Raw genomic sequence first — 137279 nt, forward strand, 5'->3', positions numbered from 1 at the left:
TAAATGGTGATTTAACAATTAAGTACCCCACTTGAAAGCTCTCTAAAACCAACTACCGCACTTATAATGCATTATGTGGAAAAATCCCAATGCAATCCAAACACTAGTTCCATTTCTCTGTCGTTTTCTCTTTTGCAACACAAGTTGTAATACTGCTTGATATCTAAGATGAGAGTATTGGAGCCTTTTTGCACATCACAAGATTCACAACCCCACAAAAAGCAATATATAAAAATCCCTTAGACAAGTAGGCCTAAAGATACTTTAAAGCACAAGGGGTTGTGGACAAGCACTTTCCAATTAAGCACAATCAAGATTATAAAATAATGATGCTTCACTAAATGGAAATCGTTTATCCTAGGACTTGAAAATTCATGTGTTAGTATTGTCATTTCTTGTGGGTGTGTGTGAAGCATTAATTTTCAAGGACCCTACCTCATAACACATTTAAATGATGGGATCTCTAACATGTATGGAATGTACTATTTCTTTGCTGTACAAATGGGTTGCTCTAATCATCTACAACTATATATTAAACGAAATTTGGATGGAGAAACATATATATATATATATATATATATAGAGAGAGAGAGAGAGAGAGAGAGAGAAATGACACATATTTCCCTCTAACTATGATGCAATTTATAATGTACCTATATCTTTCTTTCTACTCTCTAAACTATTATAAACTTACAAACCTTATCCGTTTTAAAAATGACAAAAATATTTTTAATAAAAAAAAATTGGTGGGTCTTCTCATACCCTCGGCTACGGTAGGTTTTTTTTTTTTTTTTTTCTTCTTTTATTGTTTTTTTTAATTTATATGAATATTTTTATCTTTTTACAAAGTGTGTTTTGTCCATGGAGGAGAATCAAATGGGGAGGAACAAATTTAACCAATATATATATATATATATATATTATATATATATATTGGTTAAATTTGTTCCTCCCCATTTGATTCTCTCCCATCGAACTCTTGCAAGGTCATCATTAAATTTTAACACTAGACGATAAATTTGCAAGATTTAAAGGGAAAAAGTCTTAAATAATTCCAACTCATGGATTGTACGAATAAATGTAAATGTTCCCAATTTTTTTTTTTTTTTTTCGAAAATTAAAATATATTGACAGCAGAGAAAGAAAAGGACGTGTGGGAAAGAGCAAAGGTGCATGTGCAGAAGGTGGAGAAGATGAGGAAGGCGCCAAAGAAGCAGCACGTGAATAGTGTACGATATCTACCAGCCACAATAATGTGCTTCTACCTATCCATTGCCACGCCAGGTGACATTTTCTATTGACGCACGTGCACAGCTATAACACACTTTCGTATTACTTTTTTGATTTAATAGGATAAAAAGTTAATTTGATCACACACTATTATTTTCTGAAAAAAAAAAAAAAAAGATAACCACATAACGTTATTTTAAAGCATTGTTTTTTATGACATTGACTAGCAATATATAACCTTTTTATTAATTTATAGGAAGTAAACAAAAATGCCTATTAAGCCATTAATTTCATAATTATTGTAATAATATATCCAAAGTGAAATCAAAATAAATTATTCAGTAAAAAAAATTGAGAAAATTTGTAAAGCAAAACTTGGGTAGGTTGAGTCAAATTTAAAATTCAATAATTTTGGGTATTAGACTTATAGTTGGCAATTTAATCCTCAAACCCGACATGACACAACCTAGGTTTAGATCATTCGGGTCATTCAGGTGTCTTGTGTCAGGTTGACCCGTTAATTGAATGGGTCACACGGGTCGTGTCAAGTCACCCATTAAAGTAGCGTGTTATGTTTGGGTTGACATGTTTGACCCATTTATTAAACGGGGTCAAGTTCGTGTCGACTTAAACAGGTTGGTGGGTCGACCTGAACCCGACATGCCAACCCGTTTTGCCACCCCCAATTACTCTCTATCATAGTTATTTATAAATGCTAAGAAAAATAATTACAAGATATTGGATGGTTAAGATGAGTTTTAAACTTGGAGTACTTCTTAACACTTTCATCTTTTTAATTGTTTACTTTTCTTTTCCAGACTTGAACTACACCTTACTTCCTTTTGATAGTAGTTAATATCTCATGTGTACATATTCAATATTTAGTACAAGTGAAAATCGTGGATCAAATCGAAACAATTTTGGTTAATCAGGAAATTTTTTTTTTTTAATCTCCATAAAATGGTTTTTCCTTTTTAAAACCATAAAATATTTTATGAATTTAAGCTTTTCCTTTCGCATGCACTTTCTCTCACAATTCATTATTCGAGTGGTTGGAGGTAATCGAAGTTCGTTGGAAGTCACCAGAGGTAGTTGGAGTTCAATGGAAGTCATTGAAGGTAGCCAAAGCCGCCACAAGAGTTTGTTAGAAATTGTCATTGGCCATAGAAGGTCACTGGAAGTTGCCGGAGCTCACCACAGCCCCCACTGAAGTTTGCTAGAAGTTGTTATTACCATTGCCGTCATTGATTTTTCATACGAACCAAACACCAAAAGTTGTTTTAAGCTAAAATCATTTTCTTAAAGATTGTTTTCAGTTAAAATCTTTTTTTTTTCACTGAAAACATTTTTCTACATAAAACATTTTACATCGAAATAAACGAAACCTTAGTAGGGAACAATTCAAAACCCATGTGAGACTCTCTCTCTCTCTCTCTCTCTCTCTCTCTCTATATATATATATATATATATATATATATTTTAAAACTCTATTTGTTTTTAAAATTTCAGTGGAGACAACTGCCTGCACTAAGTTGTATGTGAGCCCGCCCATACGGCTAACAAAGAAAATTGTATCATTTTTTGTTTTACATTTTGATTTCACATTTTTTTTTATAATATATATCCTCATTTTTTTTAATATAATTAAGTCATAAAAACTATTATATTTGCAAAAAAGGATAAACATATAATTTATTTATATTATTGCCCACAATGATATAATTTGGTTAAATTAACTAATTCTAATAGCATTTGTTCCACATTCATTTTATCCCTACTTTTTTACGTTTGCTGTCCTCGTCTTCAATAATTACATTCTCTCTTCTTCTTCTTCTTTTTCTATCCAAAGAGGGGAACGAGGGAAATTGCATTCTTTCTTGACCCCATGTGTACTCTCTCTAACATAACTCTAATTGCATTCTTTTGCTGAGAAACGAAACAGAAGAAAATAATCAAGAACACAAGAATTTATGTGATTCACCCAAATTCTAAGCGACGCCCACATGGTTTGAAATTGCCCTTTTTCTAAAATTGGCACAAACTTGCTCAAGCAATTGTTGCTCGAGTGTTGTGTGAAGTTTCTATCTGCTGCTTTGCCGCAAGCTCGCTCAAACTACTTGTTGGGGATTATGCCCCAAATACCAATTTTTTTTTTAATCTTTTAATGACATTTGAGTTCCTCATAAATAAAGTTATTATTTACTCATCTGTTTCATATGATTCTTTTATATGATTATTGTATTATTTATATTGTGCAATAAATGGTCATTAGATTACATTGAATATGGTGTATGGTACGTATGAGTAATGAGATTATAGCACGAGGTCTTACACCATAAACCTTGTAGTATTAAAGCTTTTTATGTTCGTAATCAATAATGGAATTAGGCATTCTATTTGTGAAGACTGTCACACAACACCTCTGATGGTTTATCTTGATCAAAAGAGGTAGAGTCTTTGAGTTTATGTATAGTTATAATGCATTGAACAGACTATGTGAGTTGTTTTACCTCAAAAGTATCAATAAGAATAACTGTAACTCTTTATGATATTGATTATAAATCTTGAGAGGGTTGTAAACTCATATGTCAAGTGGATGTTACTTTGATGCATTTAGGAATGAGACTTTTACTGCGGTCAAAATTTTTTGCATGTTGGATGATCACATATTGCATTGTGAAAAAACCTTTCTTAGAGTGAATTATTCTCGGTCCTTGTTAGAGAATTTTGGTAAGAGTCACTAAAATACTTATGTACACAAGTATTTTAGTGACTCTTACCAAAATTCGTAATAGGTAGAGAATTAGAGTGACAGTATTATTGACTTCAATTCTGCTACAGAAAGTTTCATGCAAGAATCAAAACTCAACCTTAAGAATTGTCTAAGGGATTAAATAAATAAATAAATAAAATAAAATACAGTACAATTACATTTTTTAGTGGAATCAATTGTAATTAATTAGAAACTTGTGATAAACATGAGATGACAAGTGTCATAAGCCTATTTAAAGCTAGTTTTATATTTTTTTTCTTTAGGTCCTCACTGAGGTAATGTAAATGACCAAGTCATAATTTTTTATTTATTGGGCTGTTTATTTTTATTTAGAAGAAACTTTACTTAACTCCCTAAACTTTCATTACTTTTGCAATGTCTTCACCAAAGTTCATATATTGAATCTTTATTTTTTTGCAGTATCACTCCTCCCATTAGTGTTTGGGGTTAAATCAAACAGTCAAAGGATAAAATAACCATTATACTCCTATAAACTTTATAAAATTTTTTTTAAAAAAAATTACCCTGAAATTATAATTAAATTTTTGTTTTTAAATAAGTGTATTTTAGAAATTTCAATAACCTCGTTAGGATTTAACAGAAGTTCCTAACGAAGGGGAGATTGAAATTTTTTTTAAGTTTCATATACTAAATTGAGAATTTTTTAACTTTACGAGGAACAATGCAAAAGTGATGAAAGTTAATGGGGTTTAGTGAAGTTTTCCCTTTTATTTATTTGGGATAAATACAAAATTGGTTATTGTGGTTGGCTTAAATTGCAAATCACTTTATGCGGTATAAAAAATAATTTATAGGTCCCTGTACTTAGCCTAAATTACAAATCACTCCTTATGGAATAAAAAATGATTTATAGGTCCTCAATGTATGCCAAAATAACAGTTTACTACCTGAAATCAATTTTTGTTAAGAAACTTAACAAAATCTGTCACTTTGGCAGCTAAGATTATACATCCGCCTTCACTCTACATCATACTACTATAGTAAATTAATTTAATCTCTTATTTCTCCAAAATTTTACCCCGTGCATAACCCTCTCTTATTTCTCCAAAATCATTTAACGGGAATTGATTTTAAGGAGTAAATTGTCATTTTTGGCTTACTTTGAGGATCCATAAATTATTATTTTTTTTATACTACAGGGAGTGATTTGTAATTTATGCTAGCTACAGGGATCTATAAATTATTTGTTATACTACAAAGAGTGATTTATAACTTAAGCCAACCACATGGACCAATTTTACATTTATCCTTATTTATTAAAACATGGGTTAAAAAGAAACAAAGCATGAAATGCATAGATAGGAAACTAAGCTACTGGGTAGGCACCTAGATCCTCAGCCCTAGCCATTTTTTTTTTTTTTTTTCAGCATATGGAGGCTAGGGTTTTCTTATGTAGTAGGACTGCAGTCCCACATTGCTAAAATCAATCTCCTCTCTGATTTTACTTAGCCTATAAATAGAGAAGCTTGTAGCTCTCCCATTACACACTATTACTTGATTTTTTTAGTACTTACTAAGAACTTTATATTCTTGAGCCCTCTTAAGAATAAGTTAAAATTTTGTGAGAGCGAGTTAAAATTGAAGGAAGAGATCATCTATTCTTCCAATGTGGCTTTAGCAAAAGAATATGGAAGAATATATTGCAAACTTGTCTAGTTGATGATATTCTTATATGCTAGGATGATGTGTTGAGATGGGGTTTGAAGGAATGGAAGAGGGATTTGAAGTCTACTTTATGCAGGCTTGGCTGGTGTACGACAGTCTATAATATCTGGCAGCAATGTAACAAGATTAGACATAGCAATCAAATCTTAACAAAAGGAGAAAATAGTTGCTTGGATTAAATGGGAGGTTAGGACAAAGGTTATTGCAACTGAGAATTTTAAAAAGTCTCAAAAAATATAGCTCTTTGTGATAGTTGGGGTATACATGTAAAGATTCTGATTTGATTTTGAGTATATTATTTGTTTGTAGTCCTACATTGGCTTAGGCATGTAGAGCTCTTTGTTGAGTTTTAGGCTTGTAGTTGTTGAGTTGCATGTTCTGTAGAGAGTAGTTTGTAGTAGTTTATATATATATTTGCTTTTGTTCCAGTTTTACTAGAGTGAAAATGTAAATTTAGTTTTTTGTTATTAAAAACTTTTCATTCATTGGTTATTCTTATTCATTCCAGAGAACACTTGAAGTTTTCAACATCCTTGAGGCTACATGTGACTCTCCTTAGAGGAGCAAGAAGATTTTGTCCAATTGCTAAGGGGTGGCTGTAACAATCAAGTAAACTGGGAAAACTCTCCTAAATACCTACCAGAGTGAATCAAATAGCAGAATGCGAAAAAATATGATCTAAGCTTTAATTAATACTTCAAAAACATCTCTCAAATAAAATTACAATCCAAAATCCATGAAATGTACCAATAATTAACTATCATCTAATACATTACTATAGTTCATAAGTACTTAAACGCATTAAAATTGCCTATTGTTCTTGCTCCACATCCCAAGCTTGCTCAAAGACTCTAAGCTCCAAGTCGATCTAGTACCTGTTAAACTGTAGGACAAATTAATGTCTCACAAGTGAAAAATGTAGCAACTGTGTAAGTCCACGATTTAGTAAGTAAACACCACGTAGAAATAAGCCATGAAATAAACCGAATGAAAGACTCAAAATGACTTCTCCTGATATTATGCCTTATAGAAGGTTTTCACAAAATGTTTGAAAAAGGTTTGAGCGTGAATGCCAAGTGGCTTTTTTTTTTTTTTTTTTAAATGGAGCATGACTCATGATAATTTCACTTTGAGTCAACAAAACAAGTAGATATAAAACATAATGTCTTTGCACATTCTATTTTATATTGTCACCATGATTATCATCTCATCACACTATATTCTCATTCTATTGTTACCTTCCATAACAATGATGAATAATATGGAATCGAAAAGAGATAGATCAATAGAGAGTCGAAACACAGATTTACGTGGTTCGGCAGGCAATGTACCTACGTCCACAGGAGAGAGTGCAGCTATATTTTTACTATTCAATGATTTAGGGTTATAACATAACATATTTATAGGAAAACTCTAATTGTAAGTATTTTGGAAAACCTCAAAATACCCCGCACAACTTATTTCTCCCCAGGCCCACATAAACTAATTACACCCAATGGACCAGTAGTAGAATATGAGCTACTTGTTCTAACAATCTCCACCTTGGCGAGTATTCACCTCTTTGAAGATAATCAATTATTGGGCCTCCACTTGGAACTAATAGATTTCGGGATGCGACCTCCTCTCCTCTCCTTTCTAGTATATGGAGACATTTGTCAAGTCCAAGTAATGTTTGAACTTGTTTGCGGTAACATGCTTCGTCAACATGTCCGCTACATTCTTAAAAGTGTGAATCTTTTCAAGTAACAATTCACCTGTAGCAACCAATTCCATGATCTTGTGAAACCTCACATCAATGTGTTTGGTTCTCGCATGATACACCTGGTTCTTTGCTAAGTAAATGGCACTCTGACTGTCACAATACAATGGAACTCCACCTTGCCGAATACCCAGTTTCCTGACTAACCCTGTAAGCCACAAAGCTTCCTTTGCAGCCTTTGCCATCGCCATGTACTCCGCCTCAGTCATGGACATCGCAACCATGGACTAGATCATATACCTCCAACATGTGGGTCCTCCTGCAAGAGTGAACGCATAACCCATGGTCGGTCTCCTATCATCCAAATCCCCTGCATAATCTGCATCTACATACCCGACGACGGACACATCATCTTTTTGTCTAAAAAAAGTGATGTCATACTCTGTAGTACCTTTCAAGTATCTGAAAGTCCATTTGACTGCATCCTAGTGCTGTCTCCTTGGATTTGCCATGTACTTGCTCACCACACTGAATGTATGAGCCAAATTGGCTTGGTATATACCATAACATATATCAGACGCCCCATTGCACCGGCATATAGGACCATAGACATGTCTTCGGTTTCTTCAACTGTCTTTGGATATTGTGAGGTACACAAATGAAAATGATTCGCCAAAGGTGTACTCACTAGTTTCGCATTCTTTATGCTAAACCTCTCCAACACCTTCTTCACATAGCCGGCCTAAGATAGCTACAATCTCTTGGCATCCCTGTCCCTACGAATCTCCATCCCAAGAATCTTCTTGGTTATGCCCAAATCCTTCATGTCAAATTCTCTACTCAACAAAACTTTCAATTTGTTGACCTCCACTATACCTTTAGCTGCAATAAGCATATCATCCACGTACAGTAACAGAAAAATAAATGAGTCATCATCAAGGCTCCTCACATACACACAACAGTCATATTCACATCTCCTGTAACCAATTCTGATCATATAGAAGTCAAACTGCTTATACCACTGCCTTGGAGACTACTTCAGCCCATAAAGTGACTTCTTCAATTTACAGACCAAGTGCTCCTGTCTAGGTTGACAAAACCCTTCTGGCCGCTCTATGTAAATCTGCTCCTCCTAATCACCATAGAGAAAAGCTGTCTTCATATCCATTTGCTCCAATGCCATGTCATAATGAGCTACCAATGCCAATACCGCTCTGATAGAAGTATGTCTGACCAATGGAAAAATATTTCCTCATAATCTTCCCCTTTCTGCTATGACTAACCCTTTGCTACTAGGCGAGCCTTGAACTTTTCCCCAATTTTTTTTTTTTTTTCTGATACTGCTTAATTTTTCTTAAACACCCATTTGCACCCTAATGCCCTCTTCCTCTCTAGAAGCTCCATCAAATCCCACATCTGGTTTTTATGCATAGAATCCATCTCTTCCGCCATAGCACCCACCCATATGCTCTTCTCTTGGCTATTGACAGCCTCTTGAAAAGTAGAAGGATATTCACTGCTGATGACAAGAGCATAAGAAACCATATCTTCGAAATCGTACCTGGTTGGTGGCCTGATAGTGCATCTAGGTATGTCTGTGGCTATAGTGTGATGCTCCTCAACTCTAGAAGTAGAGGTCTATGTACCCTGAGAAGTGTTATCCTGCACAAAAGTCTCTAACTCCACCTGCACCACCTACTTATCACTACTATTGCTTTCTGGCACCTGCTGCTATTCACCCTGAGTACTCTTCAACATGGAATTTTCATCAAATACCATATCTTTACTGATCACCTCATTGTTTGCCTCCGAATCCCAAAACTTGTAACCCTTAACCCCTTTCCAATATCCGAGAAAGACACACTGTCTAGACTTTGTATTAAGCTTCGATCATTTTTCACTAGGTATGTCCACATAGGCTGGACAACCAAATACTCTCAAATCAGAGTAATCTACCTCATTACCTATCTACACCTCCTCTACAACTTTCCTATCTAGTGCTACCCTCGGTGACCTGTTAATCAAGTAGCATGTTATACTCATTAAATCTGCCTAGAAAATCTTTACAAGTCCAACATTCAACCTAAGACACCTTGCTCTCTCTGCAATAGACATGTTCATCCTTTCAGCCACACCATTTTTTTGTGGTGTCTTGCGTACTGTGAAATGTCTCTTCATACCATGCTGCTCAGAGAAATCCCTGAACTTGTCGTTTGTGTAATCAGTTCAATTATTTGTCCTGAGACACTTAACCTTCTTCCCAGTCTGGTTCTCCACTTCAACTTTTCACAAATTGAACTTGGCAAACGTCTCTGATTTGTGCCGCATAAAATACACCCAAACCTTTCTAGAGAAGTCATCAATAAAGATCACGAAATACATATGTTCTCCTCTTGACATTGTCCTCACTGGTCCCCAAACATTAATGAACATAGTCCATAATGCTCTTTGTCTTGTGTGTGGTTGTCTTGAATTGTACCCGATTCTGCTTCCCTAGAACACAGAATTTACAGAAATCAAGTTTGCACGTTTTGACACATTTCAACAAATTTCTCTTATGAAGTTTCAACATCCCCGCTCACTCATATGACCCAACTGCATATGCCACAAAACAGTACAATTGGACTCCGACTCCACAGAGGCGATGTCACCTACATTTGTACTTCCCAAAAGTTTATAGATAGTCTTTGTACTTTTCTGCCCTCTTATCACTACCATCGCACCCTTAGTCACCTTCAGACTTATAACCATAATCGTTTGAGTCTAAGGTACCCAAAGAAATTATATTCTTTTCTACATCTAGTACATGTCTAACATCACATAATGTTCTAATCACACCATCAAACATCTTAATCCTGATATTACCTATGCCAGTAATTTTATAATGTACACCATTACCCATAGAAAGTACACCAGAATTAACTAACATGTAGGTGTCAAACCAATCTCTGTTGGACGTCACGTGAAATGAAAATGCTGAGTCCAGAATCTAAGAATCTACAGAATGCTCTAAATTTGATGCAACAGAAAGCATATCATCATCAGCATTGTCTGCATTTGCCTCTACTACGTTCACAAACCTTGAGTAACCTTCATTCTCGCCGTCCTTATTCTTCTTCTGGTCTAGGCAGTTCCGCTTTTTGTGCCCTTTCTTCCGGCACTTATAGCAATTGATGGCCCTCCTCTTCTTGGAATTTGATCGAGAATTCTTGCCACTCGAATCACCCTTGTTACTACTTCTTCCACGCTCTTGGTTACCCTTTACAACTAGCCATTATCCTTGAAAACTTTCATCACTGATTTTTGTCCTTGAATGAAAAGCCAACAGGGCTCTTGAAACGTACTCTAACTCTAAAGACTTCATTCCCATGTTAGAGTTGTAACTAAATTCTCATACGTAGGAGAAGTTGGGAGTGAATTCAATAGCATCAATGCTTTGTCTTCGTCTTTGAACTTCACATCAATCATTTCCAATCATCGATTACCTAATTGAACATATTGATGTGTTGGCTCAGATCTGAGCCCTCCACCATCTTCAAGTCGTACAACTGCTGCTTTAGAAAGAGCTTGTTCGTCAACGACTTTGACATATACTGACTTTTCAATTTCAACCAAACTACCGCTGAAGATTCTTCGTCCATGACATGATACATCACGGCATCCCCTAGACAAAGCCAAAATAGTAGCCATTACTTTAGCCTCAAGTTCCTTCCAATCTATGTTGAGTATACCTTCTGGTTTTGTCCCGTGTAACACCTTCACTATCCCTTGTTGCACCAACAAATCCTTGACACATATCTGCCATAACCCAAAATTAACAAATCCATCGAACTTCATCACGTCGAATTTTGCAGAAGATGTGCCAATCCCAGCCATCGCAGAATTAGGCTCTGATACCAATTGTTGTTACCATGCACAACAATGATGAATAATATGAAATCAAAAAGAGATAGATCAAGAGAGAGTCGAGACACAGATTTACGTGGTTCGACAATGTGCCTATGTCCACAAGAGAAAGTGTGGCTATATTTTTACTATTCAATGATTTAGGGTTACAACATAACATATTTATAGAAAAAACTGAATTGTAAGTATTTTGAAAAACCCCCCAAAATACCTTCCCGCAACTTATTTGTCCCCAAGCCCACATAAACTAATTACACACAATGGGCTAGTAGTAGAATATGAGCCACTTGTTCCAACACATTCTATAACACTATCATACCCATAGATTAGCCCTCATACGGTGGAGGTCTTACCGGACTAGAACCTCATTTTACAAGTAATCCGTAACATACCAATACATGATGTACCATATCAAACATACCTGCACACAAATTACCGTAAATACCAACACACAAAGTATCATAACATACCAATCATGCCATCATATTTGTACATTAACCCTCATACATTGGTGGTTAGCTTAACATATCGGATTCCTACATAGACAATCTGTACCATACTAGTACTCCTACCACGAGACAGTGTAACATATCAGCTATATCCTCATACTAGAACCCCACTACAAGGTAATTGTTGCCCATGTCGGAGACCTGTGAAATCAAGCCACCAGAACACCTACCATTGCCCCATTATAAGGTAGTTGGATTCATATCGAAAAATCCACCATTAAGTAATCTGTAACGCATACTGATTCCCCATGTGGGATAATTATAACTCATACTGGCACTCTCGCAGAGTAAGAGTCAAGACGTTATTGGAATACATACATGTTATTACTAATGAGATACCTAATACCATCATATTGCGTAGTAGCAGGAGGATTGTCAAGATACCTGACAAATTCATGTTCGTAGGGGAACCTTATGAAGCTATACCTAAGCAACTTGAATCAGACCCAAGAATATTCGACGAAGTAGAAAATGATGTGGATGCAAACCATTTGATCAAAGCTAAGGAAACCGAGTGGAATTTATGTATTCCAATTACGTCTTGACTCTTGTAGAGGCGCCTAACTACATTAAACTTATTGGTTGTAAATGAGAATACAAGAAAAAGAGAGTGGTAGATAAGAAGGTAAAGACCTTCAAGGAAAGGTTGGTAGCAAAAGGTTTTACTCGGAAAGAAGTGATAAACTATGAGGAAATATTCACATTGGTAGCTATGCTTAAGTCAATCAGGATATTCTTAGCCATTGCCACGTGTCTCGATTATAAGATTTGGCAAATGGGGTTCAAGACAGCCTTTCTAAATGGGCAACTTTATGGGGACATTATATGATGCAACCTAATGGCTTAGTAGCTAAGAGCCAAAAAGGTATGATACGCAAGTTGCAAAAGTCCATTTATGCACTTCAAGCATCCAGATCATGGAATATCAAGTTTAATGAGACAATCAAATAGTTCAATTTTGAACAAAATCACACTGAACCATGTGTGTAAAAGAAGTGTCAAGATAAAGTAGTACTATTTTGGTATTGATGATAACCTACACATTAGAAATTATATAAAGACATTATCAACAATAAGGATTTGTTTGTCTAATCAATTTAATATGAAAAAATTGGGAGAAACAAGTTATATACTAGGGATCAAGCTCTTGCGAGATTGCAAGAATAGGATGATAGGTGTTAAAATTAGTGGCTCATATTAATATCAGTGGAAGGCCAAGTAGACAGGAGCGGAGTAAAGTTCGCAATAGCGACGTTCACGGAGTGGGACGGTACGGGGTATTTTGGAGATTTCCTTAATACGTCCGTATAAGTAGGGTTTAAGATTTTTCCTCTATATATGTTATGCTGTAACCCTAGATCATTAAGAGAAAAATATAGCCGCCGCTTTGTGGATGTAGGCTATCTCGACTCTCTCTCTCTCTTAATCTCTCTCTTTTCGATTCTATATTATTAATCAATTATTGTGCACGGTAACAACAATTGGTATCAAAGCCTAATCCTACGATGGCTGGGGTTAGTACATCTTCTGTGAAGTTCGATGGATCCGATAATTTTGGATTATTATAGAAAAGTATCAAGGATTTGTTGGTGCAATAAGGGATGATGAAGGCGTTGTATGGGATGAAACTAGAAGGTATGGTGGACATAGATTGGAAGGAACTTGAAGCTAAAGCAGTGGCTACTATTCGGCTTTGTATGGGAGATGATGTGATGTATCACGTCATGGACGAAAAATCTCCGGCGACAGTTTGGGCGAAACTGGAAAGCCGATATATGTCAAAGTCATTGTCAAACAAGTTCTATCTAAAGCAGTAGTTGTATGGCTTGAAGATGGCAGAGGGCTCGAATCTGAGCCAACACATCAACATGTTCAATCAAATAATCAGAGATCTGAAGAAGTTTGATGTGAAGTTTGAAGACGAAGACAAGGCGTTGATCAGGGGTAGAACTAGGATTTTTGGATTGGGGGGACGGACTTATAGAATACATAAATATATAGATATATATAGTCTTTCTATATAGGTGTGTATTTATGCTAAATAAAAATTGAGAACTCTTAAATTTAATTTCATATTAAATTGTACGACATTACAAAAGTTGCATGTCTATAAAATCATCGGAGAAAGATCAAGAAAACTTTCTTTTGCTATAGACATGTACAAAAAAAAATAAAAATAAAAAGAACATAGTTTCTCCTTCAAATTATGCTTGACGACGATCGCTAATGGAATAAAATTCATCCATTATCATCTTTGAAGTGAAATTCTTAGGAATTTCTTTGTCAATATAAACTATCAAATGGTCTGCAAGAAACTCATCTTTCATTCTAGTACGCAATCTAATCTTTATATGTTTCATGGTAGAAAAAGCTTGTTCTGTAGTCGCAGTAGAAATAGGGAAAGTCAACACTAGGCGAATCAATCTGTCAATCAAAGGATAGATCTTTGATTTTTCTGAAACTGCCAATCCTCTACATAACTCAGATAATGTAGACATATTTTGAAAATCTTGATGCTTTGGCACATCAAGCTTATAATGCTGCAACTGAAATTTCAAACAAATTTTTCCTTGCTCGGTGAAATCTCGAGGATAAAACTTCTCAACTAACTTACATATATCATCAACCTTAAATGATTTGTATGCATCTTTAGGGCTTAAAGTGACACTATGAATGAGGAGTTCCACAGCTTGCCCATTAAATCTATTTTTCAATTCTTGTAACTAGAAGTCTATTGTAGTAGTAAATATATCAACTCTAAAATGATGCTCCATTGTTCTCGAAGACCCTTCATCTTGACAACGAGATCTACCTCGAGCTCTAGTATAATGAGCATTCATATCAGGAATATCAATATCATTTTTTTCACAAAATGATTTAACAGTAGCAAGCAAAGGCTCCCACCCATCAGCTCTCATCTTTTGAATGAGTGATTGTGTAGTTAAAACTTGACTCATGGCATTTAAAATGTCTAGTGACTTTTGTTGCAAAGTTTGGCAAAACATATTCGTGAGTCCCATAATTTCTTTCATCAAATGCAATATCAAAATAAATTCAAATGATGTTAATATCATGTAAGCCGCTTCAGCATCACCACGTTGAGAATAATTAGCTCCCTCATTTGAGATCTTGTTGATAACTGAACAAGTTGCACCAAACATTCTTATCATGCTACAAACAGATTGATAATGAGATGACCATCGAGTATCTCCAGGTCGTTGCGAAGTGCCAATTTGGTTTACCCCCCTTCCAGTCTCAATTGCTTAGAAGCAACCAAATTTTCAATTTCAATAGCATGAATAAATTGCAAGTCATCACGACATTTAAAAGAACCCCCAACAATATTAATAATTGAAGCCAACTGGATAAAGAATTGATGAATGTGCTTGCCTTCTCTAGATGCTGCAACTAAAGCTAATTATAGTTTATAAGTCATGCAATGCACATGCTAACAAATAAAGCTTGTAACCCATTCCATTCACCAGGCATATTACTAGCTCCATCATATCCTTGGCCTCGAATATTTTCGATTTGGAGGTTGTAACGAGAAAGAATAACACATATCACTTTTTTCAAAGTTGATGCAGAAGTATCTTTAACATGCACAATATGAAAGAATCGCTCCCTAATAAAACCATCTTTATCAACAAACCTCAAAATAATAGTCATTTGCTCCCTTTTTGATTCATCCCGAGCTTCATCAACGAGAATGCAAAATTTGACATCCCCAATTTCTTTTCTAATCGCATCCCGCACTTTCTTTGCAATGATATGTAGGATTTCCTTTTGAATTTTGGGTGATGTATATTTGGCATTTTTTGGAGCATTTTTAGTCCAACAACATCGTCATTATAGCTTGCTAGGAGCTTTACCAATTCAATGAAGTTACATTGATTTTTCGAGCCAAAGCTTTCATCGTGACCTCTAAAGGGACATGCTTGGAATGCAAGCCATTGAACACTATCTATAGAGGTTTTGAGCTGCAACCGATTATTCTTTGTTTCTTGTAATGTTTGCTTTTCAACTATCTTGTCAATATGCCCTGCTTGATTCATTAGATCCACACAACATTTCACGGCAATATTATGTGGTGAATTTGGATCTTTCCCCTCATGTCTCATTAAAGAACTATTCATCCTATCGCTTGCCTTTTTCCAATTGTTAAAACCTTTCCTTGTAAATGCATCTGATCCTGGATGACCTGTTGGTTTCTTAGCAAAAACATAGCATTGAAGACAAAATATAGCATCCTTTGATTCTGAATACTCCAACCAAGTTGAGTATGTCTCAAACCAAGAGGCTTGAAATCGGCGACGATTATTACTTGTTCCTGAATATGGATATTCCGAAAGCTTGGGTTGACATGGTTTGGCTTTAATATAAGCACGTCAAATGTCATCTTGTAAGTTAACAGGAAATTCTCATATTTGCGAACGTAATCCTGGATCACGTTGCAAAAAGGTAGCATTCATTTCTTCAGGTTGAATTCTTGGACATTTGGAGGGACGCTCATCAGTCACTAAAGCCTCGAGATCTATTGCTAAAGGTCTTTCTAAATGTGTACAAGTACTAACTTCTAATTGACTCGCATCTTTTTTCTTAAAGAATGAATCAAGTGTTTTTGGCTTTCCCATATTTCTCTTAACTTTAAGAAAAATTATGGATCAAGAATTAACCTGAAAATATCTAGAAGTATAAGATTTTTGTTTAGAATTTCATTATATTTCTTATTATCACTAACAAGTGAAGGAATGCCAAATAAATTAATAAATTCAAGCCTATCAAATTAACCCACAAAATCTAACAATGAAAACTAAAATAAAAAAATTGTATAATTTTTCTATATCAAAATACTCATTCGATTCGAAATCTCATGGCATCATAAATATTCAATAGTACAAACTACTAGCAAAATAAACTAATCATGATCTCTAGGGTCCAAAAAAAAAAAAAAAAAACCTTTCAGCGTGATACCTTGTTCTTGTCTGTGAAATCTTGAAACTGGTTGTACCTTACCACAATGCAACCTAAATTTGTTAAAACCTATCTAAAAAAAAAAAAAAAAAAATTGTCAAGAGCCTGATCACATATCACATACTTTTGGCATCTCATTCTCATCCATGGACCATAGTCATGTGACTCAAATCCACTCTTAGCTACCAATTGAATATTATAAGATCATTACAATTTACACTTTATTATAAAACATGTAAGCTGAAAATTCCAATTGAAGGCTAAGCTCAGACAATGAAAATTTTTTAAGCTCACATCCTCACACAACAAGTCCATTTTTTTTTTTTTTTTTTCAAGATCATATTCTTTACTGGATGTAGTAATGATCTGCATTCAGCATTCTCCAAGTTGACTATCTTTTGAGTTGCTACCAAAATTCACAAAAATCTAAGGGAAATAAAGGCAGTGACTCACCTACAGCAAAATTTAAAAAATAAATAATAAAATAATAAAAACAACACGTACTCACCAAACAAAAAAAAGAAAAAAAAAGAGACAAAGACGAAGACAAAATAAAGAAACTTCACGTGATCACTCAGACACTCACCATTACCAAACAACAAAGTGGGCCAAGTGGCATGTCACTCACCATTCACCAACAAGGCAACAATTAGCAAAGAGTCAAAGATAAACTTGAAACTTCCTATTAAAATTAAAAAAATTGCACTAACCTGGTGCTGGCGACAGTGGCGAGGCAGACTTTTGAGTCTTTTACAGTTTTGTTTATACCTTTAAGCCTTCTCAAATGTTTGAGAGAGAAAATGAGAGTTTTGCATAGGCCAGGCTCAGTGGCTCACAGTCACGCCACTCACTAGTCACCACACACCGACACACGGCTTCGGCCTTTAGGCGTCACGCCTTCACTGCTTCAGTTTACCAAAAAATTAGATTCAGATTTCAAAGTAGAGATAAAGAGTTGCTGAGTTGCAGTCTTGTAGATATACACTAGCAGAAAAAAAATAAACAAGCTTACAACTTACAAGCATCTTCAATCTTCCAACTTCCAAGCTTTAATTTTTCGTCAAATACATGATGGATCTAAGATTGTAAGAGAGATCCGTGGCTCAGTCACAGACTCACAATGCACATTTCCATTCTAGAGACAGTAGAGTAGTTTTGAAAGGTGAAGAGAGATGAGAGAAGCTGGAAAGGTTGATTGTGTTTTCAAGAGACAAGATGTGCCTTTTGTTCTAATGCCAGGCTGCCAGCAGAGGTAAGTTTGATGTGATGCTACACAAAAGCTCAAAACTCCAAATCACTTTTAGTTTTGCTAGTTAGAAACGAACTAGAGAAAGACTGTCTAGTCGTTTAGGGGCAAATAGAATGATCTAATTTTAGCTGGGGTGAAATAAAAAAAAAAATTAAAGAGGATAAAAATATTATTTTGGGGGGGCGAATTTATAAATTTGGGGGGACAAATTTTTTTATCTAAGAGGCAGATTTATAAAATATATATATTTAAAGAAGAATTTCAAAAAATTTGGGGGGACGACTGCAACACGTTCATCCACCCCTGGCGTTGATGCTATTAAATTCACTCACAATTTCTCCTACGTATGTGAATCTGGTTACAACTCTAACATGAGGGAAGGAGTCCTTGGAGTTAGATGACGTTACAGGAGCCCTGTTGGCTTTTCATCAAAGTAAGAAAAACATTGATAATAATTCTCAAGGGAAAAGGGCTAGTTGTAAAGGGTAACTATGAGCGTGGAAGAAGTAGTAACAAGGGTGATTTGAAAGGCAATAATTCTTGGTCAAAGTCCAGGAGGAGGAAGGACACTAACTGTTATAAGTACGGAAAGAAATGGCACATAAAACGTGACTATCTAGACTGAAAGAAGAAGGACGACGAGAATGAAGGTTCCTCAAAATCTGCGAATGTAATGGAAGACAATTCAGACGATGCTGATGGTGACATGCTTTCTGTTGCATCTAATTTAGAGCATCCTGTGGATTCTTGGATTCTGGACTCAGCATGTTCGTTCAAAGATTGGTTTGACACCTACAGGTCAATTAATTCTGGTATAGTTACTATGGGTAATAGTGCACATTGCAAAATTACTAGCATAGGTAATATTAGAATTAAAATGTTTGATGGTGTGGTTAGAACGTTATGTGATGTTAGACATGTACCAAATGTGGAAAAGAATCTAATTTCATTAGGCACCTTAGACTCAAACGGTTATGGTTATAAGTCTGAAGGTGGAGTAATGAAGGTGACTAAGGGTGCGATGGTAGTGATGAAGGGCATAAAAGTTCAAAAAATATTTATAAACAGTTGGAAAATATAGTTGTAGGTGGAATCGCCTTTGTGGAGTCTGAGTCTGATTGTACTGTTTTGTGGCATATGCGTTTGGGTCATATGAGTGAGCGGAGCATGTTGGAGCTTTATAAGAGAAACCTGTTGAAGGGTGTCAAAACATACAAACTTCATTTCTGTAAGTTCTGTGTTCTGGAGAAATAGAATCGGGTACAATTCAAGATAGCCACACACAAGACAGAGGGCATTCTGGACTATGTTCATTCTGATGTTTGGGGACCTGTGAGGACATCGTCACAAGGAGGACATATGTACTTCGTAATCGTTATTGATGATTTCTCCAGAAAGGTTTAGGTGTACTTCATGCAGCACAAATCAAAGACGTTTGCCAAGTTCAAGTTGTGGAAAGTTAAAGTGGAGAACCAGACTGGAAATAAGGTTAAGTGCCTCAGGATAGATAATGGCATTGAGTACACAAACGACACGTTTAGAGATTTCTATGAGCAGCATGGTATAAAGAGATATTTCACAGTACGCAAGACACCACAGCAAAATGGTGTGGCGAAAAGGATAAATAGGTCTATTGCAGAGAGAGCACGATGCCTCAAGTTGAATGCTGTACTTGCAAAGGTTTTCTGGGAAGATTCAGTAAGTATGGCATGCTACTTGATCAATAAATCACCAAGGGTAGCACTAGATGGGAAAGTTGCAGAGGAGGTGTGGACAAGTAATGAGGTTGATTACTCTGGATTGAGAGTATTTGGTTGTCCAGCATATGTGCATATACCTTGTGAAGAAAGATCGAAGCTTAATCCAAAGTCTAAACAATGTTTCTTTCTCGGATACGGGAAAGGGGTCAAGGGTTACAAGTTTTGGGATTCAAAGGTAAACAAGGTGGTGATCAGTAGAGACATGATATTTGAAGAAAATTCCATGTTGAAGAGTACTCAGGATGAAATGTAGCAGGGGCCAAAAAATAGTAGCAGCGATAAGCAGGTGGTGTAGGTGGAGTTAGAGACTCCCATGCAGGAGAACACTTCTCAGGGTACAGAGACCTCTATTCCAAGAATTAAGAAGCATTACAGTATAGCTACAAACATACCTAAACGCACTAGTAGGCCACCAGTCAGGTACGGTTATGAAGATATGGTTTCTTATGCTCTAGTCATCATCATCGGAGATCCTAATACTTTTCAAGAGGCTGTCAATAGCCAAGAGAAGAGCGGATGGGTGAATGCTATGGCGGAGGAGATGGAATCCCTCCATAAGAACCAAACGTGGGATTTGGTGGATCTTCCAGAGATGAAGAGGGCAATAGGGTGTAATAGGTGTACAAGAAAAAGAAAGCAGTATCAGAAAAAGGGGTAGAAAAGTTCAAGGCTCGCCTTGTAGCAAAGGGTTATCCACAACATAAAGGGGTTGATTATGAGAAAATATTTTCCCCAGTGGTCAGACATATTTCTATCAGAGCGGTATTGGCCTTGGTAGCTTATTATGACATGGCATTAGAGCAGATGGATGTGAATATAGCTTTTCTCCATGGTGATTTGGAGGGGCAGATTTACATGGAGCGGCCAGAAGGGTTTTGTCAACCTAGACATGAGCACTTGGTCTGTAAATTGAAGAAGTCACTTTATGGGCTGAAGCAATCTCCAAGGCAGTGGTATAAGCGGTTTGACTCTTACATGATCAGAATTGACTACAGGAGATGTGAGTATGATTGTTGTGTTTATGTGAGGAGCCTTGATGATGACTCATTTATTTTTCTATTATTGTATGTGGATGATATGTTTATTGCAGCAAAGAGTATAGTGGAGGTCAACAAACTGAAGGTTTTGTTGAGTAGAGATTTTGAAATGAAGGATTTGGGCGTAGCTAAGAAGATTCTTGGGATGGAGATTCGTAGGGACAGGGATACCAAGAGATTGTGGCTGGCTCAGGCCGGCTATATGAATAAGGTGTTGGAGAGGTTTAACATGGAGAATGCGAAACCGGTGAGTACACCTTTGGCAAATCATTTCCGTTTGTCTAACCCACAGTGTCCAAAAACTATTTAAGAAACTAAAGACATGTCTAAGGTCCCACATGCTAGTGCAGTGTGGTGTGTGATGTATGTTATGGTATGTACCAGGCCAGATTTTGCTCATGTAGTGAGTGTGGTGAGCAAGTACATGGCAAATCCGGAGAGACAGCAATGGGATGCAGTTAAATGGATTTTCAGATACTTGAAAGGTACTACAGACTACAGCATCACTTTTGTAAGACAGAAGAGTGATTTTTTAGTTATAGGATATATAGATGCAGATTATGCAAAGGACTTGGATGATAGGAGATCGACCACGGGTTATGTGTTCACTCCTGCAAGAGGACCCATATGTTGGAAGTCTATGATTCAGTCCATGGTTGCAATGTCCATGACTGATGTAGAGTACATGGCGGCGGCTGAAGCTGCAAAGGAATCTTTGTGGCTCACAGGGTCAGTCAAGGAGCTGGGTATTCATCAAGGTGGAGTTCTGTTGCATTGTGACAGTTATAGTGCATTTATTTGGTAAAGAACCAGGTGTATCATGTGAGAACTAAGCACATTGATGTGAGGTTTCACAAGATCAGAGAATTAGTTGCTACAGGTGAATTGTTACTTGAGAAAATTCACACGTTTGAGAATGCAACAGACATGTTGACGAAGCATGTTACTGCAGATAAGTTCAAGCATTGCTTGGACTTGAAAAATGTCTCCAGGTGCTCGAGAGGAGAAGAGAAAGACCACAGTATCCCCAAACCTATCAGTTCGAGGTGGATCCAAATCATTATCTTTGAAGATGTTAATACTCGCCAAGGTGGAGATTATTAGAACTAGTGGCTCATATCAATACTAGTGGAAGGCCCCAAGTAGACGGGAGCGGAGTGAATGTAGCGATGGCGATGTTCACGGAGTAGGATGGTACGGGGTAATTTGAGGATTTCCTTAATATGTCCGTATAAGTAGGGTTTAGGGTTTTTCTTATATATATATATGTTATGTTGTAACCATGGATCATTAAGAGGAAAATATAGTTGTCTCTCTGTGGACGTAGGCAAATTGTCGAACCACATTAAATATGTGTCTCGACTCTCTCTCTCTCTTTTTGGACTATATATTGTTCATCAATTATTGTGCACGGTAATAACAATAGGCTTATCCCGGACTGCATGCATAGGTAAGGTCTTAACTAGGTTTAGCATGCTTGACTCCAAGAAGGGATTACTTTCTTTTAGGCATGGAGCACCTCTTACCATAGAGTAGTGTCCTAAGACACCTCAAGAGGAAGAACAAATGAAGACTGTTCCTTATGCTTTAGTTATATGAAGCCTCAAATATGCTATGCTATATAGTAGACTAGACATGTTTTGCAGTTGTCATGTTTAGCAGATATCAATCAAATCCTAGACCACCATATTGAGTAACAGTAAAACATATACTTAAGTATCTTAGGAGAGTGAGGGACCCAAATAATTAACTAAGCTTAAGTATCTTAGTTAGAGGGTTAAATTGGGTTTTGGGTCACTAGGTACAGTTATAAGGACATTTTGGGAATTTTAGACTTTTTGACCGGACGTACACAGGGGGACCACCGCACGTACTTTACAAATAGTACGCGGACATACACATGGGGACCACCGGACGTACTCTACAAATAATACGAGGACGTACGCATGGGGACCATCAGACGTACACTGACTTTTGGTTAACCACTGGTTAATACCCATACATATGATGCAGCCTTTGGTATGCTGGGTGAATAGTACGTGGATGTACACCCCTATAGTACCGAATGGACTCTACTTTTCAGGATAGTTCCAACAGCGCCTACAGGCTTTTCAGCCCTATAAATACCCTCCCACTCAACCCTTAAGCCTCATTCTACCCCTGTTGCCCTTTAGAACCCCTGCTTGAGTGATTTTGTGAGTTGTGAGAGTTCTTGGAGGAGAAAGAGAGATTTCTTGGAGGTTTTGCTTCAAGGAGATAATCTTATAAGCTTAGCTTGTTCTTTGTTTAGTTCTTATGTTGTTTAGTGTTTTTCGTAGTTAGCTTAGTGTGTAGAGCTTATAGTTATGTTGTTTCTCTTTAATTTTAGTTTAAGTTGGTTTAGCATTTCATTTTTGTTGAACATGTTTTCTTATGCATGGAGGCTTTGTTTTGAGATTAGAAGTCCTAGAAATCCTTTAGCTAGGTAGCTTTAGAACCAGTTTGGGAGGATAGGAGGACGTTTGGAACAAATCAAGTTCTACCTAAACCTTATGGGCGGACGTACAGTCACGAGCCCGGATGTATGGCCAGAAGTGTTCCAGTGAATGCTACTTTGACCAGTCTTCTGATAGCCTTTGTTTTCATATTCTATGTTTGTTTTAGTTGGACTTATAACTAATAATAGGTCTTTTCGCAATATTCAAGGTTATAGAGCCTCAAGGGGATTTTATGAAGGAGCCTTACAACCTGGGTGAGTACAAAATCACATGGATACTTGTTGTAACTTTTCCCGCATTTGTATGATTATTTCGCATTTGTATGATTATTTTATATATATATATATATATATATCAAACATACATATTTTGCAACTCTCATAAAATACATTTTTGAACTACTGTGAACTCTCTTTTATGAAAATGTATGTTGATTAATAAGATAATAATGAGGCTTGTAAAACTATGCATGTGAAAAACGGATAAGATTAATTGTATCGTATGATATAGTATACTGGTATGTGCGGAATAATGACCATGAACTTACTATACAAGTTAACTTTATGGTCAAGTGTGTGTGTGTGTGTGTGTGGGCCTTGGATCCAATAGTTTTCGTGACCGGCGCAACCATTTTCAAATGGTTGGTCATTACATGACGTCCATCACTAGTAGTGTGGACCACCCGAGGTCGGACTTGGTTGGGCTGTTAGTGGTGGATGGTATCATACAATGGTCGGGGCACCAGCATTGTATTATTGGTCCCTCAGGACAGCTCCAACCCTGCTAAGAAAATGGTAATATCTCGTGTATACCATATTGTTGAACTATGATATGATTCTCATATTACAGCATATATTATATCTATATTGCATTCTTGATAAATTATCATCTCATATTGTTGCATGTACTTTATAAACAACTGAATTCACCATTTAATGACGGGTACATCATGTGCATTTATACTCACTAAGTCGTTGGACTTACCCTTATATTCTTTCCCCTTTTTCTCCATATGTACAATTATATTGTTATAGATAGTTTAGCAGAAGATGAATACCATGAAGCATCCGGTTATTTTGGAGGACTTGATCTGGGTGACGCTTGAGACTTATTGCAAGATTAGGTGGATGCTTATGGTAATTAGTACTTTTGGGTTATGTTGTAAACTTAAGAGTTTTTATGCATGCTTGCATATTAAGGTATAGCATAGATCCCTTGTAAAAATAACTTGTATAGTATGATTTCAGCTACTTTGATGTTCCTTAGTAGATGCTCTGGTTGTAACAATTAATATTTATAGAATTTTGATGTTTCCACTGCTTAGTATCCTCTATTTTCAAGGAGTAGAGATTTATGAGTCTTGTTCCTCGCGGAATAAGGTTAGAAGACAAACCGTGGAGTTAATTACCAGTTAATTAATCTCTAGGGTCTTACAATATGTTTGTCTACCAGTGTGAGGATACCTTTGGGTATGTTTTTGCCCTAGGTGGAGGAGCCATTAGTTAGAGAAGTGTTAAGTAGTCTTGCATTGCTGACTTCACTATGGAGTATGAATAAGTTGCGACTTGTGAAGCGGCAAAAGAAGCAGTAAGGTTCAAGAAGTTTCTAATGGATCTTGGTGATATAAGGATACAATAGTCTCCCATTATGTTTTTTTTGCGACAACAGTGGAACATTTGCACAATTCAAGGAATGATAAAAGAGGGAAAACACATCGAATGTAAGTATCATCTTATTAGAAAGATAGCATCTCAGAGAAATACAATTGTAATAAAGATTTCATTGGCTGAGAATTTGGCAAACCCCTTCTTTAAGACTTTGCCACAAAATATTTTTGAATGTTACTTTGGGAATCAAGTATATGCCTAATTTGAATTGAGAGCAAGTGAGAGACTATTGGGGATAGTGCCCTAAAATCCATATTTATAACACAACAATCTAAATATAAAAATTTATCTATATAATTTTATTACTCAACAGTAAATTGAAAAATAAATTAATGTAAATATGTGATTACATACTTGAAAAAAACTATCTGCAGTAAAGTGGCCCTTGTAATTTTCGTTGTCATCTTGCAAATGGCTAAGGCACAATCTCACGAAATAAAGATGCAATTATTTTATTTATGAAAATGGCATGGTATTAATATTTTTAAATATATTGTCTTTATAAATTTTATTACTATATTATCATATTTTATGTTCTTTTCATGAAATATTCCATAGTTGAATTAAAGTCGATTAAGATTGTCATTTTAATTCATTACCTCTTATCCTTGTGCTCCTAATTTACTGATATGATTATTCTTTGTACTTTGTAAATTCTCATTTTACTATACATATAAAATTTTCAATAACTCTTACTAAAAACACTCAGTCCCAAGATTCAAGATAAACATTCTTATTAAATTTACATCAAGGGTCCTTATCACTTTGATTGACACAAAGGATATGATTCCTTCTTGAAGATTATGTTCCCACAATGCTACATATAATCACCCAATGCATTGAGATTTTGACCACAGTAAAGGTCTTACTCCTAAATGCATCAAAGCGACCTACATTTGATATTTGAGTTCACGAGGTTTTTAGGATTTAGAATAACTGCTATAAGTAGTCGTGAGTGCACATCATTCTATGATAATGTTAATAAAGAATGATGACTAACATGGTCTGTTTAGTACATTGCATCCCTCTACTTCTATATTAACACATAAACCCAAAGTTTCTACTTCACATGATCAAGATAGATCATTATAGTTGATGTATTATAGTATTAGCCAATGGAAAAGCCAATTGCATTTTTTACCAGGAAAAATAATTTATGAGCTACAAGAACTTATGACTTAGATTTTCTGTGTGATAATCTCATTACCCACACCTAAGTAATATTCAATGTAACTAGAGGTATACATGTGTAACACCTTAATTAGAGTTAAGAGTACCTTAATTAAAACTTAAAGATATTATGGTTGGACCTAAGTTGAGATTTTGGGATTTTTGTAATTTTGAAATTTTGTAATTTTCAATTGGGGATAGTATCATATATATATAGGTGAATCACTCTCAGAAGTGCCTTAATATTGCTACATGTGGCGTAAACCCTTTATTTTAAGAATAAACTGGTTTTTTAAAGCATAATTTTTGAACCAGTTTTTTTAAGTGTGAACCGATTTTTCAGTAGTGAACCGGTCATTAAATTAGCTTAATTAAAGATATTTAATTATATTTCAATAATTTTCCTTCTATGTGATTTCATTAAGTTCAAAAATTTAATGCACAATATTAAGTATTATTAATGTCCAAATCAAATAAGGAAACAAATAATACAAATCAAATTATTATGTATTAATACTTTTAGTCACTTTAATATTTTCAATTCAAATTTAGAAAAGGTTAGAGAACATATACTTTGCGCATGTAATAATAGATAATTTATAAAATAAGATTTTTTTTTTTCTAAATAATAAGCCATTGAAAAACAATTTGATCAATAATAAATTATCTACAAAATAATAAGGCCTACAAAATAAAGATCTCCTAATTATTTCGGATTTCTTGTTTCTTCTCTTCTCTTTCCACGACTCTCTCTCCACTCTTCAAATAGGGATAAATGCAAAATCGATCCATGTGGTTGGCCTAATTTACAAATCACTCCTTATGGTTTAAAAAATAATTTATAGGTCCCTAGGGTAGGCCAAAATAACATTTTTCTCCATGAACTCATTTTCCGTTAAATGACTTAACACAAACCGTATCATTGCCACGTCACACCCAATAAAAAGAAGACACGTATTTTTTTTTTTTTATGCTTTAAAAAAATAACAAATAAGCTTTTTCACGTCATTTTAAGGTTCCAGCACACACTCCATGTCAAATTAAATAAACATAATCCCTCTATATCCCCCTTTGTGCCGCCTTCGTCTTCATCTACCTCACCCATTTACTACCCATGCTATTGTCTTCATGTCAGATTCTCAGAGTTGAAAATCCGCCAAAAAACCAAAACAAAAAATTGACTACCAGCCATCACCCAATTTTTTCTTCTTTATTATTATTATTTTTTTTTCCTTTCCTAAGACACTCTTTTGTGGTATCCATCATTCGTACTTTGTGCCTGATGTTACTCCAAAATCAAGATATTACTCCAAAATGATATCTAATGTTCATCATTGTGCCTACCAGTAAACAGCACAATTGTGCTTGCAATAGAACGAAAAAGAGAGAGAGAGAGAGACAGAGGGATAGATTGTTTCCGATACCTAGAAACAATTTTCGAAAATGCTTCAATGCCCAAAAACAAATCCGAATTTCCATAGAAAGACTGCCCAAAAACGTAGATGTCCAAAATCTTAAAAGCGGAAGTAAAAAAGCTCCAAAGCAAGTTGGCTTAATTACCGTCGTGACCTTTCCGGTGATTTTTTGGCGGTGATTTCAGTTGTGCTACAAAACCCACTAGCTCACCTGGAGATGGACGCAAGAATCGGTGGGAAAAATGAAGATGACAACATGGATAGTGAATCGGTGGGGAAGATGAAGACAACTGCGGTACCGGGGGATATAGCGGGATTATGTTTATTTAATTTGACGTGCAGTGTGTGCTAGAGCCTCAAAATGACGTGAAAAAGCTTATTTGTTATTTTTTTAAAGCATAAATAAAAAAAAATACGTGTCTTATTTTTATTGGGTGTGAGGTGGCAATGAAACAGTTTGTATTAAGTCATTTAACGGAAAATGACTTTAGAGAGTAAAATGTTATTTTGGTCCACCCTAGGGACCTATAAATTATTTTTTAAATTACAGGGAGTGATTTGTAAATTAGGCCAACCACATTGACCAATTTTGCATTTATCCCCTTCAAATATAACAACCTAAAAAATCAACGTGAAGTAATTATTCTTCTTAATCTTCCATGTGAATGTTTTTTATTTGAGAAAAACTACAATTTCAAGAATTAACTTTTTTTTTTCTCCACTCTTCAACAATAATAACCTAAAAATTCAATCCCAAAGTAATTCTCATTCTTAAACTTTCAAAAACGCAATTTTTTTTTTTTTAAAAAAAAAAAAATTAAAATCGCACTTATTAAAACTGCAATTTCAAACAAACCCTCAATGAGAATAACACAACCCTCTCCAAACAATTGTAATTGAGTATTAACAGTATTTGTAGGGTTTTTTTTTTTTTAGTTTGTTCTTTGATAAAAATTACAACTTTTGAATTAAGATAATAAATTGTTTGGATTTTTAGTGGGCTAATGGAAGATTATAGTGCGCTTATTTGATTTTTTTTGTAAAAAAAAAAAATTAATAGAAACTCTTTCGAAACACTAAAGAGATAATTAAACATTGAGCCTGAGAGGATTTATCTGATCGCGTTAAATTATGAGTGCAATATTTTGTTTTATTAGGTACTTCTAAAACAAAAAGATTTTGTTTATTTTGCACTATATTTGATTCTGTCTAGGGTTTCTATTTAATTGAAAATTTTGTTGCTTTGATTTATCTTTGTGTATCTATGTATAAATTTTTCACTATTGTAAATTGAATATTTTTATGTTTGTTTCTCTAGAAAATTTTTTTGTATTGAAATATAATAAGTATCACACCAATAAGATTTATGTTTTAATTCATTTGAATATTTTATTGGATTTTTTTTTCGTTTTTGTGATTTACTCGAATTTTCTAGCATTTTTTGAAAGTGTTGAAAGCGATTTATTTGATTGCATCAAATATTGAGTGAAATATGTGCTTTATTTTGTATTAAAAAGACGAGAGAAAATTTTGTTTATTTTACTCTGTATTTTTTTAAAATGGTTAAAACTTTATGGGTTTTATTTGTATTAAAATATAATAAGTATCACATCAACAATATCAGAATTTCTTACTATTTTTCTATTAACATTTTGATAATAAGAATTCAAGTTTTTTTTCTTTTATTCTTTTCATTAAGTACATGTTTGATACACTTCAAAAAAAAGAGAGTACATATTCAGTAATGCATGTGTATAACATTTACTATGTATTTTCATTAAAAGAGGCGTTATAGATTTTTGCACACACCTATTTTAACTTATAATAAAAAGTAAGAGGGAATGCATTTAAGTTTTCGAAATTAAATTATAATGAAGAATTTCGCGCATAGCTCGGGTTATATTCTAGTTTTTAAATAAAGATCCAATTATTTTGTTTATGAAAACGGCATGGTGTTACTATTTTATCTACTTTGTTATTTGCGTTTTCGCACATTGAACAATGTATGGCCAATTTAATTTTCTTGCATGCTCAAAGTATATGTTCGCGCATTTTAGAACATTAATTAATAGACTATAATATGAGAATTCTCTGATATAATTTTCTATTCTCGAGAAAAAAAAAATGGAAATAAAATACAAATAAGAAAGCTATATGTTTGTTTTTTTTTTTTAAAAAAAAAAGAATTTGTTTTGGTAATTAAACTATTATAGTCCTTAGATGTCTGTCAAGTGGTTTTCCTGCCTAAATTAATTGACGCCCACCTCACGGTTCAAACTTCTTCCGTTGAAGTTCTTGTTTATTGTTATTTTTCTTTATTAAGCTCAACCAACACAATGATATCAGTATATATAGCACAATAATATCATTTCCTCCCTCTCAACCCCTTTTCAGTACCTCTAGAACCATTTTTCTTTGATATTTGGCATAATTTTATTATCTTTCTTTTCCTCAAAAACTAAAATATTGTAATTCTTTTTTAAGCACTGAAGCCAAATCCTTCTCTTTTTTGGGCCAGAAAAAAATGATTTCCACATCTGATCGTTTCTTTTACCTCTATTCAATTAGAGTGAGAAAAAAGAAAGAAAAGGAAATCTTGGAGAAAAATGAATGAAAGAAAGGTGGGTGATGGGAAATGAAGGACGTTTCTTTTCTTTTTTTCTTTTTAAGCTTTTCTTTCATTGCCCTTTTCAATTCTCTCTCTCTTTTTATTATTATTATTTATTTATTTATTTATTTTTAATATGAAGAACATATGAAGAAATACTATGAATTAATTTTTATGAAATATTTGTTACTTTTATTTTGGGAATACCACACAAAATAGAATTATTTATCTCCCTTATGCTAGTGGAATTATAGCAAAATCCCAATCAATCCATTAATCACAAATTCAAGTCTGATAATTTGATACATAACGTTTAAAAAAAATACACAAAATGCCACCCAAGATAAGTAATATACCTAATTTAGCCTTCCCAATAGTTACATTATTCAACCGTTGATTTTTTTTTAATGATATTAGCCCAAATATGACAGACAACCCAAGATTTGTTCAGCCTCATAGTCACGTAGAAGCAGTCATCTACCATTAAATTTGTGATGAATAATTATTAAATTTTAATTTAATAATTTTATTAAAAATGACGTCAAACTTTAGATATAAAAAAAGAGATAAAAGAAAAAAAGTATTTACTCAAATTTTTATATTACATTTAAATCTTCATCTTGAGCTATATATGTGCCTCAAATTTTGTACCACCGCGGCCATGTCTGATCCTGGCAGAGACAGCATGAAATACGCATCCGAATTGAATTCTTTCTATTTCAAATGAAATGTGCCTCAAATTTCGTACCACTACGGCTATGTCTAATCCTAGCAGAGACAGCATGAAATACGCACTCATCTGTCGGTGGATTGAATTCTTTCTATTTCAAATGAAATGTTAAAAAATTAGTTACTTGTTTTTAAGAGGGCAATTTTGTTATTTTACCTTTTAGGTGTACGCAGCATTTTCTACCAATCAGGTATTGTGTGAATTAAGTTGTCATTATTAAATATTTAAATAGACCGGCGAGTGGTACCAATTAATCGGCGGAGGTAACTGCTACTCCAATCCAATCATAGCCTACATTAAATTCACGAGCAATACTCTTCACGTGTTACGTACACGTGTCAGGATGTCAGTATTTTGCAGTACAAAGCTGCTGTACCACCGACAGGTGGGAACCAATATGGTAATGTGTGAATTAAAAAATATAAACCCACGCACGTGGTACGATACCGGACCAGCCGGTCACGAGACCGGATATATCGGTAACTCAACCACCTGCAAATGGAGTATGTTGTTTAGAAAAACAAATGAACGGTTTGGATCTTACACAAACAGTACTCCTACATGAATAGATAATTTCTCTCTCTGTCTCTGCCTTTTCTGTAGTTGAAAACCTTTTACTTTGCCTCTCTCTCTCAGTTCATGTGAGGAAGGAGCGTTTGGTGGGTGAAGAAAGTTGGATATAGGCTGTGGATTTGAGGTGGGTTTGCTTTTAAATTTTGTTTTTGTGGGTGATTGAAGGTCTAAAATGGAGAGAGATTTCTTGGGTTTGGGCTCGAAAGAACCATTGGCTGTGGTGAAGGAGGAGGTTAACAATGATGGGTGCACAGAGCCAGGTTTGTTCTTGTCATATAGTTCTTCCTTTTGGGTTAGCTCTCTACCTTTAGCTACTCGTTTATTTGTTCTTTGTTGCAAATCCTGGCTTTTTTTTTTTTTAGTTTCGAGTCTTCAATTTTTGTCATGAACTATGGCTATGGGTGTATATCTTATTTCATTGTAGTTGGTCATTTATGAGCGCATGGCTGGTAAAATTGAATTTTGGACAAAAATTAAATGATTTTCTAGGCTGATGCAATTTTCTAGAAAGAAGTACCTGTTTGTTTTTGATTTAGAAGTCTTCTTTTCTTTAAAAAAAAAATCCTGTTTTAATTGGAGGGCATAAAGTTCAATCTCTTAAGTTTAGAATTATTTGGATGACAACATGCCGGAAGTAAATTGTATATTTAACATATAGCTGGCTGTAAAGTTTCTCAAATATCCAGTTCTGTACTAGTAATTATATGAATCCTTATTAGTTTTGTTGATTTTTCTTGTCGTGCTGTTTATAGCAAGCAATTCGTGGATACCCAGAAGGAATACCATCATACGCTTTTGTTTGACTTTTATGTGCCAATCTTTTTTCTTTGTTCTTTTTTCATGGCTTTGTTCCCATGTCTGTTTTATTATGGAGGAAAGGCATATAGTGTATCTAGCTGAACATCGCTGGTCATTTTCTGAGGATCTATAGGATATGCTTATTGTGCAGGTGTACAATGGCAATTCTCAAACAAGGTCTCTGCCCTTTCTCATTTGATGTCTTTCAAGCTTGTTCAACAAGAGAAGACTCAAAAGATTGCCTCCGATCCCCTCATATCATCTGGATTTATGAATATCTCGACTGCAGATGCTTTTGATACTAGTCAAAACCGGTCTAAGGGTGAAATCCAGGTTTGATAATATTCCATTTCTTATTCAATATATTTATTTGCATTTTAGGGATTTTCCAGCGTTTTGCACAGATGAGATTTTAGACAAGTTTAATTTGTTTTACCTACTGCCAAAAAGAAAAAAGAAAAAAGAAAAAAGAAAAAAAAAACAAGATTTAAGATGTTTTAACCAGTATTTGAATCGAGTCATTCTTAGGGCATTAGAAAGATCATTTTTAGAAACATATATTTTTTTAACCTTGGAGTTTGATGTTTGTGATATAAGTGCTTAAGCATGTCCCAGAATTTGCTTTCAGTTCTAGACAAAAACATCTGAATAATTTTCATAACCTGGTGAAGCACCCCCTTGGTTTTCAGCATGATATTGTTTTCTATAAGTCTTAACTGATATGTTGTTGCCCTTTCCTACATTGGGTTTTTGTTTTTACTATATAGAAGCCCTTCAACCAAGATAGGCAAGGTGGCACTCATTTTTCCCTGACATCTTATCCTGTGCAACATGATGTGCACCGGCCTCATAATGTGAAGATGTTTTCTGTTTCAAACCAAGCAATTTCAGTTTCCGTTGGAAACCCTTTTTTCAAGAATCATTTTGCTACTGGTCAGAATTTGGCTGGTGCCACTGTGAAACAACCATTACTTGGAGGAATTCCTGTTGCGGCTCCACACTCGATTATTCCCACTGTTGCTTCCATTGCTGGGATAACTGAACCATGGTATTCTTTTTTATCCTTAAGAACTTATTTAATGACTACTTTCACTTACAACTTTACAGTTATTTGGAACAAAATGTCTTATATGGAATATCTTCTGTAGGAACGGCGCCAAGGCTTCTGGGTCTCCTGCTCAATTGACCATCTTTTATGCAGGTGCCGTGCATGTCTATGATGACATAACCCCTGAGAAGGTATCTCTCTCTCTCTCTCTCTCTCTCTCGCTCTCGCTCACGCATGTGCACCCTCAGAGCACGAATACTACAAAAACTCTGCATTTTATCAACTTCCTCTTGGTGAGCTTAGTTTTGGGGCTTGTTTTCCAGGCTCAGGCTATTATGTTTTTGGCTGGGAGCTCTGCTATAGCTTCTAACACAGCACATCCAAAAGCTCAAGTTCAGGCACCTAGCTCAAAATTGGCAGCTGGTGATAGTGTTCCTGCAAATCAGCCCATTAACACACAACCTTGTTCTGGTCTTTCTAGCCCTTTATCTGTTTCTTCACATACTGGTGCCCAGTCAGGAAGTGGGTCCACGAGCAATGATGAATTGATGGCAGCTAAAACTGCCGGAGTTCCAAGTACTCCTGTTAGCAAAGTGGAGCCTCAGAAAATAGCTAATGTGGTGGGATCTGTCCCCGTTACCCCTATATTTCCATCTGGTAAGAGTTAGTCACTGAAGGGTGGTGTAAATAATACTCTGAAATGAAGAAACGCACAATTATGCAACGTTTTGTTTAAGCATATTTGAAGTATATTGCAGTTAATCATGAACATTGTGCTGTGAACATTCCTTAACTTATTCCAAAAAATTATTTTATAATCAAAGGACGCTTCATTTTTCAGCATGCATGATTTAGCTCAATCCTGAAGCTTTTCAATTTGTGTATATGTGATCATTAAGAATATTAATAATAATTAGATTTGTAATTGCAACACCACTTCATAAGAATAACATTCGATTTTCCATGCAGCTGTTCCACAGGCACGGAAAGCATCCTTGGCTCGATTTTTGGAGAAGCGCAAGGAGAGGTTAGTTATTATACAAGCTCTCTCTCTCTCTCTGCAAAAGAAGTGTTTTAGCATTTTCTGTTCTACTTTAACCCTTGATAACATTTAGATCGTAATATAATTGAAATGGGAGGTGAACGATGGAGAAAAAGTTCGAACTTAGGATTTTTGTTTTGATACCGTGTTAAATCACAACTTATTCTAAAAGTTTGAACTAATAGGAAAATGTGAATTTAATCATTTAGTTAATATTTTAACATTGATACCTCGCTATATAACTGATGTATACAAGCAAATAACTCGTAGTTTAGCGTATAAAATAATATAACGGGCTTGAGAAAGGTGTTACTGATTAGAGGCCTTTGTTGATACATGCAGGGCAATGAGTGCAGCGCCATACAACCTCAGCAAGAAATCTCCTGAGTGCATTGCCCAAGAATGCAATGGTGCCAATTTCTCTGCAAGTCCTAGTGCGGCCACTGGCTGCTAAAGATGTATGAGACCAAATTAGAAAGGGATTGTTGCAGATTTATGTAGTAAGCTAAAGATGTAAGCAGAATCAATATTATTGTCCTTCCCAAGAACTGTAATCCTGACAGTTAAATTTCGGAAACTTACATAATTCCCTTATATAGTAGTTGTTGCAGATTGTTGCTTCGGACATGAAGACATTTGGCACAATGTGTAACTATTTGAAGTGTACTATTACATTGTGGAACTAATTCTCATCCAAGTTTATATCTACTGTTTGTTCCACTTCATTTTCCTGTCCACTTCTCTGCAATTTGATCAACTTTTTAAGCACTGTCAACGTTTCTAGAACTTATATTCATTTCTTCCTTCTTTTTTGAGAGCATTCTCAACAGTTTTTTCGTTATCTTTTTTACATTTAAGAATTTAAATTATTTTTTGTTTTTCTATGTAAAAATACACTTTAATAGCTTTATTTAATTATTTTTTATATCATTAAAATATTTGTTTATATATATATATATATATATATATATATGAGAGGAGAGATGAGAGAGAATTGTGAGAGAGGAGAGGAGAGAAAATAGAGAATTATTTTTTATTTTATTTTAATAATTATAGGAATTGCAATAGTGAAATTTAAAACATTGGGTTTTACTGTAATAATGTTAATGTTTAGAATTTATTTAAGGAGTTTGTTGTGGAACTTTTTAGCGATTTTTTAGACATATTTTCTAAACTTACGTAATAGACTTTATACAGAGTTTGCTGATGATGTGAAAGAAAATGAAAAAAAAAAAAAAAAAAATTCTTGTAGTATATATAATAAGTGGAAAAAAGAAGGCTCAATTTAAAATTGTGTTGAATTTTCTTTAATAGATAAGTGGAAGTGGTATACTATATAATGGGATCTCCCCTTCAATATTGATGGGATTACCTATAGAGTGAAACCAGTTAAATAAATGTACAAATTAATTATCATAATAGATATATATATATATTTTTTTTCTTTTGAATTTAGATAGTGAACACTGAAGAACAGCAAGTGGATAAATTAAATTTTCTATAGAAAAAAAAAATCGTATAGATATTTTCTTTGTTAATATACCTCAGTCAGATAAGAACTTCTAATCTAAAAAATATATATAAAATTATATAAAGTGTCATGGGATTAATCTAATGAGCGACGATCAGGAAGGTAATTATGGTAGACAACATCTGGAACTCGTATAGTCTAAATTATGATTAAAAATTCAAAATGTAATAATTGGGTGTAAAATAAAACCAAAAGACAAATGAGAGGGAAAATGGGTAATATGGTAATATGGCAGACATGGAGGAAGATGATAGATATATATAGTGGATAGGGCAGACGCAACATTCACGTGCGCATTGTACGATTTATATGATATGAATTATGATATGACAACAACTAGACGAGCCTCTAATAAATAAATCCTCCTACACCATTTCCTTTTCCTCTGTTTTATTATTATTATATTATATTTCTGTCTCTCAACTATCAAGCACCAGAAAATCTTTAAAAAAATGAAAAAAATGAAAAAATCTAACTCCAACTCCAAGTCTCTCACGTTTTTTTAATTGAATGCTTTTTGGGGGAGGGAGTGCGGTGTGGGTCCACTTGTGTTAATGTAGCGTGTGGTTTCGTCAACCTTGCAACCAATCAGCGAGGACGTTCTTTTCTCGTGTCACCACCATATGACGTGCCTACATGTGAAGTGAAACTACGGGTATTGTTCGAGTCGGGCTGAGTCGAATTTTTAACTCGGATATTTGTTCCAACTCGGCTAGGGTTTTAACTTTGAGTTGAAATTTTCAGCTGCCTCAAGCGTCAACTTTTTTTTATTTTTTTATTTTTAATTGGAGAAAAAAAATATTAAAGAAAAATTCAAATTTAAGATATTAGCATTAAATTTGAAGTATTAACACTAAATTTAACATGATAAAATTTATTTTAAGTGATACCGTCCCTAAAGGGTTAACCTTTTACCCATAGGTTTTAGTTTTAAATCAAAAAATAAATTTTAAGGCACTAGAAATTAGATATTAATTTATAATTTTTTTTTTTTTTTAAAAAAAAAATTTAGCAGGACTAGGAAGAGAGAGATTTTTCTACAATTTTTTTTTAATAAAGTTACATCAGATTTTGACAGACACTTGTCTGACTCTTGGCAGCCTGATAGTAGGACTCTTTGACTTTTGAGCCGTGTTTTCAATTGATCAAGTACTTGCAGCTCGAGCTTGATTAGTTTTTTTTTTTTTTAATCAAAATAAAAGTTAAATAAACTGAATTTTTTATTTATTAATTTACTATTAATAAATCATACAACTTTACATGAACAATTTCTTTTTTGAATCCATGACGCTTCTTCACCAGAAACCACCCATGCAATGAATTTTGACTCTGGCGAGAAATGAATGTGAAATGCATCTTAGCTTCTTGGACTTAAAAGCCAGCGATGACCACAAACATCTAGATAGACGAAAGAAGGGGTGGAAAGAGGGAAATTTTAAGGAGGTAACTCCGGTGAGCATGAGGGCGAGATTGTATTGATTATATGTCAAAAACTCAGTAGAAAAATTCTATGGATACTATCAAGAAAACATGGCAAAAGATCATTATACTCATGTAACAAATCGGCTACCATAAGAACAAAGGGGCTGATTTGATTCTCTTACTCCATTCAAAAAATGTGTAGGGTATGGTTTTGAGACCTCTAATACCTACATAAGCTAATTTCAAATACACACATATTTCCTAATTGAAGTAGTATTAGGTTTTCAAGTCAAAGTAGGACTCCGAAAATCGTAACCACCACTCCCAAATACACAATCACAAGGGGAAGAATGCTTGTGCAATTAGGTCAAGCCGAATAAGGGTAATAATCAACTCGAGGAGGAACCGAAAGGAAAAATTAAAACTAGTTCCAATAGGCCTAAGACACTTGTCCTAGGTTACTATTAATTAAAATTAGTTCCACTACATAATTATAAATGCATTCTCGTATTTATTTTAATTTTTTTTGAAGGATTTATTTTAATTATTAAATACTCTCAATGACTACTTATAATTTGCATTTGACTTCTAAATGAAATGATCTATAGTTCCAATTAAAGTCTTAGATAAAGTGTCATGTGGTCCGTTTAGTGTAATTGCTTTCGCGTTAGCACCTTCGTCTTTTGCTTGTTCTCTCAATGACACGAGGCTATGGCTACCAAAATCAAAGCATTTGAAGCCAACCACACTTGGTGATTCACTCCTCTTCCTCTTGAAAAACATGCGATATGTTACAAGCAAGAAACGGATGCGCTAACTCGCTTAATCCATTGCTTCTGTTTTGAGTTGGAGGAAAGGGCTCTTTTGGCACCTCGATATTGACTCAGCACACCCTAGGATTGAACTTTCATTCTTACAATTACGTTCGCCTCTCTCGTTACCCTCCTGTTTGTGCCTGCAAGTCCTATTACATAGTTTTTATGGTATTCCCATCTAAGTGGCTTCAAAGTTGGATGGAGGTCTCTAGAGGGTAGGGAGGTGTTGAGATCTGCTCTCCTTCCCACTCATTGCCTCCCGTGCCTTCCCCATTGTTTCTTGCGTCTTTATTCTTGAATCTTCTATCTTGTTTCTATTGCTAAAAAAAGAGGTTGTCCCTCCTTCGACTACTTGACCAAGGCAACCACATTTCCTATATTCTTCTCTTTCATCGTTGTTCAGTAAGTAGCTCCCAACATATCAATCAAAAAGTCTCACTTTACATGATCAAAGATAGATCATCATAATTGATATGTTATAATCTTATAAAATGGAATGCCCAAATCCATTACTAAAAACAAACAACAATTTATAAGTTACATGGTTTATGACTTAGATCTTCAGTGTCATAATCTATCATTAACACACCTAAGCTATATTCAATATAACTTTTAAGACTTATACAGTTATATGCATATAAAAAATAATATGCACATGTAAACCATAATATATCCAATGTTCTTGAAATAATTTAGCAAATAAACAACTTTATTAAATAAACTAAAACGTGATACCTAATGAATTGGCTTTTAGGACAAGCTCTACAAGCTTTAGCCTCGAAGTACCATAAAAATGGCACATTTCCTCCCCTCTCTCCCTCTTTCTCTCACTTTCTCTCTCTTTGTTGCTGGCTGAACGAAGGAAATGAAGTTGATAGGTTTCTAGAGCTTTTATTACGAAGTCCACGTGTTTCTAGGACTCGACATAATCTCTCATATGATTTGTAGGCAACACCCTCTATTCTCAACAGTTGAGGGATTCAGGGTACTTGACTTCATCTCTCCTATGAATATGGTAGGCAACACCCTCTGTGCAAAAGATCTCTCAATAGCAACGAAGTTCCTTAATTTGATGCATAACCTCTTTTTCCTATAGGAGACCTTGGGTGTTGGAATTAGTCCAAGTGAATCAGGCAAGCACTATATGCAACTAATTGTTGTTTCACCATAAATATGTGTAATTGACTTTTTATTTTTATTTTATTTTATTTTTTCCAACCGGGAAAAAGGGAAAAGGAAGCCCGTTTAATCAATTACAATGAAAAGTACATTTCTAATGATGGTAATGCAACCACTGCAACATATACATCCATAGTTAGGGTGTCCACACGCCCCCCTAATATTTTTCTTTTAATTTTTTTAAATAATAAGTTAACTCTTACATCTATAAAAGTTAAGCACCTATTTTGTGAAATATTCTTATGACAAGGGAAAAATACAAATCTATCCCCCATGCAGCCACTTTGTCTAGATATGCAAATAGATGACATTTTTTATGGTTTCAAAAGTGTATTAGAACATCATTCCACATTCCTGCCCTTTCTGTACATGAGTGAAGCTCTGCCTTCAAATTATCATTTTATCAGCATACAAGAAATACCAATTAAACCCAACCGTTAAGATGGATTCTGGACCACCTTTGGATGAGTAGCAGCATAAATTGAAGAATTTACGTCAGGTTTTAGGTGGGACAGAAGATGCTGTACATCTGGACGTAAACTTTCTGATGCTCTACCACAGAGGGCCAATACCTCAGGACGAGGCTTGCTATTAGCCTGCACAGGCCCTCCCTGCCCTTCATAATGGATAACATGATGACTGCGAAATACATTGGTTATGCAACATGTAAGTATTCTTGAGGCAATAGAAGCAATGTAATATCAACATTGTTCTGCAGGTAATGTTTGATGCATAAAAACCCCCCAATACTTACAGGAAGTCAATGAGATCTGCTATTTCCGATGCGTCAACAGGATTTGATGGCTGTGAATTCCTTCCGAAGACATCGACTATTATACTTAAGAGTAGTGAGAGGGTCTGAAAAAGATGTGTCATAAGATTAAATATTGCAAATCAAAACACACTCCTCAAACTCAAATACACATCCATTGATTGCAATAAGATCTTCTAACACGCCCATCCAAAGAAAAACAACACAGTAACTCCAGGAATGATAGAAAATATTTAGTGGAAGAAAGGTGGATCTACTGCTTGGACATCCTCGTAAGAAATAAAAAAAACCGGATTCATATGACTTTTATGGGCTGTAATCAGTGGAGGACAATAACTACTAGGCTAAATAAATATGGAAACTAGATGTCCTGAAATCTTCATTTGAATCCTTGCAACCCCTGCTGTGACAGTTTTTGTTCAGTATTTTGGTTCTTTCAGTTCTCTGTTTCAGGGTCCACGTCTTAACATGGGGAAGTGTTACTGGGCGTGTTGACTTGTACACTGGAGGCTTGTTCCTATCAGTTACGCCTATTGGATAATTGGTTATCCAACATGGCATGATGAAGGGCAATCTTGTACTTTTAAACTGATGATGCATTAGGAGGAGTCAGCCTCTTTGAGTGGCAGATTCTCTACAACTCTACGTTGTTTTTCATGTTACAAACAAATAACAATCACATTGACAGGCATGCCCAACTGACAGAATACTTCATGAAAAGAAATATAAGAAACAGTTCACTTCAGCACTTGTGTATGGAAGTCAATATAAACTAAGACCACCTCTTTTGCTGTCTTGATTTTGTTCTTATTTAGGTAACAATCTATTGATCTGTTGGCTTAATTATGTTGTACGGGTAATACCAAAGGTTGATTCATTGTAACAAGAGAAGTCCATAGGCATCTGCTACTAGTGCTCTAAGAGCATCATTTCCCCCAAAAACTGCACCTCAAGTTGAGATTGTCTTAGGTCGAAGCAGATATTGTCTTAGCACTTAAGTTGTATGGTCGAGGGAATATTCAACTCCTTTTTTTTTTTTTTAATCAGTAAGTTGTGCGTGCTGTGAGCTTAAAACCCACATTTAGGGAAAATTTCAAAAAAATCACAAAAACCTACTCACATCAGATTCCCTACATTTAACTAATCCTGAAGGGTTGCTATAGTGTTCTCTAATGTGTAGGGAACCAAAATAACCCTGAAGGGTTGCTATAGTGTTCTCTAATGTGTAGGGAACCAAAATAACCTCAAGGGTTGCTACAGTGTTTTCCAATGTGTAGGGAACCAAAAGTGGTTCCCTTTACATTAATTTAATATAAATATTTCACTTTTCTCTCTCCTCTTTCATCTTTTTGTCTTTAATTGGGAATTGTGTTGGAATTTTGTGAAAAAGGAGAAGGTAGGTAGAGAACTTGTATTTTGTAAAAAAATAATATTTTAATGGTATAGAGAAATATAAAGGAAGCTATTGTAAAATATATTTTCATAGGAAAGCAAAAAGTAGTTTTGTACCCTAAACTTAGGAAAAATCAAAGGGAAACTGCTGTTAGTGCTCTTAGATAGCTCATTGTATTTACTCGGCGTGTTTCTTGTTTTGGTGAACGGCACTTCCACAAGTTTTTTTGGTAGCTCCCGTTACTTGAGACAATGAGACCCTCTATCTCTTTTGTTGTTTGTCCTTGTGATGGAGGTGTTGGGTAAGATGATTTCTGTTGCAGTGACTAGGGGCTTGTTGTTTGGCTTCTCTGTGGGGACAAGGAATGTTGGTGGATTGATATCTCTCACCTTCTATGGGGCTGGCCCAAATCATCTACCTTATATGCGGTGCGTATTGTTATGTTTTGAAGTTGTTTTGGGTTTGAAGATAAACTTGACTATGTCGGAATTCGTTCCTATCGGAAATATTGATAATGTGGATGAGTTGATTGGTATTCTAGGTTGTGAGGTTTCTTCCCTTCGTTTGAAGTATCTTGGTCTACTGTTGGGGCCTCCTATATTAGGACAATGTTATTGAGAATATAGAGCATCGATTGGCTAGTTGGAAAATGATGTATTTGTTTAAGGGTGGTAGGTTTACCCTTATCAAGAGCATACTTTTCCAATTCACCTACGTACTTCATGTCCCTCTTTCTTCTCCTTACGACTGTTGCAAACCATATTAAAAAGCTTCAATGTGATTTCTTATGGGGTGGGGGCTTGGTGAATAGTTCAAATATCACCTGGTAAGCTAGTCCAAAGTTTGTTTGATGATCTCTAAGGTAGGGTTAGGGGTCGGGAACTTGTTGATGTTCAATCGTACTCTATTAGAAAAATGGCTTTAGCACTATAGGCTTGAGAGAGAGGCTTGGTGGAGAGTTGTGATGAACTATAAAATTTGGCAATTCATGGGGTGGGGTAATGGAAGGATATTAGGAGGGGTTGGGGGAAGTTTTCAAGTCATACCAAATTTAAGCTGGGAGATGACTCTAATGTTGGATTCTGGTATGATCTGTAGTGTGGAGATATGACCCTTAAAGCAGCCTTTCAAAATTTATATGGTATTGTTTGTGCAAAGTTGCTTTTGTAGCAGCTCACTTGGACCTTTCTGGTGGTTCCCATTAAGTGGAACGTGAGCTTTACTAAAGCGGCTCATAATTGGGAGGTGGATGTCTTTGCCTCGTTCTTCAGGGTATTGTATGGTTAACATAGTAATTCTTTTGATAAGTAAAGATTGTATATATCAAATAAAGCGCAAAGCGCCTCTAAGTACATAAGAAAATATACATAGGTAACCCACCACAAAGCCCAACAAAACAACCCAAGAAGACCCAAACCCAAAAGACCCTACAAGGAACCACAGCCAGAACTAAAACCACAAACGCCCAGCACCATCCCTAAACCCAAAACCCCTAGTTAACATATTAATATAGTAGTGTATTACTAATATATGTAATTACATCAACTAATTATAACATATGTACATAACTAGTTAGCATACTAAATGTCAATTTGTTAATGTACATGTTAGTATATATTAACTATATTAATTGTAAATTAATATGTTAATATATATATATTTTTTTATAAATAAAGTTGAATATATCAAAAAGCGCAGAAGGGCGCAACCCTAGTACACGGGAAGTATACAAGAGAACGCCCAAGGAGGAGAGAAAAATAGAATAAGAAAGTCAGAATAACTAATCACTAAAGGAGCTAGACAAAGGACTTGAGCTCCTCCAAAGTCCGTTCTTGATCTTCGAAATTTCTCTCATCTATTTCCCTCCACAATCACCAAATAATGCAAAGGGGAACCATCTTCCACACGATAGCGCTTCGAGAATCACCACCCGTCCGCCAACAAGCAAACAAATCCGCCACGCTATATTAGGCATAACCCAAGAATGCCCAAAACGGCCATAAAGCACTTGCAACCTTGTAGTGGAGAAGAAGATGATCGACAGTCTCCCCATCCAATTTGCATAAGCAGCATCTATTGCCCACAGTGAGATGCCTCTTTCTAAGATTGTCCATAGTGAGAATTTTTCCTAGAATCGCCGACCATGCAAAGGCGGCCATTCTCAGGGGAACCTTAGTCCGCCAAATACTCTTCCAAGGGAAAGAGATAGCCTCTTTACAAGCAAGGATCTTATAGAAAGATCTAACATCAAACTTCCTTAGGCGAGACGGAACCCACCAAAGCTTGTCCTCTCCTTCCCTTCTCATTCTGCGGAAATACAAGGTATAGAAGGAAGACAAAACACCCACTTCCCAATCATGAGCCAAACGAATAAAGCTAACATTCCACTGAAGGGAATCACTCAAATAATCCATGTTAGCCGCAATAGATGCATACTTCGAACTGACCATATTGTATAAACCTGGAAAAGCTTCATTGAGACTCGAGTCTCCACACCACAAATCATCCCAAAATCTAATCTTGGACACATCTCCTGGATCGAACATGGTATGGCTAGAAAACAGCCTCCACCCCCTACTAATGTACTTCTAGAGCCCCACCCCATGCGGGCCTAAAGGGTCATTCGAGCGCCATCCGCCCCACATAGAACCGAATTTAGCGTCCATTACAATTCTCCACCAGACCTCTCTCTCATGCGCATAACACTACATCCACTTCCCTAACAGAGTTTGGTTAAACACACTCAAATTCCGAATCCATAGAAATCTTGTTGGGGTGGCCTCGGCGAAGAAATCTTGTTGGAGCTTCTTTGTGCGCTTTGCCATAGTAGCAGGAATGGGAAAAAGAGACAGAAAATATGTAAGTAGGTTGGAGAGAGTGCACTTAATAAGAGTGACCCTACCACCCTTGGATAGATACATCATTTTCCAGCTAGCCAACCTACGTTCGATCTTTTCCACAATACCATCTCAAATGGACTTAGCCTTGAAGTAAGCCCCCAAAGGGAGGCCGAGATACTTCAAGGGTAAAGAGGATGTCCCAAACCCAGGATGCCAGCTAGATCACCCACATTAATCATGGTGCCCACTGGAACCAAAATTGACTTGGCCATATTCATTTTCAAACCTGAAACAACTTCGTAGCAAAAGAATAACGCACGTAGGGAACGAACATGATCAGAATTAGCCCCACAAAAAACCAAAGTATCATCTGCAAACAATAGATAAGAGATGTTAACCATCTCGGGCAATCTCACAAAGAAACCCGAGAGGAAACCATTGTCAATAGAAGCAGAGATCATTCTGCTTAAGGCCTCCATGACAATAACAAATAGAAAAGGGGATATAGGATCACCCTGCCTCACTCTCAAGAGAACTGTTGAAGAAACCGGAAGGAGTGCCGTTAATAAAAACTGAGAAACGCACTGACGAAATGCAGTGCTCCATCCATGAGCACCATTTCTCCTCAAAGCCGCATCTCCTTAGAAGATACAATAAGAACTTCCAATTGATATGGTCAACGGCCTTCCATATCAAGCTTACAAAGCAACCCAGGTTCGCCGTATTTGATGTGGCTGTCCAAGCATTGGTTAGCAATAAGAACTGAATCCAGAATTTGCCTACCTTTGACAAAAGCATTATGGGGCTTAGAGATAATCTTGTCCATGATCCTTTTCATCCTATTGGCAAGAACTTTGGCAATGATCTTCTAAACCCCGCTCACAAGACTAATAGGACGGAAGTTCTTGAGGTTAGAAGCCCCAGACGCCTTCGGAGTTAGAGCAATAAACGTGGCATTAAGGCTTTTTTCAAACTTGCCACGGGCATAGATGTCTAAAAACACCCCCATGTTAATATGTTAACAAATAGTGATATAGGTAACTAGGAATTATACTTGGGTGCCACCTAGATTCCACTACATGTTACTTACAAATAGTGATACACCCAGAAACTTTGGTCAAGTGGATGCAGGTGCCAGGATACCAAATCCCTGGAAATTCAGGCCTGTCCTAGTATCTCTGATATCATTGTTTTAACAACTAAAGAAGACTGGTGGAAGAATTTGAGATGGGTTCATTATCTTTGGTTAAGAAAAAGAAATAAACAGAACAAAAAGTTAAAAGGGATTATCCAATGCAGCATTCAGATATTAAGTTCATTACAGTCTGTTTACCAAGAAGGCTTTCAAACAAACAGCAGGAATGAATTTAGCATCTCTGTACCTTATTGAAGAGAGTGTGAGCATTGGCAAGTCTTGGAAGCAATGGACCCATTATACGAAATGCTATTCTCAACATTGCAACTGATGTCACCGGCCTGAGATGTTTAATAATTGCATGGGTCCCTTCTAGCCATTCCTGTGGGAGGTTACTGAAAAAAGAATGAAGAAGGGCAACTATATTACCTGGAAAAGGAATAGCAGGATCAGACTTCGAGTCAGGACCATATAAGTAGATGCACAAAATTAACAACAATAGAAAAGGCTTGAGAGCAAAAATTACCTTGAATACAAAATCAACATGCACATGAATTATCTAGATTGCCACAAACTGATTAATTAGCTTACATTCAAGTAAGCATTCCCTTCCGTAAAGGTTAAAAGCTTCGGCTTCTATAAAGGAACCCATGTAGGACTTTCTTCACTTAAACAATAATTTTCCAAACCAGAAAAGAAAGTGATTTATCATTTGCACACATCAGGGTTTAACTTATGTCATGCATCTTCTCAGACAATTTTCTTGTCCCCAAGTCATTTAGTTGGATACTGTATATACGTGTTTAAGAATCCTAAAATTCCTTTTGAATAAGCTTGTTCTTTCCTACCATCAGTGCTGTAGAATTTTATAATAAAATAAAAAATGTGAAAGGACAGTGCAAGAAAGAGAGAGAGAGAAAGAGAGATGCACAAGAAAGGGCTACATCTTGTTTATATTGAATAGATTAAATTTTTTTATTAGTGTATTGAATTGATTATACATGCAATACATATAACCCTATTTATAGGAAAAATGGGGTAGGTGGAGTGAATACAAGAAAGGTAATAAAATCTCTAGATTTCGATTACATAATAAGGAAAATATATCAAACCCCATATGGAAGATTATCCTATATTCTAATATCTCCCCCTCAAACTCAAGGGGGAAACTTGAATTTGGAAAGAAAAATCATTGATAATGGTCTGCCAGACAGCCCAATAGTGAAAATCTTCTCATATATCTCATATACCTGAGAAAACATTACTCTGATGCAAAAAAGCTTCTGCAATAGATTCCCAAATCTTTTTAGAACAATCACAAATTCAACCGTGGTAGCAAACTGGAGTTTCATACTATGCCACAGCCGTCCCTTAACAACAGAATCCTCACTCATCCAATCCTTAGCCTTATCACTAAATTTTTCTTCAGCATACCAAACACAAATAAGCCAAACTACAACAATAACAAAATTCAACCAACCAACAGCAAATCAACCAGATCCGATTCAACTAGAACCACAAAAATAACTCCACAAACCAACAAAAGAGTCAAACTTGGACCAAAACTTCAACAAAACAGCCCCCAGTGCAAGGCCAATCCGACCAAAAACCAACAGCTAGAAACACAAAAATAAATTCCACAAACCAACCAAAAACCAGCCTTCCTACACTATTTGGCCCCAGTGGAAGGAGACCCATGCAGCCAAAACACCCAGACAGCTCCAGAATTACAGATGAAAAACAAAAAACAAAAAAACAAAAAAAGGTTGAAATTCCAGAAAATATTGAAAAATAGAAAACCTATATCAGCTGGCTTAAAAAATTTCCAGAAAAATCACCATAATTACCAAGAGGCTCCGCAACTCAAACCATGTGATTGCCAGAGCTCGGGTGCTGACATCAGCGTACGGATGCTGATGTCAACATGCCTTTGTCATTCAACAACGACCTTCGGATCGTGTTGACGCCTTTTATGATTAGAATGAATGCTATAATATCATGTAGAATTTTATAATAAAATCAAATATATGAAAAGAGAATGGAGGCAAGAGCGAGGGAAACGAGAGAGACAAGAAATGGCTACATCTTGTTTATATTGAATTGATTATATTTCTAATACAAATGACCCTATTAGGGAAATGGGATATGTAGAGTGAATTCAAGAAAGGTAATCAAATCTCTAGCATTTGATGACAATCAGACATCTATGGTAGATACTTAATAAGGAAAGTATGTCAAACCTAAAATGGAAGCTTATCCTATATTCTAACAAGTGCTTCACACAGGGCTTTTGCACCTGGGGTTGACCAAGACAATTTGCTGGCCAAATGCACAATCTTTTCTTGAAAAGCAAGACTTTGGAAACTACATCACATATTTATATCCAAATAAATAAATATCTGTATAATTGTCTAAGTCCAAGTCTTTTAAGAAAAAAAAAACAAATAGATGAGATTTGGCCCCATCACATCTATATCTAAAAAATATTGTTTTCTTGAACATGAATAAATAAAAGAATCTCAATTTCTGGAAATGTTACGCCCTCCAAAGGCATCATAATAGAGGGTAAGTTATTGAGAATTGTCATAAAATGGATACCAGGCTTTAATATTTTTACCTTTTGCATAATGGAAATCACTTGAGCCGCATTCTCTAATGATCAATTAAGTGTAAATGAAATTCATATTGGAATAATCTTAGAATCTTATGCAAAAAAATGAGTGGTCTAGCAGTAATAGCCACCATATATTAGCATACCGATGGCTGTTGAGGTATTGTCTTGAGCAGCCCATGTTGGATCCAACAAAGCATAGCCAACAGCAGAATCTAGTTCACCCGGTGACCTTTTCCCATCAGTGAGCCACCAACTCTCTTTTATTATACGGGATGCCTCCACATAAAGTTGTGCATGAAAATCAGGAGGGAGCTGAGCCAGTAGGAGACCACAAGCTTGGATCAATAAGCACGACAGTTGTTGGCATGTATAACCACTTCGAGAAACAATGTTAGAGGTATTTATTCCTGAAACTGAAGAAGTTGATCTGCCTGCACCCAAGGAATCTGTGCTTCCCCCTGAAGGTGATGTTGGCAAAACAGAAGTTTGCCCAACACCATTTGGAGCCCCATTCAGACCATTGCTGGATTGAATTAGTGTTGGTTGTATATTGACAACTATCTGGACCAGTGAAGAAACAATCTTGGATGCGGACACAGGGAGAGAGAGTAATTCTATGACAGCAGTTTCAAGTACCAGTTGAGTGTAGGTGCCAGGATCCTGAATTTGGTAAAATGCTTTTTGGCCCTCAGAAGCATTCGCCAGCCCAGATTGAGATGTTATTGCAGTCTTATTATGAGGAGCACGCACTGTATTACATGAAGGATCTCCCAATGATCCCAATTTTGAGTTGTTATGTAATGGAGGTATAACATTATTCACAAGTCCCAATAAGAGAGTGGCGAAATAGTCCATAGGTGGGCACATGACAGGATTTGATGAACTAATGTGCTGTGGAAATGACTCTGAAAAAGGTATCTGAAACAAATTTGGAGGCCAATAAGATGTTGGAGGAGAACTTACATTCCAAAGGACCACAAAAGTAACAAAGAACTATCATTACCTTGCTGAGATCTAGTATATTCAATACATCGACTATGAGCTTTCCAGGAAGATGACCATAGAAATACGCAAGTATATCACGAACAAATGTAAATCTTAGAGGGTGGTAAGCAAGAAGTGGAGAATACATGGCAAGAATTCTGTCAGCTGGATCTATGGCATCATTCTCAATAAGTCTATAAACAATTAAGGGGATCACTGGAAGCAATCGTGCTGCAACATCATCAAAGAACGTGGGATACCTGTGAAGCATATTCAAGGAATCTCAATCACTATGCAACCCTCAAGACATATAAGACTCTAGCAAATATATCAATAACAAAACCCTGTAAGATACACTTAAAATAACACTACCACAGATGATCAGACATTAAACAATACAAAATAGATGACACCAATAGCTTGAGTATCATAATTATTCTACATAAAACATAGGAAAATGAATAGGTACTCAACGTCACACAAACAGGTTGCATCAAGGACCATGATGATTCTCTGAAGAAAAGTAGATCATGATGATGCTTTGGAGAGAAGTCTTCGATGCTGATGTATATCTCTTACCCAAAGAAAGAGATTTCAGAAAGCATATACAATTTCAGGTTACTAACTTGACTGCCAGAAAGATGGGCAATAAAAGAAACCATTGTGGTTATCTGTTTTACTCAGAGGCCTTTGTATGATGACCACGATCTTTGAAGGAATAAAGACTTGTTTTAATACTACAAGAAGAGTTACTGTAATTAGAAAACTTCAAAACGCTTAGTCTTATTGCCTGTGATCTTGCATAAAGATTGACAAAGAAAACAAATTTGACGGAATGAGGACGAGTTGAAGGACTTGTTATTTTAATACTACAAGACGCGGTACTGTAATCAGAAAACTTCAAAACCCTTAGCCTGATTGGAAGTGATCTTGCACAAAGGTTGACAAAGAAAACAAATTTGACAGAATAAGTACAAGTTGAAGGAACTACACAGGCAAACGCAGCAGAAAACAAGAAAAAACATAACAGTGTGATTTAGAAATATGCAAGTTTATTTATTCATCAAAAAGAAAAGTACTATGCAAGTGTATAATTGCGAGTATACCCAACTATATTGCAGAACTTGTGCATGACCTGGAGCACAAGTCCTGGGTAGTGCTAGGCAGACAGAAAAACTATTTAAAATCTTCACATCCTTCCCTTTGACTTACATGTCCTAAAGCACTTATCCCGTGAAGGCATCTCAAACACATACAAATAAACGTTACTGTAATTGGCTAAATAATATAAACTAATAATTTTCTGGACATCTTAGTTTGGGCCATTATGTGTGGACTTTGGATCATTTATGCAGTTCAAAAAGGAAAAAAAAAAAAAATGCATAGACTACAACATTCCTCTCCCTGGTTATGATATTTCTTCATCACAAAACAGAGCAAATAGACCTTGATTTGTAGCCATGGAAACAAGTATCGAGCATTTATATGGAACAAACTGCAACTACCCAAAGCCAAAACAACAAGAAAGTGACTTCATTCATGAATAATTTGTAAGACTTGTTTGGAGCACCAGCGATGCACATGGTTCTTTTAAGGTGATAAATTATCTAGTAGATTAGTAAATTTAATTAATCAATTCTTTGTTTTAGCCTACATATAAATAACATTGTTTGATCAAATTCTTTGACATAATATTTTAGCAAATATAATACTATTTTAGTAAGTAAAGCAATTTATTAAAAAACGCAAAAGACGCAACCCACATAGATATAAAGTGTATGAAAGAAACACCTAGCTAAAGGAAGAAAAAAGCTCAAGAAAAACATAAAAACTAGAAATATTTGAGTCAAAGGCATATTAGATCTAGTAAGCCAGAGGTAGAGAGACCCTCCCTCTTGGTGTACAATTGGGAGCAAAAGATAATATATAATCAGCAAATTAGATCTACATTTCATTCTTATTTAATATAAAAAGTAATTTTCCTATTAATTATGAAATATTAAATATCTCCACTAATCCAAATCAACATACTTTTATAGTTCTAATCACATTACTCAAATAACAACGATGCTCAAGTTAAAAGTTAATCCTTTTAAGTTTTACTCAATCAAGGGTAATTTAGTCATCTCAATTTATAAATTATTAAATGCCTATAATGGGTCAAATAAGCCACTGTTTATCAGACCAAATCAAACTCTACCTACTAGAGATAAGTAGAGGATGAAGATAAGGAAGATAAACATCAAGTGTCAATAGAAGAATACTTGTGATAGGACTCTAGTGTTATCTATATTCTATAGTATTTAACTTGTATTGTTAGTATAGAGTTAAGTTAGATGTTTATATGTAACTCAATGTTGACTATATATACAAACACTACCATACCGGTTGAGGTAGGCAGCATTACATAAAATCCTATATGGTAAACAAAAATCTTATATCTGTAAATCAATTTACTCGTGACAATGGCTTTGCTGCCCATATTGGACAGAAAGTTCCCATGGATGATTGGCACCGTTGGTTAGGCCACCCTGCTCCCTCCCATTGTTCGTTGTGTTCTTCGCTCAAATAGACTTCCAGTATCTTCCTCATCTCGCACTAGTTCAATTTGTTCATTGTGTCAACAAGGCAAAAGCCACCGTCTACATTTTCCAGTGTCTATGTCTGTGTCTAGCAACCCTTTACAACAACTCTATCTTGATGTATGGGGCCTTGCTCCGTTATTCTCAATCAATAATAAGTTTTATTTTTGCATTGTTGGTGACTTCACCAAATATATCTCTGGTTATTCCCCATCACACACAAATCCGAAGTTTCTGCTATTTTTCTTCGTTTAAAAGAATAGTTGAAAACTATTTTGGCATAAACATCCAAGCCGTTCAAAGCGACAATGAAGGGGAGTTTTTTCCTCTCCAATCTACCCTACCATCAATGGGCATCACTAATAGATCGAGTTGTCCTCACACTCATCATCAAATGGGTTATGTTGAGCGCCACCATAGACACATTTTTTTTTGATAAGTAATAATGAGCGCCACCATAGACACATTGTAGCGACAAGACTCACTCTCCTTGCCATGGTTAGAGCACCTCTAACATTGGACTTTGCTTCCGAAAGAGCAACATACCTTATCAACCGTCTCCCTTCAAAGGTCACCCAACATAAGTCTCCCTTTCAACTTCTCTTCAATCTCACCCCCGACTACAAATTCCTCAAAACATTTGGTTGTGAATGCTGGCCCTTCCTTAGACCTTATAACCAACATAAGTTAGATTTCTGTTCCAAGTCATGTGTTTTCACTGGCTACAGTAAAGAGCACCAAGGCTACAAATGCCTACATCTTCCCACTGGGAAGCTGTATATTACTCGTCATGTTGTGTTCAACGAGTCATCCTTCCTATTCTCCAATAGCAAAAAGATGTCCTCTATTCCTCCCAATGTCCCTCCATCCATTCCAGCCACATTCAACCTACCATCTCAGCCAATTCAAACCTCCCCATTGTCCTCCATTACTTCCACCAACTCATCCCCCACCGCTGTCTCCATTACCCCTTCCTCAAGCAGCAGTCCTAGTGCAATCTCCACGCAAGCCTCATCTAATTCCTCCATTGATTCTGCTGAACAAGGACCTCCCCCACATACACACGGGATGGCAACTTGTTCTCAGCATGGTATCTTCCAGCCATGGCAACTCATTGATGGGAGAATTAAATATCCACCAAGAGCTCTCACTACAAGCTTACAATATGAGGAAAGTGAACCTACTTGCTATACTATTGCATTCAAAGATCAAGTGGCGGCAAGCCATGAATGAGGAGTTTGACGCTCTCCTAAAAAACGATACTTGGTATATCGTCAACTCCTCTCCCTCTATGAATATTGTTGGTTCCAAGTGGGTATTCAGAATCAAGCGTAGAACTGATGCCAGTATAGAAAGATACAAAGCTAGATTTGTTGCTAAAGGCTTTCATCAACAGTGAGGTATTGATTATGCTTAAACTTATAGCCCTGTTGTGAAACCTATCACTATACGAACTATCCTCACCATTGCCCTCGTGGAGAACTGGAAAGTTCATCAAATTGATGTCAGCAATGCATTTCTACATAGATTTATTAATGAAGATGTGTACATGGCACAACCCCTGGGTTACATTCATCCAACCTCACCCCATGCAGTTTGCAAGCTACATAAGGCCCTATACGGACTCAAACAAGCCCCAAAGGCCTAGTTCTCTCGTCTCAGCAACCAGCTAGTGGAACTCAACTTTACCTCTTCAAAATCTGACTCATCTTTGTTTCTTTACAAGAAAAATGGAGCAAAAATCTATGTACTAATCTATGTTGATGACATCATCATAACTAGTTCTCATGAGGATGCCATATCCAAGCTCATCACCGACCTCCAACACTCCTTTACAATCAAGGATCTCGGCCAACTACACTTTTTCCTAGGTGTTGAAGCAACATGGACTGCCAATGGTCTTCATCTCTCACAGCAACGTTACATTCATGATCCACTGTCAAAGACCAATATGTTGCTAGCAAAACCTATCTCTTCTCCAATGTCAGCATCATCTACATTAAGTAAGTTTGAAGGTTCTACAATTACGGATCCAACACTATACCGTAGCAGAGTGGGCTCTCTACAATACCTCTCAACCACAAGACCGAACCTCTCCTTCGCCGTTAACAAGGTGTCACAGTTCATGCAAGACCCCCGGGAACCGCACTGGGTTGCTGTCAAATGCATACTACGTTATCTCAAAGCCACAAGTGATGACACTTTCTTCATATCCAGGTCATCTTCACGTCAACTAGTAGCATTCTCGGATTCATATTGGGTTGGAAGCCCTGATGATCGCCACTCAACATCTAGCTCCAGCACCTTCCTTGGCAGTAACCTACCATCACGGAGCTCCAAAAAGCAACCTACAGTTTCTAGGTCCAACACTGAATCAGAATATAAGGCTTTAGCCAATTCCTCTACTGAATTAACTTGAATTAAATCTCTCTTGGGTGAACTTGGAATCTCTTTACCTAATGTTCCAATTCTAGATTGTGATAATATTGGAGCAACGTATCTTACTTCCAACCCTATGTTTCATGCTCGAACAAAGCACATCACTATTGACTATCACTTCTTATGTGAACAGCGGCATCCAAAAGTCTTGATGTTTGGTTCATCTCCGGGGGGGGTGATATTCTCACAAAGCCTCTAGTCACACAACTCAAGTCCAATCTAAACGTTAGATCTCCACCGTCAAGATTGCAAGGGTATATTAGACCAAATCAAAATCTACCTACTAGAGATAACGTAGAGGATGAAGATAAGGAAGATAAACATTAAGTGCCAGAGATGATAATAAGCAAAAATGCCACAGAACATGCCGATAAGGGCATTGACCAACCCAATGATGGAACTCTAAGGCAGTAGAGGCGGCAACAGGAGGAGGGGAGATTGCGAATGCATCTGGGCAGGCCGGAATCAGAGCAGAACCCATTGGTGCCAACGTAGGAGGTATGGGACAGCCTCTAGGTCAGGAAACGCAGAAACTACTACACACAGACATTGTCAGCGACGCTCAGCTGACGGCTGGAGACTCGCAATGGACTGGTAAGGGCAGCGATCACCGGCGGTAGTAGAAGGAAGAGGGCTGGATCATGGGCTATATAGGGAGGGTCGAATGATGAATATAGGAAGTGTGGATGGAGGATGGGAATTAGTAGTCACTGGGAGGAAGAAAATCTGGTTGAGGGTGAAGGTGAAAAGGTCATTGGGGGGAAGAAAATCTGGGTGAGGGTAAGGGCGAAAAGGTCACTGGGGAGGAAGAAAATCTGGTTGAGGGTGAAGGTGAAAACGTCACTGGGGGGAAGAAAATCTGGGTGAGGGTGAGAGCGAAAAGGTCACTGAGGAGGAAGAAAATCTGGTTGAGGGTGAGGGTGAAAAGGACAAGGCAGTGGTTGTATTTACTGGAGTTGAAAGGGAAGAACCTGCGATGTGGGAAATTGAACCTCTGGCAACAGTGGGGGAACAGGAAAAGAATTCACCAATGCCTACAGAGTGGGTGTTTGAGAGAGTGAGAGACCTTTGCTATGCTTTGGGACTATCCTGTGATGGTCATGAAGAAGAAATGACGGCTCTCTTCTCTGATATTGAAGCTAAAAGAGATGGGAGAAGGGCGGAGGCGGTGATTGATGTGAGTGAAAAGTCTGGCATTAGAGGAAGTCGCAAGTTAAAGTGATTGGAGTGTTCAATCAATTATGATGTGAAAGGAGATCAGTCATCTCGGATGTCAGGAAAAAGGAGGGATGGTAAGGTTTTTTGTGAACCCAAAAATAATCACATGGAATGTGCGAGGGATGAATGAGGTCGAAAAAAGAATGCAAATTAGGAGGCGATTAAGCTGATAGTGTATGTTTGCAAGAGACAAAAATGGAGGTGATTAGTAGGGAAGTGGTTGATAGTGTGTGGGGGTGTAGGCATGCTAATTTGTTGTATTTGGGGTCAAAAGTGGCGTCAAGAGGTATGTTGTCAATGTGGGATAGGCGAGTGGTGGAGAAGATAGAGGAGTGTGTGGGGAGCTATGTGGGAGCTTGTAGTTTCAAAAATGTTATAGCGAATGTAGAGTGGGCATTTGTGGGCGTGTATGAACCTAATGATGATGTGGAACGTAGAGACTTGTGGGCTGAGTTGGCTGGTTTGATCTCCATATGGGAGATGCCATGGTGTTTTTTTTTGGGGGGGGTGGTGGTGGACGTTAATGTTGTACGGCATCCAAGTGAAAGAATGGGCGAAACCAGACATTCTCAAGCAATGGTAGATTTTTCTGATTTTGTTTTTGAGCAGGGTCTCATGGACATTACGATGGTAGGAGGGAGTTTCACATGGTCCAATCGTCGGACTTGGTCAAGAATTGATAGATTCTTGCTTTCTTCAGATTGGGAGGAGCTGTTTCCTAATGTCTCACAGAGAAGGATGCCTCGAGAATTATCTAATCACTTTCCTTTGATGCTGGATTGTGGAGTGGTGAGAAGAGGTAGAAAGCCTTTTAGGTTTGAAAAATATGTAGTTGCATGCAGAGGGTTTTGAGGAGCAGGTCAAGATGAGGTGGGGTTCCTATATGTATGAGGGCAATCCGAGCCATGTATTGGCTCGAAAATTGAAGGCTTTAAAAGCATATTTGAAAAAATAGAATGAGGAGGTCTTTGGGGATGTTAGAAAGTGGAAGAAGGAGTTGGAGGGGGGGTATTGGTGAGCTGGATCAGGTCATAGAAACGAGATCTTTAGTGGACGAGGAATTTCTTCACAATATGGTGAAGAGTATCAATGGCGACCAAAGATGAACGAGCAGTCCTTCAATTCTATTGATGAAGAGGAGAAACAATGGATGGAAAGAGAGTTTGAGGAAGGTGAAGTATGGGAAGAGGTGAGAAATCTAAAAGGCGACAAGGCACCAAGACTTGATGGTTTTTCTATGGGGTTCTTCCAAAAGTGTTGGGCGGTGTTAAAGGATGGTATCCTGGCAATTTTTAAGGAGTTTCATACCTATGGCAAGTTTGAGAAGAGTTTGAATGCTACGTTTATGTCACTTATACCAAAGAAAGCAAGGGCATTGGAGATTAAGGATTTTCGCCCTATTAGCTTAGTAGGTGGGGTGGCTCGAGTAGGGTTAGGGATGTGGGGTGATCATGTGTAGGGTTAGCCTTTGTGTAGGGTGTTTCTTGTGTAGGGTGTTTTGATTTCGGGGGTTCTTGGGTGGTTCTTTTTGGGTTCCTTGGGGGTGCTCCTTGGGAGCTTAGGGTTTTTATTGGGTGTTTAGCCGCACTCTTTTATACTCCCTGTGTAATTGTGTTGCGCCCTGTTGGGTTTTTGATATATACATATTTACCTATCAAAAAAAAAGCTTAGTAGGTGGGGTGTACAAAATTATTTCGCAGGCTCTAGCTAATCGCCTGAAAACAATGTTGGGGAACTAATCTCATATTCCCAAAATGCCTATATCAAGGGACGACAAATACTCAATTCTATCTTAATGATACCCTCTCCCTCTCCCTCCCTCGCTCCTGTCTCTCTCACACCGGCGAAGGATCTCGCTGCTCTCTCCGGTGACGCGAAGGTTTTCACTCTCTCCTCCACCGATTAGGACAAAAGGCTTTGGTGTGCTGCGTGTGCACTGCATCAGAACACTCTTGGATAAAGAAAGGTTTTTCGGCAGGCCTCCACGATGGAGCTCGCTTCTTCGGGCACCTCGGAGGTGCCGCCGGAGACCACAACAAACTCCTTAGACTGAGCCATCACCTGTACCTTACCCGTACAATAGCCCAAAGCAGAAGACGAGGCCGGTGAAGGAGCAGTTTTCGTCCCAAAAAAATCCCACCGGATCAAGCCCTTCACTGGGAAAGAATGACGAACAGCCATTCCAGGATCCTGCTCCACCACCAGCGAGACAGAATCCATCGCAACCACCACCGAATCCAAACCTGTGGCCCCCAACAGGCCTCCATCTAGCGGCTTCACATGCGACCCATATGTGACTGGAGGAAGAAGAGACCCCGGCAAACCCCCAGCACACTTCACAGCCGAAATCTGGTCCAACAGGGGAGATTTTTCTTCGGGTGAATAAAGGAGCACGTGATGGGGTGCTGTCCGCAGAGGAGGAGGAATTTATTTTGGCGTTTCACTTTGAGCAGATAGAGAAATTTCTAGGTGGAAAATTGGTTGAGCAGCCTAAGTCTAAGGGCAAGAGAGAGCTGTTAAATTTAGAATGCTCTATTAATTACGGCATTGCTCGCAGGCCATCCCAGACAAGGAGGGGCAAGGCCAATGTGATGTAGTGATCTAAGTGGGTTTTTTGGGTGTTTTTTAGGGTTCTTGGGTGGGTTTGTGGGGTTCCTTTTGTGGGTGAGCTTTGGGGTTTCTTCTTGTACAGTTTTTTCTTCTTTTTCCTTCTTCAATAAAACTCCTTATTACTTATAAAAAAAAAATGACTCGCCTGGGGGGTTTTTTAGTAGCTCTTGAGGAGTGAGACAAGGGGATCCTCTATCTCCATTCTTATTTGTAGTGGTGATGGAGGCATTTAATAGAATGATGACCACGTCGGTGGATAAAGGGCTCATGTCTGGATTTTCGGTGGGCTTGCGAGATCAAGAGGAAATGCCGGTCTCTCACTTGCTGTTTGCAGATGACACAATAATATTTTGTGAACCTAATGTAGAACAAGTCCGAAATCTGAGATGTTTGCTGCTCTGTTTTGAAGCAGTCTCGGGATTGAAGATCAACTTGTCTAAATCTGATATTATTCCAGTGAGAGAGATAGATGATGTGGAAGGGCTGGCTAGAATACTTGGGTGCGGGGTGGCCTCGTTGCCAATTACATACTTGGGGCTGCCATTGGGCGCACATTATAAGGCATCCCATATTTGGTCTTCCATAATTGCAAAAATAGAGAATAAGTTGGCGGGTTGGAAGAGGATGTACTTATCAAAGGAGGTAGGTTAACATTGATCAAAAGCACCCTCTTAAACTTACCAACATACTTTCTATCTCTATTCCCTATTCCAGTGGGAGTGGCAAATCGTCTCGAAAAACAACAGAAAGACTTCTTGTGGGGTGGAATTAGGGATGAATTTAAATATCATTTGGTGAACTGGTCACAGGTGTATACACCAATGAAGCTTGGGGGGTTAGGGGTGCGAAACTTGATTAAATTTAATCAAGCTTTGATGGGTGAATGGCTGTGGAGGTATGCGACAGAACGGGAGGCATTATGAAGGAAATTAGTGCAAATTAAATATGAGTCATACGGGTGATTGGTGCTCCAAGGAGGTAGGGGGAACGTATGGAGTGGGAGTGTGGAAATGTATTCGAAGGGGGTGGGAAGGCTTTGTGTAACATGTGCGGTATAATATTGGAGACGGTACAAAAGTACCTTTTTGGCATGATGTGTGGTGTGGGGAACGCCCTCTAAAACTAATGGATCCAGCTTTGTTCAATATTGCATGTAATAAGGATGCGTGGGTGAAGGAGTATATGCAGAGACCAAATGATATTCTTCATTGGAATGTCCAACTTTTAGGCTCGTGCATGATTGGGAATTGGGGGAGGTAACACACTTCTTTGCATTGTTGTACTCCCAAAAAATCAGATGTGGAGGTGAGGATAAAATTTGTTGGATTCCGTCTAAAAGAAATACCTTTGAAGTGAAATCCTATTATTAGTCTCTCTCTACACCGACACAGGTGTTTGCTCCATGGAAGAGTATTTGGAAGGTGAAGGCTCCCTCGAGAGTGATTTTCTTTGTGTGGATGGAGGTGGTAGGAAAAATCCTCACTTTGGACAATTTACGGAAAATGAATGTTATGGTAATGGAGTGGTGTTATATGTGTAAACACTGTGAAGAGTCCATTGACCATCTACTCCTACATTGTGAGGTTGCAATTGAGGTATGGAATGTATTCTTTCAACTCTTTGGAGTGAGTTGGGTTATGCCGCGAAAGGTGAGTGATATCTTGGAAAGTTGGAGGGATCAATTGGGTAATAGGCATGCTTTGCGTATATGGAGGCTCGTCCCATTATGTATGATGTGGTGTTTATGAAGAGAATAGAATGCATGCAGCTTTGAGGATAATGAGAGCGGCATGATTGAGTTGAAGAAGTTGGCGTCACATACTTTGTTCTCTTGGAGCAGGACTTGGCCGAACTAGCATGAATCCACTTTTCTGATTTCTTAGAGCTTTATAAATCTTTTTTCTAATCAGTAAGGGTTTCCCTATATACTTCTTGTATACATGGGTTGCACCCCTCTACGTATTTGATAATATACATATTACTTATCAAAAAAAAAAAAAGTGTCAATAAAAGACTAGTGTTTATCCATGGTGTTTAACTTGTATTGTTAGTGTAGAGTTTAAGTTAGACATTATATGTAACTCAATGTTAACTATATATAGAAACACTGCAGCATTACATAAAATCCTATACTGTTACAGTTCAAACCCTCTTTTAAATAATAGTAAACCCCTACTAAATGTCCATTCCTTTTAAGATTAAATCATCATGAGCATTTGGTCACTAACTATCAAATACAAAGGGGTGTACTAAAGCAACTCCTAAACAATTACAATATTCATAACATCTATGAAATCACAGGAAAAAAAATCATGGAATTGACACTGTCTAAAGCTATTTCCCAACCACTCTTTCTCAAAAAACAAACCCTTAATAATATCTGAAGCAATTGACTATTGAAACAAGAGTGCTGCAGTTGTCAAACAACACTATCAATTTGGGCCAAATTAGTTCATTTACAAAAAGTTTTAATTTAAGGGAATACTTCACTTACCACCCCTAATCATTTATCATTTTCGCAATCATATCTTTAAACTTAAAAAAGTGTCAATTTAAAGTTACCATCTTTCGGAAGTTTGCAATATCAACCATTCCGTCCAAATTCAATGTTAAATCCTAATGGAGGAAGTGAAATCCCCAAAATACTCCCGTCCAAGTTCAATGTATTTTTGTAATTTTATAGACATCTTAAGGATATTTTGGGAATTTCACTCATCAACACTTTGATTTAACGCTGAATTTTGATAGGAAGATTGACATTGAAAACTTTTGAAAGATGGTAACCATAAATTGACTTTTTTTAAAGTTTAAGAATATGATTACAGAAATGATGAAACATCAGGGGTGGTAATTGAAGTTTTCCCTTAATTTAATTACCAAATTTATAATTACATTTTATAGCCATGATCTCATCTTATTTAGACTTCAACTATGCCTCTTAAAATTAATAGATGTCACCTGTCCTTCCATGAGAGATGATTTCCAAGAGCCTTCTGCAACTCAACTCTCTTGAACATTCCAGAGAAAAGCCAATGCTCGGGTGGTCCACGATTCATACAATATAATTTCATTCTTTGTGGAAGCTCTTGCCTCTCAAGTAGATTAATCTGCAACACAAATTGTAAACAATAAGAAGATAAATCAATACAAACACAACTAATATCAGCAAAATACATGTGCTTTAGTTTGCAAAGGATAAAAATCTTTTCATACAATCATCAATGAAAAGTTGCTTCAAGTTAAAGCATTTCTAGGAGAAGTCGAGACATAATACAAATCAAGCATACCTCCACAACAACACTAAAACAAAAATCCAAAAGTTAGCACAAGTCAATACATCCGAGCATCAATCAGTAAGATACACATATGAGACAGTGATAAACAACAAGATGGGGCTCGTTTGGTAACACTTTTTAAGGAAGCTTTTTGCTTTTTAACAAATAAGCAAAAGCATTAACAAACTCAAAACACTATAAACTACTTTCACATTTATGTCACATCACAACCAAAACAAAAATTCATGGGTTGTACTGTATTTTAGCTTTAGTAATAGAATTTATTATGCTAGAGGATACTTTTGTTTTGATAAGTAATAATGCATTAAAGAGCGCAGAGGGGCGCAACCCAAGTACACAGGGAGTATACAAGAGAGCGACTAAGTAGGGGAGAAGGAAGAAAAGAACATAAAGAGAAAATCAGGAAAATTGATCACTAAAGGAGCAAGCCAGCCTACAGTCCATGTGAAAAGCGTGTACAAAAAGAAATGAACAAGGTTCTCAAGGTTCCTCGACAAATCCTCGAAGCATCTCGCATTCCTTTCCTTCCAAAGGCACCATAAAAGATAAAGGGGAGCCATCTTCCATACCACAACACTACGGGTTCTACCGCCCGACCACCAACTAGCAAACATCTCTTTGACGCTTCTAGGCATAACCCAACTCATGTTGAAACGAGAGAAGATAACATCCCACAACTTGCGCGCAACCCCACAATGAAGAAAGAGATGATCTACAGACTCCCCATCCGATTCACACATACAGCATCGATTAATCACAACAATACCTCTCTTCCGAACATTATCCAACGTGAGAGATTTTCCAAGGGCGCCCGACCACGCAAAAAACGCCACTCTCGAAGGAGCCTTGGTGTGCCAAATACTTTTCTACGGGAAGTGGTTAGACTCTTTAAAGGCAAGCATCCTATAGAAAGAGCGTACCTCAAACTTCCCTTTTCTTGAAGGGATCCACCACATCCGGTCCTCCCCTTCCCCACGAATCGATAACAAATACAAGAGTGAGAAGAAAGAGGCTAAGACCATCTCCTCCCAATCATGAATTCTACGAGTAAAAGTAACATTCCAGTGAACCATCCCATTTACACGCTCCCGGATATTCGCAATGGAAGCATCCTTGTTGCTAGCAATATGAAAAAGGCCCAGAAAGGCATCCTTGAGGGACATCTCGCCACACCATAAATCCTCCCAAAATTTGACTACTTTTGTAATTGTGCCTTTCTACTAGTAGTATAACTAATATGTTAGAGGAGAGAGAACCCTAATTTCCGGGCTTTCTTAGGTTGACTACCCCCCTCTCCTAGCTTCTAGCACTGGAACTAGAAGGCATAAAGACTGAGAGAAAACCTCTATACGGTCTTGGCACAAACCAAGTATTTTGAGCCCTCCAATTAGAGGTTGACACCTCAACTTGAAACAAAAAAAAAAAAAAAAATGTTACCAAAACACCAAATTGAGTAAATGGGAAGGTTTTTTTTTTAGGGGTGTAAATCTAGTTCCGATTAGCGGCTATTGGCTAAAACCGCTAACCGGATCTGAGGTAGCCGGTTGGTCAATTTTAAAAATGGAAACCAGTAACCGGCTACCAATTACTCAGTTATGTAATAACCGCCGGTTATCTGGACCGGTAACCGGGTCTTTAAAAAATTTAGTATTTTGGGCCTATTTTGGGTATTGGGCCTACCGCTAACCGGAACCGGGGTAGCCAGTTGGTCAATTTTAAAAACGGAAACCAGCAACCGGCTACCAGTTACTCGGTGATGTAATAACCGCCGGTTATCCGGACCGGTAACAGTGTCTTTAAAAAATTGGGTATTTTGGGCCTATTTTGGGTATTGGGCCTACTTTTTGGGCTTAATTTAGCCCTTTTTGACCTTTTTTTAAAAAATAATTAGAAATTTTTTGGCCCAATAAGCTAGGCATTGTTGTGGTTGTTAAAAAAAAAAAAAAAAAAAACCCCTAAAGTAAATGACGTCGTTTTACATTATATATATATATACACACCCGGTTACCGGTTATAACCGGGTATATATAAATGCAAAAAACAGTAGGGCCGGATACCGGTTGGTGGCCAGTCATAACCAGCCGGATTTACACCCCTATTTTTTTTTCATAGATAAGTGATAGAAGGGACAGATCTGGTGTTTTAGTAACATTTTTTTTTCTTATTCTAGGCTGAAGTGTCAACTTTTCATTGGAGTGCACAAAAGGTTTAGTTTGTGCCAAGACCTTACAAAAGTTATACACATAAAGCCTTCCAATTTTATTTCTTCTATTAGATTCTTGCATATAGAAGGTTTTGTGGTTGGAAATTTTTTTAGCTCACTTTTGGATCATCATGTTAATGGGTGTTTAAAATTCTTTGGGATTTTGTTGGATTGTGGAGATTTTCAATTGTTTATGTTTTGGGTTGTCTTCTTTTGGAATTTCTTGTGAAGATTTTGGTTTTCCTTTGTTTTGCAAAGTAAGGCACTGAATGGGTATGGACCGAGTTGGTCTTGGGTGCTAAGAATTTGGAGTTGTGGGTGTTTAATTTCTTAGAGATTTTTTTTTTTTGATAAATAAAAATATATTAATCAAAGCGCAGAGGGGAGCAATCCTAGTACACAGGGAGTATACAAGAGAGCGATTAAGAGGGAGAAAAAGAAGAAAATAACATAAAAAGAAAGTCAGAGAAGCTGATCACTAAGGGTGCTAGCCAACCAGCAGTTCAAGTGAAAAGGGTGTACAATAAAAAGTGTAGAAGGTCCTCAATATTCCTAGATGAGTCCTCAAAGCATCTAACATTTCTCTCAATCTAGACGCACCACATAAGGCAAAGAGGAACTATCTTCCACACAACAGCACTACTAGATTTGCCACCCGCCCACCAAGAAGCATACAACCCCCTAACGCTACCAGGCATCACTCAACACAAACCAAACCGAGAGAAAACGGCATTCCACAAGATACGCGCAACCCCACAATGAAGAAAGAGATGGTCAACTGACTCCCCATCAGATTCACACATGCAACAACGGTTTATCACAACAATACCTCTCTTCCGAACATTATCCAAGGTTAGAGTCTTCCCAAGCGTGGTCATCCAAGCAAAAAAAACCACTTTTGAAGGAACCTTGGTGCGCCATATACTCTTCCAAGGGAAAGGGGAGGGATCTTTAGAAGCAAGGATCCTATAAAAAGATCTAACCTCAAATTTTCCTTTTCGTCAAGAGATCCACCACATCCTATCCTCCCCTACCCCACGCATCAAGTGCAAATACAAGAGTGTAAAAGGAGGCCAAGACCCCCACTTCCCAATCATGAAGCTTGCGAGTAAAGGAAACATTTCACTGCACCGAGCCATTAGTACACTCCCTGTTATCCGCAATAGACACATCCTTGTTGGTGGCAATATTGAAAAGTCCAAGAAAAGCATCCTTGAGATTCTTAGAGATTTTGAGTTTGATTGTATAGATGTTGGGCTTGGATTTTCATGTGAAAGGAAAATCTGTTGGATAGTGTTGTGGAGAGGATTGTATTGTAAACAAAGAAGGGATTTTCACATGTTATATAAAAGGCTATTGTGTTGTCTCAACTGGGTGTTGAAAATTTTAATTAAGAGGAAAGACAAATAATGCCAATAGCCAATAAGAAATGAGGAATAAGAAGAAAATCAAAAGAGAAAAGAAAGAAGGAAGATAGCAGGTGCAAAGTGAAAGAGAGAGATAAATGTCTTCATTGGGTACGTGTAAGTTAGAAAAGAATAATTTGGGAAAAAGCTAAAATTTAGGTTAGATGTGAGATAAAAAGAGAAAGACAAATGCAGAAAATTGACTTTTAGAAATTTTATAGCTTAAAGAATATATATATATATATATATATATATATATTGGGTACCCCTTTAACTTCAAATGTTTGTTTCTCTCTTCTCTCTCATCCACTTCCGCCTGAGAGTAGGAGAGTGGGTGGCGCGTGAGCACTGGGTTGGTGTTTAGTTTTTAGCAGTTTGGTTAGTGTCATGGCGGGTTCGAGAAGGTGGTCAGTGGAATCCAAAGTTTTTGATTTGCTGATTAAGGGAGGGGCAGCAGGGGTGAGGTTTTTTGAAAGAAGTAATAGGAAGCAAAAATCCATTTTTTTGCACAAGGATGAGATAGTGTGGCTGGTGCGCATTGTGGAGGACCTGGTGGCAGTGGAAACTTCTGAGGTCTTCTAGGATCAATCTAGAGCAGGGTACCCACGGATAATTGCGCAGAAATGCTCCAATAGACATGGGCGTTTTTTGACGGTAGAAGAATTTGATGGAAGGCAAAGATGTGGATCGATTATTATCCCAGAAGGTCGCCATGGTCAAGGTTGGGATCGTTTTATCGTGGAAGTGCGTCTGGCAAAGTCTGCTCTTTGTGAAACCAGAAAGGCCAAGGAGGGAAATAAGGAGGAGGAGGGGGCGGGAAGGAGGAGTTACGCGGGGGTTTTGGGGTTGTCGTTGTAACCGGCAGAGGAATGCTTCAATTCTTATTCTGAGCCGATTGCCAGGGTGCCAAGGTGGTTGAAAATGGCCTCTGCAGAGAAGGACAAGCAAACCCAAGCTTCAGTCTTGCAAGCGGTGGGTGCGCAGAAGACTGATGTTCAGGTGAGGACAGGCAGTGGCCGTGTGGAGGGTTCTCAGATGACCCATCATTCTGTCGTGGTGGGAACGAGCAACCCCAAGGAAGGGGGGATTGTGGGGGATGTCGGCTGGGTTCCGGCGAACTGCTCCCAACTTCAGGCGAGTAGACTGTTTCCCCCGGCGAGGTGGTCAGTGTCGAATTTTGGTGCTGATCACGTGAAGGGATGGTTAGGGGATGGCTCCCACGATGAGCAGTCTTTCTTGCGTGTTAAAATGGAGCTCATTAATGTGAGGGAGATGCTTCGCAAGTTAAAAGGAGAAGTCGACGTGGGATTGGAAAAGTTGGATAAAGCTATTATATTTGCTGAGTGTCAGAGCTTTAGATCTTATATTGGTGGGGCTTGCGAATGTAGAGCGGCAAAAGGGGATAAAATGAAGGTCGGTGGGGGCCAGCCCAAGCAGTCTTATGTGGGGCGGCCCAAGTGCGATTGTGGTAAGCCCAGTCAACCAATAAAGACTTATTTCAGAAAGAAGTACGCACGGCCCACCCAGGATGTTGGATTCGTTAATGATCCTGGCAGCAAGGTGCAAGATTATTCTGACGAGGAGTTTGGGGCAAGGCCTTTGGAGAAAGGGGAAGGGTCGTGTGCAGGGCCGGTCGGTGCGTTGGACCTTCCGGCAGATGGTCCCGGTCCCATTGCTCAAGTGGGCGTCGCTGTGACTAGGTTGCTACCTTGCGCCAGGGATGATCTCGCAGTCCTTCCACCGTCGGGCGATGTTGCGGCTATGGCAGAGACGCCGACGAAGATAGTTTTGTCTGGAAAGGGGCCGACGAGGAAGTTTCCGCTGAGGGTTGGTGGTCCAGGAGAGGTTTCGACAAGGGGTTTCACTGTCCAGGTAAATCTGACAATGGGTGTTTGTGATTTTGTCTCGGATTCTTCGGTAAAGTCGCAGGTTGGCCCTCTTGTTTCTGAAGTTTCTCCTACTCCAGTAGTCGGTATCGCGGATTAGTGCCCTCCAACGAGTGGGCCGAGATTATCTGCCATGGGGATTTTGGGTAAGCAGCCTGGCAGTTGGGTGTCTCCGGTCATCTCAGGGTCTGTTGCCGGAGGTTATGTGGAGTCTGGGAGGGTAGAATCCCTGGGGTGTGGTCCGGTGGATCAATCTCTGGGTGGCTCTGAGTTAGGTACGCTGGGAAAGGAGTCGGGCCTTTGCACAATGCCGACAGTAAATTTGGGTGGAGACCTCACTGTAGAAGTGAATCCTTCTTCTCAGGAGTCTTTCGTCCCGAATTCTCTAGATGAGGAGAAGTTGGAGGTGCAAGAGAGGGCTTACATAATCAAGGCTTGTAAAGAAGTTGGCCTCTCTTGCGATGGAGAAGATAAGAAGCTTGAGGAGACCATTGGGGTTCTTATCGTTGACAACAAGGGCAATGAAATGGAAAGGGAAGAGATTACTCCTGCAGTTAAAAAAGGTAAGAGAGAGCTTAATAATCTACAGTCTTCTGTTAATCTTCTGGAGTTTTCTGCGAGGTACAGGAACAAGGGGAGGGCCAATCGAGTTAAATCATGAAACTCAAGATTCTTTCTTGGAATGTGAGAGGTTTGAATGAGAGGGATAAGAGGTTGAAGGTTAGAAACTTGTTAAGAAGTTGGAAGGCTGATTTAGTTTGTTTTCAAGAGACGAAGATGGATTTTATTTCGTTTAGTTTAGCGAGGAGTTTATGGGGTTGCCCGTATGTGGAGTGGTGCTATGTCCCTTCTATTGGGGCTTCAGGTGGCATTTTGCTCATGTGGGATAAGAGGGTTGTTGAGAAGGTAGATGTTGTTTTGGGGCGTTATGTGGCGGCCAGTTCTTTCAAAAATGTCGAGGATGGTCTTACTTGGGCGTTCGCAGGGGTTTATGGGCCTAATAGAGTCACTTCCAGGCGTCTCCTTTGGGAGGAGCTGGCAAGGGTTTTGAGCTGTTGGGACATGCCGTGGTGTATTGGTGGGGATTTTAATGTCACTCTTTATCCAAGTGAAAGGTCGAGGGGCGCTTATTCTCGGTCTGCAATGAGGGATTTTGGAGAGTTCATTTCGGAGCAGGGTCTTGGTCTTGGTCTAGGCTTGACCGTTTTCTAGTTTCTCCGGATTGGGAAGTTCGTCATCCGGACTTGCGTCAAAAGAGGATGCTTCGGGTTTGCTTAGATCATGCTCCTATTATTTTGGATTGCAATTCTGCTCCGGGAGGTAAAAGACCTTTCCAATTTGAGAATATGTGGATCAAAGTGGAGGGTTTTGTGGATAAAGTGCGCAACTTCAAGGTACTCCGAGCTTTATCCTTTCTAAAAAGGTGCAAGCTCTTAAATGGTACATCAAGAGATGGAATGCTCAAGAGTTTGGCAACGTGGGGGCTTGTATTAAGGCTCGTATGGATGATCTTAAAGCTCTTAATAGGGTGGAGGAAGAGAGAGGGTTATCCACTGAAGAGATTGAGAGGAAAAGGGTGCTTGCTAGAGAGTTAAAATCCTCCCTTCTCCTAGAAGAAATTAGTTGGAGGCAAAAATCTAGGATCCGTTGGTTGAAAGAGGGTGATAAGTGCACGAAATTCTTCTATCGGATTGCTAATGCCAATCGAAGGCAGAATTTTATTGAGTCTTTGAACATTGATGACACTACTACTTCTGATCAAGAGGCTATTAGTAATCATATCACCCACTTTTATGAGTCGCTCTTCTCGGAGACTCTAAGTTGGAAACCGAGGTTGGATAATCTTCACTTTGACATGTTGGATGTTGATGAGTCTTCTAGTCTGGAAGCTCCTTTCGAGGAAAGGGAGGTGTGAGAGGTGGTTAAAAAAATGGATAGGGACAAGGCTCCAGGTCCAGATGGTTTTTCCATGGCATTTTTCCAGGACTATTGGGATGTGATCAAACTGGACATTACGTATGTTTTTGCGGAGTTCTACGATCGAGGTAAATTTGAAAAAAGTCTTAATGCTACGTTTATTTCTATTATTCCTAAGTCTCATGGGGCTTCCGATCTGAAGGACTTTCGTCCAATCAGTATTGTGGGGGGGACCTATAAGATTATTGCCAAGGTGTTTTTTTGATAAGTAAGTAGCTGATTTTATTAAAAGCGTAAGGCGCCCCTAAGTACACTAGAAGTATACAAGGAGGATCACCTAACTAGAAAGGGAAAAACATACAAGGAAGATTATTGCCAAGGTGTTAGCCAACAGAATGAGGAGAGTTATGGATCGGGTCATCTCCAATCTGCAGAATGCCTTCGTCAAAGTAAGACATATTTTGGATTCGGTTCTTATTGCCAATGAATGCTTGGACAGCCGAATCAGATCTAGGAATCCCAGCTTATTGTGTAGGTTGGATATGGAAAAGGCTTATGATCATATGAACTGGAAGTTTTTACTTTACTTGTTAAGAAGGTGCAGGTTTGGTGAGAAATAGTGCTTATGGTTTGAGCATTGTATCTCGTCTGTGCGGTTCTCGGGTTTGATCAACGGTTCTTCCTTCGGCTTTTTCGAGAGCTCGCGTGGGATGAGACAAGGCGATCCTCTCTCGCCTTTTTTGTTCATCTTGGTCATGGAGGCTTTCAGCAGGATGATTAATGCTTCTATTAATAGGGGTTTCATCAATGATTTCTATGTGGGCGCCAGAGAGTTTGATCGGGTAAATGTTTCTCACCTCCTTTTTGCTGATGATACGCTAGTTTTTTGTGGGGCTGCTCCTGATCAAATTAGATTTATTAAAGCCCTTCTCTTTGGATTCGAAGATGTCTCTGGGTTAAAAGTAAATCGGGCCAAATCTGTTTTGGTCCCGGTTGGAGATGTGGTTAAGGCGGGTGAGTTGGCTAGTATTTTGGATTGTGGCACTAGTTCTCTACCTTTGAAGTATCTGGGTCTTCCGTTAGGGGCTTCGTTCAAGCTTTTGGCTATATGGGAAGACATGTTGGAGAAGATTGTTAGAAGGTTGGCTCCTTGGAAACATTCGTATTTGTCTAAGGGGGCTAGGCTCACTCTCATCAAGAGTACCTTATCCAATCTACCTACCTATCTCCTGTCTCTTTTTCCTATCTCTGCTTCTGTGACGGATCGCATTGAGAAGATTCAACGGGACTTTTTATGGGGTGGGCTTAATGATGAGCCTAAGTTCCACTTGGTCAGTTGGCATGAGGTATGCTATCCGATTTCTGAGGGTGGTCTAGGGATTCGGAGTTTGCGGCTATTCAATCAAGCTCTTTTGGGGAAATGGTTGTGGAGATTTGCAAATGAGGAAGAAGCTTGGTGGAGAAGAATCGTGGTGGCAAAGTATGGGGTGTTTTGGGGAGGTTGGAGTTCTAAAGTTCCTCGTGGAACGCATGGGGTGGGGTTATGGAGATACATTTGTAGGGGTTGGAGGTCATTTCACTATCACATTATATTTGATCCTGGGTCGGGGTCGAAAGTCAAATTTTGGGATGATGTTTGGTGTGGTGAGATGCCCCTCAAGGATGCTTTTCCCGGTCTCTTCAATATTGCTAGCAACAAGGATGCTTCCATTGCAAATATCAGGGAGAGTTTAAATGGTATGGTTTTTTGGAATGTTACCTTTACTCTCTTTTCTCGCTCTTGTATTCGCTCTCGATGAGTGGGGAAGGGGACGATCGGATGTGGTGCATTCCTTCTAGAAAAGGGAAGTTTGAGGTTCGCTCTTTTTACAAGAAGCTTGTCCTTAAAGAGCCCAACCTCTTTCCTTGGAAAAGTATTTGGCGCACCAAGACTCCTTCGAGAGTGGCGTTTTTTGCTTGGTCGGCCGCCCTTGGGAAATCTCTTACCTTGGATAATGTCTGGAAGAGAGGTATTGTTGTAATTAATCGATGTTATATGTGTGAATCGGAAGGGGAGTCGATGGATCATCTTTTTCTTCATTGTGGGGTTGCACGCACTTTGTGGGCTGTTATCTTCTCTCGCTTCAACTTGTATTGGGTTATGCCTAGAAGCGTCAAGAAGATGTTCGCTAGCTGGTGGTCGAGCGGAAAATCCCGTAGCGTTGTGGTGTGGAAGATGGTTCCTCTATGTCTTTTATGGTGCCTTTGGAAGGAAAGGAATGCTAGAGGCCTAGTTCATTTCTTTTTGTACATGCTTTTCACTTGAACTGCAAGTTGGCTTGCTCCCTTAGTGATCAATTTTCCTGATTTTCTTTTTATATTTTCTTCTTCTTTCTCCTCTTCTTAGTCGCTCTCTTGTATACTTCCTGTGTACTTGGGTTGCGCCCCTCTGTTCTCTTTAATGCATCATTACTTATAAAAAAAAAAAAGAATATATATACTATTTAGGTATTGATATTTAGTTATTTGCTTTTAGGAACATGTGAGACATGCTAAGGCATGGTAAATCCTAGTGGTAGTGGTGCAGGAGTTTATGGTAAGTAGAATGTTTTTATAAACCATAACACGCCAAACTGCAAAGATTTTTTAAAATAAAATATGAATTTTTAAATAAAAATGTATTTGGGTGTATATACGTGTGCATATGTTATATTAGTATGAATTTCTAAAAGAAAGAACTTTTGAATAAATCATGCAAATAGTTAGTCAAGCTATATTTTGATAACGATGATGCATAACGTGATATTTGATATTGTTATAGTTTGTATGAATGGCTTAGACACAAAAGGTGGAGGCTATTATATTATTCAACTTATTCAACTTATGTTAACCTAATACAAGCATCCTATTATATAGGATTAGGAAAATACCATAAAGACTAAACTACCCCCAAAACCCTAATGACTCAAACCCTAACTCTTCTAACACTCCCCCTCAAGCTGGAGCAGATACATCATATGAATCCAGCTTGAAAGATACAAGCAAACGAAAAACAACTAGAAAAACATACTGTAACACTCCCCCTCAAGGTGGAACAGCTTGGAGTACACAATACTAAAATTCATACAAATAACAAGATAATTTAATGAAACTTCAAGGCCGGTTGAAAACTCATCGGAAAGTTCAACAACCAAGCTTTGATCGGATCTCGCCGCAAAACACCAAGGCCGGTCGGATACAACAATCACTTGATCGGGTCTCGCCGTAAAACACCAAGGCCGGTCGGATACATCAATCGCCAACAACCATCAACCACATTTCACATGAACAACCAACGAGTTTCACCGCAAAACAACATGAACCAGGCTATAATGACACTTACAAGCCTCAAAACAAAGTGAACCAAACATGAAACTTGCTGAACCGGTATAGAAACACACTGAACCGGCTGTAAACGAGGCTGAACCGGTCTAAAACAGCAAGAACCAGACTGGAAACCCATGAACCGGCTTGAAACAACACTGAACTGGGCCTGGAATTTCTTGAACCGGTTTGAAAACCACTAAACCAGGCCTGAACAGGTTTGAACAGTAATGCAGGCAGCCTTATTCTGGTTTTGAGACTGGGATATCCTTATTCCGGATAGGCGATAGGGAACACCAGTAACCAAACAGTGTCGTCTTCTCCAACAAACACGCTAGAAACCTACCGGTGACGACCAGAAACTTCGGAAAACCGCCGGGAATCACCACAACTGGCGGAAACACCTCAAAACACCACAGAGATTGTCGAAGAACTCAAAAAACACAATTAAATGCCACGAATACGCCGGAAACAAGCTGGAAATGATCGGACAGTGCCGGAAAACACCACAAACGGCTGCTGGAGACTTAGAAATTGCCAAAAATTTCCAGATCTTACTGGAAAACCACCAAGAGCCACAGAAAATACAAAATTTATAAAACTAGTACAAAGCACAGCTTTCACGGCAACTCTTTTTTTTTTTTTTTTTCTACAAACGACCATGGACAGCTTCTTTCAGGCACTGCCCGTGTGGGCACTACGCCCACATGGGCGGTGCGGCCACCAGAAGAACACTCACTAACAACAGAACGAGAGATTCAACCAAAACAAAAAGAGTGGAAGAAAAAAAAAAACTACAAACAAAAGAACCAAGGATCTAAAACCCTAAGGCTCTGATACCATGTTATAGTTTGTATGAACGGCTTAGACACAAAAGGTGGAGGCTATTATATTATTCAACTTATTCAACTTATGTTAACCTAATACAAGCATCCTATTAAATAGGATTAGGGAAATACCATAAAGACTAAACTACCTCCAAAACCCTAATGACTCAAACCCTAACTCTTCTAATAGATATAATGGTGCCATTCTAAAATTTATGTGAAATTTTAGAAATGTGAATTGCATATATTGATCTGGAAAGGCATTGGTTTATCAATATGACAAATGATAACTTTATGATGAAATAAGGAGTGTTTCAGAAAGTGGAAATTGGCACTTATGCATAATCTTCTGAATGATAAAGTTTATCTGTGAGCACTTTGATTATGACATGACAACTCCATGTAGCATAGTGAGAATTATAAGCTCAGTACGAAAGCTATCTTGGTATGTGAACATCGAGAGCTTGATCACAAATTCTGCGGAAGCAACATGGCAATCAGTCATGGGTAAGTCCCTCACTATTATACAAGCAGTGAACCCATGGCTAGAGGCTCCAAAGAGTGCCGTGTTTTCTTACCCAAGAAGAGGTTTCAATCTCAATACGGCGACAGCACAACCCAGTTAGACGGAGTGAAAACATTTGACATCAAGTGTATGACATTGGGAGATAGTTTTTAATATATTCTGAATCATTGCATTATTTTTATTGCTCACAGTAAGAATGGATACTCGTGTTTAGAATTCATTTTCATGGTTATTGAATGCTACAAAATGTAATATTTCATATCTTATTGTTTTGAAAATTTAAGAATTGTTCTATTAAGTTATGTGCATAATTCTAAATGGTAAATGGCTCGACATCACTCCCGTAATTTATTATTTATACTTACTAAGGTCGCTCATTAGACTATATTTATACTCCTTTTTCAGAGATAACAAAGGCTAGCGAGATATTGCTTACCAGTTTAAGTATTTTGATGAAATGTTAGTTTTGGTAAAAATTGTATGTGGTTTAATTATGATGTATAGACTGAATTTATATTTTTGTTAACTTTTTTGGAGGTACATTAATAATGTGATCATTAAGAAGTGACTGTTGTAATTATGGTGAATTGTAGTGGCCTACTTAGAATTTGTAGTACTAGGTTAAATGTCTTGTTTACAATTAATCTGGTTGATACAAGAATTGTTGAATGGCTATTTGATGATTTATAGAACATATAAAAGAATATAGATGCCCTGGTTATACTGTGAGAATTTTTAAAGACAGATACTTATGGAAGTGTTGAAAAGAAAAATATATGCTTTATGTACTGTTGTGCAATTGGGGCCTTACACAAGATATGGCTGTCACTTTATCATGCTAGAGGGTGCTTCTATAATGAATTTTTCCAAAGCTAGCATAAATAATACAATAATGGAGAAAGAATCTTAATTTCTAGGTTTTCTCCTCATGATTGCCACTTTCTCTCTCTTTCATCCTCATCCTCACCTTTCCACTTCTTTCAATACTGAACATAAATCAACTCATGCACATGACATTAAAGGGATCATTCACAACACAATAAAGAAATAAAGTTAAACAGTTCATACCACTATGCGCAAGGCATGGGGATCATCATCACGGTCAATAAGGGCTAGGAGCAAAATATCCAGGGGAAGCAATTCATGGGTCCAAACAAAGAATGCAAGGTTTGCACAAGCGTTTAACAAAAGGTCCTGAAAATGAAAAGCTACATGAATTGAATGAACAGAACAGCTTAGTACGCATTACTATAGATAGAAATTTAAAAGAAAACCTCAGCAGAAGCTGTAAACCTGTATTGAATGTCCATGCTGAAGTTCCATCTGAATATGATGAAGTAGCACATCCACCATTGTGTAAATATTAGATGTAACTGCTTCCGGGGAAAATTCCCTCAAGACACGGGCCTGATCTCCATCAGGAGAAGAAATTATTATTGTTTAAGATGTTGTACAACAATTTTTTGCAGAGGGGAGAAAGAAGGCTGCCAAGAAATGAAGTAGCAATGGCATAAATACTATTCAAATAACTTTTAAGGATAATGGGATAATGGGATAATGTACCAAGTTTGCACTGTTTATGTTCTCTGGGTGCCCATTCATCAGTATCCAAGCACCAGCGCAAAGATAATTTCGGTGTTGGGGAAAACTATGACTGATGTACGTTGTAGCATACGTAGGATCAGCTGATGGTGAAAGGAGCTGTGTGCATTGGTTAATCACAGTGGTTTCTGCCTGCACAATAAGTGTACATTATGACACCGGCAGGATTCTCAAACTATTAAGAAGTACATAAATTTAAAATACAAAACCGAATAGATTCTTCAAATTTGTCCAGCAAGTTTAGGAGTTACGATGCTTTATAAGTATAGCAATTTGCATCTACAATAGTTTAAGGTCATAATGATTCACTGAAATGTCTATACTCGAGATTTCAAATGGAACTCCAAGGAGGTTAGTTTGACATTTTTCTCTGGTGTCACTAGTGTTCACATAAATAAATGATGGGAACCTGGGATGAATTTACTGAAGCAGTGTTTCACAATAAAAAGTCAAGGAAAACAATAACATCAATTGATAAAGCTTATCATTGCCCTGTCTACTACCACCAACACCAAAACATCAAACTTTGAATTGGCAGTTTAGAGCAACTCAAATGACAGTTACAAGTTCTTTTTGGGCAAGTTATAGTTAATAGTACATGCATACCTATTTTTCTGTTTACTGATAACCAATTTATAAAAGTTTTCTAGTTTGGAAAACCTTCGTAAGGAGCATTAGACAACAATCAAACTACATAAAGCCATGTTCCCATTAAAATCCACGCATTTTCAGTCATAATCAAAGAGTTAATACAGCAGGAATTTCTGCAAATATGAATGATAAAGAGGAATTGAATGCATTGAGAGAGAGAGAGAGAGAGAGTCAAAAGCTATAAACATGAGGAAGTTGGATAGAAGAAAGACGAAGACTTGCATGTCAGAATACAATGATAAGAAGAACATAGATGCACAGCGAATACACTAGCCACATCTGTATGATAATCCAAAAATATTAGTCACAATTGAAACACCATATAATTTCTTTTATAGCTCAGTCTAACTTAGTACAACCAATGATCGGCTCAGCACATGCCATACAATGTATTTATAATCTAATTTCAGGTATCCCAACCTACTCTACTTAAATCCCTACTTAAATCCCTGACATCCTCATTGAAATCCACATACCAATGCATTACCCTTGAGCCATATTGTACATCACTGACTATAATATCATTTATTTACCACTCAAAAACACATTACCCACACCTGCAATGTCCTAAAAATACTAGTCACAACTGAGATTCCTCATAATCACTTATAGGCGGGGAAAAATATGAGGTACTTTATTGCTTAGACTGGCTTTTATGGAAGCTTTAACAATTTATGGACTAGTCATAGCCTTGACACTTTTATTTGCAAAATCCCTTTGTTTAGTCCAATAACAAAACATATTTTTTTTTAGTTTATTTCCTTGGATTTCTTGCTTTCGCATTTTTGAGTCATATTAAAATTCACTTCTACAATTACTTATTTGTTGACACAATAACCTAAATTATGTATAATAGTCCTCACTTTTCTAGTTATACTGAATTTTTGGAGTTTTGTTCTTCTTTTTCTCACTTATAAGGAACTATCCTATATACATCCTTTGTAAATGAGATTGAATTTACTTATATAAAATAAATAAATCACCTAAATTGTGGAGGAATCACATGGACATCTGTTTGAGTCCCACATTGGTGGCATACTAGGTCAATCTCAACTATGTAAGTGTGGTAGTCAGCCTAAATCATGACTATTTCTTTTGAGATACCATGCGGATGCGCCTAACACATCACTAAATGGTGATACACCTCTTCTAGTGCATAGCTAGCAAAAGATGCGTTGCAACTTTTAATTAATTATTTAATATTTTTACTCCTTACCCCTTCAACTTCCAATTCAAACAATTTTTACCTTAACTTTTTTCAAGAGACCGTTAATTCATCTCTTTGATAAATTAATTTTTGTTTAATAAATAACTGACAATTTTACTGTAGTTTTAAGGCATTAATTGTTCCTTTGTAAGGATGATATAAATCCTATTATGCATATAATAGTCTCATACAAGTCAAGTGAGCTTAACCCCAAGAGGTTGGCTCAAGTGGTAAGGGCCTTGGTCTTGGTGGCATCCCCATTAGGTCTAAGGTTCAAACCCCCTTGAGTGCAACAATTCTTTGGGGCCACGTCCACTGGCGAAGCCGGAGTCTCACCCGATCCGTGTGGAGGGGACACTTTGCATGGATCCACGGTTTACCTGACAGGCTTTTCTCTTCATAAAATGAATAAATATATACATATATACAAGTCAAGTGAGCTTTTACATAAGTCATGTGATACTCCTCCATCAAACTTGATGAAATTCATTAATAGAGGGGCAATTGATAAATTCCTAAAACATTGTTAAGTGGAAAGTTCAGGTGAGTAATTGACACAAGGAATCAAAGTTTAAAAGGTGTAAAATATTCTCAATTCAACTATGCCTTACTCCCGATAATTGAGGTTGGTTTTATAGATCCTTTTCAACTAATCGAGGTCGGCCACATGTATCCTTTCCTTCTTCTATCCTCATTTAAATCATATTTTGCCACCTTAATTATCAAACTCTTCTTCATCAAGCACCCTCCACCTCTTGTCAAGGGGAATAAAATGTGAAAGTCGGGATGAGTTGATGATGGTTGATGTTGTGAAAACACTTCCTGATTTCTTAAAATGCCGTCGTCTATTAGGAGCCCCTTTATTTATTGTACCAAGCTTTTTTCTTTAAAAAAAAAATTAAAAAAATTAAAAAATTAAAAAAGCTTGTGTTTGATCTTTACAATGTTAATCTTAATTTTGTACCAAGTTTCTTCTTTTTGTTAAAAAAGCCTTTGTGCTTTGATTTTTAGAATGTTAATCTTAATTTAAAATTTTACTCGAATCTTTTGTTTTTCTTCACTACTTGTTCCTTCAACATCCAATTAATTAATAGTAATTGGAGGGGATGGTTTCTCTTCTATATAACTGTAGAATGTTATACCAATGCAATTGATTTCAGGTATCAGCATATTATATCAGATAGAGTTGTTTTGATACTTTTTAGTAAGAAAAATAACACATAAAAACTGAAAGACTTTTATTTAATAACCTGCCTTCCGTACTGACTGTTGCATGGAGAGGATGTTCTAACTTCCTCAAGTTTTAAGGTTTTGCTAAACCTATTAATATGATTTTTTTGCTCTCAAAAAGTAAACAGAATTTCTCAATGCAATGAATAAACACTGAGAAATGCTTTCTTTTTCAAGGAGCTCAGTTTTTTGCTTGTCTATTCATACGACTAAAATGCTTACTTGTTAAGGGGTTGCTTCTTGTGAATATATCTCATGTACTCAGGTAGCACACTTTCTGTTGCCTTTGAAAGTTGAAGGAAAAAGATGCATAACAGCAAAAAAATTCATAAAGATTATAAATGCTATCATCCACAACCTTCACAAACTGTATCAGAAAGAAATCATACGACTATATGCCTTTATATGCAGCAAGTCAAGTTGCAAAAGTATATCATATAGAAGAACCATTACAGTATGGAAATGCAGTATATGAATCACCCACATTTTCTTATAAATTATAGGTATCCAAGGGATTAATTTGGCAAAACACAGTAGGGATATGCAAGACAAACAATTTTTATTGGACATAGGTCAGTGACCTGAATATCTTTGAATTGAGTGACCCACAAATAACAAAAGAAAGACAACTGAAATTTGTCAGCAGAAAGGTAATTTAAAAGATCAATTAACAAAAATTATATATACAATGCCATGTGAGCACTTATGGGGAAATATCCGTTTAAAGAACCACAAATAGTGAACGGGCTAATACTATATATACTGTTGCATCATCATTCATTAGGTTAAGAAGGGTTGTTATATCATACAACAGGTGATGTCATCACTTATGATCTGAGAAGCGACATCATGTTTATAAGTTAGACGTGGCCAATCTTGCCAGTCACCACAACTGGATTGGAAGCACTGAACTTATATTGTAATAGCCTAATCAGGTCAGGAAAAGTTTCTCTCAGGGGAGCTTCCTTTCTAATTTTGAGGTAATTTTTTTAAAAAAATAATTAATTTAATCTCATTAGACAGGCGCAGAGGGACACAACCCTAATATATTGGAAGTATACCAAAAAAAAAAACCCTATTAGGGATAAAAGATGATCAAAAGTCCAAAAAATAAGAAAAAAACTAGAAAAATGCAAACTATTATACGCCGCTATCGATGTGCACTGGGATCTGAATATAATATTTTTCAGCTCTACCAAAGTCTCCCAATCTCCAAAGTTCCAAAATGTTACAGCTTCTCACCTGACCCATTCAACTCACTAACAACTCTCTCACCCTTCTAGGCATAACCAACTCAACACAAAACAAATGGAGAAGCAAACTCCATAACTCTTTGGCCACTTTACAGTGAAGAAGGTGATCAATGGACTCTTCACTCTTTTTGTACACACAACAATAATCCACCACTGTAACACTCCTTTTCCTCAAGTTATCCAAAGTCAAGATTTTCCATAATGCCGCGGTCCACACAAAGAACGCTATTCTCAAAGAAAAAGGGGAACTATAAGAATGGATAACACATAATAATAGGACCTCACTTCAAAGTTTCTCCTTTTGGAAGGGATCCAACATATTCTATCATAGCCTCAATCTAAATAGAATACAACAACTCAAAGAAAGAAGAGACCAATTCCTACTCCTAATCATCCACTAATCTGTTGAAAAATATATTCCATTGAAGATTCTTATTTCAAAACTGCATATGATTCGCCACCCTCGCATCTTTGCAACATGCAATACAAAACATGTCCGGAAAAAAAATCTTCAAGCATTGTTCCCCACACCACAGATCCTGGCAAAACCTGACCTTGGACCTATCTCACATCTCATATCTAACAAATCTTGAGAAATCTCCCCACAACATGCAATACAAAACATGTCCGGAAAAGAAATCTTCAAGCGTTGTTCCCCACACCACATATCATGCCAAAACTTGACCTTGGACCCATCTCGCATCTCATATCTAACAAATCTTTAGAAATCTCCCCACCCCCTCCTTACATATTTCCACACTCCTACACAAAAGGGCCCCCGCTACCTCCTTGGAACACCATCCTCCTCTTAAACTATCATATTTAGTTTCCACCACCAATATCAACAAAACCTCTCTCTCTCCGTAGCGTAACGCAATAACCATTTTCTCATAAAGAGCTCGATTAATCCAATTCAGGTTTCTTACCCCCTACATGATTTCATCCGAGTGCAAATTCTAGACTATTTAACTAAATGAAACCTAAACTCATCACCAATTCCACCCCATAAAAAATCCCTTTATAGTTTTTCAAGTTAGCTACACCTACAAAAATAGGGAAGAGAGAAATTAATAAGTAGGCAAATTGGAAAGAGTGCTCTTTATCAAAGTCAACTTACCTACCTTAGATAGATAAAGCCTCTTCCAACCAGGCAAACGACATTCCATTTTTTCAATAATATCATTCCAAATAGATGTAGCCTTATAAGAAGCTCCAAATATAAGACCCAAATACTTCATCAACAAATATGCTACTTTACAACCAAGAATATGAGTAAAACCTTCTACATTCTACATCACCCACATATCCGACGGGAACTAGCTCTAATTTATCCAAATTAATCTTCAGCCCCGAAACTCCTACAAAACATAGAGATAGACATTGCAGAAGACAAAGTTGCTGACAATTTTCCTCACAAACAACAAATGAGACACTATAAGCTCTTCATTATTCCTCGACCCCACCAAAAAAACTGATAAAAGTCCCCCATCCACTGTAGCAAACATCATCCTACTCAGTGTCTCCATAACAACCACAAACAATAACGGCGATAACAAATCCCAGTCTCAATCTCGGAGAACTGCTAAAGAATCCAGAAGGAGAACCATCAATAAGAATGGAGAAACCAACCATAGAAATACAAACTCACCATGTCTACCCAAAGCCACATCTCTTCAACAAGTATAGCAAAAACTCCCAATTAAAATGATCATAAGCCTTCTCAAAGCCCAATTTACCCAACACACCAAGTTCTCCAAATCTCATCTGACTATCCAGACATTCATTTTTCTTTTTCTTTTTTAATAAGTAATATTGTATATATCAAAAAAAGTGCAATGCACCTCTAGGTACACAAGAAAGTATACATAGGTAGCCCAACTTAAAACCCAAATACAAAACCCAAAAAACCCAACAAGTAGCCACAACCAATTGGTAAAACCAAAGAGAAACACCCAAAGACTAAAGCCCACACTAGCCCAAACCCAGCTCTAAAAACCCAAAGCCCCTAATGCACCTCTGGAGGAAAGGAAAATGCATTTTTGGTCCCAACACAACCCTACCGGTGCTGGCACCTCTCCAAAGAAAGTCTCCCTCTAGCCTCATAATTAATAGAGCATTCTAAATTCTTGAGTTCCCTCTTCCCTTTTACCTTTGGGTTATAAGGCTCCCGCTCCTCTTCAATATTCATAAAAAGATTCAAAAGACTTTTCTCGTCACCTCCTTCACCACAAGACAATCCCATAATGGAGGCGAATTTCACTACCTCTTGTATCACCTCCGAATAGTTCTCCACCCCCTTCTCCTCAGTTTCCGCCACAACCTTGGCAAGCAGCTCCTTGTTCTTCTGCAACTGCTTAGCAACCTTTTCCTTCACCCTCCTGAAATACCCCAGTTAAGACTTGGAAACACAGGAATAAATGGGAGCACCACCCTCCATCATGCGAGGAAAAGGTTGGCTAAGACTCCTTCTCAACTCAGCCGCCCCATAGGAATGGGAAGTATTCGAGAGAGTAGAGCACACCACCGGCATAGAGGGAGAAGCAGAACTCGACCCTATAAACCCCCAACGGATCAACCCATTCGCCGGAGCAGGGTTCTCATCTGCCTTAACTAGAGAAACCTTACCGTCCTTCACCACAGACAGAGAAGGAGAAGCAACTCTCGAACCAAAAAAATCCCGTCTGATCAACCCCTTCACCAGAGAAGGGATCCAAGCAGTCTTATCATGAGCTTCGACAGTAGCCTAAGAAGAATCCGCCACCTCAGAAAGGGAACCATTCCTTTACTTGCACAGAGAACTCGCCGGGGAGGCATAATCCCCCACCGGAGAATCGGGAATACCCACCAAAAACTGCCGAACCTGAGAAGGTACCGATAACACAACAGCCTCCGACTGAGAAACCAAATCAGTAAAACTCACCGATTTTGACACAACCTGCAGGCCTAAAGGAAACCTAGCCGGCGTCTCCACATCTGCTTCAGAGGCCAGAGTAAGCACCGGAGGGAAACACCGGAGTCAGCGCAAGAACAGAATCAGGCACCAAAAAAGATGATTTTGAGGAGAAGCCCAAACCCGGTTCTGTACACAAATTCAAACCCGAATCCAAATCCAGATCCGAAACCGGATCCAAACCCGGATCTGACAATTGACCCGAACTAGCCTCAAGGACAGACCCGGATTCTCGACCAAAGGCAGTTTTTGCGAGGCCCAAAGAACCAAACCTTTTCCTTCTGCAATTGGCTTCAAGGCTAATCCAGCCAAAACCCAATCCAATTTAGAATGAACTTGCCCTAGATTCCTCATTAACCCAATAATACCGAAATTACCCTTCCTCTTCTTCGAACTTAAAAAAGCATCCGCCGCCGCCTAAGACCAAGGCGTAGTCTCCAATGCAGAGCAATCCACGGCAAATCGCAGCTCACCATCAAAACCCATCTCAAAACAAGACGACACCAGAAACAAATCGAGAAAGCTAGAAGAAATAACCTTCACTCCAACAAACTTTCGCTTCGACGCCAGAGGCAGATCGAAGGACATCCACAAACGATCTCTCGGAATTAACATCCGAAGAAGGAGCATCCAATAGACTCCCCACCGTAGATGGAACCCCAAGATCCACCAACCCAGTCTTCTTAATCTAACCCGCCAATAGTTGCCGAAGCTCTCCCGCAAATCGCCACCAACCCCTCCCATAACGACCCTCCAGAAGCCAAATGACTCCCTTGCGACCACCCTCAGCGAAAACCGACACCTCCAAAAACCTACCAGCCTTATTACCTCCCTTGTGGACCATTGTAACCTTCTCTCCCTCACGGTAAGGTTTGGCGATTTCTTCCTTTGCCTGAGACTGAATCGCCGCCCCCACCATATCCACCAACCACGACGAACATAGGTTGCTCGCGAAAATATACCCAATGAAGCCTTTTCTCCATTCCTCCAGACTAAGGTTAGGACACCCATCCTTTGCCGAAAGGCAGAAGGTTTTAGCTTCAAAAGAGAAGCTGCGTTCCATGGAAAACTCGCCGGACCCTAGCACGCAGCACTTATCACGCCACCACTAAGGGCAAAGAAGAAAGAAAGCTGAGATTAAACCTATCTCAATTACTTATGGGGGCTTTGGCAATGAAGATTCGTCGAGAATAGAAGCCACGAGAGAGTAAGAGGGATTTAGGGTGTGAGATTGGATGGGTCTGCGGAGGTCGTGACTATCCAAACATTCATTAGCTACCACTACGGAATCTAGAATTTGTCTACCTCTGATATACACATTCTGTGAACTTGAAATAATCCTACCCAATACCATTTTCAGCCTGTTTGCTAGGACCTTGGAAATAATTTAATAAACACCACCCACTATACTAATAGGACGAAAGCCCTTAATGTCCACAACATCGGCTTTCTTAGGATTAAGTGAAACAAAAGTAGCATTAACTTTCTTCTCAAACTTCCCTCGGCTATGAAAGTCATTGAAAACTTCAATGATGTCCTCTTTCAAAACCTCCCAACACTTCTAAAAAAAAAGAGCATAGAGAATCCACCAAGGCTTGAGCCTTGTCACCATTCAGATCTCGCACCACCTCCAACACTTCACTCTTCTCAAAAGCTCTATCCAACCAATTTCTATCATCTACATCAAAGGGAAAGAACGAAAGGCCATCCAATTTTGGTCGTCAACTAAACTGTTCGAAATACAACCGATTGTTTAATAAGAAACTTACAATGTTTATATCAGAAAAAGCATAATGAGAGTAGCAAATAACAACCATAGTCCTAATTTTATACATGTGTCCCAGATTCTCTTCACTCTCTTTTCCCCCCACTAAATCCCATAAATCTTGATATGCTAAGTCATGAAACTTATAACAAGATAAGTTGAGTCTAGACAATTTTAACCACAACCAATAGAAAGGAAATTTTGACAAGCAGCACAAGAAATTATTTTTAAACAAATGCAGGTCAAGAAATTAAAAGGAAAAAAGGGACAACAATGAACCTGCTGCCATGTTTGAATCGCCAGGCTCCTTTTATCCATTCGTGTTATTAAGGAATCACGGAGAACTGCAGGAAAGTACCGCAGTGTTTTTTCTGACCACGTATGATCGCTAGTTGCCAGAATCTGTTCTACCATAGTTGGAAGATAAAGCAGGTGATCCGCATCAGCAATTCCACGTGTTTTAATGGTGATGGCAAGAGTTATTATGGTTATTCGATTCAAAGTTTCCGTGAAATCAGTTGGACCCTTCAAAAAAAAACAGAACAGAAAAAAAAAGTAATCACTTTTTAGTTTAATTCAGCAGGGGAAAAAAAACCTGGAGAGAGAGATTGGAGACCACAGTATCCACCTTCCCTTCCCTTTTCACCGAGAAAAAGTCCCTTAGTGACAAAATAAGATTCATGCACAAGTTTTCAGCCAACCTAAATACACGATGATCTCCACGTTTTGCTTTTAGTGTAGATATTATTTTTGTGACATCATACATCAAAGCTTTGCTTTTTCCTTGGTACCTACAATAAAGAGAAAATGTCAAAACTGACAAAATTAAGTTGCAGTAAATTCAGATTGTATCCAAAGGATCTGAAGTCCAGGGACTCTAAAAAAGGCAAATTTCGAAATCCAGAGTTTAAACAAGCACAAGGTATATTGATTTCACAATATGAACCAGCAAGTAATCACCTGTATAGTGGAAGCAAACGGTAGTTCAAAATTTCAAGCACCAAAAGAGTTACCCCATGCTTGCTCAATAAAGATGCATTCCTTTGAGCCAAATGCTGCAGTAAGTAGCAATCATAAGAAATGTTATCTTACTAGAACAAACATTTGGAAGTTAATCCTTCTCCCCTCCCCCCTCCAAAAAAAAAAGAGAGAAAGAAGACAAGAAAAATGAATTTAAAAATAATAGTCACCACTCATGTCAAGCATTATAGGGTTGTAATATCTTTAAGGGTGAAAAAAAAAAAGGAAGCAAAAGAAAAGTAACTAAACCCATTAGCAAAGTTTTAAAGCAAACCCAGTACAGCAGATTATATTTTTTCAATTGTGAGCAGCTACACAGCCATGGTTCCAAGAATTGTAAGGGCAAAACAATATACGAGCTGTGGATAAAGTTCCAAAGCTAATAGTATGGCACCAAAAGAAGTATAGGCCACTCATCTATTATGACCAAATGACATCTCCTTTCCCTATAAACAATGGTGGACGCAGAGGCCACATGTTCAATCTCGTAGGTGTCTGAGTTAACTAAATAACACTAGGCATGTTAAAATCAAGATCTATTTTAGGTTGGCTGACTACTTGTAAAGACTCCCAAAGTTGGTAGTGGGGCAGGACAGAAGAATTGTAGAGTTTCTTTAGATTAAGAGCCAATACATGCCAAAGATCTTCAAAGACATTGCTTTATGCATTACATATTTTGCTTTTGGCACAAGAAAAATTCAAACATGGGGTGTCAGCAGGCACCAGGTGAACTCTCTATGGGTATTGGGGTGAATTCCAGCCTTGAGGACTGCCCACAATTATATATGTAGCCCACTGTAGCCTTTGGACCAGAAAAACATGGGAGAATAATCCCCTCTCTAGACATTATGAGGAACAAAAATAATAGCATAAGCAAGAGCAGAAAAAGAATTAGGAGGAAAAGGAAGTTACGCTGAAGTGTGAACGAAATAATGAGTGAGGTGCAAGGAGCAGCAATCTAGTATATGTCTCAACCATTGCAATGCTGGGCACAGTCTGCATTAAGATATTAAATATTAATGTCTAAAGATAGTTTCAAATTTCTAGAGATATCTCATGGAACCATATACCCGAAATAAATGTGTCAGCCATAAATCCTGCAATCAGTTATATAAGAGGAAACCAGCACAATGAAAGTAATATATTTTTTTGATAAGTTATATCTAATCTGTACTTTCTACATAATAATTTATTAGACATGATATCAGACAAAGCACTAAGTTACAGCAATCCTATAACTATTTATATAATGATGGCTCCCCTTGTAGATTTTTGAATGGCATAGATTTCCAGAGTTAATTACTTTGCTTTGGTCTCTCTTATACAAGTACAAGGTATCCACCCCATTGGGGCACTTCTTACTCCAGAACAAATAGGAGTGTAAGATCAACTTCAAGTCATATTTTCTAAACTATAAACAAATACTATACTTCTAAAAGAAAAATATAATACTACTTACAAAGATTAACATTAACAATCTCTAACCAATTTAAATTAGTTTTCTTGCGGGGGGAAGGGGAGGATCGTATGTGGTGGATTTCTTCTAGAAAAGGACAATTTGAGGTTCGCTCCTTTTACAGGAAGATCGTTCTTAAAGAGCCCAACCATTTCCCTTGAAAAAGTATTTGACGCACTAAGGTTCCTTCGAGAGTGGCTTTTTTTGCTTGGTCAGCCGCCCTTGAGAAATCCCTTACTTTAGACAATGTTAGGAAGACGGGCATTGTGGTGATTAATCGATGTTGCATGTGTGATTCGGAAGGGGAGTCTGTGGATCATCTTTTTCTTCACTGTGGGGTTGCGCACTTTTTGTGGAATGTTGTCTTCTCTCGGTTCAACATGTGTTGGGTTATGCCTAGTAGCGTCAAGAAGATGTTAGCTAGTTGGTGGTCAGGTGGTAAATCCCGAAGCGCAGTGGTGTGGAAGATGGTTCTCCTGTCTCCTGTGGTGCTTATGGAAGGAAAGGAATGCTAGATGCTTTGAGGATTTGTCGAGAAACCTTGAGGACCTTGTACATTTCTTTTTGTATACGCTATATATGCGGACTGCAGGATGGCTTGCTCCCATAGAGATCAATTTCCCTGATTTTCTCTTCTTCTTTCTCTTCTACTTAGTCGCTCTCTTGTATACTTCATGTGTACTTGGATTGCGCCCCTCTGCGCTCTTTAATGCATCATTACTTATCAAAAAACAAAAAAAAAAAAAAAGTTTTCTATGATGCAGAGCATTTCCTGTTTTCTGTATTTAGTAGTTTTTTTTTTTTATGAGTAAAACAATCTCGTTAGAATAGCGCAAAGAGGCGTAACCCTAGTACATAAGAAGTAAACAAGTAAAACCCCCTGTTAAGGAGAAAAAGAACAAAAAATAAAAAATAAAAACTCAAAAAAGGTAGACTAATATGCACTGCTATCCATTTGTAAAGAGATTTGAACAAAATATTTTTCAGCTCTACCACCTAAGTCTTGATTTTCAAAGCTTCTTGCATTCCATTCTCTTTTTTTTTTTTTTTTTTTGATAAGTAATGTATATATCAAAAAAAGTGCAAAGCGCCTCTAGGTACACAAAAAGTACACAATGGTAAAACCTGCAAACCCAAAAAAAAACCATATACAGACCCTATAACCCAAAAGAAACCCATCCCAAATCCTCTAAATCACCTTGCCTTTGACCCTACTAGAGCCATAACCTCTAGCCTCAAAATTAATGGAGCATTCAAATTTTTGAGCTCCCTCTGCCCTTTAGAATTTGAAACCCAGACCCCCTCTTCACGGTCCCGGTTCTCTTCAATGTCTGAAAAAATATTCAAAAGTCTTTTCTCATCACCCCTAAAAGATTCAGAGTCCCGCTTCTTGCATTCCACTCTCTCCAAATACACCACATTAAACACAAAGGAGCCAACCTCCAAACTTCCAAAAAGTTATGATTTCCGACCTCATAGCTCCAAAAAAACAAACAACTATCTCACCCTTCTAGGCAGAACCTAATCAACAGCAAACAAATGGAAAAGCAAACTCCATAAATCTCTAGCTACTCCACAATGAAGAAGAAAGTGATCTTCGACTCTCCACTCTTCTTGAACATACAACACCAATCTACCACAATGACGTTCATCTTCCTCAAGTCATCCAGCCTCAAAATTTTCCCTATTATCTCCATCCACACAAAGAACGCCACTCTCAAAGGAGCCTGAACTTTCCAAATACTCTTCCAAGGAAAAAGGGAATTAGCGGGAATGGATAACACATAATAATAGGACTTCACTTCAAACAGACTCCTTTTGGAAGGGATTCAACTTATTCTATCCTAACTTCCTTGCCTTATTCTTATTCTTAAAGAATAAAACAGCTCAAAGAAAGAAGAACCCAAATTCAAATCCCAATCATGCATTGGTCTGATAAAAAATATATTCCATTGAAGATAACCATTTCAGAACAACATATGATCGGCCACCCACACATCCTTACAATATGCAATACTCAACAAGTCCACATAAGAAATCTTCAATGGTTGATTCTCACACCACAACTCATACCAAAACCAAACCCATCTCCTACCTCATATATAACAAATGTAAAGAAAACTTCCCACCCCCTCCTTATGTATACTCCCACACTAAAGGGACTCGCTACCATCTCAGAACTTCAAGCTCCCCTTAAACTATCATACTTAGTTTCCACCACCAATCTCCACAAACCCTCCCTCTCTGTAGCATAACACATAACCATTTACATAGAAAAGCACGGTTAAACTAAATCAGGTTTTTTACCCCCAAGCCACTTGATTTTATTGGAGTACAAATTCTCGACTAATTTACTAAATGAAACTTAAACTCATCACCAATTTCACCCCACGGGAAATTCCTCGTAAGTTTTTCAACTCCATTAATTACTCTAAAGCGAACTTCACCGCATCGAGCACCACCTTGGAATAGCCCTCCACCGGAGTTTCCTCCACAACCTTGGCTAGCAACTCCTTGTTCTTAGTCTTATACAGCTGCTTAGCTATCTTATCATTCACTCTCCAAGAATACCCCAGTTGAGACTTGAGACAGAGGAATAAATAGGAGCACCACTCTTCGTCATGCGAGGATAAGGTTGAGGATAAGAGGAATAACTACTTGTAGAATTGCACAATATGTTTGTTTATTACTATAGAATCAGAAGACATAGCCTCATTAATAACTAAAGAATCCACATAAATATTATTTGATACAAATTTGCCACACAATGAAATAATTTAGCGTTTATATTCGAACTAAATGGAATCACTAGAAAACTCCAAGCGAGCCGCTATTGAAGCATCTTGTACACAGGCAATACCATATAAATCTAGAAAGGCTTCTCTTTTAAGGCCTTGTCCCCGCAGCATAAATGAAGCGTCCTACATTGCCTGAGTATGAGAAATGGGATGTGCCTCTAAATGGTATGAGGCCTTTTGAGGGTAAACCCAATAATAAAATTGTGCGGGCTTCGCCCAAAGCGGATAATATCATATCATTTAGGGTGGAGTGTTATATATGGTATTAGAGACGAAGCACAGCCTGAGATGGGAGGAATATGCACAAGCCCATGAGGGTTGCCAGCGAGGATGCTGGGTCCCAAGAGGGTGATTGTAGCATCCCACATTGCCTGGGTGTGAGAAAGGGAATGTGTTTATATAAAGCATGTTCTCTCTAAATAGTATGAGGCTTTTTGGAGGTAAACCCAATAATAAAACCGTGTGGGCTTGGCCCAAAGCGGACAATATCATATCATTTAGGGCGAGGTGTTGCATGATTGTGACGTCCCACGTTGCCTAGGTTTGGAAAAGATAATGTGTTGATATGGAATATGCTCTCTCTAAATGGTATGGGGGCTTTTGGGGTAAACCCAATAATAAAACTGTGCGGGTTTGGCCCAAAGCGGACAATATCATATCATTTAGGACGTGGTGTTACATATAGTATCAGAGCTATAGCCTAGCCTGAGATTGAGGAGTGTGCACAAGCCCATGAGGGTCGCCAGCGAGAACACTAAGTCCTAAAAGGCGGTGATTGTGACGTCTCACATTGCCTGGGTTTAGAAAAGAGAAGGTGTTTATATTGAATATGGTCTCTCTAAATGGTATGAGGCCTTTTGAGGTAAACCCAATAATAAAACCGTGCGGGCTTGGCCCAAATCAGACAATATCATATCATTTAGGACGGAGTGTTACAACAAATCATGCCAAAATCTAACATTGGCACCATCTCTAACTTCAAACCTAATATGACTTGAAAACATCCCCCAACCCCTCTTGATATTCTTCCAAACCCCCACCCAATATGAACCAAAAGGCTCATTTAGAACACCACCCATCGCATGAGCTACCAAATTTAGAGTCCACCACAACTCTCCACCACGCCTCTCTCTCATGCACATAGCACCAAAACCATTTTCCCAAAAGAGCATGGTTGAACTTCAACAAGTTCCGAATGCCCAACCCACACTCAAGGATCGGAGAGCATACCTTGGACTAGCAAACTAAGTGATATTCGAACTCTTCACCAAGCCCACCCCATAAGAAATCACGATGAAGCTTCTCTAAGTAGTTTGCAACACTCATAGGAGAGAGAAGAGGGACAAAAATTATGTAGGCAAATTGGAAAGTGTGCTCTTTATAAGGATAACCCTACCACCCTTAGATAAGTAAACAATTTTCTAACTAGCCAAGCGACGTTCTATCTTTTCAATAACTCCGTCCCAAATAGACTTGGCCTTAAAGGAGGCCCCAAACAGAAGACCAAGATATTTCAAAGGCAAGGAAGAAACCCTGCAACCTATCCGCATGCATAAGCATTATCATTAGCAAAGGTGTGCATTCGCATGGATTTTGTGCTTGGTCTTCCACCTACCCAAAGGAAGAATGATTCAATCATGGCAGTGGATGATCGATTTCCAAGATGGCTCATTTTATTCCTTGTCAACAAAACATGGAAGCTTCAAAAGTTACAAATGTTTTTTTAAAAAAGGTCTACAAGTTACATGGAATGCCTACTTCTATTGTGTTTGATAAAGATGCCACTTTCCTTGCTCACTTTTGGAGAACTCTATGGAGGAAAGCAGGGACTGGATTGAGTTTTGGTACTTATTTTCATCCTCATACCGATGGTCGAACTGGAGTCGTCAACTTAAGTCTTGGAAATGTGTTGAGATGTCTAGTTGGGGAGAATCCTAGAAGCTGGGAAAGTATTCTTCCCTTGGCAGAGTTTGCCTATAACTCTTCTATCAATCGGACTGTCAATACTTCCCCTTTTGAAGTAGAATATGGTTTGAAGCCTTCAAGTGTCATGGATTTGGCTCCTTTACCACTTTCTAAGAAGACAAACAACAAGGCTGTGGAGATGGCAGATTTTATGGGAAGAATGTTCACGCTCAAGTGAAGTCTAAGATTGAAGAATCCAATGCAAAATATAAGTCAGCAGCTAATGTTCATCGAAAGAAACATCTTTGCAAGGAAGGAGACCTTGAATGCGTGGTTTTGAGTAAAGAAAGACAACCTGCTAGATCTTATATGAGGCTGAATGATTAAAAAGTAGGTCCTTGCAAACTTAATCAAAATCAATGATAATGCTTATCAAGTGCAGCTTCCACCCCACTTCAACATTTTCTAATGTCTTGAATGTGAAGCACTTATTGCCTTAATATGCAGCTAAAGAAGATGTTTCTGCTACTGTTCCAACTTGAGGACAATTGTTTTTTTTTTTAGGGGAACTCTCTGACGCAGAGCATTTTTTGTCATTTTCTTTTTTTTTTTCTTTTTTTGTTAGTGTTGTTGCTTGTTAATTGTTGTGGCTGTCATTTTGCTAAAGTAACCACAATGTAAGGGTAGCATAGCCTATATTAGTTGTTAGAGAGTATAAATAACAGATTACCAGCCTTTTGTAATCAGTTTTTGACAGTTGTAGTAGAAATTTCAATGCTAATAACTGAGCCTAGATTCGGCTCTCTATGTTTTCCAGATCAGTAGTTCTTCTTTAAATCACTTTTTTCAACTGTATCAGTACATTTTCAGTCAGTTAAGTTATGTAAAATTTGTAGTAAGCCTATAAATATATAGTTAAGAAAATTAGTCTCAATGCATACTGCATGATTGGTTCTAACACATAGATAAGAAGATTTTCTAGTAATCATTCAATAAAATCTATTAAAACCTATATAAACTACTAAACTAGAGTACCTGTAAAACAAATAAAGATTCTTCCATTTGATAGGCCAGCTTCAAAGATAGGTTCATGGAAAAGCCAGATAATAATGACATTGGCAATGGGCTTACTTCCCGCATAAGCGTTAACCTCTCTGTGGACTGTAGATTTTGTCCTGGTAAGATTTCTGTAACTCCAGCAGATGATAACCAAGTAATTACTGTTTCACAAGCAGGTTGTGCCATGGTGTAAGACACAACCCAAAACATCCCAATTGATCTATCATCCATTTTCATATAATCCATTATGCGGTCCCCTGAAACGAAAACCAATGCACATTAAGAATGCACCAACAATGAAGATATTTCGGTACAAAACCTTATCCGGAAGACAAGCCCAAGTACAGTTTTACAGTTCTTTATTCAAGATGTCCCAAAAATAAGAATACCATGTTTTTTTTCAAAGAAGCTTTCGCACCTCTTTTTGGTTACACCCCTCTGCGCTCTTTAATGCATCATTACTTATAAAAATAAAAAATAAAAAAATAAAAAATAAAAAGAATATCATGTTTGCGTTATGAAAAAATAATAATAAATATATCTTTTTATATAAGTAATCGAAAGTGCAAAGTGCAATCAAAGTACACAAGAAGTATAAAAAAAAGTGCCAAAATAAGAGTAGAAAAAAGCACAAGAAAATCATTAAAACTAATCACCAAGGGAGCTAAAAACACGTCCAAGTAAAAAGAGAATAAAAGAACTTGAGCTCCTCCAACATCCTCTCTCGGTCCTCGAAATTTTTATCATTTTTTTTCCTCCATAGGCACCACAAAAAGTAAAAAGGCACCATCTTCCACACGACAACACTCTAAGATCATCCACTTGACCACTAACAAGCAAGCAAGCAAATCAACCACCCAACTAAGCATAACCCAAGACAATCCAAAGCGACTGAATATAGCATTCCATAAGGCGCAAACAACCTCACAACAGAGAAAAAGATGGTCCACGGACTCCCCATTCCTTTTGCACATGCAACACCTATCAAACACAATGACATGTTGCTTCCTAAGATTATCCATGGTAAGAACCTAGGACTGACAACCAAGCGAAAAAAGTCACTCTCAAAGGAAATTTGGTCCGCCATCTTTACAGGCACGAACCCTATAAAAGGAGCTAACATTAAACATCCTTTTGTGTGACGGGCCCACCAAAGCTTGTCTTCCCCTTCTCATCTCGATCTATGCGAATATGACAAAGTAAATAAGGAAGCCAAGACATCCATCTCTCAATCGTGAGCCACTCTAATAAAGCTAACATTCCACTGAAGGGAACCAACCACTGGAAAAGTCCAAATGAACTACAACAAAGCATCCTTCACACAAGCAATGCTATATAAAACCGGGAATGCTTCCTTAAGGGTCATCTCTCCTCACTACACATCATCCCAAAATCTGATCTTTGACCCATCTCCTAGCTAAAATCTGGTATGGCTATAAAACAACCTTCACCCCCTCAATATACTCTTCTATAGCCCCACCCCATGCAGCCCAAGTAGATCAATAGAACACCACCCATCTCAAGCACTACCAAATTTAGAGTCCACAACAACTTTCCACCACACATCTCTCTCATGCACATAGCGCCACAACCACTTCCTTAAAAGGGCCCAATTAAACATCCTCAAGTTCTGAATCCCCAAACGTCCCTCAAAAATAAGAGAGCAAACCTTAGACCAATTAAGCAGGTGATATTTGAATGCTTCACCTATCCAAGCCCATAAGAAATCTCAAGGGAGCTCTATTCGATTTGTCACACCAGCAAGAAGGGCTACAAGAGACAAGAAGTACGTAGGTAAGTTAGAGAGAGTGCTCTTTATAAAGGGAACCCTAGAGAGATGCATCATTTCCCAACTAGCCAATCAACGCTCAATCTTTTCAACAACACCATCCCAAATAGACTTGGCCTTGTAACAAGCCCCAACGGAAGACCAAGATACTTAAAGAGAAACGAGGAAACCCCACAACTCAAAATGCCAACCAGCCCATCCACATTACCCACAAGAACCAAAACTAACTAGCCAGACTCACCTTCAAACCCGAGACAGCTTCAAAACATAAGAATAAAACATGCAAATAGAGAAGATGATAAAGATTAGCGCCACAAAATACCAAAGTATCATCCGCTAACAACAGGTGCGAAATATTTACCATCTCAAAGAGCCTAACTCCCATAAAGAAGCCTGAGAGAAGACCCCTGTCAACAGTAGCATTAAGCATTTTACTTAATGCCTCAATGACAACAACAACAAACAAAATAGGAGAAAAAGGGTCTCCCAATCTCAAACCGCAAGAGCTACCAAAGAAGCCAGACAAAGTGCCATTTACCAAAACAGAGAAGCACACCAAAGAGATGCAATGCGCTATCCAAGAACACCATTTCTCCCTAAAACCGCACGCTCTCAACATATACAATAAGAACTCCTAGTTGACATGATCATAGGCCTTCTAAACATCCAACCTGCAAAGTACCCCTAGTTCACCAAATTTGATTCAACTATCCAAACATTTGTTTGCTATAAGAACCAAATAAAAGATTTGCCAACTTTAGCAAAAGCATTATGGGGCTTTGAAATAACCTTCTCCACGACCCTTCTCAATCTATTGGCAATGGTCTTGTAAACTCAACTCACAAGACTAATAGGCCGGAAGTCCTTAAGATCAATCACCCTAGATTCCTTTAGGATGAGAGCGATAAATGTGGCATTAAGGCTTCTTTCAAACTTCCTACAAGCATGAAAGTCAAGGAACACCCCCATGATGTTTGTCTTGATCACATCCCAGCAGTCTTGGAAGAAAGCCATGGAGAATCCATCAGGACCAAGAGCCTTATCTCTATTCATACCTTAAACTTAGAAGCCCAACCCTTCTCCTTAAAGTGCTGTCTAAAACCCTAGGTCTTGTGGGTCGGCCCAAAAACCAAAGCCCAACCCTTCTCCAAATCCTCTAGAATGCTCTACCAAACCTTATCCATTTAACCCTCTCACATTCCACAATAACAATTTAGGCTTCATTAAAACAAAGCATTTCCCTATCCTTATTTCTTCCACAACTATAGCTACCACCTCTTGAGTCATATTTCTTCCACAACAAAGCGAGATAATCTTTTCAATTCTATATTTCTCTATTGCAAATATTCTCTTATGTACTTCACAATATAGGCACTAAAATTCTCTCTTCTCTCTCCTCTCTACCCCACTGGTGTGTTGGAGCGTGGTGGCGCGTGAGGTTCGATTCTTTATTAAGGGTGGTAGCAGCATGGCGGGAGGGAGAAGATGGTAAGTAGAGGTGAAAGATTTTGAACTGGTGGTGAAGGCAGGGGCTTCGGGGGTGAGGATTTTCGAGAGGAGCAAAGGGAAGCAAAGGTCTATTTTCATCAAGAGGGATGAGTTAGAGTGGTTAGAGCGTAATTTGGAGGTTCTGGTGGCAGTGGACAATTCAGAGGTATTTTGGGATCAGTCTAGAGCGGGTTACCCACGGTTAATTGTGCAACGTCGTTCCGATAGGCATGGGTATTTCATGACATTGGAGGAATTTGATGGTAGGCGGAGATGCGGTTCTGTCCTCATTCTAGAAGGGCGATTCGGGCAAGGCTGGAAACGTTTTATTTCGGAAGTGCGTATAGCAAGATCGTCCCTTTGAGGTGCTAAGGAAGAAAAGAGGAAGCATGAAGAGAAGAAGCATGAAGGGAAGGAAAGGAGGAGTTACGCAGAGGTTGTGGGTCTGTCAACATCCTCGGCAGAGGAGCATTTTGGTCCATATTCAGGGCCTGTGGCACGAGTGTCCAGATGGTTGAAGGAGTCCTCATTGGCAATGGAGAAACAGGTTTTAGGTACAACGGTAACAATTTCGTTGCCAAGGAAGGGGACCTTGATTCCGGCGAGGACACCAAGGGGTCAGGAGGATAAAGTTACTCGACTGACGGAGGGGAGGAAAAGCAGGGGAAAAGAAGTTCAAGAAGTTACGGTTCCGGCGAGTAGCTTTCAAGCGCGGGAGAAAGCGCCTGTGTCGAGTGATGACACTGTGCAAGCGCTAACGGGACGGGAGGTTGGTGAGTGTCAAAAGCAGATCCATGCTGGTGTAAGTCTTGGGCGCCAGGAATGCAGAGAGACATTGAAGTGGCTGAAAGGGGAAATTGACGTGGGACTTCACAGGTTAGAAATGGCTCTTTTAAGGGTGGAGGAAAGTGGGCTTTAGCAGGTTGATGGGGGTGGTGTTTTAGCCCAATCTGCCAGACATAGTGGCAAGCTAGAGGGGAAGAATTGGATTGATGGATACGGTCCAAGGCCCGAGAGAGGATTAGGTGTAACTCAATCCGGGAGTGAGGGTAGTGCACCTAAAGGAAAGGTGTGGGCTGACAGAAATGGCATACGGCCCACGAGAGGATTTAAGGCTAAGAGGAAGGTTATTGTGTATAAGTGTAAATCTGGAATGGGCTCCGATATGGGCTAGGAGGGCCAGGGTTATGTTGGGTCCAAGGGTGAGAGATCGCTTGGTTCTCATCCGTCGAGTATAAGCGACGCATTGATGGATCGGAAAATGGGCTCGACCGGAGATGATGGGGCGTCGTCATCGGGAGGAGACACGAGCTTGGAGTTGAGGTCGCCGGCAGTAGCAGTTATCCCTGCCGACGTTCCAGCAGTTCACTTGGAGGTTTCGGGAGTTATTCCCAACGGTGAGATCGTGAGAGGAGCAACCGGAGCTCCTCAGAGTGGGTTGGCGAAGCTTCTGGTGGTCACAGAATCGGCAGACTCGACACGGGTAGCGATGGGGCAGCTTTCTCCTGTAGCCCAAACCGCCGACCCAGAGCAGGCCGTGCCGGGAAAGATTTCTAGTGGTGAGGGGACGCGATTGAAGGCCTGCGATCCTCTGGTTACGCTGATGACAGAGTCGATGGTTAGTGGGGAGGAAGATACTGGTCGCTGGAGACTGTGTCGATCACCGAAGACTTCGGCGTTGTCTTTTCCAGGGATCGAGGCTAAGGTTTTGGTGCCTTCGTCGCACGGTGAGGGGTTTCTGGGAGGGGTTTAGGCTTGTGAAGGACTGGGTTTTTCTCAGAATCTAGAAGACTGTGCTGGGTCTACTGGGCACGATCCCCTGCTCAATGGGGCTCATTTGAGTATGGTAACTGGGTGCTCAGAAGTGGGGGAATTGTGTGAAAATGACCAATCTGTTGGAAAGGGTGGCAGGGGGGTTGAGACAAGAGAGGTAATTCCGGTTCCTTTTGATGTTAATGGGCCTTCTCCTCTGAATACGTATGGTCCTACTGCTAGGGGTGAGACGGGCTATTCGGATTGGGTCATTCAATGTGCGAATGAGATTTATCCGATTGTGGGGATTTCGTATACGGGTCACAAGCTTCAATTGTTAGCACTTTTGACTTTTTTGGAAGAAGAACAGAGGAATAATGCGATGATTATTAATTCGAGCAGCGGCACGAAGGGCAAAAGGGAGGATAGGAATTTGGAGTGCTCGGTGAATTATGACACTAGGGTTGCATGTTCTAGCCGGGGCAATAGAAAGGGGAGGGGGCATAGAGTGGCCTCATGAAGCTAAACATTCTTTCTTGGAATGTGAGGGGGCTAAACAAGAAGGACAAACGTTTGAGGGTGAGTAATTTGCTCAGAGATTGGAAGGCAGACATTGTTTGTTTTCAGGAAACCAAGGTTCAAAGTATGTCTCGCAATATAGTTCGTAGCTTATGAGGGAGGAGTCATGTGGAGTGGTGTTGCTTGGATTCTAGCGGGGCTTTGGGTGGTATTTTGATAATATGGGATAACAGGGTGGTGGAGAAGGTCGATGTCTGTGTGGGGACCTACACCCTGGCAGTGTCTTTTAGGAATATTGGGGATCGTTCTGTTTGTGCTTTTACTGGAGTCTATGGTCCGAACCTTAATAGGGATAGAAGGCTCCTTTGGGAGGAATTAGCTGGTGTTATGAGCTGATGGAATATGCCGTTGCGTATTGGGGGTGATTTTAATGTAACTCGGTTCCCCAGTGAAAGATCAGGTGAGGTCCATCTGGATTCGGCCATGATGGAATTTTCAGACTTCATTTCTGAACAAGGGCTGATGGATCTTCCCCTGATTAGGGGTTCGTTTACATGGTCAATTTCTAATGATCCCCCTATGTGGTCAAGGATTGATCGGTTTCTGATTTCCCCGGAGTTGGAGGCCCGGTTTCCAGGGGTTAGGTAGAAGAGGCTTTCCCGTCTGTGCTCGGATCATTTCCCAATCATTCTTGAGTTGGGGGAGGTGTCAAGGGGGAAGAGGCCGTTTAAATACGAAAATATGTGGCTTAAAGCGGAAGGTTTTGTGGCCCTAGTGAAACAATGGTGGGACTCCTATGTGTTCCAAGGTACGCCGAGCTTTGTTCTTGCTTGTAAGCTCAAGGCTTTGAAGTTGAATTTGAAGACATGGAATGAGGAGGTGTTCGGCAACATTGATAGGAATAAGAGGAAGCTTCTTGAAAAGCTTCGGTTGTTGGATGTGAACGAAGAAACTAGGGCATTGGATGCGGGGGAGGTTTTGAGGAAGGCGGAAGTGGTTCGAGAGTTAGAGAATTGCACTCTTATGGAGGAGGTGAGTTGGAGGCAGAAGTCCAGGGTGATGTGGTTGAAAGAAGGTGACAAGTGTACCAAATTCTTTCATTCCATAGCCAACTCTAATAGAAGACATAATGCTTTGGATACTCTTATGATTGGGGACAACACCTTGTCCGATCCCTCAGAGATTAATGAGCACATTGTTGAGTTCTATCAGAAACTTTTCTCGGAGCAAAGCCGTTGGAGGCCTATGGTTGACGGCATCTCCTTTGATTCCATTTCGGAGGTGGAGGCTAGTTGGTTGGAGAGAGATTTCAAAGAGGATGAGGTTAGAAAGGTAGTATTTAAAATGAATGGCAACAAGGCGTCAGGCCCCGATGGGTTTTCTATGGCTTTCTTCCAATCTTGCTGGGAGGTTGTGAGGGAGGACGTTATGAAGGTTTTTAGTGCTTTTCATGCAGGAGGGTTGTTTGAGAAGAGCCTCAATGCTTCTTTCATCTTGCTTATTCCGAAGGTTCCCGGCGCTATCAATCTCAAAGACTTTCGGTCAATTAGCCTTGTGGGAAGTATCTACAAAATCATAGCCAAGGTATTAGCGAATAGATTGAAGGTAGTTCTGGATAAGATTATTTCTCAGTCCCAAAGTGCTTTTATCAAGGGTAAGCAGATTCTACATCCTATCTTGATTTCTAATGAGTGCCTTGATAGTGGGTTGAGATCTGGGGAGCCAGGGGTTATCTGCAAAATGGATCTGGAAAAAGCTTATGACCATGTGAATTGGGACTTCTTGTTATACATGCTTAAGAGGTGTGGATTTGGCGGGATTTGGTGCTCTGGGATAGAACATTGCATTTCTTCGGTGAGGTTCTCGATTTTGATCAATGGGTCTCTTAATGGCTTCTTTAGCAGTTTCAGGGGCTTGAGACAAGGGGACCCCCTGTCTCCTCTGCTGTTTGTTTTTGTGATGAAAGCTTTAAGTACGATGATTTCAGCGGCAGTTAATGGGGGGCTTATAGAAGGTTTCTAGGTCGGCAATTTTACGCTCTCTCATCTTTTGTTTGCAGATGATACCTTGATTTTTTGAAAGGCATTGCCCACAGAGCTTCGTTATTTGCAGAGTTTATTCTTGCTCTTTGAAGCTACATCCGGGTTGAAGGTTAACTTGGCCAAGTCGGTGTTAATTCCAGTGGGGAACGTGGAGCAAGTGGATAGGTTAGCCGGTATTTTAGGGTGTGGGGTTGCTTCTTTGCCAATAAAGTATCTTGGGTTGCTGCTGGGGGCCTCTTGTAAGGCTAAGCATATTTGGGATGGAGTTATCGAGAAAATAGAACGTCGGTTGGCCGGGTGGAAAAAGTTGTATTTGTCGAAGGGTGGAAGAGTCACGATGATCAAGAGCACTCTCGCCAATTTGCCTACTTACTTTTTGTCTCTTTTTCCCATTCCGGTTAGCGTTACTAAGCGAATTGAGAAGTTGCAGCAGGATTTCCTATGGGGAGGTCTAAACGAAGAGTTTAAGTACCATCTGGTGAAGTGGTCGAAGGTTTGTACTCCGATTAAGGAGGGAGGCTTGGGTATCAGAAACTTATTGGTGTTCAATCACGCCCTGTTAGGAAAATGGTTGTGGCGCTATGGAGTTGAGAGAGATTCTTGGTGGAGGACTATGGTGGATGCGAAGTTTGGAAGTGTTTGGGGTGGGTGGTGCTCATTGGAGCCGGGTGGATCTTTTGGGGTGGGGTTATGGAAGAACATTTGGAAAGGATGGGACACCTTCAAAGGGTTTACTCAGTTTGAGGTGGGGGTTGGGACTAGGGTTCGATTCTAGCATAATTTGTGGTGTGGTGTGGTAATACGGCTCTCAAGATAGCTTTCCCAGGCTTATTCAGCATTGCCTGTGCCAAGGACGCCTTAGTTGCGGATCATTTGGAGGTGCTGGGTGGCTCTAATCAGTGGAATGTTAGTTTTGCTAGAGAGGCTCACGATTGAGAGGTGGATGTTTTGGCCTCTTTTTTTTAGGTGTTACATTCTGCTAGAGTGAGTCGAGGGTGTGAAGATAGGTTGTGGTGGAACTCTTCCAAAAGAGGCTGTTTTAAGGTCAAGCTCTTTTACACCTCATTGGCTTGCATCGAAGGGAAGGGTTTTCCTTGGAAGAGTGTGTGGCGAACACAAGCACCACCGAGGGCGAGTTTCTTTCTTTGGTCGGCGGCTTTGGGCAAAATTCTCACCCTAGATAACCTCAGGAAGCGACAGGTGATTGTAACGAACAGATGTTATATGTGCAAAAGGAATGAGGAGACGGTGGATCATCTTCTCCTTCATTGCGAGGTTGCCTATGCCCTATGGTGTACTTTTTTTGGTCGGTTTGGGTTGTCTTGGGTGATGCCTAGACGGGTTTCGAATTTACTCGCCTGTTGGTGGTCCTCGGGGAGGAGGGGGAGTGCCGCGGTTTGGAAGATGGTGCCCACTTGCTTTTTTTGGTGTTTATGGAGAGAAAGGAATAGTAGGTGTTTTGAGGATTTAGAGGGGACCTTGGAAGGCATCTTAGCCTCTTGTTTTCATACTTTGTATCTCTGGACTGTGGCACATGTCTTTCCGGTGTCGATTACTTATGATGATTTTCTTTTTCGCTTTTCCTCTTCTCGTTAGATGATTCCGTTGTATACTCCTAGTGTACTTTGGGGCGCCTTTACGCTTTTAATAAAACATTTTATTACTTATCAAAAAAAAATATTTCTCTATTGCCATTTTGGAACTAGAAGTCGTTTCATTCATGTAATGGCCTGCTTCAATGGCTGTGAGAAGAGCCATAAACTCCCCTTCGAATCCCTCACATGACATTCCCACAAGGTACCTGATTTCTTTTACTTTCTGCAATACCCAATTTGATGAATTAATCCTCGAGCTTTTCTCATACTCCAAAGGAGGACAAAAGTTCAACAGGATGAGCTCCCCCACCCCTGTGAACACTTCCAAATCTAGACAAGGAGAAGTTCCATCCCCAACAAAATTACTCCTCACCAAATCACCCTCAAAACACCCATTCGTCTCAGTAGATAACACAGTTTTCTTTCTATGTTCTCATTGGGAGCTGTGTGTTCGCCGTGTGAGAGCTGTGTCGGCGCGTGTTAGGTGGTTGGTGCTAGTTTTAGATTGTGTCATGGCTGGACCGAGGAGGTGGAAGGTGGAGTCCAAGGAGTTTGAGGTGTTGATCAAGGAAGGGGCATCAGGAGTGAGGATTTTTTAGAGGAGCAATAGAATCAAAAGGTCCATCTTTCTGAAACAAGATGAACTAGCCTGGATGGTGAGAATAGTGGATGATTTGGTGGCAGTGGATAGTTTTGAAGTATTCTGGGATCAATCCAGAGCTGGATACCCCAGAATTATTGCTCAAAAATGTTCTAATAGGCATGGATACTTCCTGACAGTGGAGGAATTCGATGGAAGAAGAAGATGCGGCTTGATCATCATCCTTGAAGGACGTCATGGATTTGGGCGGGATCGTTTCATTAAAGAGATGCAAGCAGCTAACTGCTCTCTCCGTGATCACGGAGTGATCAGTGAGTGTAGAGAGTTTAGGGGAGAAAAGGTGGTGAAGAAGCAGAAAAGTTACGCGGAAATAGTGAGACTGTCGTCGAAGGCAACCCAGAAAGTCTGTGAAGTCTGGCAAGAACCAGGTCAGCGAAGCTATACGATTGACAAGAAGAGTTTAGGTCCGAAGAAGTTCCAGGGTCCAACGATGGCTCAGGGAGTTTCGGGGGGGTTTCCAAAGGAGCCTGTTACGGCTCCGACGAAATCCTTCTGGCCGGCGAAATCTGCTCGAGGTCCGGCAGAGCTTCGCGTGAATGATACAAAAACTGGAGGTTGCGTAGAGTTTGTGAAAAGAGCTCCGACGAGTTGGTCAGCAAAGCCGGCAGCGCAGTTTGTGCAGTTGAAAGTCTCTGATCGCGTGAAGGGACAGGAAGGGATGGGGTACCATGCTGGGCAGACCTACTCTGAGGTAGGTATTGAGCTCCTCAACGTGAAGGAAGTCGTTGAGAAATTTGAAGAGAGAATGTGACGTGGGGATGTATAAGATTGACAAGGTGATTAATCAAATGAAGCTTAGTGGGCTTGGGCCAGGAGAGGAGGAAGCTGCAGGTCAGTGGAAGGTTGTATGGAAAGAGAAGGAGAAAATGGGGCCGGGAGGAAAAATAAAAAAGGCCAATAGCAAGCTGAAATTGAAGAAGAAGGTGATGTTTAAGCCAAAAGCTGTCATGGGCTAAGGTGTGGGCTATAGTTTTAGCCCATCTCAAGATTGTCTTCATTCTCAAGTTGGGCTGGCTATATCGGCAGCCTCTGAGAAAGTCGCGACTGGGTCGCGAGTTCTCACGCCTTCACCCGGCGCGTTCGTTGTTGGCCGACAGAGAGCTAACAGGGGTAGAGGGAGTTGGGTCAACGGCAGAAGGGATTCCCAGGGTGTCTGTTGGCACTTCTGCGGGGGATGCTTGCGCTTTCTTGGCCAGAGAGAATTCAATTCTAAAAACCCCCACAAGCCAGGTGGAGGAGCTTCAGCCCACTGGTAAAGGGATAACTCTACTGACCTATAGGAGGAGGAAGGCTGGGCCGCAAAGAAGGGACGAAACATGGGTGGGTTCGCTAGAAGCCTCAACGTCGGCGTCTGGGCAGTTGAAAGGGCTACTAGGACCAATGCAGGAAAAGTCTCAGAGGGTGTCGGAGACGTTTCTGTCGTCGAAGGAGCAACAGATGGCGCCGGAGAGGCCTATGGAGACCGGCGAGGCTGGGTAGGGGTCGTTTCTGGCCACACGTCAATTTCTGAGGGGGAGTCCCTCTCGTCGGAAGGTTGGTTTGGCCGGGGGGGAGTGGGCTCAGCAGGCTCGTCGGGGGGAGGATAGGAGATTGGGTCCGTTGATTCAATTTGGGCAGGAAAGGATGGATCCAACATCGGAATTGAAGTTGTTTGGGTCTGATTCAAGCTTGGATGGGGATAAAATTGCTAAAACAGTAGGTTTGGAGGATTCAGGGTCAGACACGATATCATCCAGCTGGGTAGTTGAAAACTGCCTCAAATTTTGCCCAAAGGTTGGAGTTTCTAATGAGGGGAAAAAGGAGGACTTGGAGGCTCTATTCAATGCTATTGAAGCTTCTAGAAGGCAGTACGATTCGGACTTGGGAGGTGTTCCTACATGTGTTCCTGCACTCAAAGGATTTGAAGAGATTGAGGAAAGTGAGAGGGTCGCTTTGGTGGATCATGAAGCTTAATATAGTAGTACGGAATGTGAGAGGGTTGAATGCCCTCAAAAAAAGGTTGCGCATTAGGGGTCTTTTGAAAGAATGAAAGTAGATGTAGTGTGTTTGATTAAGACGAAGATAGAGACTATCTCCAGAGAGGTGATACATGGTCTTTGGGGAGGTCAACATGTGGGGTGGAAGTATAAAGGCTCTAATGGTTTGTCGGGGGGGATGTTAATGATGTGGGATAGGAGGGTAGTGGAGTGTAAGGAGGAGTGTGTGGGACATTTCTCTTTGGCTTGCTCTTTTCAAAATGTAGAGGATAGATGGGTGTGGGCGTTTGGGGGAGTGTACGGGCCGAATGAGGAAGTGGAGGAAAGGGCACTTTGGAAAGAGTTGGCTGGTTTGATGAGGGTGTGGGAGGTCCCTTGGTGTTTGGGCGGGGATTTCAACATTGTACGCTTTCCCAGTGAGCGCTCCAATGGTTCTTATTATTCTTCGGGCATGATGGATTTCTCGGACTTCATTTCAGAAAATAATCTGGTGGATATTCCGATGATGGGGGGTCAATTTACTTGGTCCAATAATCAAGAAAATGAGAGTTGGTCGAGGATTGACCGGTTCTTGCTTTCTTCGGATTGGGAAGATCACTACCCAGCAGTATCACAAAGGAGACTTTCAACGCCTGCTTTCGGATCACTTCCCTTTATTACTGGACTGTGGGACTCCTTGTGGAGGTAAGAAGGGTTTTAAATTTGAAAATATGTGGCTTAAGGTAGAGGGTTTTGTTGATAAGGTTGCTTCTTGGTGGGGGTCGTATTCGTTTGAGGGTTTGCCTAGTTTTGTGCTTGCTAGTAAATTAAAATCCCTTAAAGTGGACTTGAAAAAGTGGAATGAGGAGGTCTTTGGGGATATTGGGAGGAAAAAGGAGTTATTGGGAGGTATCCAAGAGTTGGATGAGCTGGCAGAATCGAGAAGCTTAGATCAAGAGGAGAAAATCCGGAAGGCGGACAAGTTGAAAGATTTGGAGAATACATTGTTGTGTGAAGAAATTCATTGGCACCAAAAATCGAGAGCTTTGTGGCTCAAGGAGGGGGATCGGAATACTTGCTTTTTCCATAAGATGGCTAATTCTCACCGAAGGTACAACCATGTGGAAGTGCTTCGTATTAATGGCGTCTTATCCGGTGATCAAGTTGAAGTAAAAGATCACATAGTGCAGTATTACCAAAGTCTTTATTCGGAACAAAGCTCTTGGCGCCCTAGAATGGATAACCAGCCCTTTTTGTCCATCGATGAGGAGGATAATGGGTGGTTAGAAAGAGATTTTGAGGAAAAGGAGGTTTGGGAGGTGGTAAAAGGTATGGATGGTGATAAGGCTCCGGGTCCAGATGGCTTTTCCATGGCTTTTTTTCAAGCTTGCTGGGGTGTTATTAAACAAGATGTTATGGCGGTTTTTGCAGAGTTCCATCGTAGACGTCAATTGGTGAAGAGCTTGAATGCAACCTTTATTTCCTTGATTCCAAAGAAGGCGGATGCGGTGGAGATGAAGGACTTTCGGCCCATTAGCCTGGTGGGAGGGGTGTATAAAATTGTGTCTAAAGTTCTTGCCAATAGGATGAGAACTGTTTTGGGTACGGTTGTTTCCTATTCTCAAAATGCTTTTATTGGGGGTCAGCAAATCCTAGATTCCGTTCTTATTGCAAATGAATGTGTGGATAGTCGCATGAAATCAGGGGTGCCAGGTGTTCTTTGTAAATTGGATTTGGAAAAGGCCTATGACCATGTAAATTGGGACTTTTTTGTATTTGCTGCATAGATGTGGTTTTGGCGAGAGGTGGAGGGCTTGGATAGAATGGTGTATTAAGACGGTAAGATTCTCCATTCTTGTGAATGGTTCTCCAGAAGGGTTCTTTAATAGTTCGAGGGGAATCAGGCAAGGGGATCCTCTCTCACCGTTATTGTTTGTGCTTGTTATGGAGGCTTTGAGTAAGATGGTGAATGCGACGATTGACCAAGGCCTTTTGACTGGTTTCTCGGTGGGAAATAGGGTCTTGTCGGAGTTGATGATCTCACACTCCTTATTTGCGGATGATACTTTGATTTTTTGTGAAGATTCTATCGAGCAAATGCGGTATGTTTGTCTCATTCTCTTATGTTTTGAAGCTGTTTCGGGTTTGAGAGTGAATCTTGGAAAGTCAACAATTGTGGCCATTGGTGAGGTGGAGAACATTGGGGGCTTAGCTAACATCCTTGAGTGTAGTGTTGCCGAATTGCCTATGACGTATTTGGGCCTCCCTCTTGGGGCATCGTACAAGGATACGGTTATGTGGAATGAAGTGATCGAAAAGATGGAGCGTCAGATGGCAAGTTGGAAGAGCATATATCTTTCTAAATGAGGTCGCTTAACCCTCATTAAGAGCACTTTGGCTAATCTTCCAACTTACTTTTTGTCTCTGTTTCCGATTCCTGTAAGTGTAGCTAAAAGGATTGAGAAAGTCCAAAGAGATTTCTTGTGGGGAGGATTGGGGGATGAGCCCAAGTTGCATCTTGTAAGTTGGAACCAAGTTTGTAGCCCTCTACGATATGGTGGTCTTGGCATTCGGAAGTTGCATCAGTTTAACCAAGCTCTTTTGGGGAAATGGCTTTGGAGATACGCAAATGAGAACGGGGCTCTTTGGTGTAAGTTGATCAAAGCTAAGTATGAAGACCAAGAAGGTGGGTGGTGCACGAAGGAGGTTTTGTGCTCTCATGGTGTGGGTCTATGGAAGCATATTTGGAAATGGTGGAATTTCTTTGCCAAAGGTATTCATTTTGAGGTGGGGGAGGGTTCGAAAGTCCGATTCTGACATGATATTTGATGTGGGGACAATTCTTTGAAGCAAGCTTTCCCGTCCTTATACAGTATTGCCAGACACAAAGAAGCTTGGGTGAAGGATAATTTTATTGGGAGGAATGGGGTTGTTGAGTGAAATGTCATTTTCGTACGATCAATCCAAGATTAGGAGATGGATTTGGTTTCTCCTTTTTTTGATCGGTTGTATTCTTGCAAGGTTTCCCTAGGCAATGTAGATCGTATTTGCTGGTCTCCGTCCAAGAAGGGCAAGTTCGAGGTTAAGTCGTTCTATAAGGCCTTGTCCATTTCTAATCAAGAGGAGTTTCCTTGGAAGAGCATCTGGCGTACTAAGGCGCCTCAGCGGGTGGGCTTTTTCGGATGGACTGCGGCCTTAGGCAAAATTTTGACTCATGATACGCTGCATAAGAGGAACATAGTGGTAGTGGAGTGGTGTTGTATGTGCAAGAAGACCGGAGAGTCAGCCGATCATCTTCTTCTCCACTATGAGCTTGCAAGTGCTCTTTGGCACACGATTTTTCAGCGATTTGGGTTGCATTGGGTCATGCCTTGCCGGGCGAGGGCCTTGTTTGCTAGCTGGTGGTCGGGAGGTCGTTCTCGAAGCGCGGTTGTTTGGAAGATGATCCCTCTGTGTCTTATGTGGTGTATTTGGAAGGAAAGAAATGCTAGATGTTTTGAAAATTCCATTAGGACCATAGAGGAATTGACTCAATATACACGTTACTTTGTCCAAAATTCTCTAGAATGTCTCTCTCTAGATTCGGATGAATTTCAAAATTTGAATTTTTGAAAGTTTCTTTCTGCGAGCGGTGGCGCGGCTGGTGCTGCGCGTTAGGGTTCGGTGCACTAGTTATGGAACGCAGCTTCTCTTTTGAAGCTAAAACCTTCTGCCTTTCGGCAAAGGTTGGGTGTCCTAACCTTCGTCTGGAGGAAAGGAGAAAAGGATTCGTGGGGTACATTTTCGCGAGCATTCGGTGTTCGTCGTGGTTGGTGGAAACGGTGGAAGCGACGATTCAGGTTCAGGTGAAGGAAGAAATTGCCAAATCTTACCGTGAGGGTGATAAGGCCACGATGGTCCACGGGGGAGGTAATAAGGCCGGTAGGTTCTTGGAGGTATCGGTGTTGGCTGAGGGTGGTCGTAAGGGAGTCATTTGGCTTCCGGAGGGACGCTTTGGGAGGGACTGGCGTCGTTTTGCGGGAGAGCTTCGGCAACTGTTGGCGGCACAGATCAAGTTGGATGGTACGGCGGAGTTTGGGGTTCCATCTTCGGCGGGGTTTCTCATGGATGTTCCTTCTTTGGGGGTTGACTCCGGGAGGTCTTTCGTGGATGTCCTTCGATCTTCTCCGGGCGTCGAGGCGAGAGCAGTTGAGTACCCGAGGTCTCTCAATTTGCTTCCGGGGTCGTTTTGTTGGGATTCGGAGTATGACGGTATGGGGTTGCGTTCTGCCGTTGATTGCTCTGCATTGGAGAGCTTGCCTTATCCTCTGGCGGAGGCGGCTGGGTCAGTGAGCTTGAGGAAGAAGAAGAAGGGCAAGATCGGTATTAGTGGGTTGTTGAGGCTTCTAGGGCAAATCCAACGTAAGTTGGACCGGGTCCGTGCTGGGGTTGTCTCGAAGCCCAAACGCAGGAGTAAAAGGGTTCGTTTTTTGGGCCTATCAAATTCTGTTTTGGGTTGTGATTCCGGGTCGGTCTCTGAAGTGGATTTGGGTCAAAATTTGGATCCGGTTCATTACTTGGATCCAGATTACTCGGATCCAGTCCATAACTCGGTTCCGGGTTCGGAGCTGGGCTCGATTCATAATTTAGTCTCGTTTTCATTGCCTTCTGTTTCTGCTGGGATTCCTCTGGTCTCTAAAGAGGTTTTGGAGCCGTTGGCTAGGTCTTCTTTGAGTTTGCAGGTTACCGGTTTGGATTCCGGCGATGGGTCTTCCCCGGCAGAGTTCTCTCTCTCTTCGGTGCGAGTTTTGGGCGAGATTGATGGGTCTGCCGGTGACGGGTCCTCTCAGGGGGCTACTTCTTTCCATTCTGTGGAGGATTTACCGGCGAGCACGTTGCGCAGGGACTGGGAGGGTTCTCTTTCCCCGATGCCTAAAGCCTGCCTGGGTGCGACTGTGTCTTCGAAGATTTCTGATTCGGCTCGTCTTTCTATTCTCAAGGAGGCCTTCTCTGTTCCTTGGGAGGTGGACTCTCCGGCAAGCCCTCTTTGCAGGGATAGGGAGGTTCCTTTTTCGAGGGAGGAGGAACTGGATGTTCGTCCTTCTTCTCCGGCGAAAGGTTTGTTTCGTCGTGGGTTCTTTGGTCCGAGAGCTGTCTCTCCCTCTCCGGTGGTGTTGAAGGATTCTTCCTTGTCTTCTAAGGGAAAGGACCCTGTTCCGGTTCCCTCTGTGCCGGTGGAGGTTCAAGTAGGCTATACTGTCTCGCCTACCTTTGGGGTGGCTGAGCTGGGTCTTCATTCCCCTGCTACTACCTCCTTGTTCTCGTCGCAGGGATGCACTTCTCTCTCGACTACTTCCCTTCTCGATGGGGCGGCTGAGATGGGGAGGAGTCTTAGCCGTCCTTTTCCTCGCATGACAGAGAGTGGTACTCCCATTTACTCCTCTATATCCTCGTCTCAACGTTTTATACCCGGAGGGTGAAGGAAAAAGTCGCAAAGCAGCTGCATAAGAACAAGGACCTGCTTGCTGAGGTTGAAGTTTCTACTCCTAAGGTTGAAGTTTCTGCTTCTAAGGTTAAGGGGTTGAGGGAGCTCAATAATCTGGATTGCTCCATCTCTCCGGTGAAGGGCCAGCGTCGGCGGGGATTTTTGGGATCGAAAAATGCTTTTTCATTTCCCCCTGAGGTGCACTAGGGTTCCACCTGAGATGCACTAGGACTTGTCTTGGGGTTTGGTTGGGTCTCTTGTATACCTTTTTGGTTGGGTGTTTGGTTTGATTGGGTTTTTCTGGGATTGGGTTTGGTTTGATTTGGTTTGGTTGGGTTTCTTTGTATACATTATTGTGTACTTAGAGGCGCTTTGCGCTTTTTTTGATATATACTACATTACTTATCAAAAAAAAAAAAAAAAGGAATTGACTCATTTTTTCTTCTTTACTCTTTACTCTTGGACGGCCGCTTGGCTAGCTCCTTTAGTGATTAGTTTCTCTGATTTTCTTTCTCATTTCTCTCCCTCCTAGGCGCTCTCTGTTTATACTTCCCGTGTATATGGGTTGCGCCCCTCTGCGCTCTTTTTTATATCATCATTACTTATCAAAAAAAAAAAAGACCAAAGGGAGGAGAGAAGTCTACCCACCTTTAACAACCAAAGCCCATTCTGAATTAAAAGCAGGGAGAAATTCCATAAAGTTCATTTTAAAAGCCTGGGCTTTTTCTACCCCAACAGAGGCAGCCTTGGGGCCAAATTGAGTGTTTTAATATTCAAATAATTTAGACTTTGATTAATGGAATATTGAGCATTTTAGTATTGAGCCACATTTGCCTCTCTCTCTCTCTCTCTCTCTCTCCAATCAAATAACCTACCAAATTAACCTTAGATTTATGAACACAACTACTGTTCAAAATTTTCCAACAACCCAAATCAATCTTTGAACCCTAACCCTTTCTTCGAAAACTCTAAAACCCACCACAATTCTCCTAACCCTCCGCCAGAAGCACACATAGGTTGTCCCTAAATCTGTCCTAGATCAGTTTGGTATCAAAGCAAAAGATCCTATCTTTTGTTGGAAACATGAAATTGTATATTTAATTACAATGGCAAGCAACATTGATATCTCATTTGCTCTCTTGTATACTTCCTGTGTACTAGGGTTGCGCCCCTCTGCGCTCTTAATGCATTATTACTTATCAAAAAAAAAAAACATTGATATCTCATTGAATTTTGATGTTAGCTTAGTAGATTTGAAGGTTTTTTTTTTTTTTTTTGATAAGTAATAGAAGATTTTATTAAAAAAGCGTGAGCCACCCCTAAGTGCACAAGAAGTATACACAAGATAACCAAAGCTAGCCCATAAAAGAAACCCACCCAACCCACCAAAGGCTCTTAAACCTAAAACCCACAAAGAAAACACGACACTACATGACATGAGCCATTCATTTCCTGCGCCGAGAGGAAGAGCTAGCATCTCCATGGTTAATGGAGCTTTTTAAATTTAACAGGTCCCTCTCATCCTTAGACTTAGGGTGTGCTACCTTAACAACCCGATGATTATCCTCTTTAATGTCCTCCAAGATCACCAAAGACGGATCCTCGTCCTCTTCACCATCCATCAATCAATCTAATGACGTGTAAGGGAAGGTAAGCATACAGGGGGAAAAGGGAACCACCATCCTCCCCATCCCAAATCTCACCACCCTGATCCCACGCAACAATCGCGCCAAACGGACCGAAGCCTATTGATCACTTTTGAGATTGGGTCAATTTAGTCGACTTGAAGTCCTCACCTTTTTCAGCAATTATGGTGTCAGAGGTGCAGCCACCCAAGGGAGGGGGAGCTCCTTTCATCCAATCATCCTTAACAACCACAGTCGACGACAAAGCGACCGGCAACTTGGGCAAGGGAGGAGAACTACCTTTCACAGTCGGACTTGGATTAAGAAACCCCCGCCGTAGAAAGCCCCTCGCCGGAGTAGAATGTTGTGCAGCACCGAAAGAAGTGACTTTCTCAACTTTCTCTACACCACCTGCTTTGACGAAGTTTTCTTCCGACCAACGAAACAAGCAGACACCTAGCCGTGTGCAGCCCCAGACGAAATCTATGCAACAAACCCAAAAATTCGCATGGATTGATATCGCACCAACGGAGCATTGAGAGACTCCACCGCCTCAAGAAGAAGAGAATCTTTCACCGGAGTTCCTCTGGCTTCCTTAACTCTTCAGTAATATTTCAAGTATGCTTGTACACTGGCCGGACTAAGGGAGTCCCATTCTCCAACATCCCCAGAAGCGAACAGAGCTACAGCCCCTGATGAATAGACAGCAAAGTTATCTGGCACAAAAGAATCCGGCCCAAAGATAGATATAGAAGAAGACGGGGTCGAGCCGAAGGATTCAGCAAAACTCATCTGGACAGACCCATTAGCCATCGAAGACTCCAGCACCAAAATGCCCACTTGAGGATTGTCCTTAGAGCTGGGAACCGACATTGGTTTAGAAACTGAATCCGGGCCGGCCTCTGAACTGGAACCAAAATTGTGAACCGAAACCCAAACTGAAAACGAACCTAGATCCAAATCCAATACCGCATGACCCATCAAAACAAACCCCGTTCCACTTACCTTTGGGCTTCAAGTCCAGCCCAGCGAAAGGGCCTTTGACCAGCCCGACTAGGACCCGGTCCAGCTCAACACGATATTGCCCTAGAAGCTTCTTCACCCAACGATTGATGAGAATGCCATTCGCCTTATTCATAACATTGAATTAGCTGCCACTAAAGAAGCAACTTTCTTCTTCTTCGGCAAAATATGTTGGACCAAAGAAGTCGGCTTCTCCATTTCATGGCAATCCACCGCTTTATGCAGCTCATCTCCACCGTTCTCCGGCTCAAAACAAGCTAACACCGAGAACAAGTCGAGAAGACGAGAAGACAGACGCTTCAACCCAACAGATTTCACCTCGAAACATGACGCCGATCGTAGCACTTACACGAAGGAATGCCCAGAAGAAGCTCTCAAATCAACCTTAGTCAGATTCCTCACTGAAGTGGGGATCTCATAAACAAAAGACCCAAACTTTTCCTAGGAGCCAGATGATCCCTTTCCATCCACCCTCAGCGTAGACAGCCACCTCCAAAAACCTTCCTGCCTTGTTACCACCCCCACAAACCATCAACACCTTTGCATCCTCGCGGTATGACTTGACAATATCTTCTTTCACTAGAGACTGAACCGCCTCTTCCACCGTATCCACCAACCAAGCAAAACATTGATGACCCGCAAAAATGACCCATACGAAACCCTTCCTCCTTTCCTCCAACCAAAAGTCGAAAAACCCTTCCTTCGCCAAAAAGCATAAGGCTTTTGCTTCAACAGAGAAGCATCATTCCATTACAACCTCACTGGACCAACCTCCAAGAGCTTGGAGACATAGCCACACACCCTGCGAACTCGAAACAGGCAGAGTCGAGCAACCCAGCAGAATCCCAACAAAACGACAGAATCCTAGCGTGACGCGCCTTCACATGCCTCCACTAGGGTGGAGAGAGAAGGGGGAAGAAGAGAGTTGAGACGAGAGAGGGTAGAGTGTTTAGGAGAGAGGGTTGAGCGAAAGGGCGAACTAACTTTTGTATCCTTCTTGTGTACTTAGGATTGTGCCCTTAGTAGATTTGAAGGTTATTAAAGTCAATATTAATTGGATTCATGAAAAAGTTCAATTATGGTGTTTAAACTATGAATACAACTGCCATGAGATAAAAGCAATAATAAACATGACAGGAGGTTCTCCTGTTATAGAGGATTTCAATCAAGAAATTGCAAATCAAGAATTGGCTCCACTTTTTCAACCAAAAAAGTAATCTTAGAGGATATTATGGATGTTGCACAAGAGCAAGCCTTTGATGGAGAAGTTAAGGATGACAAAGGCAAACGAAAACACATTGATTTCAAAGAAACGGTTGATGAACTAAGAGATCTATGAAAAAGGCAACAGAGATTGCTAAAAACAAAAAAAAACAAAACAAAAGCTGCCACCCTCTCTCTTTCTCTCTAAGCTTCCCTCTTTGGTTACCAACACGTATTCCTTGATTGAATAGAAGGAATTAGAATTTCAGAAATTGAACAAGAAACTATTTGACAAACTGAACAAGAAACATCTTATTAAAACCTCACTACTTTGATGTCAAGATCAGAATGTATTTTATTTGTTCTTTCTAGAACTATAAAGAATTGAGTTGGGTGGCCGCTGTGGAAGTGTCCTACCTATCCAAAGTAGCACCTATTTTAAACATATAAATGCACAGCACAATTAAGGACAGCAATTCTTGATTTCATCACCCGCAGTAACCACATGATCAAAGAAACATATAAGAAAAAAAAAATGTACCTTTGCTCACTTGCCTCCACCATTCATCGATTTGCTTTCCCTTCTGAAGCTGCTCATTATTCAAATATTCCCTTGTTGATGTGTTCAATGACCAAATACGCAAATTCTGACAACTGCTTATGAAATCAAGCAGGATACTTTGAGGATTATTAGGATCAGAGCTTCTATCTTCTCTATGAAATGATACCAGTTTTCTGGTGGTTTCCACCTACCAGCAGAAATACAATGTCTCAGGTACAGGATTTCAACTCGATTAATGCGCTCAATCACCAAAAGAATTGTTTAAAAAAAAAAAACTGAGAAACCAAAATTCCTGAAACATATAAGTTTCTTGTGTGGATTATGGACTAAACCCCCAAAAGATTGGTTTAGCTGAAATAAACACCTTAGAAAAGACAACATAAGAATTAACTATGTTTTAATGATTTTGAGACAGTGCACAAGTGGGAAGAATAACAGCACAGTAGAAAGGGAATGCATTTTTACATTTAAGAAACAACCTTTCTAGCATCTGAATTCAAAGCATTCATCACAAGCTCAACCCTCATAATTTGTGCAAGCAACCAAGTTACGTGATTCGTCCTAAGAATGTGCTGATCACCCTCCGTAACCCGAGCAACTAGCTTGTCCACAAAATCAACAAAGTCAATACACCCACTTTTCATAAGAAAAAAGAAGATATCTGAAAAGACAAGCCAGTCCTGCCAGCAATTTATCTCTGCCAAAATCAATTAAAAAAAAATGTATCAGATATTAGCCTACTAAAGTATAGTACTCCAGAAATAGTCCCCTGATTAGTCATCACACAAGCAGCCACAATAAACAAAATTATGCAAATAAAAATAAAAATAAGATATGAAAACATCACTTGCAAAAGAGAGGTTATAATGAATAACATGACTAGTTATTTTTTACATTGCTTGAATGTAACTAGTCTCATATGACTTGAGCAATTGCATACCCCTGAACATCCCAGGTGTATATTAGATCACTGAAATTCTATTTAAATTATGAAATACTAACACTAGCACTCTTAAAAAGATTAAAAAGGAAAAGAAAAAAAAATATCTATAGACGTAATGTCAAAGGAATGCATTTCAAAGATAGAAAGAGAATAACATACTCAGTTAGCAAAATATTTTTTAAGGAAAGTACACTGGCATTTTATCCAGGAATACATTTCAATAAACAGATAAATAAGGAGAGATCATTGCCTGAATTCGTAAGCTTCAATAGTTCAATAATTCTATCAATTGTTGCCTCACAAATCATTTCAGAAGTAAATACAGCACCCGGAGTAGGCACTTGAGGAGGAGACCTATAGGATGGAGCAACAAGAAGCACGCGCTTCCACCAGTCTGGTGAAGGAGTACTGCGGAGAGCATGCCTTATACAACGTAAAGCTCTCTCCCAGTCCAAACTACCCCTCTGAATAGACATTGCAAGATCCTATACCAATGAAAAGAAACTAATTTAACCAACCATAGCAGATCCTAATCCAAATGAAGCTCTAACACTCATGCCAAAAAATAAGGGCGTTAAATACATACATACATTTACTTATACATGCAATAGGAGTGGGGATTACATATATATACTTCATCTGTCCCAAATCCACAGTCGTGGTTTGAAGTAGCACGATGTTCAATGAAGAAAAATACACCTAAAGCTGGGCAACTTTGAAAGACTTTAAAAAATAAATAAATAAAATAAAATAAAAAATAAAAAGGGTAAGATTTTTACTATTTTCAAAAAATTTACTCAATTTCACTCTTCCTAGAGCATGATACTTGGGACAAGAGAATATATATTGAAACACACACACAATCACATAAAAACAATGTGAAAAAAACTGCTCAATCATTAATTATGTTTTCAATGAACTAAAACATAATATAATTTTTTTTGATAAGTAATGATGCATTGAAAGAGCGCAGAGAAGCGCAACCCAAGTACACAGGAAGTATACAAGAGAGTGACTAAGCTAGGGAGAAAGAAGAAGAGAACATAAAGAGAAAATCAGGAAAATTGATCACTAAAGGAGCAAGCCAGCCTGCAGTCCAAGTGAAAAGCATGTACAAAAAGAAATGAACAAGGTCCTCAAGGTTCCTCGACAAATCCTCGAAGCATCTCGCATTCCTTTCCTTCCAAAGGCACCACAAAAGACAAAGGGGAGCCATCTTCCACACCACGACACTACGGGATTTACCGCCCGACTACCAACTAGCGAACATCTCCTTGACGCTTCTAGGCATAACCCAACACATCTTGAAACGAGAGAAGATAACATCCCACAACTTGCACACAACCCCACAATGAAGAAAGAGATGATCCGCCGACTCCCCATCCGATTCACACATACAACATCGATTAATCACAACAATACCTCTCTTCTGAACATTATCCAAGGTGAGAGATTTCCCAAGGGCGGCCGACCAAGCAAAAAGCGCCACTCTCGAAGGAGCCTTGGTGCGCCAAATACTTTCCCAAGGGAAATTGTTAGACTCTTTAAAGACAAGCATCCTATAAAAAGAGCGAACCTCAAACTTCCCTTTTCTTGACGAGATCCACCACATCTGCCTCCCCTTCCCCACGCATCGAAAGCAAATACAAGAGCGAGAAAAGGGAGGCTAAGTCCATCTCCTCCCAATCATGAATTCTACGAGCAAAGGTAACATTCCAGTGAACCATACCATTTAAACACTCCCTGATATCCGCAATGGAAGCATCCTTATTACTAGCAATATTGAAAAGGCCAGGAAAAGCATCCTTGAGGGACATCTCGCCACACCAAATATCCTCCCAAAATTTGACTTTCACCCTCAAGCCAAGATCAAATCTAAAGTGGCACTAGAACGACCTCCACCCCCTACAAATATGTTTCCATAACCCCACCCCATGCGTTCCACGAGGAACTTTAGAGCGCCAACCACCCCAATACACCCCATACTTTGCCACCAAGATACTTCTCTACCAAGCTTCTTCTTCATTAGCAAATCTCCACAACTATTTCCCCAAAAGAGCTTGATTAAAGAGACGCAGACTCTGAATCCCTAGGCCACCCTCAGAAATCGGAGAACAAACCTCGTGCCATCTGACCAAGTGGAACAAAATATAATATATATATATATATATATATATATATATATATATATATATATACAAAGAGACAACCCAAGTACTCAGGAAGTATACAAAATATACACCTAACCAGAAGAAGAAAGAGAAGCAAATAGAATTGTCAAAGAGCTACAACTCTATTTGCTTTCCTATTCGGGGACGGATATGGTGGAGGCTTCCTCTTTTCTGTGTAGGAGTATATGGAAAGTTAAAGTTCCAATGCGAGTAAGTTTCTTTGTGTGGACGGCAACTCACAGTAAGATTCTAACTTTGGATAACTTGCGTAAGAGATGAATCATTGTGGTGGATTGGTGTTGTATGTGTAAGAGGAGTGGCAAGTCTATCAATCATCCCTCCTTCATTGTGAAGTGGCACAAGCCTTCTGGTGTGTGCTATTTACTCTTTTTTATGTCACATGGTTCATGCAAGGAAGGGTGGCGGATTTGTTAGCCTATTGGAAAGGTCAAAGAGGTAATCATTCAGTAAAGGAGGTGTGGAGAATAGCCTCATTGTGTCTAATGTGGACTATTTGGAGAGAGCAGAATGCAAGATATTTTGAAGATCAAGAAAAGACGTTGGACGAGCTCAAAAAGTTGTTTATCATGACTCTATTCCATTGGGCGGGCGCTTTTGATGTGCCTTAGTTTTCTACTATGCCTCAATTTGAGGCTTTTTGTTCTTCTTTTCGCCTTTAGCAGGGCCTTTCTTTGTATATATTAGGGTTGCACCCCTTTGTGCTTTTCAATGAATTACTTATTTATCAAAAAAAAAAAAAAAGAAAGAAAGAGAAGCAAAGGGCAGAATTATAACATTAGCAATGTAAAACCAAGATCAGACTAAAGTGAAATCCATATGAAGGGTTCGAATTTGTTTCTCTTTTGAAACGAAGTTTCACAGAGAAACTGTCATAACAGGGAGCAAGGTGCCCTCTACAAGCTATCCACGCAAAGAAAGCTAGCAAGGAACCAGAGAGAACCTAGAAGAACGATGGAATGCTAATTTGAAATAATGCCAACCTAACCCAATCACAAAAATTTCACTCAACTAAGGCTTTGCTTAACCAAGAGCCCATTATACTTGTCAATGCTTGTCAGTAAATAGAGAACCAAGCAAATAATAGAAATAATAATTATTGTTACAAGTAATAATAACAACAAGATAATGATGTCATTATCTTGAAGAAAGAAATGCTGAAACAACACGAATATTGTGATTTCTAGCAGGCCCTTAAATTAGAGGTTATGATGGTGGGTAATCAAAGTTGAGCGCCATCCACACAAAAACTCCCAAGAATTTACACTAGATTGTTACAAAGGCCATTAATCCCAATAATCATACCACCAATAACATGTGTTATTCCAAAGACAGTATACAATTTTATTTAGATGAAATGTAGCATTGTCATATCCTGAAAATGATAGCTAGGAAAAGTATCACCTCTCCATGCAATGGCTCCCCAAGAACACTCGGATATGTGATTGGCGAATATCGCAAGTTCGTTACTGCTTCACCTGAAATACTAGGAGTTGTCTGAGAAAGAACCCGATGAGTACCAAATGTAGGGCAATGAAGGTGTTGATCTAACATTTGCATGTGCATAGCCATCATATCTCGCCTCCTATGGATCTCCAAGATAAGTGTAAATAAGGCTTCGTCATCAGGTATGTTTTCAATAAACTGCAAGCCACTGCGCAGTAATTCATAAAAGGGTACTCGGCATTTATCCTCTTCAACCAAAAGCCAAATCACATCCAAACAACTGTGCAGCCATTCAATAAGAGCCTTGTCAGGTCTCCAAGATTTAGCTCCATCAGATTCATCAATCCCCTGTTGCCTTTGATCCCAATTAACCAACCAATTCAGCATATGGTAGAAAATTTCAGCATGAGTCACTGGTTTTAAATTAAATTCAAGACCAGTTAAAATAATCTTGCAACACAGCTGACGTAGACTGCTTATTGCATTATCTCTTATAGATGAATTTACCCTTGCTGTAGGTTGCTGTCCAGTACAGGAAATATCAGATGATTTGACTGGTGACAAAGTTGCACAAGATGAGGGTTCAATAGCGGATTGAGCAGGGGACCCAATACCATGAACTGAGGGTAGAGGAGATGCTGGATTTGAAGACTGAAAAGTAGCAGAATTGGGAATTGAGCTTGAAGGTGGCAGCATCCCAGACTGAGATAAACTTGTAGAAGAGACAGCTGCCATTGCTTGACTCCCCTGACCCACTGCCATTTCCGCCGAGGAAACTGAAGAAAGAAGGGCTGGCAAAAGAGTATCCCAGTTAATGTAACCTATACTGCACAAGCTTCGCAAAGCAAAGAGAAGAAATTCAGCCCGTGGTGCATGACCACTACAGTTCACAACCAGAGATATAAGAACAGATTCTGTTACAGCACGCAATTGATCTTGGTCCTGAAAAAATATGACTACTATCAACACAAATAAAGCACAATGCCATGACTAAGTTCATTGAAACAAAAGAGGAAGCAAAAACAAGGAAAGAAGACATGTGATGATGCTAAACGGAGAATTTAAATTCTGGAACGCACGGAAAACTGGCTCTGAAGTTGCTCAAAATCCAAGAGAAACTGCTCATTTCGAGGAGGAAGCTCTCTGTTTAGCGCAACCACACGCTTCTGTGTCTTGTTCCTGAAGATTGGTTATTTCAATAAAGATTAAAACAGTGGACGAGATACCAACTAATCAAAGGATCCTAGCACCTTTAAAATTTAGTGATTCATATGATGCCTAATAACAGTCAAGTGTATATACTGACACCACAATTATGCATATGGTATGTCTTTTGATACATGCATGCCTTAAACTTTTTTCCCCCATTATGCTATGCATTATGTATCTAAACATGTTAAACATGTTATTTCCAGATAACCTTCAGCTCTTCTACATCTGAAATGAAACAAAAGTTTGTATAGCTGACCTTAAAATCTTGAAATAAGAAAAAAACATTTTGATTAGGAACTTCTGGCAAAAACACTTTCGTGTAACCAGTTTCAATTCATATCAAGAGCATCGCCATTAAACGAATATTCTTCAGTAGGCGACTAACCACAAATTGGCTTTTCCCAACTCAGAAAAATCACAGAGAGATTCCGTAAGGAAAAAACGTTCTCATTCACCAGAATTATATACATCGGATTATATACAAGTTCATTAAAATAAAAATATTTAACACTGCCATAAGCAACTCAGCTCTTCGAGACACCTTCAATACATATACATATATACATACATATGTACTTACGGAGGTTCTCGGGCAGAATCTTCGGGTTTCTGGCGGCTACTTCTCTGCAAAATAGCGCACAAAATCATTTTAATTATTGAAAATAAAACCAAAAAATGAACTCAAAGCTCAAGGGAGAATGGGAGAGAGTGATTACTCCTAAGTAGAGGTTGAAGAGATCGAAAATGGCGACACGGGCAGGGTGGAACTGGAAGGCCCGAGAAGATGAAGCCGAAGCTGATCGCTGTGTTTGGGTTTGATCCATTTTCTCATGGAGGGGGTCGGGGCTCAGCCTCGGAGGCTGGGAGAGCGACAAAAAGAAATGTGAAACGAGAAGACTGTACTCTGGTTTGCATTGAATTTGGGGACCAAGGGAGAATCGGGTTGAGCTTCGGGGCTCCGAGTTGTTTGGATACCCTTCAACCCAACCTTTTTTTCTCTCTTTTTTTTTTTTTTTTTAATTACTGTTTCAATGGTGAACACTGTAAACTAAAAACTTAACGAGAAAAGTACACATAACTTTGTCCGACTACAATGCAATTTGCAATGGATTTCAAACTTTTAATTGTAGTAATGTTCTTCATTGCAATGTACCTCTTTCATATGGAAAAAATAAAATAATGTCCCCAAAAATTTTGAAAAAGACATAAATACTCCTATAAACTTCCATAAAAAATAAAAGAAGCAACCCACAACCATAGGTATGGTGGGCTGTGTTTGGCAAAGGGCCAAACTGGACTAGACCCAAAAATTCAAAAAATTCTTCTCAAAATCATCATCAACATTCTTACTTTTTACATCACATCAATCACTTTTTATTACTATTCAAATAAAAAAATTACTACAAAACAAATTTTTTCACTTTTTTATACAAAACATTCTTACTTTTTTCTCTCATATCAATCAAATCTGCTATAGTACCGTTTCACTCCCTTTTTTCCATTCCATTGCCAAACACAGCAGTGAAGACCCACAATTAAGGGTGAGCAGATTAACCAGTTACCGATTACCGGCCGTATACTGGTTTCGACCGAATCGATATTAACCGTAATCGATATATCGATATCCTTATCGGTTAAATTTTTTATACCAGTATGCTTATCGGTCCAATTAGAAATTTCATATTGGTTAACCGTTTAACCGATATAAACTGTTAAGTAGGGATGTCAAAACGACGCAGTTTTTGGATTATATATATACCTATGTAACCTTATCTTAATTTGGGTTTAGGTAGGTTTGATTTTTTTTTTTTTAGTGATGGCATTGGATGGGATTTCTTTGCCTTTGGTGAAAGCATTTTTTATTAACTAGTTTTTTTAGTCTAATTAGCATTCATTATGTTAATTAGTCAATTTGCTTTGGAAAAATGTATTTTCAAAAAAAAAAAAAAAAATTGTGGTGGATCAATATAAAAACGCTTCAATTTTTAGCCCAAAAAACAATTATTTAGGTCCCAACAAAAAGTATTTGGGCCCTAAAACAACTCATTTTTATTAAGTTATTTTAACCCAACAAAAAGTATTTGAGCTCTCAAAAGTCAAAAAAACTCATTTTTGGCCCAACAAAATAAATCAATATAAAACCCACAGTTAATTGGTTTAACTGTGTACCATTATAACCAATAATTTTGGTTAAAATTCTTATTGGTCCGGTATCGGTTAATAAACCATTTAACCGAAAATTATCGGTTAATAACCGATAAAAGCCAAAACCGAACCGTTTTGACCAATACTCAGGCCTACCCACAATGGCCATGGGTCTTGTGACTTGCAATGTCGTGTTGTGGGTCTTACTAAGTCCCATGGCAAGTCGGCGGCATTGCAAATTGTCTATTAATTTAAGGGAAGGTATGTATACTTTTTCCAAACATAATATTTGTTATCACTCCAACCCAATTCACTTAACTCGATTTTGTGTTCAAAAATCAATTGTGAGAAACATGCACGCAAAAACCAAGGCTTCTAATGCAAGCTGATTTCAAAAATCGAGTGGCACTGAATTAAACAATCCTAATAACGAAATGTGAAATTGTGGTTATAGCAACTACATAATAAAAAATTATAAATTAGAGATAAATAATAAAAGTAAGAATCAATTATAGTATAAATAGATAGAGCACTCGTGGTTGCAGCAACTGCATAATAAAAAATTATAAATTAGAGATAAATAATAAAAGTAAGATCAATTAGATAGAGCACAGTGGGGCTCATTGGCATTTGATTGAAAGAACGTCAAGATGTTAGACTTTATATCTTTAAAATTTAAAATAGGAAAATGATAAAGGCACAACTTAAACTCAACTTTGGCCTAACTTTTCTCTTAAGTTTTAAAAAAAAAATGTTTGTGGAGGAGAGAGGGAGCCTTAAACTAGAGAGAGAGAAAAAAGTTTGGTCTAGAAGTTGGCCCAAAGTTGAGTTTAAATTGTGAATGTATTACACCTCTTTTGAATATGAGACATCTCATTTGAATAAGATTGGAGCTTGTTTGAACTACAAGGAATCTCCAACTGTTAGCGGTGCACACACGCCGAAGAAAACTAATGATTAAAATTAAATCTTGAAGAATCTTCTTTGAACATGCCACGTGTTCGTTTGAACAAGAATGGCATGTACATGTGTCATCCCTCTAATAGAGGCGTAGGTGAAGATCAAGGGTTCGGATCATCACACGTGCAGGTTAGGTGAGATGTGACGTTTAATTCATGTTGGTGCCATATGTCATTTGAAGGAGGCATAATTTCTTTTAAATGAGATTAAAATTCATGCGTAAGAGTACTAATAGCAGCTTTCTAACCATTTTTCTTAAATTTAAAAAATAAAACTACTTTTTACTTTCCTATAAAAAAAATAAAATAAAAATTAAAATTAAAACAAAACAAAACAAAAACTTCACAATAAATTCCATTATTTTCACTACACCAATTAAATACTCTTTTTTACTCTTATCTTTTTTGTTGGTAGTGCTTATTTCTCGGCCCTGAGAGCAAAGAACCACATGCCAAAACTCATCCTCCATGACTCGAAAGCCAGGATAACGTTTACATCCACAACCCAAAAGTCTAGACCAAAAGCAAACGGGAAAATCATAGAGGGAGGACAGAGCCTTATTACAAACAAAAAACAGGAAGAAAAAAAAAAACGTACAAGAAAATAAAACAGGAAAGTAAATCCCCCAAGAGCGGCACCCACAAAGTGTGACAAACAAGTAAAAACAACAATAAACAAATACAAACACCACGAGAAGCAAATAGCAAATAACAGGCAAAATCAGGATGGGAAAAAAGCCACAAAAACATAACAGAAACAAACCACAACCGGAGTGACAAATTCAGTGCAAAAAGTGGGATGGACACTGACGGATCCGAAGAGCAAGAAGGTGGGACAGAGACAGATGGAGGTGGAAAAAGATGGCACGGTGGAGAAGGGGGAGGGAGGAGGCAACGGAGCTAAGGGCATCAAGTAAATAGGTTAGCTCACCACGCGGAGGGGGAGAGCGGAGGAGGAAGGCAGCCAACGGCCATCCCTCCTCCCCAAACCTGAGTTTACCTTACCTGTGTGGCGCTCTAGAGAAAAGCTAGGGTGTTTTTGAATGGGAGGTCACCCAATACTTTTTGAAATGTATAGAAACACAGTATATGATAAATATAAAAGTGGAATAATAATAATGAAAGGAAATAGAATAAACACGGAGATTAAGATGGTTCGACATATAGTCTATATCTACACATCAAAGCCTTAATAGGCTACATATTTCTTTGATTGTTGACATTAAAAATACAAGTAAATGACAATTAATATTAATTGCATTTATGATAATGATGACATATTTATTGTATTCCTTTGGGGAAAATGCATTTTACTTTCTTGAAGTTTGACCTCTTTTTCAATTTGAACTCTAATGTTTAAAAATTTGCAATGTACCCTCCTGAAGTTTCAAAAACTTTTAATTCGAACTATCCATTACTCATCGTCGTCTAAGTAGACAGAAATTCCACCACGTGAGACGCATGTGACATTTTTAGTGTTATTCTCCCCAAATTGCCCCTAAAAAAAATTAAAAATAAAAATATATATTTTAAAATAATAATAATAAATTTATTAAAAGAAAACAATTAGGGTGGTTAGGGCCATTTGGGGGTAGCTAGGCCACCCCCCATCCGGCCGAGGGGGTGGCTCACCACCCCCAAAAAGACCATTCGAGCCACCCCCATTTTTTTTTTTAAAAAAAAATTTAATATATTCTTAAAAAAAAATTTAAGGGCAATTTGGGGAGAATAAAACCAAAAATGTCACGTGCGTCTTATGTGGTGGAATTTTCATCTATTCAGACGGAGTAACGGAGGATTTTAATTACAACTATTTGAAACTTTACTAGGGTACATTGCAAATTTTTAAACATTGGTGTTCAAATTGAGAAAGATGTCAAACTTCCGGGGGTAGTGCATTTTACCCTATTCCTTAAATTAACTCATGAATTGAGAACAAATATGCACTCTAGCGTTTTAATTGCATTTATATAGTAAATGACAATAAATATCTAATTTATTATTAACATTTATTTTAGCTGGCAATTGATATGTATTGTTAATAATATATATTAGATATTATTCTATGTTTATTTACTTCATTATGTATTATAGGGTTTCCTTAGTCTACTAGGTTTGCCTATCACTTATAGCATCTCTATAAATCGGGGCCTCTGTATAATATAATCTTGCTACAATGTAGTCCATTATATGCTTCCGCTCTCACTTCTCTCTTTTCTTCAATATATCTCTCCAATATATTTAACATGGTATCATAGCTACTTTCTTGTAGCCTTCAACTTCCTTGACGTTTTCTTGTGATCTTTCTATTCCGATCGTCCAAGCGCCATCATGCTCTCTGCCTACACCTTCAGTCTCTTCCGCGCCTTCACTACAGCGCAATCTGGAAAGCAATCCTAGAATTAAGCTTGCGAGGTACAAATCTGTTGATCTGTGGAAGATCCACCTCCAATAGTGTTAACACGCTCCTCCACACGCCACCAGCCAATTCTCCACATGCCAAACGTGCCGCTACCATGAGTCTTTTTAGCCAAACAACCACCAAAAGTGGTGTTTTGGCCCCAGATCGATGGATCTGTGCAATATCAGCCTTATCGGATCATCCATGTGCTCACACGTACCGTCCGAAAGTGTTGCCGTTCCGCCACGCGCTGCCTCTTTCGATCAATCAGCATCGTTGCCCGACCATTCCATAGATCTGCTACTGGCCGTCACAAATCCGTCAAGAACGCCACCAATGGACCTTAAACGCGCCTCGACGTGTTGTCAAAGTATCTTGAGCGTGGGTGTGACACGCCAACGAGCGGCCGCCAATGGAGCATATGTATCACACGTGCTAGACTCTCTCTACTCCTTCTTGCAACCACGTGTCACCCAGACAGAGTGCCACCTCAGCCCTACTAACATGTTAGCCCTAGTCCTACGTAAACACCTCATTTGCCACTTCACTCAGTGTCGTGCCACTTCATCATACATTGGCACATCAGCATGTCTACCACGTCATCATCTTGTCATGCTTGACTTTGACCTCTTGTTTGACTCTTTTACTTCTCATATGGTTGACCGTTGACTTTGACCACTGTTAGAGTTGACCAGGTGTTTCCTATTCAATTTTTCTTCTTGATTTCATATTTGTGGTTTGTTTTTACTTTTGAAATCTCTACATGGCACAAAATGAAATTATTCACCAAGTTAAGGTGTTTGTTTTATCCAATTCAAGTTGGTTCATGCATTGTTTAGTTTGGTTCCAAAGCCTTTTCGGCGCAGTTCAACTCGGTTCATTCTTCTTGTGGTGGGCACTCTCGAGTCAGACCGATCATTTCATTCAATCCAAGGGTTCAGGCCAAACAAGCCCATTACAACCAGCCCACTTATGTCTTGTCAACCGCTATCATCACCAGTCATTGTTGCCTCTCCCCAGGCCATCGATCCATGACTAGCTCAGAATTTTCAGGTCAGACCTTTCAATGATCCACGGGTTTTTAGACGTGATTAGACCCTTCAACCGGCCATTTTTCTCTCTACTTAGTGCAGTCGACCAGGCAAGACGGTCCAAGAGTTTCAAGCATGATTAGCCCCTTCAACCGACCCTAATTAGCTCAGCCGACCATGCGAGACGGTCTAAGGGTTTCAGGCATGATTACCCCTTCAACCGGCCCTTTTCTCTCAGCTCAGCCAACCAGGCGAGACAGTCTAAGGCTTTCGGGCCACATACAACCACTTTCTCTCCACTCAGCCAACCAGGCCAGCTAATCCATTACTAGTATATGGATTTCAAGTCAAACTACCACCAAGTCAATCAAGCTCCAGCTTAAATGCATGGCTCAATCCAGTCAATGCCAATCATAGCAGCAGAATCCACTATTGCAAACTAATAACTTTTATGGGGTCATTCCATCAACTCTTTCGACACAAGTAACTTTTTCGACAAATTCACTTTATTTCCCCTTCTTTTACCTTTACAGCTTGAGTTTGAGGGGATATGTTAAAAATATATATATTAGATATTATTCTAAGGTTATTTACTTTCTTATGTATTCTAAGGTTTCCTTAATCTACTAGGTTACTTGCCTATCATTCATAGCATATCTATAAATAGAGACTTCTATAATCCTTCATATAATATAGTCTTGCTACAATGTAGTCCATTATATGCTTCCGCTCTCGTCTCTCTCTCTTCTTCAATATATCTCTCCAATATATTTAACATGTATTAATGCCCAACACCCACCATTTATGAACAAAATCACCCAGCATTTATTTTAGTGGGCAGCCAGTATGTATTAATGGCCAGCACCCACAATTTATGAACAAAATCGTTCAACATTTATTTTATTGTTGGCAACGAGTATGTATTTATATTTAATGAATACATTTATTTTATACCTGGCAATCGGTTCCAACGCCCAACATTTACAATCTTAAATGAACAACATTTATTTAATAGCTACCAACGGTCCCAACGCCCAGCATTTCCAAAAAGAAAAAAACTTTCGTGTCTTTTACAAAGCTTATGTTTTTCCAAACTTGTGTCTTTGCTCACCGATTTTCACCAATTTCACAAATATTTTGTGTTTTTTCAAGACTCATTGCCTCATTGATTTTTATCTATTTCAACACCATTTTCCTTTATGGATCATATTCTTAAACTCGATAGCTTTGTTTATGATTCTTCCTCTGATGATGAGTTAGAAATAATTTCAGCTTTTGCTACGATAAAAAAACGATTGGATAGTGAATGAGGATTAAGATCACACCATGATTCTGGTCAATGTCGCAATACTATTTGGCGTAATTCTTTGCAAGGTGAACAAAACCTCTTTCACGATTATTTTGCTGAATCGCTAATATATCTTCTAAAAAAATTTCAAAGGAGGTTTCGTATGCGCCATGACCTTTTATCCACATTCATGACGCAATAATAGCTCATGACACGTATTTTATCCAAAGAAGAAATGCTGTTGGAAGGCTTGAACTATCTTCCTTACAAAAGATCACTGCAGCAATTAGGATGCTCGCTTATGGAGTAACGGTAGATTTTATGGATGAAAACTCGTGGATTGGAGAAAGAACCGCAATGGATAGTTTTTTACACTTTATTAAAGCAGTAGTTTTGAATTTTTTTTTGTCCAGTACTTGAGGTCATCAAATTCAGATAATGTTGTTAGATTGCTAGCAGTTGATGAAAGCCGTGGATTTCCACGGATGCTGGGAAGCATTGATTTCATGCGCTGGAAGTGAAAAAATTGTCCAAATGCTTGGAAATGTATGTATTCTAGTCATATTCATAAACCGACCATTATTTTGGAAGTTGTGGGGTCCAACGATCTTTGGATATGGCATGCATTTTTTGGGTTATCAGGGTCTCATAATAATATTAATGTGCTAGGACGGTTTGATATATTTTCCAATCTCGCTGAAAGGCGTGCTCCTCCAATCAACTACTCAGTCAATGGTCACGATTATACAATTAGATACTATCTCGACGATGATATACATCCTTCGTGGGTGACATTCGTAAAACAATTTATGCTCCACAAGAAATTAATAAAGAAAAAAAAAATTGCTGCAGCTCAAGAGTCAACAAGAAAGGATGTAGAACGGGCATTTGGAGTGCTTCAAGCACGATTTGCAATTGTGCGTGGACCTGCACGATTATACCAACCAGAAACGCTTAAAGAGATTATGATGACATGCATAATATTGCATAACATGATCGCTGAGAATGAGTGAGATTTATATCTTAAAGCAGATGAATTTGATTATGAGCAAATAAATGATATTCCACTTGAACCCCTGTCACACGAGCATACAATTGAACTTGTGAACTTCATACAAAATCATCATCGTATTAGAGGCTGAGAAACACATTCTCAATTCCAATCAGACCTCAGCGAATATTTATGCAAATTCATAGCCAATTGTAAGAAGTTGTAATCTCTAAATTTGATATGATTACATTGTGTCTAAGCTTTTCTTTGTTATGAAACTTTTATTTTCTCCATTACACTAGAAACGAGTTGCAAGTCAGTAATGATAAGAAATATTTTTCAAAACTTCAGTATTCAAGCAATCAAGCATGCAAGGAAATGATAACTATACAAGCTGAGAATGTATATCCATGGTATTTATCGGCTAGTAATAAGAAGTTAATTAAAATTTATCACAACAGTGATTTCCAATTCTGAACCAAAACCACAAGCTCAACTTCATGATCAAATTATTATCCAAATTTCTATAATTAACAACATATCTATGGCTACAAGGACTGACACTGCAAATCTAATTTAGTTTTGAATTCTAAATTTTCAAAATATAAATCTAAATACATTATTGAAATATGTATGGTTCAAAAGCATATTATCAAGAAAGGAACTCAGCTAGGAAAAAAAAATCTATGATCGATAATATATCTATTAATAGTCTTAATATTTCAACAATACATTTTACATTGATTCAAGAGTGACAACAGAGGCTTGCTAATTCCTATGAACATGAGAGTAGGTAAAGCATATAGAAGCTTAAGATACAAAACATTAGCACTTTTGTTTATCCATATCTACACTTTACATTACACAACTCAAACAAATACTCAAGACTCCAAAATTTCAACCATAATGCAATTTAGTCGAGTCAACAAAATATACTAAAGCTCCAAATTTTCAATCAGAAAATACAATAAAATTAGATATCATGATTAGTTCACTAACCAAGAAATATGTAGGCAAATTGTCCAATGACTAGTTAGTCCTACGCTTCTACATAATGTCCATTTGGAGACATTGAACATATTCATGCTAAATTGATGACAAGTGACTTGTATCCATCATCATAATTTTCCCTTCTTCTTTCTTTTTTGCCTCTTTCCTAAGTTCAATTTCAAGCTTTTGTTTCTTAATACGAATTATCTCTTCCTTTGTCATATCAATATTTTTCTTTCTTTCCTCATACGATATTTTCTTCACTTCTGTTAATTCAGTCAAAACGTCCGTCACAATCTCTTTCTCTCCACAATCTCTACTCTTTATCTCTCTCTCTTTCTCTTTCACAGCTTGCTTGCCTATAGGGCTTTCCAAGTTTACAATAACATTTTCATCATCATTGTCTTCCTCTAGATGTATCACAACTCGAGGAGAATAACTCGTAGCAATGGAATTCCTCCTCGACATTGTCTTCAATAGCTTCCATTTCGGCACCATCTTCAACAAGTTCCAACAATTAGGGGTGTCAAGGGGAACCGGAACTGGAACCGGGTGCATATATATATATAAAATAATATATTTTAATATTATATATATATATATATATATATATATATAATGAGAGCAAGAATGAAAACACGGTGCAACGTACGGCTCACTCTTTGTCAAATCGGTGGTCATCATCGAGCAATTTGAAAACTCTCTGACCTCTCTCCCAGATTTGTCAAAACTTTCTTATCAAAAGACTTCCCAAGAAAACCTTGAGAAAATTGACAAATTCCTTTCTGAATTTTCTAGAGATAGTGCTAGTACTTCTGAACAAGACATTAGCACCAACAACCAATCTCTTCCAGATTCAAATTCCTCTCAAGAATCCACTGAGCCAAGTCGGATGACCACCGATTTGACAAAGAGTGAGCCGTACGTTGCACCGTGTTTTCATTCTTGCTCTCATGGTAGCTCTCCCAAATTCTATTCCAAAATTTGTTGCCTTTTTTATCATTCCCTTGAATTGGATTCCTGCTAGTACTGAGCCAAGCCATTACTAGTAGAATGTCTTCTTCTATAGAGAAGTTTGATTTTTTAGTAGATTACTAGATTTCATTTTAGGTTGAGATGGAGTCTCCTTAAAGTCTTGCAACCCCGATTGTAAGAGCGTACAAAAACTTTGGTTTTCACCTAGTGAATCCATGAGAGTATACTACCAAACAACACTATTACAAATGCATATTATATATGAACTGGACAACAAATAATGTTGATGCATAGTTTTCCGAGATGGTGACGTGGCACGCCTTATAGGTGGTGTTGAGAACTTCGAGGATACATCAAGCTACACACACAAAGAAAAACAGGATTAAAGCCCCTGGTGGTGTCCCGACGGAAAAGCTCCGATGTCTAAGTCAGAATGTGAGGAAGGAGTGTATAAACAATCAAAGTTTATGAGCCAAGATTGCGCTTACCTTTGACTGAAGTTGAGACTTGTATTTATAGGCATGGAGTAGAATTTGTTTCCTGCACATCTCGAGATTCCTATCCCTCAATATATGTTTCGCAGTTATTTGATAAGGTTTAGGATTCTTAACCACTTCGTGATCTTAGTGACCTAAGATCTCGGGGCAAGTAATAAGGTTTTTGTTTGAGTTAGATAACCTTTTGAATTTGAATGGTTACCTATCACATTTATGTAGGGGTAATTTGTATGTTTACAGCTATCTATGTTGTAGAGAGTTTTTTTAAATGTAAGATAATGATCGCTTGCTTTAGATTGAATACGTGCATATCCTTAGTTGTGAAATGACTGGTTTACCCTCGGCTCTTGACTATTTTGCTCCTGTGGAGTTGAGTCTCGGGTTTAGCGACCGATAACTACCGAGAAGAAGTCTCGGACAATTGTCCGAGACTTCCTCGGTTTTCGCAACCTCCTTGGGTTAAGCTATTTGAGGCCTTGTTGGGTGTGTTGTCTTGTTGAGGTCAGGCTTGGGACCCATTGGGCTTTAAGAGCTCATCCATGACCGAACAATTACCCCAATAGTTACCCCGAAGTGGCTCCAATAATGGCCTACGAGGCCATCCTTGCCCATAATCCCATTGCCGCCACTCCCTTGGCCACAACTCCGATGGATCCTTCTGGTACTGCTCCTACTACTGTCATCCCAATGGAGTCGGTATCCCTTGTGCACTCTGGTCCCAACATTCAGCAACTCTTAAAGGATGCATATCAATTTTTGGACTCGGACAGCTCAGTCGGAATGGAGCTTGAGGAGAATATGGTGCACACTAAGGAAGAGGAAGAACGGAGAAGACCTCGAGTCTTGTCTCCGATTGCCAAGGAGAGGTCTCGGGCCCAGGCGCTAGCAGCCAAGGCTTTGTCTCGGGCTCTTACACCTGCTGCTGAGGCTGAAGCTACATCTAAGTCTGAGGCCTCCTCAAGTTACTCTCTGGTGAAGCCTTAGAACGTTGACTGGACTGTGGGCAAGCCTCTGTCTAGATTTGGTGGTCAATTGCTAGGGAACCCATTTCAAGCTTTGGTACAACTGGTTCCCCTAGACAGTTTGATGAGCGAGCATGACATCTCTACCAAGGGTATGGCGAAGTCAATGTTGTTCAACCAACTGTGTGTAAGTATCCTTCTTCATGCATACTTTTTATTTTGTAAAGTCATTGTCCTTTTATAACCAAATTTGTTTATCGCAGGGTGCCATGAACTCAATAGTTCTATACTGCTACTTCAAGAAGTTCTGCCAGGAGTCGGCCTCAGAATCCAAGAGCCTTCAAAATAGGCTTGCGGCTTCGGAGGCCGAGAACTCCAAATTGAAGGATACGCTAGCTCAGTAGGATAAAGAGCTTATTCTTCTAGGCCAGCAACAGTCAGTGACCCGAGCTGAGGCTGCACATGCCAAGTCCAGAGTCTTGAATTTATCTTCCGAGTTGCAGATCCTTCGTGCTGAACACTCGAAGCTTCTGGAGGACCACTCCATCATTAAAGAGGATTTGCTTCAACTCAAAGAGAAGCATGCAGAAGTTCTAGAGCAGTTGAAGGTTTCTCAGGCCGAGGCTGCCAGCCAAAGGCTAAACTCAAGGAGGCTGACGAGGGTCAGACAGTTGCTGAGGAGCGGCTTAGATTCTTCCGAGGCAAGCATGATGAGAAGAAGCTGCCACTGGAAGAAGCCAAGGCCCGATCTGCCAACTATCTGCAGCAGCTGTAGTATGCTTCATAGACTCGGGATAATGCTTGGGTAGATGGGATTATCCTTGGTTTCGAGATCTTTCTGTCTTGGGCCAAGGACCTTGCTCGCACAGTGGACCTCGACACCGGGAAGCCTGAGACCATCCCAGTTTCTAATAAAGCTTTGAAACAGCTTATCAGTCTCGAGTCGGATCTGACCTCCATAAGGCTGGGTAGGTTTTACCCAAACCACAGTCTGATTCTGATCCTTCTTCACTAAACATAGCCGAATTCCAGAGTTTGCCAAGAAGAAAATAGAGCAAGAAAGTTTGCAGAAAGCTTGGCATGAATGAGAATGGTGAAAAAATAGAGGAAAAAGCTTTTATAAAGCTTGAGAAGGCCAAACGAAAGGTCCGAAACGGATGAAGATAAGAATATGAAGCACCAAGGGATGTCTCGAAAAATGTGCGCAATAAGTATGGCGAGAAAAGCGCGCCTTTACAAATCCCGCGTGGCAGTTGACAATCGACAATCGACAATCGAAAACACGTTTATCCCGGCACTGACATGTGGAAAACTGACGTGCCCTCGATCATGTCAACCGCCTCGGCAAAAAATTGGAGGGAAATTTTTCGCCAAAATTTGAAATTCAAAATTCAAATTTCCCGCTTTGGAGGACTCGGATTTTCACTTAATGAGAGTCTGATCTCGGAAGGCCGATCCATTTATAAACACAAAATTTTTATAGTCTTTCAGACCAGAAAATTGGGGGGTAACTGTTAGGTTATGGATCAGCTCTTAAAGCCCAACGGGCTCCATGCCCGACCTCAGTAAGACAGCACATCTGACAAGGCCTCGAACAGCTTAACCCGAGGAGGTTTCAAAAATCGAGGAAGTTTTGGACAAGAGTCCGAGACTACTCCTCGGTAGGTATCAGTCGTCGATCCCGAGACTCAACTCCATGGGAGGAAAATAGTCAAGAGCCGAGGGTAAACTAGTCATTTCACAACTAAGGATATGCACATATTCAATCTAAAGCAAATGATCATTATCTCACATTTAAAAAAGCTCTCTACAGCATAGATAGCTGTCAACATACAAATTATCCCTACATAAACGGGATAAGTAATCATTCAAATTCAAAAGGTTATCTAACTCAAATAAAAACCTTATCACTTGTCCCGGGATCTTCGGTTACTAAGATCACGAAGTGGTTAAAAATTCCTACCTTTATCAAATAACTGCAAAGCATATATTGAGGGATAGGAATCCTGAGACGTAAGGGAAACAAATTCTACTCCGTGCCTATAAATACAAGTCTCAACTTCAATCAAAGGTAAGCGCAATCTTGGCTCAGAAACTTTGATTGTTTATATACTCCTTCCTCACATTCTGACTTAGGCATCGGAGCTTCCCCTCTAAGACACCACCAGGGGCTCTAATCCTATTTTTCTTTGTGTGTATAGCCTAACGTATCCTCGAAGTTCTTAACACTCCCTACAAGGTGTGCCACGTCACCATCTCTGTAAACTGTGCATCAACAAATAATACATACGAAATACAACGTACGTCAAATCAAATTATAAGAAGCTAAAAAAGCAAAAATGTGACATGGAAAACAAAGAATAGATTGACACATGAATTATTTTGTTAATCAATTTGATAACAACCAAATGAATTACAAGATTGCATGCTAAAACACTTTTAACTAGTAAATTCATTGTCTAATGTTTTCATGCTTTTCATCAAGTGAAAACATATTTGTCCCGACAATTAAGATTAAAATGACACGTTTTCCACAAGAATACAAAGAAAAATGACAATGGCACAATGCTTTGGCATGAAATTGCAAATAAATAAATAAAACATTTCTAACCATTTTCTATCAATATTTTGTCATCACAAATTACAATTCAAAGGGTACAAAGGAGAAGTGGAGAATAAACTGAATTATGAATTAATATTGTGTTCTTAAATTGCGATTATGGAGGAAGGGGAGGTGCCAATTGAGCTATCTCAAGACAACCAATATGTTTAAATTGAATAAAGACAATTTCATGGCATAGAATTAAAACATCAAAACTCCAACCAAAACCGCCAGAGTAGCAAATACCCAATCTATTATGTTTACTTAAAAAAAAAGAAAAAAAAGGAAAACTTCACTGAAGACCCTCGAACTTCCACCTGTTTTGAAATACCCTCTCTAAACTTTAAAATATCTCAATTTAGTCTCCTAAACTTTCAATTGCTCTCAATTTGGACCCCTCCGTCTATTTTTGAAGTTAAAAATACAAAAAAAAAAGTCTAAAATATCCCTGATTTTTGTTTTTTTTTTCTTTTAAATAAAAAAACGTTTTGAAAGTTTGAATTTTATACAAAAGTCAGGGGTATAAACGTCATGTAACATTTAAAATCTGACGGAGGGGTCCAAATTGAGAGCAATTAAAAGTTCAGGGAACTAAATTGAGAGATTTTGAAGTTTATAGGGGGTTTATCAAATCGGGTAGAAGTTTAGGGGTCTTCAGTGAAGTTTCCCCAAAAAATAAAAGTTCTTGGTTTAATATTCAAATATGAGGGCTTTCAAAATAGTAAAGCCCCAACCCACAACAATAAATCTGGATGTATTCATTCAATAATCATAGTAACAAAATCAGAGAATCAAAATCTCAAAATTTATAACCCTTAACTTTATAAAATCAAAATCTCAAAATTTCTAACCCATAACTTCAGATAATCAAAGGGATACAAAATTTCATGTGAGAGAGAGAGAGAGACCCAACCCACAAACAACAAATCTAAAAAATGTTCTTTTAAATATTCCTTCAATTATCATGAGTGACAAAGATAGAGAATCAAAAATCAAAGGGAGAGAAAATTTCATATAAGAGAGAGAGAGACCCAACCCACAAACAGCAAATATGGAAAATGTGCTTTTAAGTATTCCTTCAATAATCATGAGTGACAAAATCAGAAAATCAAAGGGACAAAATTTCTGACCCATAACTTCAGAAAATCAAAGGAAAAAAATTTCATAAGAGCGAGACGTGATGAGAGAAAGAGAGAGATGTGATGAGAGAGAGAGAGAGCGTACCTATACTTTGGGGGTTCTCTGTTGCGCCAGCCATTGCTCACCGTCAACGATGAATGAGATGACGAATCGAGATCTTCTACCCCTCTCTCTTGCTCCCGCCTTGCAAAATGAAGACTAAAGATGAGTCGTAATTTTTTGTCTGAATAACTTTCATATGGTATGACTCTTTCTGTTTGAAGAATTTTCATATGGAGGGAAAATGAAAGTTGAGATGGGGATGCGTGAAAGAGAGAGGAGAGATAATGATTTTTTTTTTTATAATTTAATGAAGCATTGGGTGGTTACAGTGTTTTCCAATGCATTGGAAAACACTGTAGCTACTCCTTGGTGTAGGTTAAATTTGGAGATTCTGATGTGGGTGTGTTTTTGTGTTTTTTTGAAAATTTTCCTAAACATAGGGAAGAGAATGAGTTATAGGGTATTTGCTGCTAGAGCTCTATGAACATACACTTCCAATAAAAAAAAAAATCATTTCCTTTGTTTTTCTTCAATTGGGAGAGAGAGGAAGGCTTGGAGCAAGCTTGGAGAGGGGAAAACTTCAAGAGGTAAAGTTCTAACCGATTGTTCCATTTGATTGTTTAGTTTTTTGGAGTATTTGTGATTAAGGATTTTGTTAAAGGATGATCATTAATGTTTTATGAAAGTTTTATGCGATTATTGTTGTGTTTTAAAGTTTTATTATAATATTTTAAAGTGGGCGTTTGATGATTGTGGTGTTTACGTTTAGGGTTTTGTGTTGTGTAAAAGTTTGTGATTTTTGAGTTAGGTTTATAAAGTCGAATTTTTTATAGTGTTGTTTAAGTGATTGTAATGGTGTTTTACTTGTTGTGTTGTGAATTGGAGAAATATGAGAAATATGAAAATTGTGTATTTGTTGAAAAATATGATATTTTTAGGGTTTTAAAAGTTGTTTGAGGTTCTATTTTTGTTGATAATGTGTATTAAGATATTTGAAGCAGAATATGATGAGGATGAAATTCGTAGTTTAGATGATTTTCATGTTGAAGAAAACGTGACAATATGTTTTCATTCGAATGAGCATAGAATAGAGTGTCTTGTTGGAAGTCTCGTTCAAAGCATGTTCGAATGAGACCGCCCATAACGCCCCTAAATATGGTCTTGACCAGTCTGGTAGAGTTGCTGACAATTACCACAATATAACTAACTAGTAGCTATTTGGGGAACCACCCATCTAAGCATAATCAAACTTAATGCATAGGAAGGTGAAATAAATCTGAGAAGTCTAATAACCATAAAAGAAATATATATTATCCTCGAAATATAGACGCGAAGCAACTACTATAAATAATAGGGAAATTATATATAAACTCCTTAGGTCAATGCGCCTTTATTAAAAACTCCTTAGGTGTTTTTTTTCGGAAATTGACTCCTTGAGTCAATCAAAACTACAATAAACTCCTTACCGTAAAAATTTTTTAACAGCCGTTAGGGCTACTCAAAACTCCCTGTTTTATCTAATTAAAATATTAATTTTTTATTAATTTAATTTTAAAAAAATTAAATCTAAAAAAAAAAAAAAAAAATTGAAGGGTGGCCAACCC

The 137279-nt window shown here is 38.8% G+C and overlaps 2 protein-coding genes across 4 annotated transcripts; one reads left to right on the forward strand and one right to left on the reverse strand.

The window, feature by feature from the left end:
- Positions 1 to 31421: 31421 nt before the first annotated feature.
- Positions 31422 to 35076, forward strand: LOC132178756 (protein TIFY 6B-like). 2 transcript variants are annotated; one of them, XM_059591288.1, is made up of 7 exons: positions 31422 to 31723; positions 32413 to 32594; positions 33032 to 33309; positions 33410 to 33500; positions 33633 to 33966; positions 34279 to 34336; positions 34694 to 35076. In XM_059591288.1, the coding sequence occupies exons 1-7, from the start codon at positions 31636 to 31638 to the stop codon at positions 34803 to 34805; spliced, it is 1143 nt and encodes a 380-aa protein (XP_059447271.1). In that variant the 5' UTR covers positions 31422 to 31635; the 3' UTR covers positions 34806 to 35076. The 2 variants fall into 2 exon arrangements, with proteins under 2 accessions (XP_059447271.1, XP_059447270.1); XM_059591287.1 differs by having other exon boundaries at positions 31423 to 31723; positions 33029 to 33309.
- A 4351-nt stretch (positions 35077 to 39427) lies between these two features.
- On the reverse strand, positions 39428 to 120551 carry LOC132177254 (mediator of RNA polymerase II transcription subunit 23). Of its 2 annotated transcripts, none has more exons than XM_059589503.1 (21): positions 120369 to 120551; positions 120233 to 120276; positions 119520 to 119619; positions 118399 to 119382; positions 115056 to 115290; positions 114342 to 114460; positions 113842 to 114049; positions 92161 to 92441; positions 85879 to 85962; positions 84907 to 85001; positions 84575 to 84737; positions 84226 to 84471; positions 74852 to 75022; positions 74582 to 74695; positions 74357 to 74482; positions 60844 to 60992; positions 49056 to 49296; positions 48196 to 48970; positions 45686 to 45867; positions 40053 to 40156; positions 39428 to 39937 (listed from the first exon to the last, which is right to left on the reverse strand). In XM_059589503.1, exons 1-21 carry the CDS (start codon positions 120474 to 120476, stop codon positions 39736 to 39738), a joined length of 4731 nt encoding a protein of 1576 aa, XP_059445486.1. In that variant the 5' UTR covers positions 120477 to 120551; the 3' UTR covers positions 39428 to 39735. The 2 variants fall into 2 exon arrangements, with proteins under 2 accessions (XP_059445486.1, XP_059445485.1); XM_059589502.1 differs by having other exon boundaries at positions 114342 to 114559.
- Between the last annotated feature and the right edge of the window lie 16728 nt (positions 120552 to 137279).

The sequence above is a fragment of the Corylus avellana genome, chromosome ca4 (assembly GCF_901000735.1).
Source record: "Corylus avellana chromosome ca4, CavTom2PMs-1.0".
Taxonomy (NCBI): Eukaryota; Viridiplantae; Streptophyta; class Magnoliopsida; order Fagales; family Betulaceae; genus Corylus; species Corylus avellana.

Excerpts from the sequence above, each read along its gene's own strand:
- LOC132178756 (XM_059591287.1), top strand. The coding sequence starts at position 31,636 with ATGGAGAGAGATTTCTTGGGTTTGGGCTCGAAAGAACCATTGGCTGTG. Across the intron at positions 33,310-33,409 it reads GCTGGGATAACTGAACCATG|GAACGGCGCCAAGGCTTCTG; the intron begins GTATTCTTTTTT and ends TATCTTCTGTAG. Across the intron at positions 34,337-34,693 it reads TTGGAGAAGCGCAAGGAGAG|GGCAATGAGTGCAGCGCCAT; the intron begins GTTAGTTATTAT and ends TGATACATGCAG.
- LOC132177254 (XM_059589502.1), bottom strand. The coding sequence starts at position 120,476 with ATGGATCAAACCCAAACACAGCGATCAGCTTCGGCTTCATCTTCTCGG. Across the intron at positions 115,291-118,398 it reads GGGAGCCATTGCATGGAGAG|GATCTTGCAATGTCTATTCA; the intron begins GTGATACTTTTC and ends TCATTGGTATAG. Across the intron at positions 75,023-84,225 it reads CGATTCAAACATGGCAGCAG|GCAGAAACCACTGTGATTAA; the intron begins GTTCATTGTTGT and ends CTTATTGTGCAG.